At 44.3% G+C, this 142,484-nt stretch overlaps 4 protein-coding genes, 1 long non-coding RNA gene and 1 other non-coding gene across 19 annotated transcripts; 3 read left to right on the top strand and 3 right to left on the bottom strand.

Moving 5' to 3' along the window:
- Positions 1-29,691: 29,691 nt before the first annotated feature.
- LOC125333112 (transmembrane 9 superfamily member 2-like) lies at positions 29,692-57,891 on the bottom strand. Of its 3 annotated transcripts, XM_048318761.1 has the most exons (18): positions 57,659-57,891; positions 57,218-57,285; positions 55,831-55,924; positions 54,133-54,260; positions 53,779-53,908; positions 52,698-52,825; positions 51,404-51,515; positions 49,203-49,282; positions 48,203-48,311; positions 44,901-45,033; positions 43,693-43,812; positions 43,458-43,515; positions 41,029-41,188; positions 40,222-40,373; positions 38,720-38,831; positions 38,138-38,309; positions 30,643-30,833; positions 30,250-30,327 (listed from the first exon to the last, which is right to left on the bottom strand). In XM_048318761.1, exons 1-17 carry the CDS (start codon positions 57,773-57,775, stop codon positions 30,670-30,672), a joined length of 2,037 nt encoding a protein of 678 aa, XP_048174718.1. In that variant the 5' UTR covers positions 57,776-57,891; the 3' UTR covers positions 30,250-30,327; positions 30,643-30,669. The 3 variants fall into 3 exon arrangements, with proteins under 3 accessions (XP_048174719.1, XP_048174718.1, XP_048174720.1); XM_048318762.1 differs by lacking the exon at positions 30,643-30,833 and having other exon boundaries at positions 29,692-30,327; positions 57,659-57,889; XM_048318763.1 differs by lacking the exons at positions 55,831-55,924; positions 57,659-57,891 and having other exon boundaries at positions 30,251-30,327.
- Positions 57,892-62,523: 4,632 nt separating this feature from the next.
- RBMX (RNA binding motif protein X-linked) lies at positions 62,524-73,106 on the top strand. 5 transcript variants are annotated; one of them, XM_048319000.1, is made up of 9 exons: positions 62,524-62,624; positions 63,896-64,025; positions 64,224-64,330; positions 69,769-69,940; positions 70,999-71,115; positions 71,476-71,590; positions 71,705-71,830; positions 71,922-72,010; positions 72,505-73,106. In XM_048319000.1, the coding sequence occupies exons 2-9, from the start codon at positions 63,917-63,919 to the stop codon at positions 72,810-72,812; spliced, it is 1,143 nt and encodes a 380-aa protein (XP_048174957.1). In that variant the 5' UTR covers positions 62,524-62,624; positions 63,896-63,916; the 3' UTR covers positions 72,813-73,106. The 5 variants fall into 5 exon arrangements, with proteins under 5 accessions (XP_048174957.1, XP_048174953.1, XP_048174954.1 ...); XM_048318996.1 differs by having other exon boundaries at positions 71,907-72,010; XM_048318997.1 differs by having other exon boundaries at positions 62,530-62,624; positions 63,899-64,025; positions 71,907-72,010.
- Positions 64,077-64,149, top strand: LOC125333499. The gene has a single exon (XR_007206890.1). It is a non-coding gene; the product is annotated as a small nucleolar RNA SNORD61 (small nucleolar RNA).
- A 53-nt stretch (positions 73,107-73,159) lies between the features above and the next one.
- On the bottom strand, positions 73,160-87,902 carry LOC125333220. The gene is made up of 3 exons (XR_007206805.1): positions 87,532-87,902; positions 80,685-81,619; positions 73,160-79,329 (listed from the first exon to the last, which is right to left on the bottom strand). It is a non-coding gene; the product is annotated as an uncharacterized LOC125333220 (long non-coding RNA).
- ARHGEF6 (Rac/Cdc42 guanine nucleotide exchange factor 6) lies at positions 80,825-119,914 on the top strand. 8 transcript variants are annotated; one of them, XM_048318988.1, is made up of 22 exons: positions 80,825-81,046; positions 82,067-82,150; positions 89,965-90,049; positions 94,692-94,819; positions 95,231-95,432; positions 97,996-98,066; positions 99,254-99,348; positions 99,999-100,094; positions 100,900-101,022; positions 102,325-102,463; positions 104,331-104,390; positions 106,520-106,666; positions 107,530-107,616; positions 108,603-108,681; positions 109,553-109,686; positions 109,968-110,093; positions 112,871-112,891; positions 113,705-113,798; positions 114,907-114,996; positions 115,692-115,791; positions 116,620-116,674; positions 117,593-119,914. In XM_048318988.1, the coding sequence occupies exons 1-22, from the start codon at positions 80,882-80,884 to the stop codon at positions 117,731-117,733; spliced, it is 2,322 nt and encodes a 773-aa protein (XP_048174945.1). In that variant the 5' UTR covers positions 80,825-80,881; the 3' UTR covers positions 117,734-119,914. The 8 variants fall into 8 exon arrangements, with proteins under 8 accessions (XP_048174945.1, XP_048174946.1, XP_048174947.1 ...); XM_048318989.1 differs by lacking the exon at positions 112,871-112,891; XM_048318990.1 differs by lacking the exon at positions 82,067-82,150 and having other exon boundaries at positions 80,826-81,046.
- A 3,862-nt stretch (positions 119,915-123,776) lies between these two features.
- CD40LG (CD40 ligand) lies at positions 123,777-130,409 on the bottom strand. The gene is made up of 6 exons (XM_048319388.1): positions 130,076-130,409; positions 128,149-128,286; positions 126,924-126,966; positions 126,577-126,633; positions 126,233-126,295; positions 123,777-124,331 (listed from the first exon to the last, which is right to left on the bottom strand). Exons 1-6 carry the CDS (start codon positions 130,229-130,231, stop codon positions 123,964-123,966), a joined length of 825 nt encoding a protein of 274 aa, XP_048175345.1. The 5' UTR covers positions 130,232-130,409; the 3' UTR covers positions 123,777-123,963.
- Positions 130,410-142,484: the final 12,075 nt, after the last annotated feature.

The following is a 142,484-nucleotide window of genomic DNA, read 5'->3' as shown; positions in this document are numbered from 1 at the left end:
CTGCTCCCTGGGTTGCCAACAGTAAAGAGATCTCCAATACGCAGGAGGGTGCAATTTCTCCAGGAGATGGAACAAACCCCCACCCTGGGGAGCACTTCCATTTTGTCTCAGTGGTTGTAAAGGAGGGTTGCTATTATTGCTGCCTCTTCATCTGCCCTCGGCCTCTGTCAGCCGCCTGTGTCTGGGGCTGATCAGATATGATTTGCTCACCCTACACACATGCCAAAATTTAAGGCAACTGCAGCAAAAATTTCTCTACCTGCAATGAACACTGGGATGCCCATAGCACCTAAGAAACTGGTAAATTAGCTGCATGCAGTAAAACCAAATTTTGTTTCCTTTCCACAAAAACATGAAGATATTTATATATAATTTATCTTTCTAAGTTGTCATGTGGCAAAAGACCTCTTGCTGTGAGGCAAGCTTCCCTTCCTACTTAGAGAGAATTACGTGATTAAATAGAGACCTGAAAAGTTGTGAACAAGCATTGAAGAAGAAAAGGTTTCCTCTTAAAGCCTTAATGAAGTGGGTTCATTCCTCCTCCAACATCAACTTAGCCTTGTGTAGTTTGTTTTCACTCTGGTTAATCACTGACCAAAGCTGTAGTGCGGACCACCAGTTTCCAATAACCCATAAAAGGCAGATCAGAAGCTATTGTTCTTTTCTGTAGGGCTTAGCAGACAACAGCTGAATAAACCTGTTCAAAGTCAGAACAGTCAAGGAGGAACAGAAGCCTAGCCATCGACGGCAGGGAATCCTGAAAAGGAAATTCATTTATTATGACATAATTGATAGCACACACGCAAATACACCACGCGGACTTGGTGCAATCTTGGGTAATTAAATACAGAGCAATTACCGGGTTGCAGTTAGAGAAAACAGTGTTGTTTCAAAAGAGGAATTTGTGCCTGCTTGCTCCCCATGGATGCTAACACTTGGTGGGGGCTCCTGGCATCCTGCGACTGTGATTTTGGGAAAAATCTTTCCATGGGGCAGAAGAAGTGAAAAAGGGAAACCCATGCAAGTGCATGTTTGGAAACGACACCCCTTAAAATGTTGAGAGCTGAGTGAGGGGTGGGAAGGGCTAGAATGTGCTGGGAAAAGACAAAGTGGCTGCTCATGGTGAAGGATTCAGGGAAGTATGAATGCAACCTCCTTTGGGAGGCCCATTTGGTTTTGTTTCATTTGGATTTGCAGCGCTTCTGAATATGCACAGGGGGTGCTTGGGGTACAAGAGGGGTCTCTGATGCCGTAGAAGTTCATCCCTGTCCTACAACCACCTACCCAAAAGGAAAAGTTTTGCAACAAAGTTACTATCCCCCAAAATAAAAAACTGTCCTGTGAAGCACTGAGATGGTGCTTTTGCTCCAAATTTGCTTCTGCCCCTTCCCAAAACATCAAGTGAGAGTCTCCCTGGTGGCTGTACCCCTTCCAGTTCACAGCAGTGATTCCATCAGCCCTTTCTGCTCTGAGACACTTCTCAAGCCCCTTCCTGAGCAGGGTCCAGCTGAGGCAACAAGCCTATTATAGCAAACTTAAAGAAAGGGCACAACAAGCCTGAACAGATGCGCTGGTGATGACATGATGAGGAGGGACATGTACCCTCCAATCCATGGGTCTAGTTCAGCCGCTTGTTCCGTGCCCCAAAATCTTTGAAGCCCACTTGAAAGTGGCTCATCCCCTTCACTGCTGCCCTGGTGCCAGCACCCAGGGTGAGATCTCATGATTTTATGGTGGGAGGGGAGGATTCTCATCCCTGTGTCTGAGAGGGGACTCTCCCCGTTGTCCGTTCCCAATGCCAACGACAGCACCAGGCTCCCTCCATCTGCTCCTGCAACTCCTTTTTCCTGCTGGGTGCCATTTCTATTCTCCACACTGCTGACAGCGAGCCCTGTCTGAGTGCTGGTCTCCAGTACACCCAGTGCAGGACTTGCCTTCACCACTATCTTCCCTATGCAGCCCAGTACCTGCTTGTCTTTCAGCTGAGGAGAAAGGATTTCCAGCATCACTGAGAGCCATCCAAAAATAAATAGCAGGACCCATCCCAGTGAAGGCAGATGCCAGGCTCTGTTCTTCCCAGGGGATGATACACTGAGGTTAATGGGAGATTTATGACACTTGTTCACACAAAACTTGTGGTTTCAGGGTAAACAGTAGCCCTGAGGGGAAAAGCAAGAACCAGGGGGACAGGGTGAAACCCCAGTGGGGAGTTGCTCTGGAGCAGTGATGGCAACAGATTTTGGAGGTCCCTTGAGAGAGACGCGGCACTGCTTTGGTCCTGGAAGGAATAAGTTGAAAGGTTTGGGAAAAACCAGGAGGAGTCAAAGCAGCTGTTCTTTCACCCTGTTTCTTGCCAGAGATAAAGCAAAATAAATAAGTGAAATGTGTGGGTAAAAATAAAGATTAAAGAATAATAAGCAGAGGCTGACGAAGAGCAACAAAGTCTTTCACTGAAACAAGGATTTGTTGTTGCTGCTGCCTGCAGCAGGGAGGGAGGGAGGGGTCATGGGGGAAGAGCCATGATTTGTTGAGAGCACCACTAACTTTTAGACATAATTTTCTATTTTTCAGCAGTTTATTCCTCTCACCTGCATGCTCCATGGGGAAATACTGGTTGCTTTAATTCTAACATTTGGAGTGGAACCCATTCACGAAACTTTCTGGCTGTGTGATTCAAACGAGCCTTCTCTTTCCTCTTTTTGTTCTCACAAGAAAATCAATTCACTTGAAGAGCCTCTTAATCCCATTTTTGCAATCAACAATTGCCACTTGTATATCGCTCTAATAGATTAAGAAGTGGGATGATGCGGTTGTCTGGTCTAATTCAACCCTATTCAGGTAACTGCAGCCCGAGGCACTTTGTAGTGCCAAGTGTAGAACTCTACAGGAAGACTTTTGCTATCATAATTTCCTGTGGAGCTATGCACTGCCCCCACTGAGTAGCCTGAATTACTTTGAATTAGGCCCGACAACCACAGAGAGCAGAAATCCAACAAGCAACAATAACCAAGTCTTTGAGCATGACTTGCATGGGTTATTTTTTTTTCCCTTTTTTTTCTTTGCATTTGAGCAGAAAGAAGGAATTTCAAAACGCGCATCTATTTAAATGACAGCGACCTGCCATAAATCAAGTGGGAAACAAAAGGGGAAAACAGTTTAAGTGAGAGAGAAGTTGAAGTGAAGGAAAAATTAATCAAAACAGTTTTCAAAAAAAACTTCATCGTAAGAGCCTGCGAAAAAAAAATTCAGGCCTACAGCATCTCCATGGCAACAGAGAACAAGTACACGTTGGATACCAAAATCATAAAAGGTTTGTTTTGCAGGGATGAAACAGAGACAGATGGATCCATGTTAGCTTTAGTTTAATTTTTAAAAACATTTCAGGCAATTTATCAGCCAGCATGCCCAACTAGTAAAGAAATACCTAGAAAATCATAAAAAAACTTTAGTGCCAGTTCTGCAACACGCCCCTCAAAAGCTGAGAAGCACCAGAGTGGATTCAAAGCCATAAATATAAGGCTTAAAACCGAGATGTGACTTGAAAGTTTGGCTGACATCGCATCAGGTAAACCAGGCTAACACTCCTTTTCAAATCACAAAGCCAGCTCTACAAAGAAGTAATTCTGTGTGTAGGGGAAAAAAACCAACCCTGGCATATGCTAAATTGTTGTCTGGTTCCAGAGAGTGAATAAATTGGACAACAGAGTTAAAAACCTATGTCTCAAGGGGTACAAGTTAAAAATGCTCTGGGTAGAAAAACTCTGATCTCAGGGGAGTGAAAAGTGGTTTCTTTCCTTTTCATTTTCTTTCTCCCTTTTTTTTTTAATTTGTCATCATCCCTTAATTATTACCAACATGGCAAAAAATGAATTAAATCTAAATGAATATCGAAGGTTTCTCTTCTTAAGAGTTTCAATCGCTATTCCTACTCTTTTACCTTTCTGTGTTCAGAAAATAAAGAGAACAAAGCAGGAGCCCTACTGGTTCAAAACTACCAGAACAGACAAACAACAGAGCACAACTGTTCCCTCATGCATGCCTGGGATTAGGATAAAAGCAGAAAAGACTTCTGAGAAAAAGAAAACAACAAAAGAAACAGGAGTGCTGACAAAACTTTTTTTCTTTCTATTGAGGCAAAAGAGAGAGAAAAAAGGAGCCCTCCTAATAATAAAAAATAAAAAAAAAAGGAAAAAAAAAGAAAAAAAGGAAAAAAGATAAAGAAGGAAAGAAAGCAAGGGGAAAAAAAAAAGAAATCAGAAAGAAAGATAGAAGAAGAAAGATAACAGACAGAAGTAAATGGGTTTCACCTCCTGTTTTACTTTTTACTTTTAGCCCAATCTGGCCAGGGAAACAAGGCACAGGAGGAGAGCAGGTCCTACCCAGGGCACACTGGAAGAGGGAACCACACTGCCAGGCCATCGCTCCATCCTGGCTCTTCAGTCCCGTGGGTGCATCCCAACATTGGCTGAGGCTCTGCCGCGACGCTCCCCACCAGGAAGCACCTCCATGTCATGCATGGATTTTCCTACACCCCACACCCTTGGGCTTCTAATTTAATTATTAAATTAAAAAATCCAAACTAAACCAGAATAGTTCCAAATGGCCCCAGAGGTCAAAGTGGCTAAGGAGAAAACAATTAAAGATCTTATGAACTACAAACTTCAATCAAATGAGTCAGTCTCAGTTAAGGTGACCAACTTTGCAGCTGGACATCAGCATCATATCACGGGTAGCTGCAACTCACCAAACTGAGACACACAACACATTTGCACTGAGACAAGAAAGACCAAAAAGTTTCCCCAAAGTTTTTTGGGTTTCAGCAAAACTTTCCTGCTGAGACCCAAAGTGTTATAGGGGCATCACAGGTGCCTCTGGTGCAGCTTGATCCAACACCAGATCCCTTCCACTACACAAGAAGGGTCAATAACCTTGGGCTGCCTGTGCCAGCTTACAAGGGGCTTACCTTTGTCCTAAATTCTCAAGAGTCCAGGCCTTGCAAATGGCACCTTACTGGCAGTCCTCAAGCTGTTCAGACCCTTGCTTACAGAACCACAGTTTCCTCTGTGCTATCACCAGATATCCACATCTGTGTCATCTACAGATTTGAGAGCAGCAACGAGGAGCAGCAGCCTTTGAACTGCCAAACATGCAGGGGAAAAGTAAAGGCTTCCCTCCCCCACGTGCCCTCCCCGCAGTGGCCCTGGGAAGGGATGCTGTCACCTCCCTGGGAAAGGGACCAAGGCCTGCCCAAAACAGATGGCAGACGTGGAGCAGGAGGACCTCAAGCCCTGCCAGCTCCCACACAGCCTCAAACTTCTCTTGGGAGGGGAAAGACTGCACTAGGATGGTGTGCCAGGCACAGCACTGAGTCCTTGGAATGCTGTAAGTGGGATACAGCAGTGCCCAGGTGGAGGCAGGCAGGGGAATTTCTGCTTTTCCTGCAAAAAAAAGGTCTTTGGTCAACCGTAGGGTTCTCTACACACAAAGAGCAGGACAAGCACTTTGGAGTCTAAATGATTTCTTTGAGTTTGAGGAGAGGGTAAAACAAAGTCTTATATGAGACATTCAACTACGTACTGTTTTGTGTTGTGTCTGAGGTCATGTCCATTTCAGCACAAAAGGGTGCAACAAGGAAATAAAGTTATTGGAGGTGAGGCACAACTCCAAATGTAAACTGCCATCATTAGAGGTTTAAGCCTTCTCCCCCCTGTGCTCTGCCGTCTCCAACCATTTACAGCAAATGTTCTCAAATTGTGTTCCAGCAGCTGAGTGCCCAGTAGCAGAAATTCAGCCCCAAAACGCTACACTAACATTTCACCCATTAGTAATGTGGGATCATGACCCTGAAGATGGAAATATCAAAGCCTGACACTCTCAGAAGCCTCTCTGAGAGCTGTGCCAGTGTGACTCCAGGCCCCTCAGCTCTGGTTTGGAGGGATGGCACTCGCCCCAGATTAGCCCCGCTGGCCACCGGTTGTCACTCTTGCACCATTAAAACTGAGCTATGGACAGTTGATCCCATCTGTACTTAAGGCAATTTTTAATGGCAGGAGCTCCAAAATATTCCTGGGAACATGGTGGCATTTACTCTCTCCAGTTGTGATGCTGGATTAGGTTTCTGTGTCATGGACTGATGCTGCCATGCAACACCAGAAACACCAATGGGCACAGTATCCATCGCAGTGTCCATCTCCCATCTTGGCTGTATCTGGTTCCCAAGGTTTCTCCTAAAATAGCATCATGTCACGCACGTGGCAGGAGCAGTAAGATTTACAGTATTACCCAGTGCTGGCACCTAAACTTGGCGATGTACCCCATCCACACAGGCCCCTCTCCTTGCCACCTTCATCTCCCACACCATGGAGAGCGCTTTCCCCTCAGTGCTTGCTGCTTCATCCTCTTCTCCTCTCATGTTGCCCTGAATCTGGTTTATATGATAAAAAATCCCTCACACAGAATAATTCTTTTGAAACCAGCAAGACTGAAACACCAATCACAAAACCATCCATAAGCACTAAGTCCAACACATGCAGCTGTACGTACCCCACTGCTCCCTGTAGTGTCACCTGTGCTCATGGTTTCTCACCAGGTTTATCTCCTGAACTTTTTACATCCTCTCTCCTGCCTGCACCTTTCTGCTGAGGAAAACACACTTGCTGTGACTGTCACCAAAGAAGATGTCAGAGGGACAGCAACCCTGTGGGCTTCATCGAAGTGGTCTTGGGTTTTAGGGAGTGGGGAAAGAGTGGAATAACTCTCAGAGATTTAAATCAAAATTAAAATAATTGCTTGCCAATACCTTATTGAGTAGGATCCTGTGGAAAGCCTCAGGCTCAGGTCTCAAAAGTGTTGCTGCATCACACCCCATATGGGGACATGGTTGTGTTCATGCCATTTCCACCACAGAACAAACAGTTAGCAGGTGTTTAAAAAGCAAAATTCAAAGACAGTGGTTAAAATAATGACTCAGTATTTCCTCTGCATGGTCCAAAACCTCAGTCCCTTTAGAAACGCCAGTAATTTCTATTCCAACAGCAGATTATTCTCTGTCATCACTCCTATGGACCGAACACATGCATGTCTTTACTTTTCCAAAGACTCTTCAGGGGCTTTTTCTCCATCACTCCAGATTCCTAAAGGACTCTAGGGTACAGGTGTTGCGTACAGGGAGGAATAACAACTATCCTGGTGTAATTAAAATAAATAAGCACGCAAACTGAGGTTTCAGTGATTTTTGCAGAAGTCATCTTTTCTTGCAATATTCTGCTTTGCTGAACTTCATACTCTATGAGCAGTGCTCAGAAAGCACATAGAACCAGAGCAATTCCACTGAAAAGTAAATATAAGGATCAAATACTGAGACTTCATCCCGCTCCTCTGACTACCATTAGTTCATACAAAAATTAGGGAATTGAAAGTCTAGTTTTAAAAAAAAAACACGTCAAAAACCCCAAATATGAAATATTTTGTCTTTGAAATGTTTGGGATCTAGTCTGACAGATCCTTAATATACACATACGTGCATCCCACTCCATGGCTGGAGATGCTCCAGGTTCCTGTGCCACAGAGCCCTCACTGAGCTTGCAGAGGCTGTTCCACAATGCCCACGCCAAGGGATGCATCATCCCAGCCTGGTGCTCCCCTGACTGAAAGTGCTGTGGGATGGAAAGAGGTGTACAAAGCCGTACAAACAATAAAGGAAAGAGAATGAGGTAGAAGCCAGACTGAAAGGGAGATAGGGCACCACAGCAAGGCTGTGCACAAAAGGGAATATCCCATCAGGTGATGACACATTTGAAGAACATGTACTGAGACCACAAGAGTGTTTATCATTAACGTGTCATTAAAACCATCCCTGTTCATCAAAACCATGAACATGTGCTTAACTGCACCAGAGAGCTCAGTTCCAGTGCTGAAATGCTTTGCTGTGTGTGGCCTGGATGATGGGTAGCTCTGGTCCAGGATTTCTGCAGTGAAAGGCCTCCATCACAACCTGAGCAGGATGAAAACCCTCAAACTTATCCCAGAGCCCATGGAAATTTTGCTCACCTTTCTGCCTGGCCTTCCCTAGAAAGCAAATCATCTCAGCGGCTCATCTTCTGGCTTTTTAATCCAGTATTCGAACCACATGCACACATAATCATGTATAACTATCAAGATTAATAATGTAATCATGTCTCATTTGGGCAAGATACCATCTTGCTTGTACTAATATTTGATTTCTATTACAAATTCCTCATGCTGCAAAACCTCCCCCTCCAGACTAGCCTGTAACACTTGGTGCTGAGGATGTACATAAGGACGGAGAAGGAAAATGCCAAACCTCCACATTGAGGCAAATCTCAGAAAATTATTTAGTGCATTTACATAAAGATAGTTCCAGTTTGACAGTAGGCTGAAACACTGGACTATGTACAGAATTAATTTGACATAATGAAGATAATTTTCTGGGTTTATATATCTCATATCTCTCTTAGAGGCAGATGCCAAGGACCAGAAAGGTTTTCAGATGGCAGCATCACTGCTTGGCTGAGAGCTCATTAGCAACTGAGCATTTGTTTCAGCAATACTGATGCAGCTACAAGTGTTGTATTAACTCCTGTCAGGTGATCTGGGCTTGATGCCACATGCTTCTCTAATAGCAGTTGTGTTTTTCAGGGCAAAAAAATTTTATTCCTTTCATGCTCAAATATGAAACACTTTCATGCCACATAAAATTATGTTAAAACACACAAACTTACACAGTGAAGTTTATTTCCACCAGAGAGGCTTCAGACATGTACAGATAAAATGGAAGGATATTTCAGAGTTGTATATTATAAATGTTCATTGAAGTCAAACAGAGTGGCTTTCACTGACTTCAGCAGACACTGGATGAGATCTTTGAAGATCAAAAGGTGTAATTATATCTTACTTGCTGCTGTGAATTTGAGTCTTAAGCAAATTATTCTATTGGTCTGGTTTTTTTGGGTTTTGTTTTTGGGTTTTTTTTTTTTTTTTTTTTTTTTTTTTGGGGGGGGGGCGCATAGCTTGTTCTGGAAAAGAAAGGATAGTTTTGGGCTTGGAAGCCTGCAAATAGCCAAAAAAGTGAGTTGCTATGTTACCCATAAGACATCTATGATACCTGCCAGAATCCTTTAGGGTGGGAAAACTTATCTTTAGAGCCATATTGCAGCTAAAAAGTCTCAGGAAAATGAGTTGTGCATGTAAGCATGCCCAGCTGCTCTCCACCAGGTATTTGTGTGGTAAGTGACATCCCTGGCACCCACATAGTCTGGGGACACCACAGCTGCCATCCCCAGGGTGCCCACAAGGGGCAAGTTCTCACCAAGAGCAGCAGAAGTTGGAAGTATTCATCTTCCTCACATTTGACAGTGGGTGCTTTTTATTTTTAAAGTGAGGGGTAATCAGCAGGAGGGGGCATTTGCCACAGGGTGGGACAGGCAACAACTAAGAATAGCTGATTTTCCAGAGGACTGGAAGCACTGTGGAACATCAACAATTTAAATTACATCAGGGTCAGACCAAGTCCCAAGGAGTTCTCTGCTCTTGCTGCCCATCCATGGGCAGGGTAGGCCCTTGGCTTCTGCTCATTACCTGAATTACGCACTCATTACCCTCACATGAAGGAAGACTGGCAGTGAGCAATTATTTATTTCATTAACTAATCCTTTCCCATCCAAGTTTCTGCTTGACTTCACCTATTGTGCAATTTTCTGATGCATCTTATACACAGCTGAGCATTTTTTCTTCCAGGGACACTGGTCACCACCAGAGAGAAATAGCCCAGCTTGTCTCTCCAGTGGCAGGCTGTCTCCCACACACTGGCTAAAGGCTGGGGATGTGGCACTGACAGATCCTCTGCAAGGTGTAATGACACAGCCAAGGTACACGGGCACGGTAAATCCTGGGAAAGGGGCAGACTCATCCAAGTACCTTGTTCTGTACAGGGAATTGTATCCACTGGGATCCAACACAAAAAACAAAAATGCATTCCTGCCGTGCAGAGTTTGGACGGCTCCAGACCTGCAGCTGCCTTGCCCAGTTGCCACTTTCAATTTTCATATGACCATCTCAGGGTGGCTGTTTTGGTGCAGCCTCACAAAAAAAACCCCTGCATTCAGAGGTCTGAACTAGCCCACCTCCCAGGGAACCTCCCTGGATAAGGGCTGAGGACCTCAGCATCTTCCAGGACAATGGACATTTTTAAACTAGTCACAGTGGTATCAATCTTGAGTTTTGGCTACCTGGCACAAATGACACATCTGGATAGTTAGCTAAAACTTAGCTGAACCTCCTATGCTTTATCCCTCCTCCTCACCTATTTCCTTCCATCCCAAACTCCAACTTCCCAGTCTCCAATCCCCTTGCCCTCCATCTGTCCACAGCCACGCACATCCTGGTGATGCAGCTGGATCCCGACATGCCAGCAGGGCTGGGACAGAAGCAGTCGGCATTTTTCCACCCTCGAGAGCCACAGTGGGTTTTAGCTCAGTCGACACTGTCACCAGCAGAGCTACACAAGAACTGCAATCCAGCTGCAGCAGCGGCTCCCGCGGTGTGCAGAGGCAAAGTTAAAGGCTCCGGTGTGCAGAGCCTTTAAGGAGCTTTCAGTGCTCGAACGGAAACTTTCACCCACCCCAGAGAAGCAATAGCTGTGCGCAGGGACTGTCCTCTCCTTGGTCCAAATCAGGGATGCAGTGCCACCTCCCCACTGGGCACCCTGTGAGCTGGAGCCTCTGCACCAGTGCCAGCCCACCCACCACAGTGCAGGGCAGGAGCAATGCAGAAATCCCACCTTGGGCAAAGACTGGTGACAGAAAACATATATTGCAACAGACCAATAATTTTCCCCAAAATGAGGACTGTTATCAGAAGATTCTCAGCAACCAGCTCTCACTTTATACATGTGGCAGCAGCTAGCCACTCCTCAATCTGGCTGGTGATATGTTACAGTGCGGATACAGCAACACGCGTATCAGACAACGAGGCCCGTGGAAAAGAAATATATATGCACTGATTCTTGATACATGTTTCAGAGAGATGTTTATTTTCCCAGCCGCCTGGCTGAGGATCTGCCAAGGAACTGCTGCAATCACAGGACCCGAGGGTCCTTGCCCGCACAGGGGAACACAAAACAACCAGTGGGGAACAAGGCTGACCAGGGCCATGGAAACCCTGTGCCTGCCCCCAGGACCCCTCTCCCAGGACCACATGGCAGGGGGAGGGCCCCAACAGTGATAATTGAGGGCAAATCACTGACAAGCAGACCAAATTAGGTAGAATTAATTAATCAACATCTGTAAAGAAGTTTGAAGGTGACAATGACTTGCAGCTGCTCTGTGTTGGACTCCAGTGGAACCTCCTCAAGGTCAAAGCCACTGTGCTATCCCCTTTCCCTCCCACAGGCAGTCTGGTGGATATGACCCACACCAGGGCTGTGAGGGCTCCAGGGGCACAGTGCCATCCCCAGGCTGTGCCCTTGCCCAGCTGTCCCCAAGGCGGTTTAGACCAGATCAGGGAGAGCAGAGCCCCAGAGGTGCTGAATTTCCCCACGATGCTCATTCAGCCCCGCATTCCCACATTGTTCCCGTGCTGTGATTCACCTGCACCCCAGCTGACGGCAGACAGACGTGAATGAAATTTGCATTTATACAACACTTTTCATTCACCAGTATTTCAGTGCTTTGATTTTAAAAAAATATGAAAAACCTCTGATGAGAAGTGCCATCACCCCTCACAGTCCCCAGCTTCTCACAGAGCCCTTCCCTTTGGCTTTCCCACTGCCCCACATGGGCTCACCTTCCACCTGCAGCTGGAAACACATTTAAAATGAAACCTTTAAAATAAAGTCCCCAAACTTTCCCTGCACTTGATCAAATCCTGTAAACTATTGAATCTTCTGGGAGGAACACAATGAGTTTCCTCTAATCAAGGAAGTAAGACTAAATTATTGCAATAACACAGCACCAGTTTCACTAGAAACCTCCCCAGTTCAGAGAGTTTCAGGACCAGTTTCCCATTCAACAGCCAGATTTGAAACAGATAACATGGGAAAGACTAGCATAATTAGCCCCAAAGTAAAGAGTTCCTTGTTAAGTGCATTTTACTGCCATATGCCTTGAACACTTTTCTAGAGAGAGCCTGAACCTCTCCTTTCCCCCAGCAGGAACCGCCCCCCCCCCCCCCCCCCCCAGTTTGTGTGTATTCATTAAAATCCTGTCCTAATTGCTTCCTCATCAGCTATGAATCTTAAGAAGCTTAACTGTAAAGTGGTTGTGTTTACTGACAGAAAACAGAATATTCACTAATGATGAGGTGGTGACGACTCAGGATTATTGCAGGTCCCGCACACCTAAGGCTTTGGAGATGAGGCAATAATGCTTACACTGAGATTTTTGTCCTTAAAGATGACAGTGAGGCTTTGCCTGGACTGTACAGCACAAAACACAACCCTGGGATGCCACTGGGGTCCCCTCCAGCCAGGGGAGGCTGGAACAGCACCTTGCAACCCTAAAAACCATCTTCCCAAGGCACCTCCCTGCCCTGCAGGGATAGGGCCTTCACCAGCCCAGCACAGGGTGCTTCACTTTGACACCACATCTCCCATTTCTGGGCAATGTGCACATCAATGAGCTCAGTTTTTTCAGATTTAACCCAGCAGAAGGTTACTGCTGAACACAAACATTAGTTTAAATTTCGAAACTCCCATCCCCTGGCTTTGGCTCAGTGGTGGCTGCTGTGGGGCAGCCCTGCATTAAGTAGTTGATATATTTATGAAGTCCTAACTTCCAAAAATATTGCCAGCAGCAGCTCATAATTCTCTACTGACCTGAAAAGACCAGCTACTGGGAATAGATGTGGTTTTTTCTTTCTCAAGTTCTCCTCTGAGACATATTTGTTGAAATACTTTATTACCTCATCACTGAGCATAATTTAAAACTGCAGTTAAGCACTCAGTGTTTAAGTAAGGGCATGCATCATTCTGACAGTGTTCAGTTGTGAGGGTGTAAAAATTTCACAAATATTAGTCCTAAAATTTCTTAAAATTCTCAGCTATTTGCGCTGCAAAAATGCTCTGACTTCGGCATGTTCATTGATGTGAGTTTTGAAGCTTTAGGTTCAGCCTTCTGTGTTTCAAGGTAACTGTTACGGATTGACAAAACGTGTGAATTTAATTAGTGTAATCTAAACAAAAGAAGCATTTCAGAGCTGCTTTAATCCATATGAGACCAATATGTTGATTTGTCAATGTGAATTTAATTAGTGTCTTTGAGTCTAAACTCCAACTCCCTCTTCTTTTATCTAATTATCACACTTATAAAAAACATTATCACATATTCGTTGGCTTAACTGCTTTGCCACGCAGTCAAACTGAAATCTCAGAGTCAACATGCACTTCTAATAGGCTCAATATGTTTCAAGATCACCACACTGGGCACAATAGGTTCCCATATAGCCATTGCACACTCCCTCTCCAGAGGCCCAGGACAACTGCACTGGCATTGTGTCTTTTCCCCATACTTTGCCACGCAAAGAAAGTGAGATCCTTCTAGTGTAACCATCAGTGAAATGCATCGGTTATGCACCATTCTCGGGACGACCACCACAAGGCATTCACTTATATATGACTAATTAACCAGAGAACAATTGCTATTCCTTTTACAAGTGGTTCCCGAGGGCTGCAAGGGGACTGCAGCAATTCACTCTTCATCAAGTAAACATTTGAGTTGTAAGCACGACCCAAATCTCTCCGGGTGGTTAAAGATGTTCTCATTTCTCCCTACAGCCCATATTTGTTAAATCCAGCAAGGTAGTTCCCAAGGCCTGTGCTTCAGCTGTAAGTGGGATACCCTGGGGAATGGGCAGCCAGAGCCAGGGCAGCAGCTGGACCCACACTGTGACCCCAAAGCCCTCAGTGGCCAAGGACCTGCAAAGGAGCCCAGGGCAAAGGAGCAGCACCTCCACTCAGGCCACCTATCTAGCAGCAGGGAAGCTCTTGCATGTGGAGGGAGACAATGTGAGGAGCTCCACCTGGCCACCCTGACCCTCCAAGAGCATTGCACACACCCTCCATTTCGCTGCATGGCAACAGCACCAGGCTCCAAAAACTCCTTTCCATCAATTGCCAGAAGTCGCCAGCCTTTAGCTTTTAAGACGAGCAGACAAGCTTACATTACAGGGAGCAAAAAATATGTGGCTGGGCAAACTCAGCCTGCTGGACCCAAGCAAGGAATGGGTCATGGCTCCACATGTGCACTAAAAGCAATAAATTCACTTACCCCCAGCTCCAACAGCACCGTAACCTGCCTTTCCCCAAAGGAAAAAAATCCTTCTGCAGGTTATTCTTTAGGTAGTGCAGCAACATTGTTCAAGGAGGCCAGAAGTTTAGGCCCAAATACTGTTCTTCTTTTAAAGTTAGTCAAATTTCCCTAAATGCAACCCATTGAAGGTCATTCAAATAATATGTGATTAGTGATCCCAGATCATTTTGCTCCCTTTCACCTTAGAAATTCACAAATATCCTGAATTGTCCCCTTTTCCCCATGATAAGCTAAAATCCAGTGGGGCAAGGTCAAAGGCTGGATTTAAGACCAGCCCTCAACCCCAGTACAGCAGCACCCCATCCTTCAGGTCATCCCGCTGCCCATCCTCCTTAAGCAGGGTAGCAGATACAGCAGAGCATCATGCTGAGTTATTTTTCTTCTGCATATAATTATTGTATTTGAAGATAAACTGTCCTTGCTTTGTCAGGTTGTGATTATCAGGAAGTTTGGCTAAGAGATGCTGTCAAGGAATTTAATCACTGGGTTACTGAAGAAAGCAGGAGCTTTACAAGAGCACTTGCATCAGGTTTCTGCTCAGAAACAGGCAGACAGCTCTGTTAGAAGAGCAACATCCTTGAAATGCTATTTGCTGAGTTTTATAAACTAAACTAGTGCCTGGATTGGTGCTCATCTGAGGTGCCTGGTTACCTTGCCTGTGCTACCAGCAGAGATCCTGTAGTCTGTGCCAAGGGAGGAGAGGAGCTGACCTTGCAGAGGGGAACTGCAGGCCCACCTTGGAAACTCAGTGTTGGAAGCTAGAGAAGAAAACTTGAAAAAAAGTGGCCTGGGAAAGTTATTTAGGTCAAAATTCTCTGAAAGTCTTGAACCACAGAGGATTGAGGAATTGTTGTCCTCTAGACACCTTGACTCATGCACACAACCCTCGTGAATTGGGTGTCCTGAAGCCAGCCTGGGCAGTGGGATAGGGCAGAGCACTTTCGGGAGTTCACTTACACAGCTGGTAGAAAACGTGCAGTCTCACTTTGGATGGAGAGACTTAAGGAAGCATCCAGACAAAGCCAGATGCGACTGATGAACAGCCAAATCATCACGAAGCTTTCCAAAAAAGCAGTGAGGCTCCAGGACAAGGCCAGTGCTGGGAGCAGGAGAGCTGTGCACCTTCCTCCAGTAGCTGGGCCCAAGTTGCCCAATAGACTGCTTGGAAGGTGCCAGAAATCATAGGAAACGGAGCTAGAACAGATGCCCTAGTCTGTTCCCCCACTTCAACACAGACTGTATAAGCCTGCATGGCTGCAAACATACCACGCTGCTCTCACCCCACAGTGCCACAGATGTCCTGGGCAATCCCATCCCTTACACTTAGGAAGGGTTTCTCAGCATGAAGCCTACCAATTCCTGCTGCAGCCCAAACCCTGACTTCTTGCCTTACCCCTTGAAGATACAAGGAACAAGTTACTTGTGATCCCTGCAGCAGTTTTGGATATTTGACGGCAACGTTTCCTCTTGCATGTGTGTGAGATGGGGTGGCAGGAGAGGGGGAATCTCCACCAATGAGAGCCAATCTTTTCCATGCAAAAAGATGAAATTCTGCTTTTTTGGCAAAAGTGAATTTTCATTAATTCTCCCAGCTGGAGGTTCACCATTTTCCAGAGGAATTTGGCCATTTTCCCAGTGTGCAAAGCCTCTGTGGGTTAGCACCAGCAGGGTTTCATTTTCACAAGATCAGACTCGAAATATGCAACGCGGCCTATTGTCTAAATACAGTATGAGCGCAGCTCAAGCCACCTGATCAGGGCCTGGTTTCCTGGCATTTACTTTCCCCATCTGTTGGCTTTTAGCATAAATTGAAGTGTGAATGCCTACTAATGTTAGTCTCACATATGAACGTGCTCACAAAACCATATTCTATCATGCAGAGCATATTGGACCCAGTTCAGTTTGTGTGAAATGTGAGGCACATCTCAAAGGCAGAATTGGAATTGCTTTGAGGGCGTGTTCCCTGCCCAGACCTCTCTCTGCTGCACATGCATACACTGGAGACCTCTTTTGGAAATGAGAGAAATGCATGTAAATGGGAGCTTCCCTCAGGCTGACTCTGACCCTGCTTCATTTCTCATCTGACCCCCAAACATGTTCCAAATGAGCTCAGAGAAATCAATCCTGTTGTGTGAGAGACACAGAGTTTTGCATGATGATCCCCTGAACTTCCTGGCACATTAACAACTGGGATGTGCGAAGAAGTGACGCAGCCCCGTGCAGGAGGATGGCTCCCTGCACAGCCACATGCCATCCTAAAGCCAGCCTGGCATTTCCAAGCTACCCACAGCTTTTGTGGCCTCCAAGGATCCTCTCTGCACAAGGGCTGCAATAAACCTGAGCTTCTGGACAAGGTTAAACATCTCCCCTCCTAAAAGTGCAACGGGTGGGTACAGAAACCAAGGTTAGTGTTTCACCATCAGTCATTTTCAAAGGATCCTCTTTCCAGCTCAATGTTGTCTTGGGAAATTGAGACTCAGAGTAGGTGCTTGTCTTGTGCCCTTGACCATTTCCTTCACTCTTCTGCCCAGTGTCACAGCCCTGTGGAGCGGGACCCCTTGCATGCCACCACACAGCCATGGGGATTGCCAATGCTCATCCCTGAACCGGGTTTCTGAAGGTCAGTTTCCCCATAACCCGGGCAAGGAGGGATCATGCCAATTAAGAAGCTTACCAAAATCAGCACCTAGACCTAACCCATGAGGCTTTTCTGGATTTGTGTGCCTGTAATTTCAATAAAGGAGCTTCTTCCATATGTGCACCTTCTCAGCATCTCAGTTTGCCTTTATCTCTTTGATCCATCCTTAAAAACAGCTGTAAAGTCTTGTGCCACATTTCATCTTCCATTTCTCAGAAGTGGCTGAGAAAGCACCAGCTCTCTTCTCAAAGATAGGCACCATGTGACTGCTCTGATGGATCTTGTACATCCCTGTTTCTACTCTTGGTGATATATCCAAGGGCAGCTTCTGAGCCTTTCCCTTTGAGCATCCAAGCAACAGCACTGTGCTCCTGATGGATCCTGTTCAGGATGTTTTGTTTTGCTTTCTCCACTCCCAAAAAGCATGCTATTTTCTACTTTTTTATTCCTTGGCAATTCCAGACAAGGTCTAACCACATCCTTGCGTGCAGACAGCAGCCAAAACTCCCTTCTGAGCCTAAATCTCATTCATCTGCTTCCTCCAGTGCCACACTCACATTTTGTCCTCCCTCGGTGTTGCACGTACATGAGAAGCCAAGTAGGCACAAAGCCAAACAGGCAACAGAGGCCTCAGCAGGAGGGCTGGGAGCAGTTTTGACATGGTCCCAGGAGACCTGCAGCAGTTAAGGAACAATGGTGACACACAGACAACAGTGGTGGTTGCATCCTCAAGCCAGTTTTGTGGCACTCCCAGGGCTGGGGTAGATGAAATTTAAACTGGAACTGACAGGGAGCTCCATCAGAGACATTTCCCTCCCTTCCCTGGTGCTGCCCAGGTCCCTGCCCAAACCACAAGTGGTCAGGTGTATTTTTCTACAGGAATCTTCACACTACAGCTGGAGCAAAAGGGAAAGGCACAGGCACCCCACATCGCCAGAGTCTCTGGCTCAGGCAGCTGCTTGCTCCTGGCAGCCTTAGGACAGGGTGTCATTCCCAACAACGCTTGTCAGGGAACATCCTGTTCCTCCACAGGAGGAACAGAGGGATGTGGGTTTGATCAGCAGCACGGGCACCTCCCGATATAGGCAGGTGCTGTTCTCATCACACACAGCCCCTTCTGCCCTGTGCTCATGTGCTGCATGAGAGGCACAGCCAGGGAATCGCTAGGAGTGTGCCCAGGGCATCACAATAATTAGGGAGAAACCTCCACAGGGCCAGGGCTGTTTCCCATGCCCATGCAAGGTGCCTTGCAGACCCCAGCCCTGCTTCCACCAAGAGCTGTTCACTAAGTGATGCTACATGGACATTGCCCCAACAAAGATTGTGAACAACTTGGCCAAGCATCTCTCCAACACAAAGCAAAGGGCTTTTTGACCTGCATGTGCCCAGGGCAGCTCCCAGCTCCCCACAGATGGGGTCTCAGCTCTGCACATCAGCACAGACCATATCTGGAAACAGCCATGGCTTTGCAATGCCAGGAGATTTGTTCGCCAGCAGAACTCACCCTGGGGAGTTTTGCAAGCTGTGTAAAACCAGCCCTGGGAGCACACACCACTTCTGCCCCTCGCCAAACTCCTCCTTTTAAGAAAAAAGAAATTCGCCACTCAAAGTACAAGGAATTGCTTAGCAGTGCATCTAACACTATCATTAATGTAGCCAAGTGGTGCGGTTGGGAGTGTAACCACACAGTCTGGCCCCAACACTGGTGAGTTTGGAGGTGCTGTCGTTCCACAGAATGGAGAAGAAACTATTGATTTGACTTCCCGCTAACAAATGGTTTTGTTTGAATCTTGTTGATGTCCACCACCTTTCTGACAGTAAACCAAAATCTCAGCTGGCAAACTGTTTTTTTAATGCTGAAGCCATTAATTCCTCCCTCCTGTGAGTTTCTCAGGGCAGGCAAGAGTTTGCTGGTGTAAGAAGGGGTAAGAAAAAGTTCCACCTTGCACCACCCCAGATGTCCTCAACTAGAAGAAAGCCCACTAACTCATTACAAGATGGGTGTTTTTCCCTCCTCAATCCATTGTAACAGCTAATGGGCACCACAGCCTGTGTCAAGGGCATGGTCGGAAACAGAGCCTAGGCTGGGTTCTGGATGCCACAACTGTCCTCCACACAGCAGTCCCATGAAAAACACACCACCTAGCTGTCACCCCTGAGGATCCCAAGTTCTGGCCCAGTCCTAGAAAAGATGTTCTGAGGGCTGGTCAAGGACACCTGCATTACCCTACTATGAACAGTCTCTTCAGACTCTGATGTAACACTTCTTTCCAGCACAGCAGGGGTTGTGTCCTACTCCAAGCACTGGTAAATATCACATGTTTTTTAAATACAAAGCACAGCATCCAGCCCTCAGGTTGAAGTTTTTAAAACAGACAGTGTGATGTGAGCCAATATGCATTACATATAAATGCATATGAATATGTTCATTTCATAATCAAGACTAAGCAATGATTTTTTTAGTTCCTAGCTATGAAAACCCCTTTCAAAGAGCAGCTTTTTTACAGCAGTATCTTTCCACTATGGCATAGAAAGAGGCAGCAGGCAGACATGGGATTGAATACTTGAGAAAGTGCCTTTGCACACATAGCGTGCGGAGAACCCAAGCTCCTGGAAAAGCCTGCCTCAGTCAGACAAATCAGGCTTATAAACTCACCCCTTTGGGGGAGGAGGGAGTGCAGGGCGGGGGCTAATGGCTGCTTTATTGCATTAGGCAGTATCTTCATTAAGGCAGAGAAGAGTAACCAAGGGGAATGTGCACGTAGCGTGACTTCTTTGCTAGAACCCCACAAACCACCAACTGGCAGCTCCTTGGCTCCTTGCCACCCAAATCCAAGAGACCATCTGGCAACTGGTTCAGTTATCCCTCCCCAGTTAACAGATGTACACTAGATGGTGTGGGAACAGCATTTTGCAGAAGCAATTAGTTTAATCCTCAGATAAACAGTTTAAATTCCAAGTGATTTGGAGGAAAAGAAAAGGAAAAGAAAAATCCAAAAAGCAAATCAAATTGTTTCCAATTTCAGTTGAGAATAACTAATGAACAGCCAATTCAGCTAGTGTCACGTGCACCCATGGGGCTTGTTCCTACTCCCAGCTTCATGTGCTGTACAACACAAATCCACCAGATTTATTTGGAGGCTGCAACTGCATGGACCCCCTCCATGGCAAGAGCTGCATCCGCTCTCCCACAGCCAAAACCCAGCTGGGTAGAGGCTGATCTCTGAAACACAGATCTTTCCTGAGTTCAGCTCCTTGTCTGGCCTTGGGCAAATCATTTAACCTGGTTCAATCAATTTGCCTGGCTCACACACCTCCCTGTCTCCAGAAAATGAGGTAAATTATGTGGTCCTGCTACAGGGAGTAGTAAGGTGGAATCAATTAGGGTTTGTGAAGCACTTGAAGAGTTGTGAATGGGAGAAATCATAGAAATAGAGAACATCCTTATTAATTACATGAACTGATTAATTATTATTAAATTAGGACAATTTTGTTCTCTTGAGAGGAGAAAAATATGTTTTCCAGACATTTCTTTTGCTCACATCCTTGGAAGAGTGAGTTTCAACTGAAGAAGACTGAATGAGGAGCTTAACCCAAATAAAATAAATTGCCAGTAATTTCTGGTATCCCCTATGCCATTATTGAACAATTTGCATTTGAATTGGGGCTTTTTCCATCACAATCCAGCTTCACCTGATCCTGCTCTATAATCACCATCCCCATTTATGAAATCCCAGCATGTTGCCACAGAAATTATGTCACAAATTCATCATTATGACTTCCCCAGCAGGAGCAATTGGAGCTGGAGATTGGCTGTAAAAGTTGCCTTTTTACCAGTCCTGCTTTAAAGATATTTTAATTTTTTTTTTTTTTTTTTAATAGAGTAGAGAAGTGAGATTAGCTACTGTGGGGAATTAGACAAGCATGCCATGAATATCCCAGGGATGCAAGATTACATCCATGAGTCACAGGAACCATAAAATATGATCAAGAGACTTTATGGAGGATGATCTTTGAAATCAACTCCTAATCGCTGAGCCCTTTACATAAAATCGACTGTTAAGTTAAAAAAAAAGTAATTCAAAATTCGAAAGTGAACTCAACTGATAATAGCAAAGTTGCAGCTATTCCTGTCAGGAAGGCTTATCTGTCAAGCCACTCCAAACCCACAGCTCATAGGTTTGCACATTCCTTTGATAACATGGTAATTAGTCAGGTACTGTGGCAAGAAACATCCAGAGAGTAAACTTTGGAGGTAAATTATTTATATTTAAATATTTTAGACTCTTCTTGCTAGGCTACACTCCTGCCTTTGCTGCTTGTCAAAGGCTGGCATGTACTGCATTTCCTAATGAGAGCCACTGAAGAACCTTGACACAGGAAAACCTCAAAATAAAGACTATTTCTGCTATAAGCAATGCACTTTGCCAGCAATTGTCTTATTATACCTCTTAATCGTTGAAAATAAACAACATCATAATAAAAGCCTCTTTTTAACGGTGTTAAAACTGAGAAAATAATTCAGTGAAAAAATTACACCTTATAGAGAGTGTAACATCCAGTTTGAGGGCCACACACATGAGCTTGGGTCTTGACTGGATCCATTCACACTTTCCCTCCTTTCTCCCATGCACCCATCCCTCCATGCAGCTGGAGCCCACCCACTCCTCTGGGTTTTGGCAGCAAAGCCTGGTGATTTGAGAAGCGCCTGCTCCCGTGGCTGAGGAGATCAAAGCTACCATGTGCCAGGTCCTCACTGTATCAGCTATTAACTCAAACTGCCATCAGTTCTCATTTGAGCTAACACAAATTATGGCAGCTGGAAAATTACCCAGCCATAAATCACCACCACTTGGTTATCAACTATCAGTTCTCCAGTCAGATGCACAGAGTTCCCCTCATTCCCCCACCAGCTTTCCACCTTTTCTAAATTAAAAACAAGCAAACGAGGCAGCAGATACGTCCTGTACTTAGTCAGAAGAAATCTTCTTGCAATGTTGTTGAGCAGTCTGGCAGGTTAATTAGTTCTCTGAGGTATCCTAGAGAGTAAGGTTTGATTGGTAAGCGAAACACCATCCATTTAAAACCCACTAAAAGTACTGAGGATGAGAAAGAAACCCCAAGATTTTACAAAAAACCCCAATCAACTGAAGAAAAGGAAAAAAAATGTGTGATACAGACAGGGGCTTATGCCTCCCCATGTCCCCAGAAGAGCAGCCCTACAAGCAGAGAGTAACCATCAACCTTCAGGTAAATAACAAGAGTTATTTAGCACCAGTAAGCCTGTTACACTGCAATTGAGCCCTTCCACTTCCCGGCAGTGACAGGCAATAATCAATTAGTAACAAACACTCTAATGGGTAGTTGGTCGTTACTCCAGCAACTAGACTCTTTCAGCTGAGGCATCTGTCCCAGTGTGGTACAACTCATTAAGGGAAAGAGCAGGAGGAAACTTGGGAGTCATTCAGGTCTGGAATAAGAAGGAAGTAAAGAGGCAGAAATGCCTGGTTCCACACACCCTGTGGCAAGATCCTGAGGAGGTGGGTAAGTGGATCACACTGGTGTGTGATTTCCTACCCAGGGAGCATGTGTCTGAAGCCTGCTCACCTCTGGTCAGTATGTAAGGAGCATTACATGTAGTACACAGGAACAGTGGTTTAAAGTTTTTAACAATGTGGGAAGGCACCCTGTGCTTCCTGAAGGATACCTGCATTGGGCCAGGAAAGCATGGCTGGGCTCACAAACCACACACTGAAGTACCTGTCACTCAAAGAGGGACCTGGAGATAAAAGCCACCCACTGGGTTTGATACACATGTCATGGACCTGTTCAGGGCCTCAGAGGAATCTTCTCTGAGGCTGAGTCAGAAGTCTATGGGGCAAAAGGCATCCTCCTCCCTATATCACCCAACACAGTGCTGTCCTACAATATCTGTAGGAGTTCTCTGTGCCCACAGCTACCCCAGTCAGCCCTTTCACAAATTCCAAGCACAATGCAGATATGTCTGCCCCAGCCACAGCACAGGCCATGGTGTGACAGCAGAGGAGCTGAACAGAACACACACCCTGAGAGTCCCTCTTGGGCAATCGTAGGCTGGCCACCCGTGGCAGGGACAGGCCTGTCCTTCCATCTCGGAGGGACAAACATTGCAACCAGGGGACAGGCATCCTCCTGGTTTTATACCCAAGGCACAGGAAAACCCCAGCTGATGGGAAGATTACAAGAGTCTAATTCCCTGCTTTAAATGTCACAATTCACCATGAAACTTTTGGTCTCAGTTAAGCACAGGACAAGTCATTGCCCCACCTGCAGCACCACTGCTGTTTTCCAGACAGCATATATCTGCCAGCTCCTGGGGAGGTATACGGTCTGCGGAGGACAACAAGCTTGCTGTGACAGTAGCACCACAGCCTAGGGGCACACCACAGCACAGCCACCATCCTGCCCAGAGACATTCTCTGCCCCAAGAGAGCCTCGGAAGACAACTCCCACCTTCTAGATGACCACACAGCCCACTTCTGCCCAGAAAACCTCTACCCCAAGTCAATGGCACCACAATTACTGCCCTCAGAGAGGGGAAGTTCAAAAACTGTGGATTGTTTAACTCACATATTGTCCTGCTGTCTGAGATCAAGGATCAGCAGACCCTCCAGCCAACAATCCAGCACACACTCCCTTCCCCAGCTCCTTCCTCACCACACCTGAAAGCCATAACAATCCCAAAAAGTCACTGGCTTTGCTGCTTAACTACCCTCAGCTGCACAGTCAACACCAGTTCACCCAGTTCCCTCCTCTCTCACTGATGCTGGAGCTAGTGGATCTCCCCCGCCTGTCCTGCAGTAAGCTGCACATGCATCCCCCTGAGACACATGCTAGACCTGCTTTTCCTCTACCTCTGCTTCAGCTTCCCCAATCCCCTCAGGACTTCTTCCCACAGCATGAGCTCACCCTGCAGGGCACAGATGATAATGGGCACCTGTTTTGGATAAAGTATCTGCCTTTTTCTTTTCTTCCTTCTTAACCAAAGCTTTCCCACTGTTGCAGCCTCCAAAGGAGGTGCTTGGAGAGGAGAGATAGGAGGAAGCTGGAAGCCAGATGAGGCTGTGTGGAGCCCGAGGAATCGCAGTCACCTGCGTGACCCCACTTCCCCAAGTCTGGCAGGGAGCTTCCCACTGACATCCCATCCACACCCGTGCCAGAGGGACGCCTGGACCGATGCAGTCATTTCACCCTGCTTGAACATCACAGGAGCCTTGCAAAGCTAACAGTGCTTCTCTTTCTGCTCCCAGATCACTGCCACTAAGAAACCCAGAGGGGCTCTCCTGCTGCTGCATAGGAGAATCAGAAAACATCTACTTGCTACATCACACATGTCCATGGCATATGGATGACTGGTCTAGAAAGAGTAGTTATAGCAGGCAGGAGGAGACTGTCCTGAGACACCCAGTGCCAGCAACAGTAGGAAATTTGTTGGAAAAAGTACCCCATGCTAAGCTCAGAGAAAACCCCACTTTGGCCCCTTCCATTCTGATGGATTGTCTCTTAATTGGGATAAAGTCTAACCCCAAGAACACATCCAGCGTGTACAAGTTAAAGGCATGAGCAGCATCTGCCAGATGAGCTGAGCCAAGTGCAGCCACAGGTTCTGTAGTTTGGGAAAACCACGTTCTGCTGGTCAACCCACTGCCAAAGTGACAGTGTTTCCCTACAACCCCTCCCAAAATGCTCAGATGTTACTCACATTGGTATTGCAGAAACCCTTAAGGAAGAGGCAGGGCTGTGGCAGCCACAGGGATCTCTGGACAGTGGTGGGAAAAGCGCTCCAGGCAGAGGGAATGTCTTACTGAGCCAACCAGGACAGCCAGGACACCCAGCTCTGGGATGCCCACCCCAGGTCCATTCCACTGGCCAGGCTCTGGCCTATAGCTCCCACCTGCTGGGGTCTGATGTGAGCCACCAAGTTCCAGCTTTCCCTGCATAACCAGTTCTAGCCACCTTCTAAACAGTTTCTTTAGTTTATCTCTTTTTACCTGTAACCATCATCCTTTGGGATGAGTGTTTCTGAGGTGCTGACATCCCAGTGAGAGCTCCAGCACAGTCTGGGAGCATCAACTCTCAATCCACCCACTGGGATTTCCTGTATTACCTTTCTCCAGAAGCTGCAGCCTCATCAGGAGCTCAGTTGTGTATTGCCTCTTCTCTATTAATAGAAGGAGATGAATATCCACTGGACATACAAATGTAATTCTTCTCCTGTAGACGCCAAAAGACTTTTGCCAGGGCTCGCAGGACTTTTCATCTACTGCTCAGCTTTTCAAGGAGCAGGAGGGAAACAAATCCAGAAAATATGGGAGATACATGTGCATGTCTGAGTAACCCAATTTTCTATGATAAACAAAGCAGCTCAAGGGCCCTGTTGTCTCTGTCTCTGTAATAAATCTCCCAGTTTTACTGTTATATGATGTCAAACATCTAAGAGCTTTCCCCAAGTTGCAAATAGAACATAAATTACCTTGGGTAAACTATGCAGACACTAATGTTGTCTATAAAACTCGGGCACTAATAACTTCACAGAACGTCTGAGGGCTCCCTGTTTGTATGAGCAAAGCTAATTAGTGTGTGCAGCCTGTAATTCAGAGGCATCAAGATTAGGAGGATGATGTACTGAACTGTGAACTCCTGAACTGTAGCTACTTTGGATACCAAAATAGATGGTGACCCTGACCTGAAGGTTTGGTTGGGGGCTGTACATCTCAACAGAACATGAAAGAAATCCATCCTGCTTTTATCCCAGCAAAGTCAAAGATATTCCGCCTGGATGCAAAGAAACCATCCTAAGAAGGATGAACTGTGTCTCCAGGAGAGCTACATTGCTGGTTATTATCTCAGGGAAAGCCTAGACTGTTGTTAAGCCTTTTCCCAACATCTTTGCCATAAAGAAATCCGTTCTGCACAAGGAAATCACATTGTGGGCAAATCATGACTTTAGCCTTAATGAAGAAGGCAAAACAGTTTGACCTCTTCTCATGTACGTGAGCCCTCCAACACCTGTAGGGGCTGTGCCCTTCAGGAACTGCTCTGGGCTTGGTTCCTGCAGCAGTGCACTGGAGAGCTCTGGAAATGGAAGTCAGATCCTCTTTTCCATGTTCTTCTGGCAAAAGGACCTCTTCTCAGAGCAAAGGAGTCTCTCCAGGTATGAAAGTGAAACGGAAAATAGAGGCCACAAACCCAAATCCACCCACACTGCCCTAAACATCTCTTCTAAAAATAATGTAGTGCACACAATTAATATTTAATAAAAACCAGAAATATTAAAATAACTCATCTCCACAACACACGTTTAGCTGACACTACTTTAAGACTTATTTTATGACTTAGATAAATCATAGCTGCAGGTGAAGAGCACAGCAGCTTCATCTCTCCATTCTTAAAGCCTGGAAGCACCAGCAACTGCTCTGTAGAAATGCTGTGATTTCAGTCCTGCTTTGCAAGTGAAAATGTGAAGTGGTATCACACTCAGCAGAGAAACAGCAACACCCATGCATAAATTTACTGCTCCATTTCCATTAGATTTCGTGATACAGCTTATAGGAATAGGACTGGACAGCTGAACATCTGGTGTAAGACTATGGAGGGCACCACACACCCAAGAATCACCCTTCTCTTTACCGTTTGTGACCAACATGGCCCAACTTTTTCCATTCACCTCAGCAGTCATTGGACTTGGTCCCAATTCTTATGATGCAAAACACCTAAATACTCTTTTCAACATGTGATTTTCACTGCTGGAACTTCACATGTTGAGTGTTGTTAAAGAGCTCATCCATAGGTCCCAGAAGAGATCCCATGTCTACATCAGCATTTAACTGCAGGCAAATTTGGTTTGGACTTCCTCTCTCCCAGTCCTTTGACACAGATCTCTGTAAATATTCGAGCTTTTGGCATAGCTGACTTAAGTAGGAGACAAATTTTAAATGTGAACTTGGAATCAAACAAAAACACAACTAGTATAAGGAACATCAGCAAGCCACTGAAGCCAAGCTTATTCTGTTCATTAAACAATCTTCCACCACAACTTGTCATGAATGTGCCACATGTTCCCAGCTCCCCCAGAGGAGCACTATTCGTAGTCCTCAGGAACGTTCATACAGGTGTGGGAATGGATCCCACATCCACACCACCCCCAACTCCCCTCCCTCTTGCACATCTGCATCTTCTTGGCATTTCCATTCAGGAACAAAGATGCTGTAGCTGTTCAACACTGTTCAAGCAAGTGGAATGAAATGTAAAACATCAGCACTGAAATCCCCCCTTCCTTTGAGGTTCTGTTGTAACTTGTCAAGTTTTACTTAAAATATGACAAACATGACATTCTACAACATCTGCTGGATTTGGGTGGTTATTACCAGGAGAGTCTCTAACTGGGGCTGCTTTATGTCATCTGAGAGCATCACAAAAACACAACGTAGGGAATGCTTTACTAAGTCTGTTGTTCTCATGGGAGTAGATGAAGAATGGTTATTTCCATGTGATAGCTATTATTCATAAATTAATATGAAACAGATTAGGTATCAAGGCATCAGTTGCTGGTATCTAAGTACTCAAAAAATTCATGTCCCCATAATGACCATTTCATCTTCAAAACCCATCACTGACTCAACAGAGAGTGGACAAGATCTTTAGCTGTGCTTGAAAACCTGCCAAAGAAAATGACATTATTACAGCCCATTCTGTGCTCAATAAAATTAAAACTAAGAAGTAAAACTAAGAAGTTTGTCTCTTATTTTCTGGCTAGGGCTTACACCACCTTTAAATGATATGTACTCAGAACCACTTGTATTTAACTTACAGCCAAGGGGCTTTCTCTATAAGCACAAAGCCAAATGACAGCTGGCACCTTTTCCGTGGTCAAAAAAAGATGCCAGAAAATGTTGAGGGCATATATTCAGATTCTCTACAAAACAGCACAAATCTTAGATCTGGGGACAGCAAAAGTATTTAGTATTTAAATTAGTATTTAGTATTTTGCCTCAGGAGGCAAAATGGGTGGTTGTCTCTTTGGCAGGGGGAGTGCAGCAGCAGCAGCAGCAGCAGCAAATCTCACACACACACACAAAGTTCTCTGATAACAGTTTGAGAACAACCAATTTTACTTCATGGCTCTGGCTCTGGACTACTGGCAAGCTTCAGAAACCTGTTCAACCCACTTTCTATGTTTTAGCTCAGTAGCAGTCACAGTAAAAGCGCCATAAATACAATTTTACAACCCATTGGACTTTGCCTCTTGTGAAAAGCATATTTATTAATCCGGAAAAATTTCCTGCTGGGAGTTTATGGCAATTGTAGCTCCAAATTCTCTCATGGATTCATTTCCCTCTGAACATGTAAAATTTAAAAGCAGCTTCATGCAACATAAGTATCCAATAAAATCCCACCAAACTTTAAATATTTAATAGGAAGGACTTGCATAAACAGAGCAGCACCAATTTCAAGAGCATGCAATCTTTAACAGAGTGAATGGTATTCTTGAACCAGCTGATAACCAACCACAACGTGATTTCTCTAATACCAATGCTGTTGTTTTCCACCTCTGGGAGGGAACAGAAGGGAAACGGAGATTTTGTCGGTAGGAGGGGAAAATATTTGCGAGGCCGAGTTGCCATCAAGAGCATATCTGAACCTCATTGAAAACTATGCTTACTGTAGCCAGCTCTTCCTGGTACACCAATGGTTGACACTTTTTAAGTTGTCTAAAGCTTCATTTTTATGCCACAGGCACTGTTCAAAAGATATGGCCTGGCAGTCATCCCACCTGAGTCAGGTGATCTGTCCCAACATTTCAGTAACCTGGAAGGAACAGCTACACAGGTGACAATTGATATCCCCATACCAAAGATTACCTTTTTGAAAGGATAATAAACATTAACTGCAGTTACGTAGTGTTTATATGACTATGAAAAGATACAGAGTCATTTTGGAGTCATTTTGGGTCTTGTTAAATTGTGGATTTAGGTGCTGAAAAGTAGGTTCCAGTGATGAATGTTTCCATATGCCACTTAAGTTTTGAGTATTTCACCCATTAATCTGAGTGAACATCCCCCTACTCATCTCCAACAGCATCTGTAACACAGCCATTGGAATTACATCTTTGCAGTGACTCTGCTCAGTTTCCACAGCAATGCAAGAATTTGGGGAGCCTCTTTAAAACCTTAACATTCCTGAGAGAAGAATCCATGCCATCTTTTAGCTGAAGAGGTTATTAAGATACTCCATCTCATGTAATCCAGCATTGAAGCACAAGCTCTGCAGAGGAGGAAAAAGGCTTCACCTTTATGAAACACCCATTCCCAAGCCCACTAGATTCACGTCTGAACTTCCCAACAAGCTCAATTAATCTTCACAGGATGAAGAATAAGGAGACATATGTTTCAGATGGCTACAAGAAGAAAAATGGGATTAATCTTTGATAGAAAGTAATGGTTTGCCCAGCAAAAAATATTTTGGGGTAAGTTGGAGAAAGTACGGAGCTAATGCACAGGTCCAGAAGCCCCTGCCCATCCTACAGCCATAGATTCAAGTGACCCACCAGTCCTTGCACAATCTGCGGCCAAAGCCACAGTCAAACTGCTTATAAACAATATAAAACTCAAAACCAATCAGCTGGTTAAACTAATATGATCTGTGTCCAAGTAGTGAAGACCTAATTAACAAGAAAGGAAACATGTCAGCTGGAGTTGTGCAGTTTTATTTGAACAAAAACCAGTGTCAATATTTTTAATAAGGTCTACATTACACTAAACGCATGTACATTTGTAAGAAGATAACCTAGTTGTAAAGAAGGTGCAGGATAATATGTACAATCATAGTTAAGTTAAAAAAATTCACATTTTACATAGATATACTTGACAGTCCTAGGCTTTCATATAAATGGTAACCAAAAGAGGTAACAAAAAACCCCAGACCCTAGTCACAAGGAAATTCAGCTGGAGGACTGCATAATGCACTCAATTTTTCAAATAAACTAGTTCACAAAATTCTTATTTGTCCTAAATCGAATTTTGGATATAATTTTTGAATTACTGTAATTAACATGTTCCATGAGCATACTGATATAAACAAAAATGTTTACGTTAAAATGGCAATGGTGCCATTTCCTTCAATAAAAATCTGTATTTTATGTTGTGGTCTGGTCTTCTGCTTTTACAAATTAGAATAATTACACAGGATGTTTTTCAATACATGGTAAAAATTATCAAACAGCAAGGGAGATACGTTCAAAAGACACTTTGAAAGCTTTTCAGTCCACCTTCACAACACTGTAAATCTTACTTACAAACCAGAAGCAGGCAAAAAATCCAATAGTCCCTGAAACGAGAAAGTAAAAATGGTTAGTTTATCTTACAGTTTGCTCTGAGAGAGAAATCTAACAAGTACTTCCCAGCAGGACAGAACAGAACATTGTAATCCAGCTAACTACCCAGAAAAACAGCACTTCTTAAATTTAACAACACACATTCATCCCCAGGCTAGGTTATTGATTTAGATCAATGATGACTTTTAGGGACCAAGCCGCTTCACGTACACTTAAGCCACCAATGACCGTGTTGACACCACCATGAGCAGGGACACAAGCACCAGTTCAGAAAGCGACTTTTATACACACACCAAGGCAGCCCCTACCTGGTTTTTTTTTTGGTCTACAATACTTCACCGCCACCTATGAATTATGACACATAACAAGGCCTTGGAAAAATTCACCTGTCCCAGTTTTATATTCATCGTGCTCTGTTTATACTTGAGAATAGAAATTTCTTCTTCTGTATATCCTGTTACTTCCTTTTGGCAAAGGAATGCTCTGAGTGCTACAGCAGCTGGAAGCAAGCAGCAAGTGAAAGCAGCAGTGACAAACCAAAACATTGAATGAGATTAGTGTATACCAATTTTCTAGTTTTAAACTGATGAACAAATTTGTGGTTTTCACCAACAGTCACTATTATGGGGCAACTGCAAAGACACTGTCCATCCCATTTACTTTTAAATTACTTTAAGAACTTCATATGCAAGGAGACTTCATATGCAAGAGTCCCAGTCAATTAATTTAGTCTTCAGACTCTAAAGGAAGCAATGCACTGCTCCTCACACTTTTACCTAGTTGCAAACTGCCACACAGATGTTAAGTCTTAACAGATAAAAAAAGGGAAGATCTCATTTGCACTGAATTCCCTCTCAAAGACACAGCTACATGCCAGCCCTGGAATAGCCCTTCCCAGCTCTACTGCAGGCACTCATAGTATCATGCACTCAGCTCCTCCAGTTTTGTATTATCCTTTTCTGTATGTACAGCCCACGTTTAACATCAGCTCCAATCTCTTTCACTTTTGTGACTGACTTAATAACTAGAAGATTCTTTATTAAGCACTTGGGTTTTTTACCTGAGTTACATTTCTGTCTTTCAGACCACATCTACACATTTCCCAAGCAAGGAACCTATCTTGGGATGCTTATTATCTGTATGCCAATTCTTACATTCCTCGTGCTACGATGTATATTTGTAGTTAAAGGGGTCTTGACAGACTATTATTATATGCCACAGATTACCCTTTCCCTCCAAGTTTGCAGTTGTTATTCTCTGAAACAGTAGGAGACAGCAGATTTATGGCTGTTGATAGGAGATCAGACATCAACCATACAAGGAATGTAATTCCTTTGTAGGCTTGACATCACTGAGTCTTTGCAGTTCACGGTGAATTCTCACTCCTTCCTACTTCCTCCAATACCAGCATTGTTACTCTAAGCCTTACTCTCACAGTTTTGTCCTAATAATGGTTCTCAGCCTCTGCTTCCTGGTTGTTTTTATAAAATAGCCCAATCCGAGCCTTTTTTGGCTTTGAAAGGAGTTTCTTCCAAATGTTTACCAGATGAGGTACTGTAAAAATTTATCTGCTGTTCTAGAACAGAAATGTACTACTATAACAAAAATGTACAACTATCCCAAGAACGACAGCTACCATAGTTTGCTGAGCATGCCACAACTTAATATGGGAACACACTGTAAATCCACATATTTTCCTTCGATCCTTGTTAGTCTGAATCTTTATAATACATCGGTTTTCTATAAAACATTGCCTCAGTCATAACAGAACTCAAAGACTTCACACTGTGAACAAGCGTTTCATCTATAAACAGATTTTCACAGATTTCAGTAACATTGATTTTCAACTCCCCCTCCTAAAAAAAAAAGTCTGTTTAGCAAATCAAAGACAAAGTACATCCTGCTCATTTTTTAAACTTTACAAAAAATATTGCCAATGTACTGGAAGGAGAGTAAGACATTGTTTTAAAGTGGTAATGTTTGTCAGATACCAGATCTGAATCATGAACTCAGGAGAGAAAGACAACACTCATCACCAAGACATAGCCTTAGGTAGTCAGAACCTCCTCTGGTGAGCACAGATTTCTTCTGTTGTTACTTCTACATAAATAACTGGGGCTTACCAGCACTGTAATTTCTTCTTCCCTCCCATGAACAAATATATCCTACAAACTCCATATGTGGATAGCTACAAGGACCAGAAACATCAAAAAAAGAACATCAAACTAAGGACTCCCATCATCTGTCAAATGTACCTCTCCTAAACAGCCACGTGATGCTCTAAGATCAGAATGGTTTAAAGGTGCTGGCACAAACTAGGTTGAAAACTGGTTTTCAACTGGGTTAAAAATCCAACTGCAGATTTAGGAGTGCAAATTAATCACACCAAATCAACTAGGTGGCTTTAGTGCTTTTTGTTTTTTTTAATAACATGGGCCAAACAGACTAGAAGCTTCCAAAGGCTCAGGTCAGCACAGAGTTGTGTTGACATTGCAAAATCAGTACTACTGGACAGAAATTAATGTAAGGTAAGAGAACATTATTTATAAGGTTCCCCTGAACAGTTGCTTTACCTACATGATTGCTTATGTTACTGCAAAACATTAACTTTTGCCTTTATTTTTAAGAACACGAACCACAGCAGAATGCCTGGTTCCACTGAAATTCAGTGTGTTTTCCACCTCAGCCCTAGGCGTGCTTGTGATACCATGAACACTATAAAGCCCACAAAAGGTAAAGCAGTCAAAAAGCTTCTGATTTCCTACACAGTAATAAATGTCCCAGTGAAAGGGATCTGCAAATGAGTAGCAGTCAGGGAAGAAAAATAGCTCTGAACTAGTGTGGCTCATTTGAAAATTCTAGCCAGAACATTTTCCACATTTTCTGTGTTTTAGCCCATTTCACAAATTTGTCCCTTGCTCCAGATTTTAGCACTTAATACTGGGCAGCACTTCATACTGGATCTTTAGGCTGGTGCTGACAAGTATCACAGGTTCTCAGATTCTCCTTTTAACTGCTTTGACTAAAAACAATCTTAAAACACAGCACACTCTGTTTCCTATACCCACCCGTACCTCTACCCAGTAAAATTGCTATTACTAGTTGCACTAGTTAAAATCCAACCTTACCATCTCACACTGCATGGCTTGAAATGTATTTTCTTGAAGAGCACAGGTAGCACTTCAATCTTGAGCGCTTTTCTATGCTCATCTTGCACCAAAATTAGAATAATCTCTTATTAAAATGAGCCTCTCATTAGAACAAGAGAGCTATTTAGGTAAGGTTTAGGTAAGATCAGACCAGGATCTTGCTTTTATTTGTCTCTTTCAAAACATATTCAAACTGAAACGCAAGTTTTGAAGCACTATCAACAAGAAGCACACCTCTGCAGCTCAGGCTTCTCTGACAGACTTCAATGAACACAACGGGACAGGGAGCAGATACCCAAAGGTATTTTTGGTAAAGCTGTTAAAAAAAAAATTCTAACACTCAGTACTTAAAAAAACCCCAAAAACACAACAACAAAAAAGACCCCAACAAAGCAACAAACAAACAAAAACCCACAGAAAAAACCAAAATCCCCAAACAAATAAATAAAATACCCCACTATTTGAAGGTGAAAGAGTTGAGACCATTACATTTATTTTCTGATTGGTCTAAACTCCTTTGTATCTTAAGGTTTTTACAGCTTTCACATGCACATCTCTATCAAATGACCCAGCGCCAAGCCGAACACCAATTCCTCCAATGAGCCTGTATAATCTGTTTGTTTGGTTTAATCCAATATAACAAATTCGTTTCCTGGCTAGTGTTTACTTTAACCAATCCTAACCACTCACCAGCTTAAACTGAATGAAAAAGCACCTGAATGGTCTGCATTGAAGAACTCACAATAATAAGGATAGATCCTTATTATTCCCCTAAGTGGGTGACCTGCATATTTTAAGATTCTATCTTTTTAAATAACCCCTACTAGCCTAGGAAAGTGATGCCATCCCAGTGCACAGCAGCTCACTGCACATCATTGATCTTTCTAGGGAGGTACAGGTAAAAGATCTTTTGCAGGACCCATTTAAAACTCACAAACCCAGATGTGAAGATGACTCATGACACTTCTTTAGCCAAGAAGCAAGATGTGTCCAAAAATCCAGGAAACTCAAGGCCCTTTTAAAGGTAGATTACCCCCAATAGTTACCAAGTACGTACATTATTTTTACTTTTCTACCAATGCCTAATGAACTATCAATTCACATAGCCCTGTACTGTGGCATTTTCTAACCAATTGTTCTGTACTACCAATACTGCAGAAAATGGAGTAGGTGAATGTAGTGGAAATGTAGTGTTTGCTAACCCATGACAGTGAAGAAGAAGGAAGAGACCTGAAAAACGACAGGGATCCTCCATCTTGCCTTCATCTACTTACCATATTAATAAACCTAAAAACTCTAAATTTTTCACCCTGTAACAAACTATGTATTATACTACCACCTAACTCACACCCTTGTAGATTCTAATTCATCCCAAAGCCTTGGCAGCTTTCTCCATGGACAAAGGTTAAAAACAGTGTTTTCCTGGGGGGATGGGTCCTTCAGGACAGGCAGAGAAATATTCCCTGCACTTTGGGTTCCAACATGGAGCCACTGATACCTCAGTTGTTTTTTGATTGTCTCAAATCAATCAACCTCAGCTTTACATTCTGCTGAATAGCCTGGTCTGCAAAATATATATACTACCACTTTCTGATACACAGAAACAAGATGTTATACACAAAGCCAGCACCTAAATGAGTAAGGGACAGTTATTAGTAAACCAGTTTAAATTCAAAATTAAAAACAAGGATTATTGCACAGAATAATGTCAAAATACATTACACAGACTCTTCTGCTCTATAAGTCTCTTCTAGCTTCATTGTTTAATGAAGAAAATAGAATTCAAAGCACGAGCAGATTGTAAGAAAGCAAATAGAAAAGCACTCTGCACTTGGCTGATACTTCTCATGTACCTTAAAAGCTCTCTGTATCATACTGGTTTCAATCACCGCACAGTGGTGGGTGCTTCAGAATCTCAGATTCAAAACACAATCTCCCCAGAAGATCAAAACTCAATTTTGAAAATGGCATTAACTCACAAGTGAAAATGATGTTCAAAAATAGAGGTCACTGTAAAGAAACATGCTTTGACTATGTTCAGCATTTTTTTGCCTCCTCGAATAAAATACATGTAATCATGTAGCTATCCCCATCCAACCTCACTTGTTATTTCTTGAAAGATTAGCTGCACTTTGTACATTAAAATCGAATTGTCTGGTTTGGGTGTACACACCATTAGATTTCACTGGTCAGATTATATTACTGTCAGTGTTACCATACAAGCATTCAGTTCCTATTTACTTATTCATTATGATCCCTTTTGTAATGCCCCGGGTAACACAACACGCTGCCATGGAGGAGGTATTAACATTGCCCTTTATATTCTGTCATAGTTGCTGAGACCTAATAGGCAAGAATAGAGAAAACCAAAATACCTAGTGCTAGCTTAAGTGGAACAGATCAAGGTCCCATTTTGGGAACACTATTCATACAAACAGTGTGTAAAATTACATTAGCAAACTCCTTCACCTCCAGAAACTGTGAAGGACTGAACCCTTATTTTCTAAAACAAGGGTTGCTATGGAATATTTTACAAAACAAAGCAAAGTTAAGTGTCTTCTGCTTGTGCCATCTGTTTAGAACAGCTTACATTTCAAGCCCAAAAATCTACCATCAAATTGAATATGGAAAAGAAAGTTATTACAGCCTTTTACATTAGCAAGGATTTATTAGGCACTCTGTGTATCTGTTGTACCCATTAGCTTTCTAGTGATTAGCTGTTCTATTAAATGGAAAAAAAAAAAAGGGGACCATGTAGTAGTTTTCCTCATGAGCTACAAAAGCAGCATAGGGAGCACCATTGTCGGTTTCTTTCAAAAGAAAAAGACGACGCTGCAAAAATAACAGCAGCACAGTTTATTACCGTACTTCAGGGGCCTCACTGGCCTTCACATCAAGAAGTCCAGGATCAGCATATCTGAAGCTTTTAATACCATTTCAGCAGCTGCTATGACAATTTCAAATATCATTTTATATATGAAAGGGCTATTTTTAATTCCACCAATTTGCATCTTATAAGTGAAATTGAAATTGGCAGGATAGCAACTAACCTATGCTAAAACCCAGACACATATTAACATATTGCTTTAGTTTAAAACTAATTAAAACATTTTAGACTATATTTTTTGGCTTTTTTAAAATATAGATAGATATATATTACAGAAGACACCTGCAGCTTGTCTCTTTCACCAGGATTTAAGCAGGGGGTTACCCAGCAATATGTGAATGCAAATATTCCATGTTTGCCTTCTAATAATTAAAAAATAGAAAAATTAAATCCTCCTTTTTTTTTCCCCTGCTTCTTTTGTCCTTCTTAGAAGACACACATTTCTAAAGAACAAGAACCACCAATAGCACTTACTGCTATTTAATATAATTTCTATAGCATAACTGCTTTGTTCAAACACATACAGCAATTTTCTTCTTCATTTTTTTATGAACATTGGTTTTTTTGCTTTGTGTCAACCAGTAGTAGAAGAAACAGAGATGAAAGAGGTCCTTCTTACTGCTACACTGATAAACTTGAAGTCTGACACTAAGACTTACTTTCATTACCTATTTTAGCCACTCTTTTTTAACTGCATTTAAGTGCACTTAACTAAAAGATGTATTTCACAAAGTGAACATGAAGTATCACAGCAGCTTTCCACAAACAGGCAGAAGAAGTTAAAAAGTAACAATATAAACTATCATGCCATCCACAGAGAAATCCTCTGCTACAAATCTTTGGAGTGACTATCAAGGCTGTTTTTATGAACAGCCCGTCATACATGAACAAGCATTTTCTCTAGTTCTGTCATTGCAGTATTTCATGATGCCAAGCAGTGACACCTAAAAGATCTGACTTCCTGTGTTAAATCTACATATACAACAGCAGCAGTATGATGAACACCAAGACAAAACACTCATGGCTATTTTTCAAGGCCAGTACTCTTCAAAGAGCCTCTTATTTCACTAACACATGGTAAATTGGGCACAGATTTCTCATCAAATCAACTTGGAAATTATAGTTTCAGTCAAGTGATTATGAACATTAGAATAATACTGTAGAAGACACTTAGTCTGCGTGAGTAACCTCAGAAAAGTTGGACAAGTAACACTGGAGAGCCATATTTCAAATCAGTTCCTCCAGTTAAGGTACATTTCCATCATTATGAAGTGGTGCTTAATAAGCAGGCAAGACAACTAACAGTACTAAAACTCTATTGTCAACATTCACTTTTTCCCCAGCACCATCCTCCTTCACTTGCTGATAGTGAAAGCTGAAAATATCTTTCATCCTCCATACACAGAGTGAAATTATCTCTAACTACAGAACTTCTAGAACCAATTATGAAATCCAGGATCAAGTTAACACTTGATATTAAAGCGAACAAGAACAGGCCTTTGAAAATATAATGGTTTGAACTCATTGCTAATATAATATTCAATAAAGGAAAATTAATTTTACCATAAATAAATGTAACTTCAAGTTAGGAGGAAAATGTAAAAAAATATCTTACTGTGCTATGTGGTGCCACGAACCATATAGGTAACACTGCCTAAAGAGTCATAAATTGTATTTAATGTTCCATGTAGTCTAAATTTCACCTAATGTTTCTCATTTCAAAACCAGAGCCCTCCATATTAATCTTAGTTCGAACATTGTACTTACCTGTGAAAAGGAAAAAAATCAAGACCATGATCATTGTGTAACCAAAGTATAAAATGGTGCTGGCAGTTCCTGTTATCTGGAGTTTGGAGAAGAAGTAATGGACTGCATAGATGAAGAGATAAACTGCTGTAAAGCTGCTAGTCAAGAACGACCTCCACCACCAGTGATAGTCCTGAAAGAAACAGTAAACCATTCACTAAGAATTATCATGTAGGAAATTGAATATAGATAAGATGGTGAAAAAATAACATTGTCTTATGAAACACATTTAATTCTGCAAAATTTAGATCGGAAAAATTCCAACACGCCACGTAGATACTTTCTTTCTTCAAAGTCAGCTGTATTGCTTCCACTAGGAACATGAAATTACTCTAAGATCAAGGCTGTTTATTTTTATCTCTTGCCAGCAGTGGATTTTGAAGCAAAAGGCACATTTCAGAAGAGTGGCTAAGACAGGTATGTCAAGGCTGAAAATGCAATCAGTTCAGTGTCCAGCACTTCACAGCGTATGTGAATACCTCACCGCTATTTCTAACATCTTCCAGATACAAGTCGTATCTACATCGAAAGTGTAACTTTTACCTCTGCACACAGATGGAAGTAGCACAGCAAAACTGTAGCTTCTGAACATGTAATTAGAAGAATTATAAAAACTAGGAACAGGAATCCAAACATGTAATACATCTGATGAGACCTAAAATTAAAACCAAATAAAAACGTGAGTCTCATTTTTGGTTGAAGCTCTGAGTTAACTCACAGTGTCACATTACCTGATGCTGGGGTGACTGTGCCTATACCACTATTGGCTAATTCATAAGAAGTTTTCTTTACCTGAATATACTCTGTAAACATGCATATATTTAAGCTAACAGTAATAAAATCATTGCTTTACAGAGCAACAAACTCTTCAATTATACCTGAAATCAGCATCTATGAACTTTCACAGACAATAGTTACAGGCAATTTCCACCAGAGATGTTTATCACTTCATGTCTCTTTGTTGGGAAGACCTTTAGCTTCCCCAACTCCTGCATCACCTGTACTCTTCCCTAGTTACAATACTAACTTCCTTCCGGCTACTGCAGCTAAGTTTTCCAGGCGTCTCTGCATACAACCAGATGTTCCTCCACTCCCATTCTATCCCCAGACCAAGGCTGACTTGAACCCAAGTGCTAACCAAACACAAAATCACCCACAAAAATAAATACAAGGGAAATATGTTCATTTACTTTTAATCTGGTGTCTTTCAGATAAGGGAAGTAAACAAATTATTGAGTGAAGGTGACAATTACTGCATTTGACAGAGGGAGTATTAGTTGCATATTCCCTCCATGCTTCACTTTTGTAGGATAAATAATGAGAAACAATTTAAGAATTTGCTAATTTCAACTACAAAAGTCCACAATACACCTGTTTGTCAGCTGATTGTATTTTTCAGCACAGCTACATTACACGGTTTCTATTTTTTTGAGGACTGATATAAAAAGCTAAACTAATTTATTTGCATTTAAGATCTGATTTAGAAAACTGTTCTGTAAGACATCTCAACCTGTACAGATGACATCATAAAAACCTGGCACCTTCAGGATAATATTTCCCATTGAACAACAATGTATTAGACATTTCACACTTACATTGTGAAAGTTATGAAAGATTGCACTGGTTTAATTTTTTGTGTACTGCTTGATTAGGTTTTGCAAGATTTAGGAGTGGAGTAATTGTCCATAGGGAGTGGAAACTGCTAGATCACATAAATTTCATAAATCATAACATAGTTACACAATGGATTAGGCTCTACCTAACCACAACAGCAAGAAACCACGTTTGTGCTGTTCAGAGCTAGGAAGTTAAACAAGGCAATAGGACTCTCATATCATACTGTTAAGTTGCCATTAAGAAGAATTAGTTTTGTAAGTTCTAAGCACAGAAATACAGACTCTGGAAATTCCATAAAATCTGTAAAATTATCAAAAAATTTTAAAATTGGTTTATTCCTTATATTAGTTGCTTTGGGATGCTCAAACTCACTGCGTTTATTATCATACCTGTATAACTATAGGGGGAAAAAAAAAAGTGATACTCACCAAATGCTATTCAGAATGAAAAAAAGTTGAATAAAAATACAGCCAAAGGGTAAGATACCACCCATGACGATACCAGGCAATGGCTTTGTGAAAAATGACTGCTCCGGGATTTGGCGAGGAATCTGGTTTGTGCGCACTGGATGTTCAATAGGCTGCAGAAAAAAATAACAGAAATAAAAGATTAATTATTACATCATAAATAAGATTACTTTTCCCTAATATTAGCATATAAGGATTTGATAAACATAACTATAATTTCATTCATAAGCCATCACAAGTTATCAAACAAAAAAACTGACAAACTTGATGTCCATCGTTAAGAAAAAGCACACGTGCTTTAGACATTACAACTATGAGACAGTAAGCAAGGTAGAACAAGAAGGAAATAAATCTGTTCAGTCCTTAATTAGAAACAAAATAAAATTAAAAAAATCCAATAACATCCCCTTTTTCTTAGTTGTCTGGCATTACCTCAAACTAATGAAGTACAAAACTGAAGCCTCTCTGAAGCACTACTTCAAAACTCAGCAATACTACTGAGGTATCACTGAAGCACAAAAGGCAGGTAAGACTTCCAAGAACATTATTAAAACCTGATTCTAGTGAATGGACAGAAAAAACCTGATTGGTGTGACATTACAAATATACACTCTGTTTCAATATCAAGACAGTAAAATATCATTTTACAATCATGGGATCACAGATGTTTCAATCCAACCAGATCCTGTCTGGAACTCCTACTTAGAGATTCAGTGGCTCAATTACAGAGGACAGGTGTATTTCAAATCTGTATTTAAAGGGCCCTACCTTCTCTTTGAAGCCAAAATAGGCACCAACAAATGTTAACGGGACTGAAATTCCAAACCACATAGCAAGAATAGCAACCAAAGTGCCAAAAGGGATGGCAGCTGAGGAGCCTTTCACCCACAGAATGAGATTCATAATGAAGAAATCAGCAAAGACAATCCTGAAAAATAAAATCAGAAAAGATACTAAAATATTCAAGAAAGAATAAATATCACTTAGTATTACAAAACATAAATCAGTTGAAACAAATGTAGCTTCTTTCAATCTTCCAATTTCCCAACAGTCCTAGCTCCTTTCACCACTGGTATAGTTAAAGTAAAAAAGCCTGCACCATCCAATGCTTGTAATGTAGGAACCTACAGTAAAGCCATTATTTAAATAAAGACTCTGTACATAATACCAAAAAGTAACAGAAACATGCCATTGAAAAAAAATCTATACAAAGAATGGAAAAATACAGAATAAATTTAAAAACTCCTTATCTGAACCTCCTTTCCTATTAAAATCAGAGATATATCCTTTATTTAGGTCCTTTATAAACAGTAAATTCCTTCTGAATAAATACAGTGATAGCAAAATCTCCTATTTAGGAAGCCCCATGGACTCTCACAACAAACGTAATGTGCTGCTGCAGTTTGTGTCACAAGGGGAAGGGGGCATTAAAGAGGGCTCTGCCCTAAAACAGAAATATTTGTATAAGCATGGAGTTACACATACTAAGTAGCCTATGCTTCTGGAGAATTTAAATAAAGACTGCACCAGTCATGACAAGTCTCCAGACCTGCTCTTCCCTCCCCCATTAAACACATCTGCCTCATTTTCTAAACATCCTGGACAAACACTAAAAAAGAACTCAGAGACATGAGATTAAGATTTCAAACATCCCATTCTGAAAACAAAGCAGAACGTTCATTCTGCAAAGGAACCTCATATAAAATAGAAGCTTGTGTGAATTGCCATTATTCCTGGATTCAAAGATACAGCACAGAAAATTCAGCCTCAGAAAGAGTCCTGCAAAGAGCACCATTGTCTGGGTTCTGTTAAAAAAGTGTTCCTGAGGCAGAATTTAAGCTGCCCTGAAGTGAACATGCATCCTTCCACTGTATTTAATTTAAAAATGAAGGAGGGAGGATTAGAGCAATAGACAGGCCCCTTTCTTCCTAGGAGAGGCCTGACACTTGCCAAAACTGTTTGGGGGAACAGACTTGTTCAATAAGCACACCCAAACGACCCCTGGTGTAAGCATCTTGTTGAACAAAAAATAAAAATCAAATCCATTTTAGAAGTCTTTCTAATCTTTATCATCTACCCAGGCTTATAACACAGACCTCACTTACCCCATCCACAGTTAGAAAAAATACTGCAAATATGAACTCTCATCAGTCTACTGAGATTAAAAAGGCCTTGGGCTGTTTATGATATTATGCAAATTCACTGAACTAGCACAGCGTAATCAGGACATCTGTTCATATTCTACCAGCCCCAGTCATTTTACTTCCTCTGTGAAACTCAATTTATCTGGGAGTTTAAATGATCAGCACAGTATTCCTTCCATCGATATATATTTTCTTCTCTCTCCTGATAACATCTAAATGACAGCAGGGAGACTGGAGCACATTTTGTTTAGAACTAAGATTTCTCATAGAAATACTACACTTGGTTGTTATTGAATACATTATCTTTCATTTGATGAAATTCTGCTTTATTTGAAGCCAAGTCATGTTTTATTCATTCTGAGGTTTTTGGGCAGAAGAAATACCTTAAGAAATTTATAATATTTTCTTTCACTTCTGCCAAGACATTTGCCAAGGGGTAACTTCGTGTACCCAAAGCTGCAACCAAGAAATATGAAGACTTGCAGAAGAAATTAGTTTCTGCTCCCTCACCCCCTTAATTCTCACAAAAGGTCATGAGAGCTAAGAGAAAACAAAAGGTTGAAGTGCTATTGCCCTTCCCAAGCAGGACATTGGCCACACTACGTAGTACGATACACACTACAGCCGTATCCCAAACTGGACCCCACCCACATTTATGTAAGAAGATTATAACCAGCATTACCTGGAATATACTGAGTACTACAGTACCAAACTGGAATTACCCCATCACTGTGCCAAATGCTCTGGTGCAGTGATTCCCAAAGGCTGTGACACAACCTTGCAAAGACTTGCCCCATTCCTCCTACCCCCACAGCTGACAACAAAACAAGAAGCCAAGAAGCTGTATTCTAGATTACCAGACTCCACCTCCTCAGAATTCACTTTTTATAATCACAGATAGGCAATGCACAAAAGGAACAGCAGCTTGGGAGTACCATAAACAAAATCACACAGACAAGCATCATAACAGTTGGCTTTCCCCCAACTCCTTCCCACCTCAGATTTGTTCATACTTAAAGAGTAAAGGAAAGAATGAGGGGAAACAATACTAACCCAGGACAGAGCAGAGCTGTAAGCAAGACATTTGTCTTCCACTTCTCGCCTCTGAACGCTGAGGAATAAAAGTAAAAACAATTTCAAGGTCAAGACTTTTTCCAACTGTTCTACAGCATGGCAGCAAGAAGCAGATATGCTGTCTGAGACACCAGCTCCAGTTGGAGGCTTATATTCAGCCCAGCAATTCTGAATTTAACATGTTGCGTCACATTAAATAAATGCATGTACTTACTCTTGTACATTCTAGCAGACACATAACCAGCTGGAGTTCCCAGTAAGACCCACAACACAACTGCACAGGTCATCAAAGCACCACGGTTGGCAGGAGAAAGGAATCCAAGGCAAGCCAGGACTAAAGAAACAAAAAGATTTAGTTATTTGTGGACATGTGTCAAAATTCCCCTATAACACAGATCACTGTGAAGGTTTATCCCTCTCACTACCACATATTTAAATGAAGGCTGAGTGCATAAGCTCTTTTACAACCCCATCACATGACCATACCCTAACAGCACTGTTTCATTCAAAAGCATTATTTCCACCTCATCTCTTAAATAGAAAGTTTCTCATAGCCATAAGGCTGAAAAATAAAATGCCATCATCCACCAAAAGGGTTTTCTCTTGCCACCAATTTCTTTCTATACTACCACACTGATTGCACAGGAAACTATCACTGCTAAGCAAGATACAGAGTTGTGATCAACACTGAAAGACAAGTCTATCAAGAAAATTCTAGTATTCTTGCAGTATCATGCAATAAATGGAAAAAAAGCAGTTCCCCTATGAAAGATCAAAAAAATCTGAATTAAACCTGGAGAACAAAATTTGGAAGATTTTTCTTTTGTACTAAATATCAGTGTACTTTCCCATTTGTCTGTACAGTAAGAAAAGGAATGCTCATAAACTTTACAGATAACCAATAATAAAATGCCACCCTGTGACAGGTTACATAATCACACGCATTTATAGCTATTTATGGTAGGCTCTCATTATGTCAACATTGTGTCAGTACTATTTCACTGGCCTGCACTCCTGCTCTTATTTCTGTATGGCTGCAGGCTCATGTCAAACACATCGGACAGAGGGGCTCCCAGAACATTAAAGCTTTGATTACATCTTTGAACTTGCATTACTGAACCCTTGGATAATTTACAGCATGCAAAACTGTGTTTTTTAAAAAGAAATTGGTAAGAAGGAAGTTTGATTTCTGAATTCATGAAGAATCTGCATTAGCCCAGATATCACAATGCTTTCAATGGCAATGCTCACAACAGCATTACTGAAGCTATCTAATTATTGTTATGAAATTGCATTAATATTTTATGTTATTAATGGAAGGACTTCATTTCCAAAAGAAGGCTTCTATCATTTGTTTAATAATATTGCAACTTTCTTATTACTATTACACTACAATCACATCACCTTAATGAAGTTACTTACATAAAGTAATAAATGTCATTATGAAAATTTGTGTTCCTTGGCCCAAAAAGACAGACAGTAACATTCCCTTCCTTGGAGGTCTAAACACATCTCCATGAACCAGCTTCCAGCCAAATTCCTCTTGGGCATCTTCCTGTGTAAAATCAACAATGTCTTTAGCAGAGATACATAATGCAGTAGTGAATTAACACAAACAAGATGCAAAACACATATTTAAAGTTTGATTAGCTTCCAGTTAAGATCCAAAGCCAGACTAATTGCATCTGATTCATCACTCATTGATTTCATAACCCCCTAATGGTTCAGTGAAAAAGGCAAGATTTATCAAGAAAATTCTCATCTCCTAAAGCAAGAAAAAGCAAATGCAATTAGCCAAACCATAGAACATCATTCTAAATTTAAAATAAAACAAAGCATTCAGTTTAGTTTTAACTTCAATCTAGTTCATGCATTTATCTTTTTCTGTTTCAATTTCAGAGCACATTGGCCTCAATGACAATACTGGAAAAGAATGAAACTGTCTCTGTACTCCAGAAGACAGTTTGCTCCCTGGAATCCTGAGAGACAAGTACCAACACTCTGTCCCACTGCCAGAGGTGAATGGACGGAAGGATGGAACAAGGAGGGGGGAAACCTCAGTCCAGTGGCTCTAAGGACCCACAGTTGGAAGAAAAAAACTTTTTAATGAAGTCACTCAAAACAGACACCTCCCCTCACAAAAAACAAACAAACAAAACCAACACACACAACCACAGATAAACAACCCCACAAGAAGACCCTCTGCTCCTCATAAAAGTTAAAAGCTACAGGTTCCATTCAGTGTAGGAATATTGAGTTCAGTTCAAAGGACTGCTTACCACTAGAATCACAGCTTGCCAAAAAACAGGGTAAGAAAGAAACCAGACCACACTGGTAAATGACATAGAGCACCTTAAATTGCAACAGAAGATGTAACTTTTCTTTTTCTGGAAGATTGTCCTTGCTTTCCCCATACTGATATCTCTGCTTGCTAGAAATTACTCTCAGAAGGCTGATATATGAATACAAAAATTGGAAACTATTGAACACAAGATAACACTGATTAAAATACAAAACCACACCCCATACCTGATAGAAAATGATACCAGATATCCAGGTATAATTCCAACACATCAATCTTCCAGTAAAGAAAGATTTGTTTGGTCAAAGAAGCATAAATACAAAACTTTCATGTAAGTCTGAACTTGAAGGATATGTGATAATGATGAGAAAATTGTACGTAAGACAGAAGAAAGGCTTTTCCTAGGTAATTGTAAGTAAGGAATGAAAGAGTGGCAAAGATTACCACCTGAAGGAAATCTCTGTTTCCAAAATGGTGAGCACTAAGCAAGAACAAATGCTTAGTACTTCACTTCCTGACAGAACACAGAAAATGTTTACAGATTTGGAATGGCTTGTATAGAATCCTTGTCAACAACTCATCTGGGAAATGCACTCAAAAGACACCTTCTGGCTCTAACATGAACTTTAAAACAAATAGCTACATGGTAATTATCTTGGTTTAAGAAATAAAGAGAAACCAAGTCTGGCAGATTGAGACCTCCAATTTATCCTGTATGAGCCTATGTGCCACAGTTTGTCTCAAAGCTTCACTTTTAAATTAAGTTCTTTCATCACTGGCTAATTACCTGTGAGTCAGAGTATTTTTCAGGCTTCTCTTCAAAAAATTCAGCAGTATTTTATATTGCTAACCTTTAACGTACAACATAACAAAAAGAACTGTACAAGTAGTGAGCTATACTTTAGAGATTCAAAAAATATTAGAGCAAAATTAAACTTATCAAAGGTGCAGCAATCCTCATCTTACCATTAATTTAGCTTAGTTCTCAAAACATTCTAACAAAGATTTAAGTCCCCTACATTCAAGTAGTCATTATCAAAGATTTTAGAGAGGAAAAAAAAACAAACAAAAAAAGTTTTACCACTCACTGGTGAAAACATATTGACATGAGTTCTCTTCAGTTCAGGAATCCTCTTTTAGTCATAAGACCCTAAAAGTAATCTAATGATTTCTAAACACTTCATTAATGAATGTCTCACTAAATTCACATCACACTAAAAGCCAGTGGGCACTAGTTGAAACATTAAACGCACATTCTAAGATCACACTCACTGGCTGGTGCATCAATCTCTTCTGAAGTACAATCACCAGCATCCCCTAAACGTGAGATACTAATTTGCTTCACTGCATCTTCTTCAGCCCAGGTCCTCTTTTGCACAATTATTTCACACCTTTTTAAATAAGCTCCTTGAACTGCAACAGATCTTTAAGTCTCTCACACCTGGCAAGAAAATAAAAAACTGTGGCTTTCTGAAAGTCACACCTATCCCTGCTGCTACTCATAAAACCTAATCAAGCTTCTACAAGTCTTGCTCTTTATCACATTAAGAATGATCAACAAATAAAGATAACACAGTATAAGATATTGAACGTAATTTGAGAGATCAAACAGAAGCCTCAAAAAAACCGTCAGTTAAAGGATGTGAGAAAAATCATTCCACTTTAAATCACTGTCTGATTTACATTAACAAAAGATACTCGATATCAAAACCACAAAGAAGTAGTATTTTCAGATGTTTTCATTTCAATATGAAACATTTTTGTGCATTTTGAAGAATTTCTTTAACCAGACAGACAGCAACAAGAGTGAAAATTCAAACCTTTGTTGCATCTGACATTACTTCTCGTCTTTGAGTTGCAGATACCACTTTTACCAAAGAGTAAAAGGCTGAGTAAAAATTACTCTCAGTCTACTGGTCAAGTCTTTTTAACTCATAATCAGTTATATTCTCTTCCACTATAGAAACCTGCCACTTTGCCATTTTATGGAGTACATATTTCAAAAGAACTCACAACAGGTTCAGTTGGATGGCAACAGGCTTCAGTCATCTCAGTAATTTAAACAAACTAGACTCAGTTTAACTTGTATTTTATTTACAAATAAAATAAAATATCATTTATGCACATACCAAGAAGTTCTAATACAGCTAGAGGTCAGAAGTTGTGTTGCACATGAACTGCAATATTATCATCTCCTAACTAAACAAAGTGATTCCACCAAACTCTCCATCCACAGATAACATCAATTTCTATCAGCCTATGTTAATCAGAATATCTCCAATAATTTTTAACCCCCAGAGATATTATCATGTATCAAACTCATCCTAGTTATACATCTCTCTAGACTGTACTCAAAACTAAGAGACAGACATCACTATAGCCAGAAAAATGTGCTCATGTAAAAGCTGCAAATTTTACTCACAGAAGAGTCAATCTGGTTGTATCTTGCAATATCTTTATGAAGAGTCCTCAGAATGATCATAGCCACCATGCCAGATAAGAAGAGAACAATTACGAGGGAATTCATTATACTGTAGATAAAGAAACAGTCAAACTTTGAATCCAGTTATTCAAGTTTTAGGAGATGTACCAGTTCATACTACACGTACTGCTCAGATCTGAGGAAAAGCCTTAGATATTCAGACCTTCCAGTATTTTCCCACCCAGACAAGATAAAGGTACACAATTTAGAAGTCTATGACTTCTTAGGAGACAGAAGTGAGGAGAACAGTATTTCATGATACCTTGCTAATTCTGAAGACAGTTATATATTGCTTTTCTTTGTTTTCCTCCTTATATAGCCCAGAAGTAATTTCTCTGGTGAAACAGCTACAGTTCTTAAAGCAAACCGTCAAGTAGGTTTTATATCTATCAACCAATGGAATGGATATTGTGCCATTCAATACTTTGTAGAGAACAATTCATTCGGATTAGCTTTTCAAGATTTACATTGCAAAACATTAACGCTTCAAAACAAATTATATACTTACTTAGTATCATTCCCATGCTATGGAGGGAAATAAGCAAGAGCTTTTCACATGCATCTTTTACTCATAAAAAAAGACCTTTTTACTGTAAGCACCTGCTGAGTACAAAACATGCATTACACATATGTACCTCTCACTGGGCAGTCAAAGCCAGACAGTAACAACAAGAACACTGCACAGCAGCAATGACTCAAAACTTCTCCAGAACGGAGATTGTAAAGTAAAACAACGGAAGCTGCTTTCCTTTTGGACACTGATGATGCATTCCTTTCACAAAAAGAAGTAATACAATTGCTCCCAAGAGATGAAAACTTACTTCACATAGGAAAGCAAAAAGTTTTCTTGACTGAAAACCTACAGACTTCCCTAGAAGTACAACTAAGAAATCTTTGTGCTCCCCTGCAAGGTTACTCACTGAATAAATGCAAATCTTACCTAAACCACTGGATGTTTGTATGCGGCATGGACTCCAAAATGTAGTCCCACCTGGAAGCCCACTTAATATTATTCTTTTCCTATAAGGAAATGAAATAGAAATTAACAGAAGCAAGTACAAGTTTGTTGCAGTCTCCAAGAGGGAATAAGCAAGCACAACACATCCCTTCCGCAAACTTTCCAGTCAGCATTGACATCTAAGCTTGGTACCAACCCTGGGTGCAAGACTTTCCTCTTGCATTAATTCATCTCTAGAGACTCTAAAAGAGTGTCCTCCCATTGAAATCTCCTATCCACATCTCCTACCTTTAAATTTGACTTCACTAAGCCTCGTATTTCCATGATTTGCGATGTAGCTGCCTGCAGATCCCAACTGCTGAAAAACAATCATGCCATCACTACAAGATTCTCCCAGCATAGCACACTGATCTTGAAACTTCAACTTTGTCAAACATACTCGAGAGAAAAATTCCAGGGGAAACTAGGAATGTTTTTCTCATCACTTTTAATGCATTTAGCACAGGCTTCTTTGCTCTCTGCCATAATGCTGGCTGATACAGACGGTTTTCCACTCTGATTCCTGACAGACAACTTGTACTTCCAGGTATTCCTGTGATGGATCTTCATGCATACAACTAAGGACTCTTTCTGACCCACAAGCCTTGTCCTCCTCAGTTGTCTCTTTGGATATACACACGTGTTGTCCTGCTACCAAATTCTATCCCCTAACTGGCATGAAGTTCTGCTGAATTTCTTAATCTACTCACAAGGTGCTAAGTTTGTACAGTTGAGTACCAAACTGCTCTCATGCTTACATTTTTTACACTTGTGTACTAAACATTAGTGCCACGATGATGTATTCTTTTCACACAGAGCTAAATACCTTGCTCATTTCAGTTAATTAAAGCAGACACCGTAACTTTCTTGTCAGAAATCAGCTGCCACATTAGAAAGGACCATAAAACAGCTACACATTTTACTGCTTTATGTAGTCAGGCTTACTGAAACGGATGTTTTCCTATTTAAAAACACTTCCCACTGACAAACACTCCTCTTTTAAGTTATTTTGAAACTACTAATAAAAAGTAAAACACGTGAGGTATTATTTCAAATCAAGGGTTATGGATGACAGAGAGAATAAGCAGTTTTGGAGTGCCATCTGCTGGAAGTATCCAAATGCACTGGATGGGAGCCTTACCTGCTCCATGACAGGGAGAAAAGAGTGTAGGTACTCAAACACCTAACCCATTGCGTGACTAACCAGACAAAGTTCACACTGAAGTTCTGAATCGCAATTTACCTCAAGATTTAAACACAAATGTTAGTGACAGAAGGCTCATTCATGTAGGAAAATCAAAGCTGGAAGAGGATTGGGTGTCTCAAGGGAAAAGTAACAGGATATTGAGCCTTGCACCTCAAGGTCACTGGTTCAAATCAATTTGGCAGGATGAAAGCTGTTGCCATATGATGGCTGCTTCACTGCCTGTACAAAACAGGCTGGTGGTCTCAAGCCAAACCCTCTAAGATTGGTGTCTTACATCAAAAAAACAACCACACTTTCAGGACAGACTGGAACAGAGGTGCTAAGGTTTGAAGTACCTTGAATCAAATTACTGTCACATGCACAGGAGGTTCACTTTCCATGCTGGGGTTAAGACCCATTTGCCAGAAAGACTAGTTTCCTCCTAACTCATTTATAGGCTGAATAAAGCATTAGTGTATTAGTAAATATTACAGTATTAATTGTGAAAAATAAATGATCACCTACTCAAGAAAAAGCCAGTAAACAAAACAAAAACCACACAAAATGAGACAAAGCCTGCAACCTCACAAGGAAAAGCTTTACAGTCAATACTTAATGCAATGTCCCCAAATACAAACTGTTCTTCAACACAAGACTCTCAGCACCCCGAAAGCAGAGTTTACCTCAAGGAAGACAACTCTTGCAGTTACTCAATCTACTAATTTTCTATTAGTAATAAAACATGGGGAAAAAAACAGGTCTTCATTTATATATTCATAGTGTCACTTAAATTACAGGAACAAAAAATGTGTTAAGATTTTCAGAAAAATACTTCACAAGACCATCCTTACAGAATTTACACTGCTGTACTCCAGTTATGGCTATTAGCAAGTTATCCAATTGCTTTGATTTCACTCTTTTGGGAATTACGTATTCATGTAACAGATTTAATACTTACTTCAAATGTCACAGAGTAAGTATAAACCAAATTCAGTTTATTGGTGAATTCTCCAGGAATCTCCATAGGTGGACCTTCACAACTTAAGTTGTTCTCATCTGTATGTTTGTAGCTAATGGGGAAAAGAAGTTAAATAAAATTTTTTAAAATTTTAATTTTTTCTAAAATTTAGCATTGTGCTCCAACCACAAATACTCCCCTATCAGGAGAGCTTCAAAGTTGAAGCAAAGCACCTGGTGAGAGAACGACAAAATTAAGGTTATGTGCAACCTAACTGCCCTCTTGTGGTCTACACTGCCAAGGAAAAGGCAAATTCTCATTTTTCAGCCATTCAGGATGCTACTGATAAAGCATTAATGAAAAATGAGTAAGTTTGGTAGAATCTTCCTGGCACTCATGGAAGGAATGAACTTGCATAGCAAGTATAATTCACTAAAAACACATTGTACCTTTGCAAGAGAAAAACCAAGTACAATCAAGTCGTGTTGTACCAAGCATGTCTGCATGACTTGAGAAACTGCAGTACTGTCATTTATTAACTTACTTCTATAGGAAAGAGAGAAAAGTTTAGCTATTAAAAAAAAAACCTACTTTGAAATCTTATAACTGGACTGCAGTTTTCAAATATACGTAAGTATGAACTGTGTATGAACAGATTGACTAGAGGCAAAGTAGTTGCTTCAGTCTTCTTCTGACCTCTGAGTTGTTGCACCTCCACTCTGGTCAATACAAAAATTAAGAAGCTACTGTTTGAGAAAATCAGCTAGTCTTCTTAGGAAATTAGTTGTCATCTGCAGTTCTGAATGTCAATGCTAAGATGGTATTTCACCTATACCTCAGTATCCAAACTTACACAGGAAAAAGTACACCTGTACATTCATCCAAAGTACATTTGGGACACAGGTAATAGATCCAATATGGGAAACTGTTACTCAGTGAAAGGATGTTTCTCAGTGTATCTGAAAACATGCATATCCAGATACAGATCAATCAAAACATGAAAAAGGCTCTGTTGTTTGGGTCAGGTTCTAAGAGTCTGCATAAGCAGCTTTTCCACCACAAGGCACTTCAGGGAACACTTTTAAGAGCAAAGTTAAATTACATTTACAGTTGTGGAACTGTCCTTGTAAACAGTTCCAGGCATAAACCAGCACAATGAAAGCTTTACCAAAAGTCAGAATAACATGTTCCTCAGAATTTATTAACACCAATAACATCTCTAAGGAACCATTCCCTTTGGAACTGCTGTTAGGACTCCAGAGTACCAGAACCTGCTGCTTTAATGCACAATTACCTTTGTGGTCTCAGTCTTGCCATCACCAGTCTTGCACCAGGCCAGTTTTCATCCTTTCCGCTGTGGTACATGATTGTTATGTCAACATGGTTGAAGAGGTAGAAAGTGTTCTTCTTGTTAAACTCTGACTACAAAACATAATAAGGAGACTGAGCAACTTCTCCAACAGGAGAGGGCGCAAGAAGTCAAGAACTTTAAAATGAGGCAAGTATTGTATGAAGGAGCCAAAAAAGGGAAACACTTCAACATTAATACACCTGAATAAAAGATCACTTTCAAGAGCCTGGGGAGCCTGAGGAGTAACTGAGTTGGAAGGTGACTGCAGACAGAGTAAACTGAACATGCATGATAAATGCAACACTTCAAAGAAGCATCAGACCTGCTGCATACAAATGAACTGACTGCACTGCACACAAGCAGCAGGTCAAGTGACACAGCAGAGTCACGGAGAGCTCTCTCCTCACCAAGACGAGTGTTGTCCTACACCCAGGAGGGATAAAACGCTATCACTATTATCTGTAACTGTACTAGTTCACAATGGAATCCCTGGGATGACTGACACATTTCCAACTGTCAACATAATTTTCCCTGTCACAGCTATGTTTGTTATCCTTCAGCCATCTGGGAAAACCCTGACACATTTAACTTGTAAACTGTGCTAGACGTAACTTTTGCAACTAGAACACAGAGCTCATTTCTAGGACTTCACTAGAAAGCTTCTATCTGATACTGATAAAAGAACGTCTTGCACGTGAACACGACAGAGACAAAGATTGAATAGGTACTAGGACGGATACACATGAAATTTCAGAACAAAACCTCAATTTTCTAAGGCTTTTAAACACCCACACCATTATTTTATAGCTTTATAAAACATATATTGGTCAAAGACATGTATGAACATTTTATTTGGACAATTGTATCAGCGAGACACTGCACACACTAGCAGCACTCAGCTGTTAGTGCCCACAGTCTGAACATTAATCATGTTTACAAACGTATGTTTCTTTCTCAGGAAAAGAAAGCTTAAAACCACAAATGAAACCACCCTATACTAACAAAAAAAAGTTCCACCACTTACATTTATAACACAAGCATCTTTAACTCTACCATCTGGAGTAACAAAACATCCTATTGGAAATCCCGGATTACAGTATTTTTGTCCATCTTCCACATCATAACACCACGTTACAGGCATGTTATCGATAATCCTAGACAGAAATCATCAAAGAACACGTCCTCAGAAAGGGATGCACCTCACTTCACAGTGGCATTTCACATTCATGTAATGCACACACTTTTCAGTAGTGCCTACAAGATGCACAGTAGAGAGACAACTATCACACAGAAGGAAGAAAGCAACCACTTAAAACATATATAACAAATGTCCAAAAGCAGAAAGTAAACCAAACCTCAAGCACATGTCTTGGCTTACCAGTGATGCTGATAATTCAACTGCATTCCTTTCTTCAAAAAAGCCAGTTTGCTTTTATCAGCACTGTTTCCTGGATCATATGATCTTGTACAAACCTTCTTGCATGTTTCTTGCTTTTTAAAAGTGAACTGTTAAAAAAAAAGCACACAACAGAGAGTCACTTTAATTTTGCTTCAAAAATCTTTTAGGGGTTTTGGTTTTTTTTCAGGTAAAGTAGGGGGGTTTTTTTAGCTACCTCACCTCCTTGCTGTAAAAGTTTCTAAAGGATAAATCCTGAGGACTGAAAATTGAAAATTAGTAGAAAAGGTATTGCTTTTTCTTTTACCAGTTTGTTTTGTTTTGGTAATTTCATCATCTGCTAAAACAGACTTTCACTACACCCTTCTTGAATATTTCACGTTACCTTTAGCTGGTTTTCCCCACGACAACCAAGTCAGATAAGGATGCCAAAACCACAGGTTGCACAACATCTAAACTTCAAGCACAGACATCATCTAACACAAACACGCTCACATTTGCATCTCCAACTTCTAACCTAGCTAGGATTTACCTGTTAGTGAGCTTAAAACACAACTGAAAATTCTAATATTATCAAGGCCCAAATGCTAACCAGGAACAGCACTTTCTAATTACTGTAGTGTGCAGCCATTTCAAACAATTGTTACAACACTTAATCTATTCAATATGTATCCAGTCCAAATGACCCATCATGCTACATATTTAAAAGCTTCTTGTGACCAGTGGACATAACACTTAAAATTACATTAGCTCAGAAAATCAAGGAGATTTCTAAGTGCAGCTCATACAAGGGAAGGGACATCACTTGCTTAACAGACTAATGAAAAGATGTGATCAGGTCCCTAATGACTACGCAGCAGCAGGCCCAGAAACTGCTGCTTCTTTTTCTCACACGGATTTGGATTATCTAGCAACCATCACACACACACATAGCAGAGTTTTCAGCTTCACTGGCAAATCCCAGTCTGGAAACTGCATTTGAACACCATATAGCTCTCAAATACCAAGAGCCACTGTTTGACCACAGCTCCTCCACTGCTAATAACTGTCCCAAGTTGATGGCACAGCTTTTTTAGATATGCTACATTTGGTCATTGCTAATACAGAAAAATACCACATACCACAAAATATTTCCTTACATTTATTTTACATTAGGTTCCAAGTGATATGCATCAACAATGAAAAATATGTTTTTAGACAACAGATGTTAAGCATGTACAAGCAAAGAAAAGCTGCAAGTGAGCAATAACGTAATTTCCCCTTCCCACTCTGGAAGTTGCCCAATACTACAACCAAGTATACGGAACAGTTTCTGAACCATCACTTTATAGTCTCCACTGCTACATTTAATAAACAAATTATTTCAGATCACCTAACACACCTTACATCCAGCTCTTAAATAACTACCTAAGATATAGTTTCTGGACATCCCTACCACAGAGCAACAGGCAAGAAGGGTGATTACTGGCTCAGTTTCCTAATTGTAATTAACCACCCTAAGATGCCTTTGGGCTGGGAGGAGTTTTGGTTTTATTACATAAACTCCATAGTGCTTATATTAAAAAATATAAACAAAAATAATCATCTAGTTATCAAATCTTCAGCTATGTCTATGGATTACAGCCATCAGAATGACAGCTATCAAATTTAAACAGGATCAACTTCAAGGCATAAAATAACCTTATATGGAGATGATGCTATTCTCTCCCCAAACAGCACTTGTCCAAGATTTTCTGATGGTCTTTTCTCTTCCTTATCTTGACAGAAGTCAAAACTGGAAAAAAGTAGCAAAGTTTCCCTTTTATTTTTAATTGACATATAACTGTAAATACCAGCCTAAAACAAATTCTTAAATTATGTCCTTAACATTAGTTTCCTTTTTTTTTTTGACAGTTCAGCCACTGCTAGCAAAAAAATCTGAGTGCCTTTGCGAAGAAAGCTGGCATCTATTTTAATATCAATTTCAACCAATACATGTGCCAGAGTATCTTTAACAAAATGCATGATGCTTAGTCCACCCACCCTTTTCAAATGGCAACTTCAACAAACAATAGAATGTTTCATTTTGTGGGAAAAAAAAAGGGACTGTGCTACGAACTTTTCATTTCTCTTGCAAAAAGTTTCTAAAAAACTACACCCTTTCTTTAAGGAATATTTACAAATAGCATTTAACATGAAACACATTTTAAAGAAGGAAAGTGATTTTAGTATTACAGTGCCACATTGTCGAACACCATTCACCAATTCTTTTCAACTACATACAGCCCGAAACTGCTGAATATGGGAGAACGTAACCATTCTGGCTTTTCATTAAACACAGGTAACAGCAGGTTACATAAAGAAACCCCAACATAACAACAAACAAACCCATATTTTCCTTTGTTACATAAGTGCTTTTCCTCAATCAGTGGTCCTAAATTCACTGGCTTCCATAAAATTTAACAGAAAGAGAGACACGGGGATTTTTTAGCTAGTCTCTGGTCTTGTTTCTATTGCTGCACTGCCCAGGGAAAGACCTAAAACATCTGGAAGTTTTCTTTTCTGTGCCCAACAGCAAGACTGCAAATCATATTGTTTATCATTACTTTGTAGGCCTATGAATATCTGCAAAAGCAGACAGAAGTTTTCATAGAAAAGAATCAAAATGAAACAAAACCAAGACCAACAAACCAAGAATAAGCTACAGAGCTTTGGCAAAAAAAGGAAAGCTAACAGTAACTGGTCTCCGAGTTTCCAAGAGGAAAAAAAGAGGAACTCCAAGCATCGGACCTCCTAGATTTGCCAAACAGAAAGAACTTTCAAATATGTCAAACAGTTAACACTAAATCTTGTATTCAGCTCAAAAAAATGCACCCGTAAGAAACTCTGCAGCCTTTTTTTTAATAATAGCAGAGGACTGTCAGGTGGCACAGGTGTGGCCCTCATCCTTCCCACCCTCTTGTACTTCATTCCTTCTACTGAGTGCTGGATTCACTCTTCCATCGCTACAGCCAAAATACAGCCACCCTTATGGTAACAGAAAAGCGCCTTTCCAAACGCTTCTAGAAACCTGTTGGGATATACTTACGCATCGTATTCGTATGGCAGAACTGATTCAACAGAGTCCAGCCTGTTCACGAAGAGCTCAATTAGTGACTGAAACAGGAAAGGAGGAGAAAAAGTATGAAAATACTGACTTTCAGAAACTTAGTGTGGCTGGTACGAAACGCGTGGCTAACTAGCAAGTGCTGCTACCCCATGGCGGAGTTACCCTTGGCTGCTGACAGGCCCCGGCCACGCCAGGAAGAAGGAACTAAGGGTCCTCCCAACGCTGGCTGGAAAGTTCAGCGGGAAAAGGGAATACCAGCGGGAGGTGTCTGTCTTCCCGGAGCAAAGGCTGCCGCCCGCGGCAGGACACCCGCGTGCGGCGGGATTGGAAATACCCCGCGGACCCAGCTCGCCGCGGGAGCCCCGAGCGGGGCACAGCGAGGGGACGGCCCGCGTCGGGCCCGCCCGTGAGGACTCTCACCTTGCAGCTCTCGGTCTCCTCACCCTCCTCACAGAAGCTGACGGGTGCCAATCCGGGCAGGTAGAAGGCGGCGCCGAGAGGCGCCACCAGCAAGAGTGCGGCAGCCAGCAGCCTCATCTTGCAGCCTGGACGGGCAAAGGCACCATGAGGCGAGACTGCAACCCCGACCACCCCGGGTAACGTCTTGCGGAGGCGGCCCCAACACAGTCAGAGGCGGGGGTGGCCGCGTCACGGCCGGGTCGGGGCCACAGCGGCTGCGCGGTGCGGGGGGGGGGGAAGTGCCGGGCGCCATCTTGGGGAGGGCACTCTGAGAAACGGAAAATGACAGGGTGAGGGGAAACTGCTTCCCACTGCTTGAGGACGGGGTTAGATGGGCTGCTGGAGAGAAGTTCTTCCCTGGGAGGGCGGTGAGGCCCTGGCGCAGGTTGCAGAGAGAAGCTGTGGATGGTTCACTGGAAGTGCTCAAGGCCAGATTGAACAGGGTTCTGAGCAACGTGATCTAGGCGAAGGCGTCACTGCCCATGGCGGGTGGGGTGGGAGTGGTAGAATTAGGTGATCTTTAAGGCCCCTTCCAACCCAAGCCATTCTAGGATTCCGTGATACCAGAATCTCTTTCCAGGTTTTAGCCCCCAGCAAAAAAACCACTGAATCAGTTAGGTTGGAAAATATCTCTGAGATCATCGAGTTTAACATAGGACCCAACACCACCATGTCAAGCAGATCATGGCACAGGATGCTTCGTCCAGTCTTTCCTTAAACACCCCCAGGGACAGTGACTCTACCACCTCCCTGGGCAGCCCATTCCAATGTCTAATTACCCTTTCTGTGGAGAAATTCCTCCTAATGTCCAACCTAAACCTCCCCCCGCACAACTTGAGTCTATGTCCTCTCATTACCTGAGAGTAGTCTGGCCTTCTTCACCTGGCTACATCCTATTTTCAGGCAGTTGTAGAGAGTGAGTGAGAAAGGCTAAAATCAGATATTACCAGCTCAGAAATCAGGGGTGGAAATCCAAGTTTTCATATAGCAATCTGGAAGAATTATATTTGATGTTTTTTTGTTGCAGCCTGTGATGTTTGCAGCCACAACAGTGGGATGTGCCCCATGGCCTCTTGGTACAACACAGGCACAGTGGTGCCACAAACATGATGCCAAGCTCCACAGTCACCTGTTCAGGTGGTGATGGCAGGAGCAGCGCTCTGAACAGCTGCAAAACCTGTCTGAGGAGCAGGGTCAGTGCAAGTGATGGCTGCAAGCCCAGCTCTGTGCTACCATGGCAAGACTGGTACTCACAGCTGTCTGAGACATTGTGCTAAAGGCATTGCTGTCAATATTGGATAGCAAACACCTCCTTCTTTCATTCTCTATTTCCTGTTTTTGCAAGCCGTTGCCACGCTTGTTTCCAGACTGTGACATTACATTTGTAGTACCCCGCAAAACCTCCATGTCCAATAATTTTAACCAATTCATCAATCTGTAGTGAGTTGCCCTTACCACAGAACAGCAACAGGCAAAAGGAAAAAGAATAAAGGGTGCACAGGAATTCTCGTGTCTTTTTGGCTGAGCCTGTAAATTAAGAGTTGTCATTTCAGGCAGCTCCAGCTACATCATAGGGACCTATGATCCACCTTGTATTGCTAAACTGAAAGGAGCCACAGTGAGATCTCAAATAGGTGATCTGGGAGAAGCACATTAGGGAATTCCAGTTTAGAAATGGTTGACAGAGTCAGTGCCAGAGACAATTATTTTGTGCTATTCTCATCTACTCTAGTCTGAGTTTTACAGAGGAAAATTCCTGAATTTCTATAAATACCTATCAACTGACAGTACTCTTTGTTACAAAACTATTAAACTTATTTTTCAGTTATTTGTTTTTGATTATATATCTAGAGTGAATTACATTCCCTTTTTTATTAATTCTGAATGAGTCTTTTGTGATCAGATTATTTATGTATTCATTAGTCCCCATCCCCCAGCTCTCCTAAATCCTTTATCCAGTTTAAACCCAAAGCATGATGAACTTGGTAAAAGGCCAATATGTTTGATGAAAATATGCAGCATGCTACAGGGGAGATCCAAAGCACTTTCCTCTGCATTAACAAGTTTGCAGTGTAAATTCAACTACATTGTTAAACATCCTAGGATTCGAGAGAGTGACATTTTAGTTGAAAGCTATCACAAAAATCCATAAAATACTACCCTCGTGGAATGTTGTCTACCTCTCCCATCTACTGGACTCATTTTTAGGGTTATCAATGAAAAGGCAGGAAGGGATCAGCTTATATGTACGTGGGTTTGTAACATACTTAATTGCATTTCTTCTACTTTCAAAAATGTGATAATGCAAGGGCAAGTATATCTATGCTAGTTAGGGAGCAACTGTCCTCTGTGTAAACCTTGGTTAAGTTTTCCTGCTCTCTCTTTCCCCAGCTGTCCCATCCAAGTTTCGTATTCCATATGGGCCAGTATTAGGAACTCTTATTACTACCTAATTTCCTATCAGAAAATTCAAAGTTGAAAGGTCATTTGCAAAAGAAATAGTGAGAGCTCTTCAGCCTTGAACTTCTTACTGAAGAGGAATTAGTTTCCATTCAGACTGCAGTTTGTTCCCTGATGATTTCTGTAGTTTTTCTTCAAAAATTCAAAATTACAGGGAAAAAAAAAAAAAAGGAGAGGAGAGGAGAGAATTAGAAGAACTAAAGAATAATATAGCCTCTAATCCTCTAGGAAAAGATCTGACTGAATTTGGAGCAAGACCATACATATTCTATGTAGTGAGAGACTGTAAAATACTGTTCCGGTTTGCAATGAGGATGCAACTAGGTTTTGATGAGAAGCCTCATGAAGATACCTTTTAGGACAATGGACAGAAGAATTTGGCCCTGATACAATTACAGCATTTATGTTCAAATGCTGTTTCAAATGTCATTATGTTCATGCTAATCCCACCTAACTACACGTACAGTATGTGCTAACAAAATGTTAATAAAATGAAGCCTGGAGTTGTCAATGAAATATTTTACTCTTTTAATCAGAGGAGGGAAAAGAGACTTTTGTTTGCATTTGCTTATTTTTCCAGTTGTGAGGCAGTCAATAAATACACTGTGGGTCAGAAAAGCACTCAGAGACCCCACCTTGACGGAGGCCATTTTTAGCATATTTCTTATAGAACTAACAATTTGGTTCAGTTTTCACTATCCATCCCAGGGAGGCTCTGAAGCTTAAATTATTTTGTATTGAAACTAGAATTTGAAGCTTTTTTTTTCATATGGTAATTGGATAAGTATCTGGTAATGCCATTCTTCAGCAACTTCATTGCTATCATAGGCAGTGCCTTCCCACCTCCTTACGAAGGTCATCTTTCCCTTTTCCCCTTCACAGTAACAGCATCCACACTGGAAAGGTGACATCTTCAAGTACATACTGGAGTTTAGAGCAGTGTTTGAGAGCTCCCTTCCTTTGTGTTCTCAACACATCCTTGAGCTAGTCTGAGGCGATGTTGCCTTCTGCTTCCCATAACACCAACAGCAGCTGAATATCAGTATCTGACAGACTGAAAAACTGAAGATAAGAATAGAGTATGCTGTTCTCTTATCAGAATGCAGCAATTATGCAGCTGTGGAATTGTAACAGCACTGGGCAGTGCCTGTAGAGTCCATAGACTCTGTGGCATCTCCCAGAAATGAAGGTCTGGAGAACTGCAAGCAAGAACTGCAAGGGAGAAAAGACTTTGCAGTGATTAGACTGGGTGGCATTAAGAAAATAGGCCTTGAGGACAGATTAATATCAATTTAGATAATCTACAGGTTCAAATAATGAAAATTTAGTCAATTTTTCCATGAGCAGATTTCCTCCTAAGTTTTCCACTATCAGTTTTAGCCAGCCAAAGAAAATCACATTTGAACTTTGAGTATAAATAATTAACAAATTGAGTTAGTTGAACAAAAATGGCAAAACTTTGTGCCATCAACAACACATTTAATTTTAAACCACACTTGTTTTGGTTTGCTGTTATTCTCCAAGGAAGGGGTGCTGACATGCACATGTCTTAATCAAAGTAATTAAAAATGCTTTTAAGGCTGTTTGAGTGAACTGGGTTAAGCTCCTGCACAAACTTCGAAGTTAAACTGATACTGCTGTGATTTTCCTTCCAAAGCAGTGATAGGTCGGCTGCTTCACAAAATCAGTTAGCATTGGAAGGGACCTCTGGGAGATCATCCAGTCCCATCCCCCTGACAAGGCAGGGTCACCTGGAGCACATGACACAGGAATGTCTCCAGAGAGGGAGACTCCATGACCTCACTGGGCAGCTGTTCCAGGGTTCTGGTACCTTCTGCCACCCTCAAGGAAAAGTTCTTTCTCATGTTGAAGTTCTTGTATTTTAGTTTATGACCATTGCTCCTCGTCCTGCCACTGGGCACCACTGAAAAGACTCTGGCACCATTCCCTCAGCACCTGGCTTTGGAATATTTATATGCATTAGTGAGATCCCCTCTCATTCTTCTCGTCTCTAGACTAAACAGGCCCAGCTTCCGTACCTCTCCTCGTAAGAGAGATAGATGCTCCAGACACCTAATCATCTTTGTGCTGATTATTATCTCCAGTAGCTCCCTTCTCGTGCTGAGGAGCCCAGAACTGGATACAGCGCTCCATATGTGGCCTCACTCCTTTGGGACGAGGCACATCCGTCTTTCCCACGGCCCACTCCCGCTCTTTTCCCGCCGCTCACGGTCCCTGGCCTGCTCCCCGCTCCTGGCAGGACGGAACTCTCCGGCCCCGCTGTCCGCTGTCCCCCGTCCCCACCGGGCCCCGCTGACCCCCGGCCGCGGCGGGAGCCCCCTACCGGGCTCGGCGCTGCCGCTGCCGCCGCATCCGGGGCTCCGTCCGGTGGGTGACGTCAAGATATAAAGGCCCGCAGCGCCTTTGTTCGCCCCCATTGCGCAGTTGCAGATCGGTGCGGGTGGAGGTGAGTGCGGCTGCGGACTGGGGCTCTGCGGGCGGCACCGCGGGGTGCTGCGGGCATCCGCGGGGAAAGGTCCGCGGGGTGGGGGCCGCGTGGCGCGCAGCTTGCGGCGGAGTAGAGGCGCGGCAGAGCCGGGCCTGGCCGGCACTCCCTCCCCGCCCGGCTCCGGGTAGGACGGCGGGACCCGTGCGTTTGCGGTGGGGCGAGGGTGGTCCCGGCGGCGTGAGGCGCGGTGTCCGCCATTTTAGTTGTGAGGGTTCCTCAGCATCCCCGGGGAGAGCGAGGTGGGCACGGCAGGAGCGCCGCGCCGGTGTGTCCGGACGGAGCTGGGTCGCGCGGTGGGTGAGCGTCGAGGAGGCCGCCGGGCGCGGGGACGGAGCGGAGCCGCTGCCGAAGGTGGCCGCCATTTTGTGGCGGTGCCCGAGCCCGTGGAGGGTCCAACGCCCCCCCGCTCCCCGTGCCCTGGAGCGCGGCTGAACCCGGGCCCCGTGCGGCCCGGCCCGACCCGGCCCCGCCGCGGCTCCCTCAGGGGTGCTTTTTCCGCGCTCCCGTGTGTACCGGAGTCGTCCCGGGCCTTCCCGCCATCGCGCTGGAGACACGCGGGCAGCGCCTTGTCCATAGGCGCCGGGTGGCCTGCCAGGCACGGAGAGGTTTGGCTTTGTCTTCGGCTCTTGGTTGTTTTTCTTTTTTAAGCCCTCCCGCCCCCGCGGCAGTAGCTGTGACATTGGTGTGTAGAACTGCAGTGGTGGTCTGGTGTCTGCTCAGTCTCACACGTTGTGTAGGCCAAGACTTCAGCACAGGCTTTGTATTACTTAAAGTAATACAGAGAATGAGCTTAATTTAGAAATACTCACCCGAGATGCTTTTAAGAGTTAATAGTTTTGTGTTACTTCGACTTACTAAGTAAATGACTTGAAACGTCCAGGATTTAAAGGAAAGGTGTGCTAGAACTGCCATCCAGGGCAAAAAGAACAGCCCTTCTGGAAGAATTTTCACATTCACCAATATGGCTTCATTTTAACAGTGCTTTGTTCTACTTTTCAAAGTTCTATTTAATATCCTTGAAACACACTATATAATCTGAAGAAGGAACTGTTAATACTGCTTCCATTTAAAAAATTGTGATTTTTTAAACGTTTTTTATACCTTATATTTCTTACCCAACATCTTTCTGAAGAAAATTGCTTGTACTTTTGAGGACAGAAGTCATTTATGTACTATGAGGTCTCTATTGCTGTCTGATGTTTTGTTAATAATGGCCTGATTCTTTTTAGTAGGTCATTTACGGAATCAAAATGGTTGAAGCAGATCGTCCTGGGAAGCTGTTCATTGGGGGCTTGAACACAGAGACTAATGAGAAAGCCCTTGAGGCTGTATTTGGCAAATATGGACGCATTGTGGAAGGTAAAGAGAAATTTTTTAAAGATGATAATAATAAAAACAAACAACAACATAGCTATGATGACTTTTTTGGCGTTGATCATCTGAAATGATGGCGCTTACATGTCCTCTAAGAAGTTCTGAGCTTAAAAGGTTAAATAAAGGTTAAGTGTTCCTTACAGGGAATTACAGGGAAAGCTGATGTGACTTTGTTTTTTGCAGTCCTTTTGATGAAAGATCGGGAAACGAACAAGTCCAGGGGATTTGCATTCGTCACATTTGAGAGTCCAGCAGATGCAAAAGATGCTGCCAGAGATATGAATGGAAAGGTAGGAATTAAAACCAATTATATATTGCTTTTGCTACTGACCAGGACAATTAATCTTTGGGGTAAATAAACTTGTAATAAAAGTTGGAAAGAGAATGGATTAGAACATCCCGGAGACAAATTATAACTTTAAATTTGACAAAATATCTTTGTCTCCATGAAGGCGAAATTTGTTTCTCCTGTTCATGGATTTGACAATAGAAAATGAAGTCTGGCTGTCAGTCAGCTACACTCTCTTTTCTTATTGTTCCTTAATCAGTGATGGAGGGCTTTTTGACAATCAGCTCTTCATTCTTGCATGTTTCAATAATGATTTTTGGGTTGGTTTTTTTCTTTTTGATCATATTTGAATGCGGTACTTTGTAAATTACACTTCAGGGAAGTGACTTACCTGAAAACTATTAACGGTTCCCTTAACATGGGTTGACTGTGACTTCCCTGCTGTCCTGGAACATTGATGAGCTGTCTGGTATCCTGTGGATAATCTACATTTGTGACTTGCATCATCGATCTGCCTGGTGTGTGTGAGGAGCATCTTTCCAGTTAATGTGCAATAGCTTTGCAGTTAGCCAGCGACTGAATTTGTTCATTACACCCTAAAATGCAATGGTCTAGTTTTCAGAGAAATAAGAAATGTAATGTTTTTAAAAATAAAAATACAGGAATTTGAAGCACAAGTTCCAAGATAATACCAGGATAGTTTGTCAAAGAACTGTAGGCTGCTGTAATCTGTATCTGTTGTGGCATGTGTTTTAAAAGGTAGATGTAAGTCAGCAATTTTTTGGTCAACAGCTGCTTATCTTCATAGAGGTGCTGTCTCTTCAGGCAGTGAAAGCTATCTTAGGTCACTTGAACTGCAGACTCTGGTTTTCCATGCATAATCTGAATGGTTGTGTTGAGGTCACACTGCATTGGCCTTGTAAGCAGTGTCTCTTGAGATGGCATGCAAGTAAGGTGAAGAAACATTTAGTGATTGTGATTAATTGACACTTGGGATTTTGATATGTTTGTCTTAGTACAAGAAGTTGAAGTGAAAGAAAAATGTCAGTTATTGCAGTCAGTAAGTAAAGTAACTTTAGGAATAAAAAAAATGAGCTTTTTGTAGTGTTCATGAACACAAATAGTAAAACGTCATATTTGTGTTGTAGCAGGCTATGTGTTATAGAAGGATAGTGGGTTTTCTACTCCATGTACTGATGTTTCTGGGTGCTTCATGACAACCTTATCACAATCAGGGTTACTTTCTTTGAAGACTTGCTTCCTTTTCAAACAAGCAAGTAGTTTTTGTCAAGGCAGAGAGTGGCAAGTTCAAATGACGTTCCTTCTATACCAGCCTAAACATCTTTCGAGGTGCTCCTTTTATTGACTTTTATTTCTTCACCGTCTAGTTTGCCACAGTTCTGAAGACTTGTTTACTGCTGTGCTTAAATACTTTATTTTCTCTGAAACAGTCATTGAATCCTCACATAAGGTAATTTTAAGAACCAATAGGTAATTGTCAGACTGAAAGGAACTCAGTCACTAATCTGCGTGTTTGTGGAGTGCAGCTTGCAAATCAAAATCCTTCTGAAAATAATCACCAACTGTTCTACATCTTGAATGTTGTGGCATGTGTTCGGTCACATTGGAAACATTTGGGAGAGTACTGCTTGGTAAAGTAGCTAAATGAGACAATGTTTGTGGCTGAGGTAATGTCTGCTTGTTCTGGAATGCACAACCTGCATTACTGTCAAGAAATGCTAGAAGGGATGGCCTTGTGGATCATTGTTCTCATGGTTTGTCTTCACTGTAAATCTAGAAGTATCTTCATCTGCTTTGAAATTAGAACAGCAAGTAGTGTATGAAAAGAACATTCTCAAATGGGATTTGGCCTAGAATGTCCTCTGGTCCAACTTGCTTTAACCATGGATATGAAAGATATTCATGAGGTGGTCTCTCATTCTCATCTTCAGAAAGCCTTCTGGACAACAGTTACTGCTTGTACTCCAAAAGGACTCTGCACTCAAGGTCTGAGGAAGAGCAGTGTTTGAGGCCTGGTGTGAGAAGAGGTCATTGTCATAAATCACAACTTGAAGGTTTCTTTGTCCATTTGGAAAAGATGGATTGGAGCATTCTTGAGATTTTAATGCACTTGAGAAGCAGCAGCAGAAGCACTGTGCAGACTGCAGTTCAAGCAGTCTGTAAGGAGTTAGGCGATCTGTCTAGCCAGGGGGAAGAGTTCTGCACTGCCTGTCGATTGCTCATTCTGTAATCCCAAAGGAATTTGAAGCTGTAGCCAGTAGAAGAGGCTGACTCCAATAGATTCTGCAAGAATGAATTTGCATTTGATTTTTTACTTCGCAAATGTTTATGAAAATCACGTATCCTGAGTTTTGCACCAATTTGGGTGAGGGATAATAAGTGAATAACTATATTTCACTCTATATTGGGATAAGCATAGACCAGTCAAAGCTTGCTTGTTGAAGATAAGTTTGTCCTGCAGAAAGAGATCAGGAGATAATTATTTTAGAGTTGGGGTAGAGATTTTTCCTTTTTTCAATTACTTTGTCTGCTGAATTGAATCAATGCTAACATGCCTGAGCAGTGCAAAAGAAATGTAGAAGTACTTTGTAGCAGCTTCCCAGCTTTAAGAAGAATCTTAAATGATGGCAGTCAAATCTGCATCCTGATGCCACGAAATGCACATGCTTACCTGGACACAAATGTGGATACTCCCAGGTCTAGTGGTTGTTGGGTGCAGTGGGCTGTTCTCATGATCTTCTAAGTCCTTAAGAAGAAATGGATAATTAAAGAGAGGATATGACCTCAAGCAAAAGATCAGCACAAACCAAAGATTTAATTCCAGTGTAGGCCTGCCAAGCCAGCTGTTCTGTGTTAAGAGGATCGAAGCAGATGCTACAATCCCTACAGTGTAAACTGTACTCTACAGAAGGTTGTCTTACTCTAATTGGCAGAAAGTGTTTTATGTTCTTTGGTGAAGAAGTGATACAATGCACAGAAGCTTGGCCTCTTAAGAAGTGAATCTTAAGGCAAACTCACTTAATGTGCCATCAAGGAACATGGAGAAATGGAGTCATTGCAGCATCACCAGTGAAATGATCCATTGGAGAGGAAAGCCCTGTGTGGTGTTAGGACCAGCTTCATTCAAGTTATTGTAACAGTTTCTTTGAAATACTTGATTTCTTGCCCCACTCCCAAAATTATGCAAATTTCATTCATCTTTTCTGTTGGAATGTGGAACAGTTTGCAGGATAGTTCTCTAATTGTGTTTGGTTAAGGTTCCCTGTCTCACTTTACAAATCTGTACAGATTATTCATTCCACATATAGGAGACTTTGATTGCCAATCTATTATTGTCCTTAAATGACTTGTATCTTAAATTCAATGTTTTTTAGCACCAAGGTGACTTCACTTTCTGGTGCTTGTATCATACTAAAAATGCTGCTATAACACTCTGAATCAAGGTTATAAAAACAAACTAATGAGTGCTCATGTTGACTGCTGGTGCTTTGAGCTCATTGAAAAAGCTTCCTTATTCTGAGATGGGTTGTGTGACTTTTATGTTTGGTGAGATAAGACCTTTCTTTGAGCTAAGAAACTGTAAAATGTTGTCCCCTCTGCTTTGAAATAGGACAAACTATGACAAATATTTTCTGGTTAACAAAAAATGTTCCTGTACCTAGTGAAAGGTCTTTCTGGACCTATGGAATAGCTTTTTAAGACTGCTTGTGTAAAGCAGTCTGCAAAGAAACTATCTTTTGCCAAGGTAAGATGTGTAAGTACAAGGCAGAAGAAAATAGGAGGAGAAATTATAAGGAAAACTGTACCTCCTATGTAACAGAAATGAAAGAACTTGAACCCAGCATTCAGGTTTTCAGAACCCATGCTAGCAGAAGGGGACAGTGTTTGCTTTCTAAACTTGAAACAAGCTGTCAAGCGTCTTCCATGAAATTGAGGACAGCAGTGGCCATAGCAAAGCTTAAGGCTTCAAGCCCACTGTTCCTGCTTGAGAAGGATGAAACTGAGAGATTAATTATGATGGCAAATCAATATTAAGCAAACTGAGAAGTTCCAGTGATTGGAGATACTAATGCTCACTCCTGGGATGTTTCAGTTTGTCACACCAAAAGGCTTTTTGAGAAACTGTCCATAAGTAAAGTATTTCATGAAGTCAAAGCCAAGACCAGTATGATTTTGCTGGTATTTCTTACTTTTTTCCCCTCACAATGGATCAAGTTGGACCTGTGTACGTACACACAGGTTTTCAAAGAAGTGCTACAACTCCATGAGGTGGCAAAATACATGCACTACTACAGTGAATTTTCAGAGAGCTAGATTTTGATAGAGAACGAGAAACATTCAGTACGTCAATAAAATACTACTAGCAGTGCAGATTTAACACATTACTAGCAGTCATGTTTGTGTTCATTTATTGCAGCAAAGAAGCGCGATGAACACTTTCTGCCTGATAATTAATTAGTTGTCATGGCAAAGTTAAATATATAACTGCTAAAGCAAATAAACCATGTTTGCCAGGATAGGCATGCAGTAACCTAATTTCAGCAGAGCTTATGATCTTGGTTCTGCTGTAATATCCAAACATGTGGTATCTAAAGATTATACAGAAATTTGATTAACTAGGTTGAATTACTCAACATGTTACTACCTGCTCATGTTTGAGGTATAATAGTTGGCTGCAGACTTCCTGGTATTGTAGGTCTATATTCCAGAAAAAGCTTCTACTTTTTTTCCTACCAAAAAAAAAAAAAAATACAACCACACAACAGAACCCACAAACAAAAATACCCCAACCACAAAGCACCTTCACTGTGGAAAAGTAATAGCGTAAATTGTGACAGTCACCTTGATTGAAAACCCACCTTGAAACACTAGAAAAAAAGGGGTGAATTGTCATACTCAATCTGCTGTGTAGATGCTGACATAACTTCTCTATACTTCAGCGATCACCGTTTTATCAGGACATCAAGAAAATGTGCTAAACGGCCTCCCCATTGCCAGAAATCCCGACTGAAGCTAAGTTATCTTCAGCTTAATCTTGTACCTACGGGTGCACTCCTAGTTTGGTACAAAAGTACGTGGCAATTGAAAGTAAATTGTAGATCATATATCATGTTTCGTTTACAGAATAAATGACGTGGGGCTGCCGTAATCGTTGGACACTTGTGTTTTCACTGAAAGTCCTTTCTGATGCTGCTCTGTGGTTTTTTTTCCATCAATACCACAAGAATGAAGTACTGTAGAAATTGAAATTAGGCCCAACATGCTGCTGAGTACTTGGGGACTAATACTGAAGACTGAAATCAGTTCTAGAATTGCTCTAACTTATAAAATGGAAGCCCTATAATAGTGAAGCAAGAGGGGCTTGATTTAAGAAATACAAACATGACTGAGCAGTAAGTAAAGCAGCTTCTTCTTTAGTCATTAGATGGGAAGGCAATTAAAGTGGAACAAGCAACCAAGCCATCCTTTGAAAGTGGTGGTAGGCGTGGGCCGCCACCCCCTCCCCGAAGCAGAGGTCCTCCCAGGGGCCTTAGAGGTGCAAGAGGCGGAAGTGGCGCAAGAGGACCACCTTCAAGAGGGAGTCACTTGGGTATGTATTGACCTCTCTCATTATATACTTCGACAACATACAAGACAATCCCATTGGAAGATGACAATAATCCTACTGGAAAAAAAAAAAAAGTCAAACAGCTGAATAGTGCACTCCTTGTTCTTTATTAAAATGATGAAATATGATCTCGGCAGTTTAGTCAAATTTTTGATTAGGCAAGTACACCTTAAGAAAAGGCTTCCAAATATGAAGATTCCTTTCTACAACTAACACTCCACTTGACTTTTGCCTATGAAAGAAAAGCAAAACTCCTGCCTTGCACATGAGAAAGGAAGCTTTCTGGTATTCAAGTTGAAAAAGTGATTCTCTACCACCAGGGAAAGGGAACTGCCTTTCATTCTTAATAGCAAGAGGTCTAAACTGAGAAAATTGTAGGGCTGATCCATCCAGATCAGAGGGAGAGTTAGGGCAGCTAAACCTTGTTTGTTGAGTTGAAGCTTTCTGAAGTGTAAGGATAGTATATTACTTGATACTGGATATTCATTAAGATACAGCTATTTATTCAGACTTTTCAGTATCACTTAAAAGAGCTAGCAAGCAGCACCTGAGGTGTAATGGTAAAAACTGTAATGCAGAAAAAAAACCCTGGAAGTAATGAAGCTTCTCTCTTGAAGAGTCTGTGTAGCAGGTTCTACAGACTCGGTAGTGCCTCTGTTCCCTCTCTGTAGGCTCTTCTCTAGTACATCTTCCCAGGTGGCTCTTGTCTTCTGAGAACAGTAACTTGTTAAGTATTTCAGCTGTGACTGATTACAGATATTAGCTGTCTTTTTCCCTTGTGTCACACCCTGTAGCTTTTGGATAAGTTCTAAAAGACAGTTCTTGACAGGAATTTAGGTTGTGGAAAGTTTGGCTCTCAATTCTGCCAGTAGCATTTAATAGTGGCTAGAAGACAAGAGAAGGCTTTGAGGTCTAGTTTTAGAGGTTTACTGTTGATCATGTAGTGGTAATAATGGCACCTTTAGGTTGTAATTCAGGCTTTAGGGTCATGCAGGTGAGTATCACAGAAATAATAATTCGTTCATGGCTTATCCTTCTAGGGTCTTCTCGAGGGCCACTTCCTATGAAGAGAGGTCCACCTCCACGAAGTGGAGGCCCTCCACCTAAAAGATCGGCACCTTCAGGACCAGTGCGTAGCAGTAGTATGGGAGGAAGAGGTAAAGACTTCCTGACTAAATTAATTGCTTGGTCAGCTGTAGCACCTTAGTCTTCCTTTAGGAACTGGTGCAAATCATTGATTCTAACTTCAGTCTGCTGTGCGATAGTGTATTGTTTTAATAATTTTCGGTTCCTTTTGTACCAATATGATTTCATAGCTGTTGGGAACAATTCAGTGCAATTTGAGTATGTTTGTTCTGGTGCTGCTTTAAAACTGTACAAGCAGAAATGCAAAGTGTTCTAAATGTAGGCTCCAGAGATACTATTAAATTGCTCTAAACTATTTACTGACACTTGCCTTGAGTGTTCTGTATGGCTAAATGCTAATTAAATTTAAAATGTGGACTGTTTCTCTGAAGCTCCTGTATCACGTGGAAGAGATGGTTACGGTGGTCCTCCACGCAGAGAACCAATGCCGTCACGGAGAGATGTCTACATGTCTCCAAGAGACGATGGCTATAGCACTAAAGATGGGTAAATTCTTACACTGTTTTATTTTAGTGAAGCATTTTTTGTTCAGAGAAGGGTCTTGATTCCAGACCTTCTGTTAGGACATACGGCTAACATCTCAATTTTTGTTCTTTGTAGTTATTCAAGCAGAGATTATCCCAGTTCCAGGGATACCCGGGACTACGCACCACCTCCCCGAGACTACGCGTATCGTGATTATGGTCATTCCAGTTCACGTGATGAGTACCCCTCCAGGGGATATAGGTACCTACTGTTGGATTTTTCCCCCGTCACTTTCTTCTTGCCTGTAGTGTTAGTGATTTGTACTAAGTCTTAGTAGTCTTTCCTCCTATAGTGATCGTGATGGATATGGTGGTGGACGTGACAGAGACTACTCCGATCATCCAAGTGGAGGCTCCTACAGAGATTCATATGAGAGTTATGGTAAGAATCCATTTTGAGGATCATATAACTGTACAGGTGTCAAAAAATCTGACTTTCACTAGGTCGCTTGTGTTTTAGGGGGAAGTGGCACACTTTTTTTCCCCTACAGTGAAAGTGCAGTTGTTGGTTATCATTTGATCATCTTGTTAAATAAGCTAAAGAAGCAAAGTCTACAGTTCAGAATGACAGCTATCTCTGGAAAATGTCTGAGTTTCTTCTCTAAAATAACAAGCTGTTTGGAATACCCAGTTAAAGAGCCTGCCTGAATAAACAAACACCGTCTTCATTCCTTCAGAGTCTTTAAATCCACTCACTGCCTGGTATGCAATCCGCACTTTAAATACCATTAGTGTGGCAGATTATATTAAGACCATCTCAATACATATGAAAGAGTAGCAGTAAACATTTTAATACAGCAATTCTGTAAATTCAGATTTGAAATTGTTCTATATAACTTACGGTGTTGCCATATTACCTGACCATTGACCCTGCAGGTAACTCACGTAGTGCTCCACCTGCTCGAGGGCCCCCGCCATCATATGGTGGAAGCAGTCGCTATGATGATTACGGCAGCACACGAGATGGATATGGAAGCCGAGAAAGTTACTCAAGCAGCAGAAGTGATGTCTACTCAAGTGGCCGTGATCGTGTTGGAAGACAAGACAGGGGTCTTCCCCCATCCATGGAAAGGGGCTATCCACCTCCTCGGGATTCTTACAGTAGTTCAAGCCGTGGGGCACCCAGAGGTGGTGGCCGTGGTGGAAGCAGATCCGATAGAGGTGGAGGCAGAAGCAGATACTAAAAACACTCTTAAACTTTTGGACCAAGACAGATTACTTCTCAAATGTGGAAGCTGTTCTATCTTTACTACCAGAGGACTACTAAAAGGAAAAGTTGTTTTTAACCTTTTTTTATTGTTGCCTGTTAAGTTTTCCCCTCCATGACTTTTATGCTTTTGTGAGGAAAAGTCAAAACAATGTTTAATATCATTTCAAAATTGTTAACGTTTCTTTCAGAAAGCAGATGTTAAATGTATAAACTTGAGCTGTGTACTAGTGTTGTAATTTTCAAAGTAAAGTTTCCCTGAAATGCCACACTTCCATCTGATTTTCGTCATGAATGGAACAAAGCTGTTCTTAAGATCTTCTGCACAACATCCAACCATCTAACATGGAGATGGATTGTTCTACATGTTCAACATCTCATTCTGAAAGTATTGCATGTGATTTGGAGGGTGGTGGGGATGATTCCACATAAAACTCAGTTGTACCTAGAATTTGAAGTCACAATATTCCCAGTACAAAATGCCTTCAGATCATTATGTAAAGAAAAATAGAGGATTTCATTCACTTAAGCCAAAAAAGCAAGTGGATAATACTATATTCTGCCTTCCTACTGTTTCATGGGGAGTTTAAAAATCTCCCCTGCAAAAAAATCATGTTCATGTAAGTCAGCTACAGAATACTGTTTAAAAAAACCAAACCACAAACCATTGACCAATTCCATCAAAGAAGCTGCAAAACGATGCTTACTCATACTGTTTCAAATTTTTGCAACTCTGTAGTGTTTCACTTTTAAGGGAACATCTTTGATTCCAAAGGAGAAAATAAGCAAAGAAGTCTTTCTCTCCAACTTCTCAAAGGCTTATGGCTTCCTAAAATCAAGTGAATCTTTCAGCATTCCACAGCTGATTTAAAGCATCAAATGCCTGTGAAACAGCGAAGATGGTAAGCAAAGCAAACTAGTTTTTCAGTCTAAATTGAAATTGAATCAAATTACCTTCTTCTAGTACAGTAAGACAACCTGCATGTCATGGCAATGGAAGTGCTGTCTAGATTAAAGAAAAAAGATAAATACCTCAATACATAAAAAATTCTCCAAATTCAACAATTCTTGGATAAAAGCATTTACTAAACTGCAAAAAAGCACCTAATTTCAATTTTGAAACTAAAGCTGTAATGCAGCTCACTGTAGACGGAATATTCCTATGTAGAGATGGGAGGGGGTATTTTGTGACCAGTATCTTTCAGTGAAGATGTTTAAAGAGGCTGCATATACAGTATGTTAACAAAATTAAAGCCTTGCAAAATCAGGAATTGGTTTAGATTGACAAATACCAGCTCAACTATTGGGAGTTTAAAGCAAGAAATGCAAACTTGACATTTAGTTGGATGCCTAACTGTTTAGTTTGACACTGCGTTGCAGGGATACCCAGTACATGTAGCAGAACCTGTGGCAAGTTGCTGTAACTCGGGTAAAGCCATGAAGTTCAAAAGATGCTCTTGAATATAGTAAGCATGAAGACCTCCAACTAAAAATAAAAACCAAACCACAAGCCCGAAACCTTTGTACTACTGTTTAGTCCTCAGTAAATTTTGTTATTCAACTTACGGATTTAACATGGCAGTGCACCATTGAAAAGGAATGAGAATCCCTAAGCCATGCAACCTCTCTCTAAGCCATTCCAGTCCATTCCAAGCCAGTGAATCTTCCACCATTTAAAGAAGTAGTAAAAACTTGCAACCGAGTAATATGCAAACCAAACTTGTGCCATTGTTTTGAAATGGAAGCAATTACTGTAGGTTAACTTGTGCTGTAAAACGTGTTTTTCTTAACTTGTTGTATCTTCTCTTAATTGCAGGGAGATAACTTCTAGAAGATACCACTGAAATAATGCTGTTTCATCTGTGTTGATGGCAGACATGAGTGGTGCCTGTACCAATATGTAAGGTAGATATTACAGCAGTGTAATAGCTGCAAGGAAGTTTCCTGGTCATTGTGTTTGTGGGTTTGAATGGGTGTTCTTCATGGCTAAGTATTATTTTTGACTTCTGTTTAAATTTTGGAGGAGGAGGTTTAAGAAGGCTTTGTAAGCCAGCCAGGTTAGGAATGGCAGCAAGACACTACTTGGCTGCAAAAACGGGTCCGATTTGGGTACAGCTGAAGAAAAACATGTTTACAATTGCACTTTACATCATGTAGCAGAAAGTACTGAGTATGAATTTTTGTAAGAGCAGACCATAAAAATCTGACTTGTAATAATGAATGTCAGTATAGATATTTAATCAGTCTTGTTTAACATGCAGGATGGGCAATTAGACTGAGTATAATCTTCGATTAGGAATTGATCTCTGCAGAGGTCCTGGGATTAAATTGCAGACTTCAGGCATCTCCAGAATGATTTAAGACTAGGTCGACTGTGTTTCATGGCTCTGAAGTCTACCCTATTAAAATTACTATTTAAGTCGATTCAAGAGCAGCTATCTTCAGATTTTATGTGAAAGCGTGACTCTCCTGTTTCTCTGAAAACTCATAAGGAAAAATTGGTAGTGGCTGTCATTCTAACACAGCTTTCTGGAATATTTCTCTACTAAATAACTGTTGGTAAAAAAATGGAAGTAATTTATAGTCTGTGCAGAATTTGATAAAATCTAGTACAAGTTAGAGGATAAGGATAACTACCTTTTCCAAGAGAAGCATTTATGTAAAGAAGCATGTGTACTCTTTTATGTAATTTTTTAAATAGTTTGTAAATGTAAGAACTTATTTTGCTGTTAGTTTCAAATTCTACTTCTAAGAAACAACTTTTAAAAGGTAAAAAAGAAAAAGCTGTTGTTTGTACAGTTGGTTTATCTGACAGGTGGTCACTGTTACCAAGGAAATCCTATCTTGTGGGAAGGATAGGATCTGTTGTATACTGTGTGATTTTGTAGCCTCAGTTGGGTTACAAGTTATTATATAGAGTCTCAGTAACAGCAACTCAATAACTGTGCAATGCCATTGTCAGAATATGCCAGTAACGTTTTATAAATACTCCTGATAAATTGATGCTGTTACCTTGATAATGAAGGAAAAATATGCTTTGTTTCAGGGTACTGGATTGTGTTTCAGATTAAATACAGAATCATCACGAGTGTTTTCTGTTCAGGGGAAGCATGTAGTTAAGCAAAACAAAAGTTACTCCCCAACCAGCTTTTTATTTTTCTATCACTTGATAAAATTTCCACTAGCAAATGCTGTCTTTGTTTTCCTCTTAAAATGTGACTGTTGAAGTACTTAAATTTGAGTCTTACTGAAAGGACACTGAACAATAGGTGTTTCTAAAGGTTAAAAAACCTAACCTTTTTCATTCAAAAATCACTGATGTCACTAGTGTGGCACTGAAGTGGATTAGGGAAATATGTCTAAAAGTAGCACTTCCCTTTCACTCCCCCACCCACTTGCAAAAAACCATTAGGAGTCAGTTTTTAAATTTATAGTTTGACCCAGGTCTTAAATCCTCTAATGAAGAAACCAAATACTGTCTTTAATACACAGCATTCTAGGAGACTTAAAAAGGTATTGACAAATCATCGTATAGGTTGTGTCAGAACACGTTAAAATTCCATATGTTTGCGCCTCAGTTCTCTCTGTTAGCTGGGAAGCTGAAGCTTAATTATTCTTGACAAGTGAAAAAGCTTCCCTTTTCTTTTGAAAAAATTAGTGCTTTTTTTCAGTTTAGTAAATCTGTTTTGACCATGTTGTAATAAATACAGATATTAGAGACAAAAGCGCACTCTTATTAGCCTTGTCTTCAGTTTATAAATGTTTCCAGATTCTTAACAGACATGGTGCCAATGTTAAGGGAACAGTAAATAGACCTTAACTTACGGCAAGGAAGGTAATAATAAGTTTGTGAAAAATCAGGATTGGAATTGCCAGCTGTCTACCTTCCCTTGGTCACAAGTTTTATTTAATTTATAGCACATTATTACTTACAAGTTAGTACCAGTATGTATACCAGTGTATTACTGAACTCCTGAGCAGCATGCTGAGGTTATCAAGAGCTGGTGGGATTTTGTGGTGGGTGGAATTTGGAGAGGGAATACACACAGGAATTGCAGTACTTAATACCTGCTCTGGAGACAGTGTCACACAAGGAGTGTGCATTAATACAAGTTGTCCTCAGGGCATTTTGATTATTGTAGTTAGCTATTGATGTGCTTTCATACTGTTGGAACAGATCAAATACAATCCCAATGTATTCACTGTGTATATAAAACTAATTCAAAGATAATGTATCTTTTTTGTCTCTTGGCTTCTGAGAGGGTACTAACTTGCATTTCCTTTTTCCAGTTACGGTGACTAGAAGGTGGCAGTGCAACAGTGGATATGCATTGGAAAATTGAAGAATAACAAATCACAGCTGATACAGCCTGAGTTTTAAGTGTAGTGTTGCCCACCATTTTCTAGAGGATTGCATAAGCATTCAGGAGTTGCCTTTGAAAGTAGCACTACTGATCTCTTGGACGTATATAAAATTCCTGGTGGAAGCCAACCACTGTCTGCAGTAGCTGGCACCTTCCAACAGTCCAGAGTGAGCCCATTCATTGCACACACATCCTGCAGCAGAGAAGTACTTGGGTTGCCCATGTGTGTGCTTGCCATTTATAGTGAAAAAAGAGCAAGTTACACAGAAGTGAGTCTTAGTCCTCTTAAATACAGAGGACTTGACTAAGAAACCATGAAAAGTTCTGCTGTATTACATTAACGGATTTGTCTAGACCTTCTGGATGAGAGATGGGGAGTGTTGGTGTACTGAGACAATGTTAGTGATGAATGCCCAGAATAATTAGTGTTCCTGTATGTACACTAGACAGCACTGCATCTCTTGGGAGTAAGTGCTTCATTCAAAACTTTGTCTTGATTTTGATGCATTTTTCTTATGCGTACATGTTGATGTGCCAATATATGTGAGAGGAATCCTCAGGCATTGGTATTTCATGTAGAAAACTCGTAATTTAACTGAAGTACTTAAACAATCACGGATAATAAAATTTATACTGACTTTTGTGATAAACATAAACTGATTTCATTTAAGCAACATTCGGTTCATAATGAGTAGCTAAAGAAGAAAAAGCATGCATACCTTGTCTGCAGATTTAAAACTTTGGGTTTGGGGATAAGGGTATCACTTTAAACTTCAGTTATGGGCTGCAGATTCTAGGAGTAAATCTGTGTAGCAGATGGATAGAATTGCATCTTTCCCAGGGCAAATAAATTTACTGTTAACAAGTATTATGGGTTTGGGGGTTTTTTGTCTAATTAAAGAGAAAAAACATGTCTTACTCAGACACTTGGATAGTGGTAAAGATTTACTAGTGTTACATCTTGGAGGGTTATTGTTACAAAGTGATCTCAGTATCTCTTCTGCAAGAAAGGCTGACATGCTGTACTACCAGGCTCCTTTTTCAGCAGTAACCTACAGTCTTCAGTGCTGCTGTTCAGGCTGAACTGGATCATCCTACCTAAAGTGTAATGCCAAAATGGCAGCTACTGTAAGATCAATGCCTACCTAAAATCCTAATTAATGAGAATGTACCCTGATCTACAGTATTGACTCATGCACCAAGTCAAACTTCATCATTGAAAGCTACCAGTTGAAATGTATCAGTAGATTTTGCAGCAGACAAATACTCCAGTGCTGTTCTTTGTGGTTGAGTATTTTCCCTCTGCTGGAAAAAAAGAGTTAATTACTTAAGCTTATGTGTGACTTTGAGAAGCACCACTCAAAAATGGTGTCTGAACATGTGACTGCTGTTCTTACATTGTTCCTGTCGCCATGCTGTTGTGATGTGTATGCTGCCCCTTTTAAAATAACACTGTGCTATTAGTCATCACTGGTATAAATCAGGCTGTAAATAAGTATTTATAACTCTGCAAGAGGTGATCGACGATTCACTTGATTTGTTGCTATCAGCAAATAGCCAAAGTTGAAGTCTTTCCAAAGACCAGACCAGATGCTGTTCCTTCCTTACTGGCTCTACCTTCATACCCTGGGTCTGCCACAGAATTAATTTCGGTGCGGGCATGGGTAAACAAGCTGGAATGTGTTTAGATGAGTCCTTTCTAAAAGATGTAAGGTTGGGATTGAAGTGACTAATCAAAAACTCCATGAATTTTTGGGCTTTCTGAATATCCAAATCTGCACGTCTTTCAAGCAGTTGGTAAGTGTTCAAGATGTGGGAAGTATTTTCATTTAATTGTAGTTGCAGCCATTAATATCTGCTTGGCTGCAGCAGCTGCATGTGAAATAATAATAAAACTAAGCCCACCCATCTATACCAAAGGTTTCCTTTAGAGGAGGGAGTGGGTGAAGTACTTGGGTGTTCAGGTTTGTAACACTGACTTCAGTGAAGCAGGTGTGGAGTTGTCCCAGTGTTGGAAGTATGTCTCTTTATATCAGAAACTGCTGTGTTCTGATGAGGTGACTGAAGTGTCTTCTATATCCAAATGCATGTCCCCATTGAGAAATCAGCATTCGCAGTTGTCTTGGCTACCTACAGATTTGAAAAAAGAATTATGAAAGTGAATAGTCTATGTATTCCCTTCTGCAAAGCAGTAGTGCTTATGACAACTGGAAAAAAAAAAACAGCTGAATTGCCAATTAGTCGTTATTTTGAAATATTTTGCACGCGTGTTAGTAGAGGTGCCTCACCAAATAGCAGTGAGTTGTGATTGAGCTGTAGCCCACTTTATTGTTCACAGTGCCTGCAGCCATGTGTTCTGAGTATTTCCACACAACAGAGACCTGGAACTCATCCTGGAAAAGGTCAGAATTGTGTCTAATCCTAAAAGGACAGTTCTCATTTACTGGTGGCTGTTAAGATGGTCCGTAGGTAGGTCCCAGTATCAGTCATATAAGACCTGCAAAGTGGAGACAAATCCATGCACATTTAACTGTACAATTTATCCCTCTCCTGCTCTGTTTTTCCCTACCCTTTAAATCATAAGTAGTTTGGTAACACTGGTTTCTTGAAAACAGCGGTTTCAAGTAACAGGGTAGGAATTGGCTCAGAACATTGTAACCAAGAAATTCTGGTCTCTAGGATACTTTGTTCCTGTTGGATTGCTTCAATCCATGATGTTCCAACTTCATAGTGAACAGAATTGCTTTATTTTCCATCTGTTCTTGTGAAAGGACAGTTATAAAAATGGCTGGACTTTTCTGACTTGCTGTGATAAGCAGTGATGGTTAATACTGCCCTGGGCAGGGTGGAAAACTACCTACAGTGGATCCTGAAGTGGTGGTGGAAAGGGGCATCTTAATAAGACAAGTGAAATAGTTGGGAATTTTATTCTCAGCTTTGAATGACTTAAATTCCTGACCTTTTTGAAGTTATCCAGATAATTGTTTTGAGACATTATCATCTTCTAAATAACCATTTTGGATTATATGTGGACTTCTACACAAGAGTTGAAAAGAAGCATTATTTGTCCATAAAGTGCATGATCAGAATTTATTTTCAAAAATTAGACAATAGAAAACTACTGTAAAAGGCAATTTGAATAACTACGTTTGCCACATAAAGTCAAAAATATCTATTTAGTGCAACATTCCTCCAAAACATCACCATTGTGAATTCTGTTTTAACACTGTAAATATATTGTTATTTACAGTATTAAGAAATTTATTTCTTTGAGCAATAACCTGAAGCTCAGACCAAGTTTACTAGGTGATACGGTGCCAGCTGCCACAAGGAGGAAGTTCCTAAGTGAGATATTTTTGGTGTAATAACTATTCATATAAAGTTCTTGTGTTTTCAATGATTTTTCAAAGATGTAGTTAACAATCTGCTTTCCCTGTCTCCTACTGAGTGCTGGAAACTATTTTATTTTAACAACAGTTTTTTACCTTAGAGTAGCTACTTTTGGTTCCTAAGATTTGGTTTTTGTACCAAGCAAAAAAAAAAAACAAAAAAAAACAAAAAAAAAAAACCAAAAAAACCCCGTAGTTTCACAGTTGAGCTGCATCAGGAAGATGTAATCACGGATGTGGGTTCCAGTACGCTGTTGCACAGGAGAACAGCACTGGCGGCAGATCTGTCCGCCATGAATCCAGAAGAACAGATTGTAACGTGGCTTATTTCACTAGGAGTCTTAAATTCTCCTAAGAAAATAGTAGATGATCCGGAGGAGTTCCTGAAAACTTCTCTGAAAGATGGAACTGTGCTTTGTAAACTCATTAATCGACTTCTTCCGGGATCTGCAGAAAAGGTAATGCTTTCTGATGTATTTCGTTAGCCTGAGACAGAGCCCTGCTCAGTGAAACTCTGCCCTGGGCATTCTGAGGCATAGTTACTTAGGTAAATGAGAGGAGCAAGGAGCTTCAGAGAGAGGCGTTTTACATTTAAGTTTCTAATTGAGAGCAAAGTATGGTTGTAGCTTTAGTTCTTTGATTTTGTTTCTACATCCAGAAGAAAACCCTGCAAGGTTGCAGTTGGCTCGTTTACACTTGTTCAGTCAGTGGCAGGAAATACTTGGCTCACCAGAGATCAGAATATTTTGGTTTTGAATAGAAGGATATGCAATGTATCAGTATTTACATAACTATCATTAATTATGACTGTAAATATATTCACTCTTTCAGAACTCTTACTGCAAAATGCTTTGTTAGTCAGGAAATGCACTGGAGAAGCAGATTAGGACAGGAGTAAATAATAGCCCTTGGCATTTGTGCCATTTGGTCTGTCCCAAGACCAGCAAATCCATTGGTATTGAAGCCATGTGAATGCCTCCTGTTACAGTTTGACAAGGCGTGTATTTACAGTCCATAAGCGTGATAAGAATCTGCAGGAGATAAAAAAGGGAAGGAGTCCAATTAGAGATAGGAACTGGCAACACAGAAGAGAAGTTTAAAAAAACCCCAAAAAACAGCATAACAGGTTCTCCACCCTATGAAACAGGAGCCTTTCATTATGCAGAAAGCAGTTTTGCTAGCTCCTTTTCTTTTTCTTACATTTGGTGGTTCAGGGCAGTGTCTTGTTTAAGGTCATCAATTTCCCACCGTCACTTAGGACACTGTCATATGCTGACATTCAAAACAAGATGCCGACCATTTCTGTGTGTGCATCACTTCCTTCAGTGGCTTTCTTCCTGCTTCAACAGCTTGCCTGCCACCCCCACCCGCCCCCTGAAGAAACTTCCCTAATTCAGTATAAAATGCACATGTCAATATTCATGCAGGCCTTCTCAGCACAGGCAATGCCATGAGATCAGTGGATTTTCTTTCTTTAGTATTGCCTGGAGCCTAAAAATGAAGCTGATTGCATCAGTAATATTCAAGAGTTCTTGAAAGGCTGCGCACTCCTGAAAGTGGAGGTAAGTCAACTTAGATCCTTTCTTTTATTGTAACATGCCAGTTTGATCAGCCTTCTGAAAGGAATTCAGATATCAGAGGGAAAAAGTTGGTATCAGTTCCTCATCTTTTGTATTAATAACATAAATCCGAGCATGGATGATTTAATACTCAGTCTGGGGAATTTGGAAACAGTATATTGACTCTGAGCTTAACAGATTCTCATCTTTTGAGACAGAACATGTAGCAATAATAGGAGGTCTGTCTAAACAGACTTTTGCCTGGACCTGTTCATAATTTTTTTTCGTTATTAGAAGGAATTGCAGGTTTTAGCCTTGTTTTAATGGGAAGGTGAAGTTTTCTTAATACTACAGTATTTTTTCATCCCCTGCAACTGTTGTGTAAGATTCTGCCAAACACATATTAAATTGTTCCTTACACATAAAAATAATCCTAATGAAGTCAAAAGATATCTTTTTTGTGGCTGTTCCTGATCCTCTGTGTAGATTCTTATAGCTCGTATTTGCAAGATCAGAGCCTAAATTAATTAGTTCAGAGTTCAATTAATTTTGCCATCAAATTATTTACTATTTAAAGACTTTTGTATCACACTTAAACTCCTACAGTAAAAAAAGAAACCTGTAACCAAGTGTCATCACTATCTTGTTTGAAATATGCTCAAGATTGTGGAAAAAAACATTCTGTAGACAAAGTCTGCCAGAAGCAGGGATGGCATCCTTGGGCATTATACAGAATATTCACGCACCACAGTGAGAAAAGTCCAACCCACAATAGCTCTGCTCCTGCTTTTTTTTTCCCCTTGAAGGTCTAAACATGAAAAGGGCCTTTCTTCTCTTCAGAAACTAAAATGCTTCAAGCTAAGCAGCATGAAAATGTGCTCATTCCAGAACTGTCTCCCTGGCCTTTTGTTGCCCAGTGATGCCTTTCTTGGAGCCTGCTGCAGCAGCACAGTTTTAAGAGCATATATGTAGAGAGAGAGAGAGATTGATAATCCCAGAAGGCCTATCGCATAAGAAATCAGTTGTTTCCAGTCTTCTGGCACTGACCATGTGATTTCCTCCATTTTTCTGAGATTTTATTTTTCTATTTGCAAACTAATCATAAAATGGTTGTGGTGGAAAGTATTTTTAAAAATAGGAATCTTAAACTGCTGAAAGATAGGATGGGGGAACGGTCCTCACCTGTCGTGCAGTGCCATCTCATAGCTTTGAAAGCTCGTTCTGCAGTACTGCGGTCACACTCCACAATTTTCAAATACTCAAAACAGGCAACACGGTGTGTCCGTCTCTGGGTGTTTCTCTGATCCTCCATGTGCATTTTCTTTCTTGGCTTTAATAAATTCAAGGTTTCTAACTTCTTTATCTAACTTTGATTTATAACCCACTTCATTTTTGAAACGTTCTGAGCCTTCAGTAACTTCCTTCACACTCATGTGCTCCTCTCCTGTTTGCTGTGAGAGGAGACCTCAAAAGCTGGATAAAAACTCAAACCTCTCAAGCTCGAGTTTAAATTTTGCAGTGAAATGAAAACAATTTCTTCTAATTATTTTTTTTCCCGAAGTATTGTCAAATTAGAATGCCAAGTGAAGACATGAGTTTTGCTTCTTCCTAGCTCCCCTCGGAAGCCTCATGCAGAAGAAGGCTTGAGGTAGGACAGCTGAGATGGTGGGCAAGACATGGCACAGGCAGAGTGCTTATGCTTCCTTCTGACTTTTCTCCTGTGTTGCCAGCTTTTCTGAGTCCTCTCAGGCAGAGCCTCTGCCATCTGTTCCTTCTATAAGCTCCTGTGTTTGGAACATCTTGACAAGGAGACTAAGCAGCATTCCTATGGGTGATCCTCCCTCATGCCTGATCCCTAGTTTGCCTTGGAAAGGGCCATTGCCCTTTGGGAGGGGGTTTACTGCATCACATTTACCCTGGAAACATGTCTGGAGCATCAGAATAGGCAGAGAACCTTCTGCTTCCAAGATGTATCAGCACTGAAGTTGCAGTGATCATCATTAGGAAGATGAGCACAGGATAGGGAATCTGTTCTGCCTCAGCAACATAGTCTGAGAAAAGGGTAACATCAGGAAAGGTCTGGGCTTAGTACATTTGAATTCCACGACAGCCATCCTGCTGCTTACCCAAACCATGAATATGACAATCAAACCCTGATGGTTCTCTCAAATTCTGCCCTTCTCCAAATGCCACAGTGGGCTCTTGCTCCTTAGATACGAAGAAGTACCCTAGTGGACCTGAGCCACTTCTGTCTTGAAACTGACAGGGCACGTTAAGGTCAAATATTCTGTTCTTGTTGCAGATGTGAGCAAAAGAGGATGTTCTGAGGAAAATGAAAGTTCCCAACTTATTTCCTGGATGCTGACTTGTACAAAAGGGCCTTATCCTGGGGAAACTCAAACATGATATTAGCATCCCATCCTAGCATCCCATGGCTTCATTGTACTCTGCCTTCCATTTGCTTTTGTCATGGATGTTTTTGCAGCTGCCATGGAATACACCACTTCACTGGCCATTGCCAGCATGCAGGAAGGGTGGTCAGTGTGGAAGGTAGGGTTTCCAGCAGCTTTTGGTGGAAACCGAAGTCCCACCTTCCACTGAACAGATACTGCTTGCCAATCTTTCCCAGTAGGAGGGTATGCATAGAGATTACTCTTTCAGAGCTACACATAGGCACTTCCCTCCTACTCTTTGTTGTCCTGGTAACTCGGGAGGTGGACGAAAGACAAAGTGAGGCAAACAGCAACTTCTCATGTTTTACAGGAGCAGTGAAACATTTGGACATAGGGGCAGAAGGACACTCTGTGACCTTCCTGCTATGAGCTTGCTTCATCAAGTTGAAGCCATTCTACAGGCTGGAGGTGTGAGCTGGAAGAATCCACCTCATGGCAGAGTATAAATAACAAAACTATTTCTTAGCTTCAGCTCAGGACTGAAGCCCGAAATCTTTTGCTGTTTCATGTGTGTTAGTCCTAAAAGAGATGGCAAGCAGGGGAATTGCCCCATCCTTCTAACCAGGCAAGTGTTACAATGAGGTGAAACAATGAGACTGTGTCCAAAACTTTCCAAAAGCTTTCCAGTGCTAGGATTTGATCCAAGTTATAAGAATGTCTGTCAACCCAGCTCTGCTGAGACAAAGGACTAGGCAAAAGACATGGGCACTTCATTGGAGCTTAAGTGTCCTTAGAGGATTCTTTCATGGTTTGGACTGAGGGCCAGTGCAGAAATCGTGAATGTGCTTCATTTATACTGTGGCTTCAACATCTGAGCTGTGTATCTGACCCAAGAGTTGGTCCGGTGAGTGAGCACTGCTAAGGCTGTGCCAGCTGGATGCAGGTGGGTTGAGGTGGAAAGTGGAAGACAAAGGGTTCTGTCCTGATGGCCAGGTGGAGTCTAGTGTAGAAGAGACAGGGAAGAGATCATGAGGAAAGAGAAAAATCGTAGAAAGCTCCTGGCCTAACTTGCTCTGGTGGACACAAATGGGAGCTGTTTGCTTTTGCTCTTGACACTGGTGTGCATATAACAACAGCAGATCAATAGATAAGCATCATTTGCTGCTGAAGAAGTACAAGACCTTCATTCAGCAGCAGCATTTCATTGCTAATACAACAACAGAACTTCTGGCAAGGTCTGAATTTTGTGAACTAAGAACAGTATCTGCAAGATAAATCAATAGCTGGATTAAACCTGGCTGTCCAGAACGATCATAGAGTATGCAGAGGGTTGTTACTATCATGGGCAGCATAGAGGTTATTTGTGCTGTTGGAGGTGCCTGCAACCTCCAACAAACTACCTGGACTGAAGGCATGGGAAAGCAGGTGAGAAATCATCACCCTCTAAGCTCCCCATCCATGTACTCCCAAAACCTGCTCTGCTTTAGCTTCACTCCAAAGTGACATTACCTCTCTTAGCTGGATAACGTCAGAAGCAAGAGCTCCTGCCCAACACCAACCAGCACAAGCACTGGAGAATGGCTCTGCCTGAATTCAGAGTGACCCAGTGTCCCAGAGACTCCTGGCTCCAGCTGTGTGGGGTGTCCCTGCATGGGGTTGGGACCTACGGCTGGGCTTCACCCTGGGTATCAGTGCAGTGCTCTGTTCCCTGTCCATGCTGCAGCCTGCTGGTGTGCTGAAGTATCTGGGGATTTTCCTGTTCCTTGCAGGAGAATGTTCCCCCAACAGATGGGCACAGGCAGCAGAGGATACATCATCTCTGAGCTCTCACTGCCTCAACTGAACTGTGCTTTATTTATGGGCCCTTCTGCAGTGTTTTTCTTCTCAGTGGTGCAAACCTGCTGCAATTGCTGTTCCAATAGCGTGGGTATTTCTTCCTTGTCCCATCCTTTCCTGTCCATGTAAATTTTTCTTTTCCTCTCCTTTATTCCTTTCCTTTTCCTTTTCCTTTTCCTTTTCCTTTTCCTTTTCCTTTTCCTTTTCCTTTTCCTTTTCCTTTTCCTTTTCCTTTTCCTTTCCTCTTCCCCTTCCCCTCCCCCTTCCCGATTCACTTTTTCCCTCTCCCTTTTCCCTTTCCTTCCCCCTCCTCCCCCCCACCCCCGGCCTCTCTCTTCTTCCCTTTCCCATGTCCCTTTCCCCTTTGCAGTCCGCTTCTTGCTCTCCCCGGGGCCGCCCGGTGCCTCCCGCCCGCGGCCGGCGGAGGGAGCTGCGGCCGCACGGCCGGGCCGCGTCCCACAGCGAGCAGCGAAGCGGGGCGGAGCGGGGCGGCGGCACCGCCTGTCACTTCCCCTTCCCTTCCCTTCTCTTCCCCGCGCTGCGATCCGGCTCCGGGTCAGAGCCGCAGCTGCCGCCCCGCAGCACCGCCCGCGCTGCCGCCATGCCCCGGGGCTGCGCGCCCGCCCGCCCGCCGCCGTGAGTACCGACCACCTCCATCCCCCGGGGGTCCCCGCGGATGTCCCAGCTGCTCAGCAGGGATGCCTCCGGGCAGCTCCCATGGGTGTCCCCGCTGAAAGGGGTGGCGGCACCGCGGCACCGGAGCGGAGGGTTCGGAGCCGGCGCGGTGGCTGTGTTCTGGGCGCTCCTCGGGTACAACGACGCTCCCGCCGCCCGCCTGTCTCTGTCTCGCCGATGCTGGCGGAGCTCCGGCCGCGCCGCCAGTCCCGCTGGAGGCGGAGGCAGGTTCAGTGGGGGCAGCCGGGTCAGCGAGCGCCCGAAGCGCCGCATCGCTGGGGGACGGGCGCCTCCAGCCCCCGTCCTCGGGTTTGGAGGGATCGCGGCCGCGCCGGGCTTCGGGCTTGGCACCCAGCTGGGGGTTTGCCGGGGGTTGTCCAACTGTGGACAGCTCGGACTCGAAACACAACCCGGCTTTCCCTAACTTTTCTGCGTTTCCCGTCGCGGGACTGGGATTTTGGGTCCTGATAACTTGCTTACCGCACACGGGTTTGGGCCTGCTATTCTCGTCCTTCCCGAATAGCCGGGCGCTCTTCTGGTCGCGAAACACCGTCTCCTGCTCATCCCCTCGCTGCCTTTGGCGGAGGCTGGCGGTGCGGCAGTGCAGAGCTCTCGCCCGGCGCGGTGCTTGACGAAACAGCCGGAGCGTTTTACCGAGGGGAGCTGCAGTCTGTGATTCTTGAAGTCAGAATTGCGTTTTAATGCAGATCCTCAGATGATAGGTGTAGATTTAAATGCGGTTTTAGTTACATCCACCTGATCTTCCATGAGTTAGAAGCGAAAAAGCCTTTTCTGCCTCTATTTGTCTTCTAGCTGCAGCTTGTCTTTTAGTTATGAATGGAACTATCGATGGATTGTGCTGGAAAAAGTAATTTTTAGGTCATAAGTGAGGACTTTTCTGTATGAGGAATTTATTCTGGAACAAGCTGCTGAGTATATTTACATTACAGTAGCTGACCTAGAAGAGTTTTCCACATAGCCACTGTTCCACAGTAGCTGTTCAAGACAATTTCCCCATGAAGAAGTTCTAAATGTTATTACTTGCTTTTGTGCTGGAATTTTTTGCATATCTTTCTTCCCACCATTTTTATCTGGACTTTGTCAGCCTGATGACTGAGCTTACAGCATTATCCTCTTCATTGAAGGATTTGAGATATATTTTACTATTTTGCTCCTTAGAAAAAAAAAAGGCATTCGTTCAAGGCAGGACTTTATTTTTCTGAAATTACTGAAGTGGAAGAAAAAGGGTATGGCTGAGAAAATGACACACCAGAGAGATGCATTCAAGCATCCCAGCCTGGCTGTTTACTTCCTCTTGTGCAACTGTAATATCCCATCCTCCAGCAGCTGCCAAGGGGGTCAGCGCACACCTGGGTTCTCTGTTACCATTTCCCTTTCCACGGAGATGGGAACATCGCTGCTTAGGGCTGAAGGTGATGCTTGGATAGCACTGCCTGCAACTGCAGGGCAGGAAAAATGGTTCATGCACCAGCTGGCAGAGGGGATGGGACTTGCATAGTCCAAAGGAGCAAACCCAAGTGAACGCAGGCGATAGATCAACTCAGAAACAGCCCAAGGAAGGTGGGTATATCCCTGGAATGCGCAGAGCAGTAGATGCAACTGGAGCTGTGGAGCTACAGGTTTTAATATTTGTAATGACAGCAGGCTGACCCCATGCTAAGCATGGATTAAATTTCTTTAGGGTAAAGCGTGTCTCTCAGTATTGAGTAGCTGAGTTAATTTGGAAACATATTCTCAACAAAGATCAGCCATTGTACTGTCTGTGTTGGACTTTGGTGCTGCTCTGGTGTGTCTGTGAAGAGGAGGAGGTGCCGCGAGCGTCCAGGGATGTGAGAGAGGCCAGTTCCCTTCCTATTTGAAATATGCCAAGCATACTCAAGGAGCTCTGTGTGGAAAGCAAGAAAGGGCTGTTTTAAAGGGCAGTACTAGCCTAAAGGTAATTATGACTTTTGTCCTTATTTAGCAGGATACACTCTTTAGTGTGTTGGAAGTGTTTGTAATTAGATGGTGTCTGTCAGGAGAGCTTTAAAATCATCTTTCCTGTTCATGGGATTTGTTTATCTGTGGTCTCCATCTGCAAGACAACATGTATTTGGGGATTATCAGATGGTGCCATGGTGGTAGCATCAAGAGGGTATCTCTTTGTATCTCTTATCTTTGCTTCATTGATGGTAGGATTTGTACAGTCTGTATGAAGTTGAGAGCATTTTTCAGGTGTTAGAGGGGGTTGAAGTGTTTTGGAAACTCAAACTGCCCCTCATTATACTGGTGATGATTTCTGAAGTGTACAAGGTTCAGGTTATCAATCATGGAAAATAAGCCCTTGCTAACCATGTATTTCTGTTTTGCCATTGAGGATTAGCAACATCAAATTCTTTAGGGTGAAATTTTGGTATATAAGATAACTGGGTTTGTCTTCCTGTAAAAAAGTGTAAATGTATATATTGCAATAGCAGAAAATTCCATGTGTGTTAATTCTGCTGTGGAAAATATGTGTGTGTTTATACATAGCTCTCTGTATGTACAGTCTCAATCTCTTCAGCTTTCAATAACAAAAATAGCAATAAAATCTTTCCTTCCCTCAAGGCCAGCAATAACCTTCTCAGTGATTTTCAGAGGAGTCTCTGCTCTGCAGACAGCACTGATTCCTTCCCTGTTCCCAGCATTACACTCCAAATACTGCTGGGTCCCCCTGCCCTTCCCACGCCGCCTGCCAGCGGTGCCCCAGGAATTCTCTGTCTGCAAAGGAAATGGAGTTGTCAGCCCTGAATAAACACCCTGTCCCTGTAGAGACATAGGGGCTGCCTAATCCTCACCCTCCAGCATCGTGGGCGGCTCCAGCAGCCAGAGTGAGATGTTTTGGGCTCAACTGATTGAGTTCATCTTTCACAGGTGTTTGATCCACATGATTTGTACACTGGAGATCAGTTCTCCAAGGTCCTGAGCACGTTAACAGCTGTAAATAAAGCTACTGAAGGTAAGAAAAAAGAGGTCCTTTTGTTGTAATTTCAAACTATTTCTCATGTGTATGCAGGGCCAGTTTTTGTTTTTTTGCTAATTCCTGATTTATGGTGATTTCTGGAGGTTTGTCAAATTGTGCACCCAGCACTGATGGCTGACAGTGGATGATGGGATTGGTATTTCAGGCTTCTACCAACTCAGGGTTAAATTGTGACGTTTCAGAGTTGCTGTGTGAACTCTGCAGAGCTCAATTATCACTTTACACTGAGGGACCTCTGCTCAGTTTTGACAGTATTAAGGGACTTCAAAGTAGGTCAGCGTAAGGGATCCTCAATGTAAATGAGCATGCACCTCCCAAAATGCAAATACCAGATTTTAAAGAGTGTGTTTTAAAGCTGAAGAGAAAAACAGCTCCATCTGCATAATACCTTTCCTGAATGTCAAAACAAATGTTGTTGCTAGTTGCTCAGTCAATTGTATTGATGTTTTTCTCTCTCTCCTCTCCCTGGTTCCATGGAGTAGGCTCCTGGATCTGGGAATCAAGCTGATGGCTTGTCCTGCATCCCTGGGAGCAGGAGTAGGCTGCTGAAGCAAAACAAATCAGCTCATCCTGATTCCATCCCAGATATGTAGCTGTTCCCTACAGATTGCTTTAAAATGATATTTAGTAGCATAGGCTGTGAAAGGAGAAGTTCAACAGGGAGGACAGTGGCACAGTGGTGCTCTGGGGAGGGGTGAGAGGACCGGGGTCTCCTTTATGAGGGGATGAGGAGCAGGTCTGCCTGGTGCTGGGAAGACTTCACAGCCTCTTGTCATACAGGTGGTTTAGGACAGACTCCTGCACACCCACCAAAGTCCAGCACCAGAAGAGTTCCATTTCCCTGTTGCAGGTTACATTTGAGGTGATTTAAGGAGGAAATTTCAAAATGAAAACTCATTATTTTCCTCTCATGGGAAGTCTTTCCTTTTGGCTTACTGCATTTTGCCTATACATTATATAAACTGGTGTATGAATTATCATGGATATATTGTACATCAACATACATAATAATATGTCTAATAATAATATATATTGTATAATAATAATAATAGTATGTATTTTTACACACCCCCCTATGATTTGTGCACACATATATGTGTGTGTCTGTGTGTATAATGCTGCTCCGAAGAAATTCAGGTTCTGAGGATGCTGTTCTGCAGCTAGGACTCAGCTCTGCTGACAGCTCACTCCATAGAAGTTTGGGAATGGGAATTTGGCCTCAGCATGCCATCTTCCTGCCTCAGCACCTCCTCCCAGCCCCTCACCACTCAATTACCAACAGCACCCGCTGACCCTGTGTAGAAGCTCTTGCAGTTCAGTGTGATAGGGGATATGTATAAAATGTAGGTTAACTCAACTGGGAACAAATTCTGCAAATGCTGCTGTTGTGATTGATATTTACTTCATTATTCTGAAAGTGAAAAGAGAGAGAAACTTTCTTGCCTCTGTCCTTACCTGTTGTTGGACTGGAGGGGTGTGATGGGGTGTGTGCTGACAGGGTGACAAGGCTGCAATGCCGTTCTCACGTCAGTCCCCTTATTTACAGTCCCAACTCCATTCTTCCAGCCACCCCTGTTCCAGCTCAGCCCGGGACAGGGCTTTGCTGGGGAATAGTTCCTATCATACGTTACTGATGGGGCTATAGAGAAGTTGGGATCCTCTTGGTTTCATGGCAAACATCTGTTTGAACATAGGCTTTCTGTGTTTAAATGTTAAAAAGCACAATGCCTGCAATATAACTAGCTGCTCAGGCAGAGAGCACCCTTGGGAAGAGTACAGGGTAAAATAAATACGTGTCTAAATAATTTGCTTTTTGGTGGCTTGGCTAAATTCGTGAGGAGCAGGAGCCTGTGTCCTACAAACTGCCTTTGCAGATGTTCCAGTTTGTCTGTCTTGCCAGAGGCCATGGTCTGAATAGAGCATCAGGATAAGCCTGGTACTAGCTACTGCAGTTGCTGCTGTCGCCAAGGCTCTGACATGCTTGCACATCCCAACACCTGCAGCTCTGCTGCATCCCAACATCCTGGTTGGAGGCAGAGGGAAGTAGGTGTCAGCTAAGGAAACGCTGTGGGAACGCATTTCTGAGCATCTATTTGAAGTCCAAATCCTTGTGTCTTCATGGATCTTTTTGTGCAGATAACTGGAGGCATAATTTGTAGCAGATAAACTTTTAGTTCAGCAGCTGTCCATCAAAACGCAGCAGCACAGAGCTTGATGCTTTTATCTGCAAGAGAGGGCAGGGAAGGAAAACCAGCTGTGCTAGATCAGACAAGGCTCATCTGCCAAAAATAGTGTAGGAATGTGAGCAGAAAACCCAGCTATTTTAACCATAGTTTAAGCAACATATGGCAGCAGTGTTCCATGCTGGACCAGGCATAAAATAGGACACTGTCACGATGCAATATAAATGATACACTTCCCTGCCAAACTGTCAAAGGCAGTTTTGCATTTGTTTCTAGGTTGCTGCAGATATTTATAAAAGCTTTGGAAGATTGGGAGGGGCAGGGAGAATCATAAAATCGACAGTAATGGAGTCATTTCCGTGGGACTGTGGCTGATGACTTGAATAAGCGAAGTCTGGACTCAGGATTTATGCCCTCCCTTTCAGAAGGCATCAGGGGAAGAATATCTCACACTGGCAGCCAGCCACACCCCTGGCCTGTGAGTCACCAAGAGCAGCCAAAACCGCTCCTGCTCAAATATCAGGATGCTTCAGAGAGAAAAACCCACTCTGTTGGCAAAGTGGGTTTTACATGGAGAGGGATTTTGCAGTTGCTGCAGCCCAGGAATCTGGGAATTCACCCTGCGGTCGTAACAAGCAGGGCAACAGAGAAAACTGACTGACTGACAGCACGTAAGGTTTGCCATGGATGTTGTCCATTGCTGGAACACAGACTGGCTAGCCGGGTGTGTGGATATGGCATGGCTGGGCTTTGTAAGACAGCAGCACCTGGAAGTCGTAGTCACGGACCTGGTCCCCACTGTGCAAGGAGTAGGAGAGAGACAAAGCAAGTCTCTTCCACAAGAGCTCACAGTTTGTGTTGCTCCAGGTCCAATCTAAGGATGAGGTGTTTTCCTATTGAAACAAAAATCCTCTGAGGAGCATAAAAGCCCAGCTGAGTTCCTGTAACTCCCACCAAATTTCCCCTTCAGAATGAGTTTTCCATGCTGGCATTCAAAGTGGAGGAGAATGGAGGAAAAGCAGCCTTGCAGTTTGTCTTTTCCGATTTCTGCGCACATTTGGTGGCTGGATCACCCTCTCCTCTTGCAGTGTTTTCAAGGCAGAACTCCAAACGTGGTCCACGGACTTGCACACCCAGCACAAGGATTCCTGCAGACTGCTCTTCTCTGCTCTGCTTTTGAGGTCCACGGACATGTGAGGTTCCACTGCAGGTGGAAAACTGCAGCTCTGGAATGCAGAAGTGTCCTAAAATCTGAAGAGAAGCTACAAGACCAATCTTAAAAGTCCTTCACAGTTTACTGAAGTGATAATATGTGCTGTTGTGTCTTTTGAGCACCATGGAACACAGAATGGAGGTGATAAGAGTGGTGTCCCACATTGTGGTGTGGGGTACAGTAGCAGTGAAGTACTGGCAATTATTGGGTGGCTTGAGTCCCAAGTTTTTACCCCTCTGCAGCATCCAGCAGGATGCTGGGGCTGAGTGCTGCCAGGTCCTGCAGGATCTGGAACTGCTCATAGCAACAAGGCCACTGACTCAGTCTCTGCACAGTTAGGACCAGGAAACTTTTTACCCTCTGGCAACTTTTTCAGTGTTAATATAGAAACAAATCACTAATTATGAAAACAGGTGTGTCAGAGCAGCAGCATTGCCTCCAGCATCAGGTGGGGACAGAAACAGGCCTAAAGATTGGTTTGCAAAGCAAGGAGCTCTGAGTGTTTGAAGGAGGCAGCTCCAAGAGCTGCTGGGATGATCTGAGCCTTTCCATGGGCAGTTCATCTCCTGGCCATGACACTCCTGTCCTTCCTTGGCGTGGCTTGAATCCCTCTCTCACATGACTAATGGCAGCCGTCCATGAACAGCAATCAAAATAGTGCCTAGCCTCTTTCAGCTGGATAATGAACCCAGAGGGACTTCTCTAAATAGAGGAGCAATTGTGTGGACCAACTGTTCAGCATTCCTCCCCACTCAGCGGGATAGCCCACACTGCAGCTGCAGAGGTGACCTAAGAGCACTCACTGGAGAGCTAAACTTTGACACACCTTCAACAGTGCTTACTTGCATCCCAGAAACATTCCCAGTAGGGAATCACTGTACTGAGTACTATTCTGCTTTCCTACAGTTTTAAGGGGGATTTCAAAGAACTACTGCAATTGAATGTGTGGCTGCAGAGCTGGCGCAACCTAGGAGTGCCTCAGGATGCAATTTAACTTCTTCCATGATGGAAGGGTTATCCCAGCCCAGAAAACCGCCCTCACTGCTGACTGGGAGTACCCACACTGCAGATGTCATGCACTTGCTATCTTGCTCTGATAGATGCTCTTTGAACTGTTGTGCCCTGTTCCTGTTTTCTTTGCAGGCTTTACTCTTTGCTTTGCTGTGATGTGGAGGGATGGTGGACAGCTGGGTAAAACTCAGACGTTGTTTTGTTTCCCCAGATCAGCTGTCAAAAGGGCCATGTTCACATCTGTCCTCTCTTAACTCTGCGGCTGGAGACCCCCAGAGTGACTCCAACGGCACAGCTTCCCAGTCAGCAAGGGTGTTACGGAGGCAGTCCAAGCCTGTGGTACCCTTTATTTAACATGTAATCGTGGGTTTGATGGCCTTGGGGGTAGAGGAGTGTGATTGGTACCTCTGGTTCAGCATCAGAGGTTGTTCTCCCCTGATCTCCATCATGGGTTTGCTGCCTCACCTGGAGAGAGTCCCGCAGCTTCTCCAAACTGCAATGTTTCTCTGTGTGACATGAGGAGAGTGATTCTTATCTGCCACCCATTGCACTGGGAAACTAAATTAATGCTTGGGAGGGACCTTGTGGTCCTCTGAAGGGAGTGTTTACGTAACAGCAAGATATTATTGCTTGTTATACAGAGCAATACTTAAAAAACAGCTGTCACAACAGAGAAGAACAATGGCTTGTCCTAGTGGTTTCTGCTTTTTTTGACTATTTACTGATGTTTTTCCACATTTTTTTCCTTAGGAGATGACCGAGAATGGCAGTCATCAGCTGGTGGTAAAGGCCAGGTTCAATTTTAAGCAGACCAATGAGGATGAACTCTCTGTTAACAAAGGAGACATTATTTATGTCACCCGAGTTGAAGAAGGGGGCTGGTGGGAAGGGACCTTGAATGGAAAAACAGGCTGGTTCCCAAGTAACTACGTCAGAGAAGTCAAATCCACCGGTAAGCAAGTTGCTTTCAAGGGCTGATTGAATGACAGTGGTATAATGCAGTGAGGACCCTTGTGCCTTTGGGAAATTGCTGCTATTTATTAAGGACCGTTTGTGTACTTCAGGCAGCTGGGCTAATGGAAGGACGAATGGAAGGGCAAAGCCTAGTCTTTCAGATGAGTTGCTTGAGAGCTGCTTCACCCTCTTCCCAGCACATTGTGCCTTTCTGTTGCTCCCCCCAAGCCTCAGCAGCATGGAAGCAGTGATATTATCAGACAATGAGGACAGAGATGGATGTGGGTCCTGTTTGCCCTGGGGAGCCATCAGGTCATTCCAGCATCTGAGCACAGAACTAGTTTTTTGTTAGAGACCTTGGTCAGGCAATGTATTTGTGTTTGATCCTGGCTTTTCAGGCATCAGTGGAATGGATGCTCACCATCATGGTGTGGAATATGACAAAAACTGCATGGCCACAGGGCATGGTCCATAGTGATGGCTGATTTCACAGAGTACATTTTTCCCCAGATGATTTTGCTGCAATACTGAGAAAGGAAGAGGGAGGGGATGATCCATCTGATGTCATCTGCCTTTATTGAGCTTTGTCTTGAGTGTCCTTAACATTAACATTTTCTGTGATGTGGCTATACGCAGACGTAGGGTGATAATAATGTGAAGCCCCTGGCCAACTGCCCTGTGGCATTACACATCCATTCAAGCAGCTCACCCAGGCCTTTTTGTGAGATTAAACTGGTTTTTTGCAAAATGGAACTTAGCTCCTTAATGTACCTTGAGGACTTACCATAGACAGAGACCAGTTGTGTGCTTGGTGCTGATTCTATGGCTCAAGATCTGCTCTGGCCTCAAACTATGAGATACCAGCAGGGGTCTGCAAATTAGCTGCAAAATGTGCAGCCCCTGTTAGACATCCTTGCTTCCACACTTGCAAAAACAAAGCAAAGGAGGGAAGAAAAAAATTCATGATTTAATGCTCAGAATTAGGTCAGTTTTTATTTAATTCTAAATGAAAAAAATCATTGTTAGGATATCTCATCTCCCGCTGTTTCCCTCTGGGAAATGATGTCTGAGCTGGAGCAGGACATTGCAGCAGGGATTGAAGGCATGTCTGGCACAACTCAGGAATCACTAATCAACTCAGTGAGGGGAGAAGAGAGATGTTTTAAACAAAGGAGAATAAACTTGAGTCCTATAGGGAAAATCAGATGGGAGCTGCATGAAATGACAGTACCTCACTGAAGTGAAGGGCCAGTCTCCCATAGGTCCTGATGTAAGAGCCCATCAGATTTTTCTGTCTGCAGAGCTTTTCCCTCCAGATCCTCTCTTGGCACCATTTCACGTCAGGACAGTTCATTGCCCTGGTGTCTGCATGCTCAGGAGATGTGGCTGCATTACAAGTGAGCAATGAGGGACCATCAGTAAACCCTCCATGCCCCAGGAGCACTGCCGGGGCTGCAGCTGGCAGGGAGCTGCTTTTCCCATCTCCACAGTGTAAGACTTGTCACTCTGAATGGAGTTGTTTTTCAGCAGTGTCCTTGCCTCTGCTCTGTCCTAGGTGTGTCCTTTGGGTGGAAATATTCTGTGAGTCTGTGAAATAACGTGGAGGTGAGCTCCTCTGAGTCTTTAGATGAGGCACAGAGCTCCTGGCTGGAAGTGACAGGAAGCACTGCAATGGCAGTAATTAGAAAGTACATCAAGCTGCAGCTTCCAGATGCTAAATGTATCAATTTCAAGCTTCTCCCCTGCTATCAGTGGGAAAGTAATTGCCTTGTGTGAGCGACTGCAGGGAGACAGGAGAGCCTGGCTGCTCCACATGGCATGGAGCTGTTTAAGTATGTACAGAGTGGCCTGGGCTGTGGCAGCCTTGCACGGCCTTCCTGTCCCAGTCCAGAGGGGTGATGGTGTTGCTGGGAAAGCCGTGCTGCTGGCAGAGAAGGGGCTTCTCTAAGGAAGGAACAGTGGAGCAAGAACTTGTCCGTGTGTGTGTGTGTGTGTGTGTGTGCACATATGTACAGATGCTGGAGGCATCCACAGGGATTTAGCAAATGCAGAATGAGAATGGATTTCTAGGTTTTTGGGAGCTCTTCATTTAAATCTAATTTCATTCAGAGAAGGATTTGGCATCACAAGTGACTGCGGAGATCAGAGTTCAGCATATTGATTGGGGTTGGCTTCAATCACCTGGAAAAAAACACAGTATCTCTCATTTCTGACAGACACCCAGTTTTAAAACCAAATTTAGTGGGCCAGGTGAAGCCACACTGTAGTTCCAAACAGTGCCAGATACTGGGCTGCTGCCAGGGATTTTGGAGCAAACCTGGACATTGGTTGGCAGAGGCTGCACGAAGCTCCTGGTGTGACTCGCTTGGCTGCCATCAGTGTTGTGCATGCCACTGCTTTGATCCTAGTTTTTTGTGAAATGGGGAAACAAACCCTTCAGTTGAGGTTTTGTGGTCACAGGGGTGAAGTTACATTTGCTGGACATGATGTGGCAGTGTCTTTTCCTGGTGGAATAATGAGAGCTGTGCACTGTAATTTATTCATGGGTTTTTTTTGTGCAGATAAACCACTCTCTCCCAAAGCATTAAAAGGGCTAGAAAACACTCAGCTGACAAAGAATTATTACCCTGTGGTAAGTTTTAAAGTGCTGATCATACATTTTAATAAGTACCATGTTATTTATCTTCTGAACTGGCTCCTTCGCTTAAAAATCATTGAAGCAATTTGTAACAATTGGGGATGTGGCTCTGTGTTTAAATGCAGCTGTTTCCATTCCCTGGATTCAAGGCCATTGAGACAATAAACCACAAATGGAAGTAGCTGCAAGATGTCAAAAGTAGAGGCTTGAAGTAGACAGCTGAGATAGTTAAGGAGAGGTGACAACTTTCAGATCAATGCGGGGGGATAAGGCACAGTATTTCCTGTTGATAAAGAACGGGAGATAATGTCATGGTGTAGGCAAGCCACATCAGGGCTCTGGTCCCTGTCTTAGGTTTGGCTGGAGCTGTTATACCCCAAGGTGCCTGTCCTGTGCCTCTGCCAGCAGCTGCAGCCCTCGGAGGACAGGCAGCTGCTAGAGCTCATGGCCTGGCTTCGTAACTGGACTTGGCTTTGGAGCAGGTTCATAGCCTGCCAGGCCATGAACGGCTGCTGCAGAATGGGTGGGGAAACATCCCCTCCTCTACATATTGCTGCCGAAGCAAGGAGATCTGGCAAAGCAGGGGCAGTTACCTTCACTGCCTGTGCCCAGGAGCCCTGGAGTGAACCCTGTGGTGTAGGAGAGTGAAGATGCCTCGTGTGAGCATCCCTGGCTCTCAGTGCTGGAGCTGAATCCTGCTCATCAGTATGTCTAAATATATTTCAAGCAAAGCAAAGCAGAAACAGTTTGTCCAGGGAGCTGGAAACCACCTCCACTGTCTGAAAAACTGGAGTGCTGACTGGGAGCGTGCAGGAGGCACTGGGTTTGCCTGCTATGCGGCCAGAGACAAATCAGCTGCTGAGATGGATTAGCAGGACCAAACCCAGATCACCACATCCCTGAAGTGGTGAACGAGGTGTGCCTTGGCTTGATTTGCCACAGAAGCCATCCTTGGTGCAGCTTTTAACACCTGCTTTCCAGGCCTTCTCAAGTTCGCAAAGTAAAATCTCAGTATTTGACCACCAGGACTTTCCTGGGTGTTCTGGGTTCTGCATTAAGAAACGTGATTTGTGGACCTAAAATACGCTTCCATGCTTTTCCAGACTTGGAAGCTGATGTCATGTTCTTTTGACTAGTTTGCTAGTACATAAATCTTCTCAGTGCTCTGTCTCTCACCCTAGGTGTTGCAAAATATTCTGGAAACAGAACGAGATTATGCAAAGGAACTACAGTCACTTCTGGGAACTTACTTAAGACCCCTCCAGTCTTATGATAAGTAAGATATAAGGGCATCTGAGGTGGAGAGGACACTGTGGGAGCCTGGGGGTGTCATGGACAGAGGGCACATGTTTAGACATTGTCCAGTCAGGAGAGATGGGAGAGTGGCCTCCGTATTTCAGTCACTTCTCCCTTCCCAAAATCTTCATGTGGGAAAATTTCTTGTGTTCTCAGCCTTGTAGGCCTAAATGAGGGTGGTAGGAGAGTGACTCGCAGGATGACAGAAACAGGCACATTAGCTTTGGGAACATCCAATCTCACTAAAGGAACAAAGCAGCCCCTACCCGTAGGACCCTCCTCCCATAGGGAAATCCATAGCATGAATCCCTGAAGAAAAAACTGTCTCTGTGTCTGTGCACACACCTCTCTCCCCACCTCTGGCTGAAATCCCATCTGTCTGTGTCTATTAGACAGCTAAAGATCTGTGAAGATTAGTGTGATTAAGTGATTAAAATCCAATTAAGATAATCCTTGGCAGCAGACGTCTTCTCCAGGAGACTGCGGACTGTAGCTCACAGATCATGAATTTTGTGTATCTGGAGAAGGAGAAATTTTTGTGTCATTTTGGAAGGGCTGCTTACGAATAAAAATGGTATGCTCCTGAGGGCAACTTCTCTTTAATGCTGACTGGTGATGTGGCTCTTGTAGGCTCAGCGCGGGGGACATCGCAGCATTGCTGGGAAACATGGAAGAAATCTCTGCTTTTCAGCAAACACTGAACCAAGCCTTGGAAGAAGTTTCAAAGTAAGTTTGTGTCATATCACTGAGGTTGTTAAGCTTTTAAACTGTAGCTAAAAATAATAGAAAGACATGTTCATTAATGTTCCTCCTAGCTGCTGTCTTAGACTTGTTAAATATAGAAGAAAATAACAGGATTGAGGAAAGGTGCCAGGCAGTGCTTTGGCAGGAGGAAAGGTAGAAGGAACTCTTACATTTCTGCTGTTAAGGCATCTGCAGAATGAGTGTCACTAGACCTGACACAGAAGTGTGCCTAACCCAAAGATGCAGGCACATGCAGGGTGGGAGATCTGGCAGGCAAGAAGATGGGAATTGCCAGGGAGCAAAGAGCAAATTATTAGAGGTGATAATTTCCTGCAGGGAGGCTGACAGACACATTTAGCCTTAGCTAAGGGCTGAAAAGAGATGGGGAAAGACTGAATACTGGGAATATATTCAGGTTGTGGCTTCTCTTTCTTTATCCACCTTTTCATATTCAGGGGCAGCCCAGAGAGTGGGACCCTAGTTCTTTCAAGCACAGCCCCATCATCCCAGCTGTAGCTTTGCTAGTGAGACAGATCAGGCTGAGTCACAGGTTGTCTTAGGCTGTGATGCTCACTGTCTGCACCACAGAAACCCAGACCCACCTGAGGATCCCCCTCTTCTGCCTCCCCAGGTGGCAAGTGTGGGTATTTTGCTCAGTGCTGCAGTTATCAGGTGATGTGGGAACGTCCCTGTGCAGTGGGTAGTTCCTGGGCAGGTCTCTGAGAGTGCTGTAGCTTCAGGGTGCAGATCCAGAGGCTTAACCTGGCTGGTGTGTTGGTGTCTCTAGGCTCCCCGAGAACCAGCAGCGTGTGGGAGGCTGTTTCATGAACCTGATGCCCCAGTTCCGCTCCCTGTACCTGACGTACTGTGCTAACCACCCTTCAGCGGTGAATGTCCTCACACAGCACAGGTGAGTGATGGAGAAGGCGATTCAGACTCCTTTAAAGAGTTGACTTTTGTTATTAATACTTGGCCTGGCATGGCTGTTGACCTGTGTTTTGACAATAGGGCGAGGGGATTTCCTGCTGCTGGAAAAACTGCTGGGGCTTTGGGCTCTTCAGCAGAGCCTTTCAGCTTCAGCATGAAGACAACTCACTGCTCGTGTTCAGAGCTGATCTCACAGGTCCTTTTTGCACATAGATGACTCCCACCTTGGGTCAAACAGGGAGCCTCAGCTCTGGCAGTACCATCTCCTGTGATTGTTACTTGCCAAAGGACCCAGTTGCTGTTTCAGACCCACTGCTCAAGTGCTCACACACTGACAAATGGGAGGGTGTTCCCCTATGGCACCGTGGTGGGGGGCACATTGTTGCAGAAGGAGGATGGTCATCAAGTCACCCAGTTACCCAGTTTATTAATTGAGCTTCTATTCAACCAAATGGTTGATTTTCAGGGTCATTGGCAGATCACATTAATAACATCTTTCTTCAGTGTGACCCACATGAGTAAGCACTTAAACTTCTGTGATGTTCTGCTCAAGAGTGTGCCAAGCCAAGATGCTACCACTGTGTCATCCCTAATGCAGGTTAGCTGTCCTCCCTGCAATGATGGGAAAGCCAAGACCACATCCATAGTGTTTACGTCTTCCCATTCTGCAATGGGAAGTCGCAATGTATTTACTCACCTGCTGAAATCCAGCTTTAATTCAGTGTAACAACAAGCCTGGCTCCAGCAAATGACTCATTCATGTGATTCCTCAGTCTGACCCCTTTTCCTAAATCAACCAAAGTATCAGCTTTGGCAGGTGTGCTGACGCACACAAGCCATATTTTCTGGAGCAATGTGCATGCAAACAATGTATCACAGCTTCCAGCGGGGTCCCAGTGCATTGCTGCAGCCTCCTTCAGCACAGCACCAGCCTATGCAGCTCCCCCTGTCCCCATCCACCACTAGATACCTGGCCCTGTGCCACCTTGCTGTGCTGGGAGACCAGCTTCTGGCAGCAATGTGCCCCAGGGGCTGTGCATTCCAACACCTGTGGCCACACAGCATCCTCTCCTGCTTTCCGGGGGAGAAGGGTCTTGCTTGGTGGGAAGCTCCCAGCTCCCTGCCTGCTCCATGGGGTTGGTGGTGGTGGGGGTGCTCAGAGGGGAGTTTGTGCTGCGTTCAAAGAGGCCCAGCTCAGAGCAGAGCCCTGGCCATCTGGAGACTGTGGGGGCAGCAAAACATGGCCCTCAGCTCTGAGACCCCTCCTTGTTGTCTCTTTTTATAGTGATGAGCTGGAGAAGTTCATGGAGAGCCAGGGTGCGGCCAACCCAGGCATTCTCATCCTGACCACAAGCCTCAGCAAACCCTTCCTGAGGCTGGATAAATACGTGACACTGCTGCAGGAGCTGGAGCGGCACATGGAGGTAGGTGGGGTGTGGGGCTGCTGGGCAGGCTCTGCCCCTTGATTCTGCCAGAGCTGCTCCCTGAGCTTCAAGACATGCCTCTGCCTCTTGGTATTTGAGCACTATGAGGCTAAAAGTACTTACCACGTCTCCAAGGAGATGTCCTACGTCCCCCAGACATCATCCACCTTTCAGATTAAAAGTGAGAAACCGGTGGAAGAGTTTGAGGAATGTTAAGGAAATGCATTGACTGCTCTTCACCCCAGCCCTTCCTCAAAGATGGGCCATTTCCAGCACAAGTAAAAGCAGAGTCTAGAGTTGGGCTGCAGCTGCTATTTATTTGCACAGCCGGGAATAAATCTGTGGTTTTGTTATCATTTGATGAGATTCCTAAGCCTGGCCACTCACTCCTGTGGCTTGCCGGCACATCCCCACCCCTTGCCCCAGGGTTGTGCTCCTGGGTGGAGGCAGAGCTGCACAGACAGACATGGATCTGGCAGCCAGCACAGACACAGGGGTGGAGAGCAAGTCCCTGGGAGCAGGGAGTATAGCCAGGGGCACAAAGACTTCCTTGGCAAGAAGCAGGTCTGCCTCAGGACATTTCTTGCCCCAGGGACTGTAGAGATCTCTGCTACTCGCTGCTGGTGCACTCTAGCTGCAGGAAGGCAAAACTCAGGGGTGGTGCAAGGGGGTGAAGGAAACAGAAGTAACAGTCTGTTTTTAACCAAGTTTGCTTTTTCCCCTCATCCAGTTTTAATTACCAGTTAATTCAGCACGCTTATCCATGACGTACAATTGAGCCAAAGGATTAAAACCTCTATGCTTGAGCCAGGGATATTCCTGCATAGGAGAAAGCATGAGAGCCTGCAGGGTAGGAACACTCCAGACCTACCTGTACCCTCTCACCTGGCTGAGCTGAGCTACAGGGACTGAGCTGAGCCTGGCTGCAGCCACCATGCCCATGCAGGGATAATGCACTCTTTGCAGGATATGCATTGTGCTCTTTGCCTGCTCTTTGCAGGCTGTTCAGCAGTGGATTTGGGGACACATCACTTATTTCTCTTAGTTTCTAAGATGAGTGTGGGAATTTTGTTGCATGAATTAGTAGGGCTGAGGTTTAAGCTGTGATGCTGCAGGCTATATGCAGTGTGGATGTACACCGCAGCATTCCCTGCGCTGCTGCACAGCTACTGAGGGGGCAGGTGTGTTCAAGGCAGCCACTCGTCCCACATTCCACATGAGCAATCCCAGGCTGCAGGGACAGCTCCATCACAACCGAGACACCTTATGATTTCCTTGGCATGAGGACTTGGTGGTGAGGAGCAGGCCCCTAGATCCAGGAGAAAATTCTGGGAGAGTACTAGCATACAGCTGTGGTCAGAGATAAGGGGCAGCATTCTGCTTTTACCTGGCCCAAGAGCACTCTGCTCAGACATGCCTTCCCTTAAACCCAGAGGTGAAGCCCCCTTGATGCTCATGGATTTCTGCTCTTGATGGGGCAGTGCCTGGAATACCTGGCACATCAATGGAAGTTTCCTTCCTGAAGGTGCACCCTGTACCACTTCCTGTTTTCACTGATTTTTCTTTGCAAGTCAGATTTGTTCTAAGTCCAATCATGCCTACTCTTGCTCTGGCCACTTTACACTGATTAAATTGGTATCAGTGAATTGCATAGCTGCCTTTAGCCATGCCATGTTGAAGTGGATGGTGGGGAAGGTACCTGGGGGACTTTGAGCTCTTCCTGACTCCCATGCTGCCTGTATCCTCAGCCCTGGGTGTACTGGGACAGTGGGTGACGCTCAGGATGGGTGATACTCAGGGTGGGTTGATGCTCAAGGGTGGGTTCCGCTGGTGCTGGTGACTGAGGAATTTGCTCTCCCTTCACTAGGAGGCGCATGCAGATCATGAAGATGTTTTGAAAGCTGTCACATCCTTCAAGTCCCTTGTGGTAGGTGGCAGTTCTTAAAATAGAGCTCTCCATTTCTGGTCTGCATTTCATAAAGAATGAGTCAAGCCTGACATTTTTCTCCCCGTTAGGAAAAAAAGGTCTTCTGGAATGGAAAAGATGGGTTACAAAGAAACTTAATTTCACATTTCAACCCTAGAGCTGCTCCTCTGGCTGTGGCAAGAGCACCCTGGCTCTATGGTCCCCTCTGCTGCTGAAAGCCACATGTGGACCGTGGTGACAGCAGGGTCCCTTTCATCTCCTGTTGCGTCCATTCCCTAATCATCTGCCACCTGAAACTAGATTGCCCTTGCTCATTGAGGGAGTAGTTAGCACAGCTGTGACTGACTCCAGTGCTGGTGCCAATGGGAATTTCCCCTCTGAGCCCATGGAGTAACTCTTGATTTTGCTGAGGTTTGCTCCACGGGCATTGGGAGGCTTGGACCACATTCCAGTAATTTGTGGCTCCAGGTGCCATTGGTGGGGAACAGAGAGGAGGGATGACTCAGAGACAACAAACCTATTTCTGTGAACTCTGTCACCTGCACCCCTCAAAGTCCTGCTGCACTGAGATGAAATAGAGGGGGGAAAGCCATCTGAGTGCACTAAGGTTTTACCTGGAAAAGCTTTTTTTGGTTATTAAAAAAGCTGTAGTCTCTCTTGCTTTGTAGCCACATATATATATATATATATATATATATATATCCACTCCAGATCTATAACCACTCCAGCTATGGCCCAGCTTCCTCCCCTTAGCACAACAGATGTCACACGTTTGTGACAGATGCAAGTGTTTAGCAGTGAAGATAAAAGATGGGGAGGAGAAAGTTCATAGAAAACAGGAAAGAGTGATCATGTTACATTTACTAGAAACTCAGCACCCTTTCCATTTATTCTGGAAGCTAATAGGGGAATAACTCATTTAAATTACAAGGTGTCATTAATCTTTAGGAAATCTCGTAAGAGCTGGATGGTTTTACTTGAAATGTGTACTAGGGTGATGAGTAATTTAATGTCATTATGACACAGCTAAAGAGGTTCAATGTGGATTTGAGGTCAGACAGGCAGAGGTGCCCCTTGTGATGGGCACGTGGTCCTGTTATAGGACCAGGAAGGCTCCCAAGCAAAGGCAGGGAGGAACCAAAGAGCCTGGCGATTCACAGCGGTGCCTCTGCAGAGACTGATGAACTCCTGTGGATTTTATTTGGATTTTTATCCTGGGAACATTGGATTCAGCTACACTTGGGGAACCATCAAAACATACAACAGTTGTAGAACTAGAGTAAGCACCCACAGTTTGGTTCAAATGTGTGTGGTTTCAAACTAGACCCAATGCAGCCTCTCTCTTTGAAGAGCTGGATAGTCAAAGAGTTGGAAAGGAAGAAAATCTCAGTCAGAAAAAGAGTTTGGAAAAAACCAAGCAGTTGGTGAAAACAGCTCTGGTTTGGCTTTGCAGCAATTTTCCCTGTTGGCAGAGGGGTCAGTTAAAGAAAGTTTTGCTTGGATTTGCAGGACCGTCTTTGTCCAGTCAGCACTGTCCTCTCTTGCTGAGAGCTGCTGAGAGACTGGTCACTCCCTAGAGCTTCTCCAGTCCCCAGCTGCCCAGCAGTGGTGCAGTCTTTTCAGTTACAGTGCTTTGAGAAGATTCTTTTTTGTACTACTCTACAGCACTGCCCAGTCCTGCTTTTGGGTTCGCAGATTTTGGTTAGAAAATATCTGCCCATCTGACTTGTGGGGACTTTGCAGTGCTACAAGTACAACTCTGCTGTTTGGACAAAATGGGCAAAATCCCTCTAAGCAGTAGCAAAATTAGAGACATTTAACTGTGCAGCTGTCTTGGTTTGGAAATTGTGAACCTAAACTCTCAGAGGTAGAGCTAGTTTGGAAAGAAAAGTTTGCTCAGTGCAGTTTGCAATTTCTTTGACATTTGAATGTAATCATTACTTCATAAATCACTAGGGTGTGATTTTTTAAGAAACTTTGTGTAATGGAGCCAAAGCAAGCTTTCCTGATCCTTGGCACAACCATCCCTGAGCCCACAGGGCTGTGTGAGTGTTGCTGGTGGAACTGCAACTGCAACTGTTGGGTTGGCTCCTGCCCTTCAGCTAACAAAGCTCTGCTGTGATTCCTAGTCGCAATGCCAGGAGCTGAGGAAGAGGAAACAACTCGAGCTGCAAATCCTTTCTGAATCCATCCAGCGCTGGGAAGGAGAGGACATAAAAATGATGGGAAACGTCATCTACATGTCCCAGGTTATGGTGCAGTCTGGGGGAAGTGAGGTGAGTGTAATGTTCCTTCTGCTGGCTAAAGAACTGATGTCTGAATACTCACTTGCTCCTGGGATAAGTGATGCGAGGCGGCAGCTCCTCTCCTTCCAGGCCACAAACTGGTGACAAATAATGCTGATAAATAATTTTACTTCAGGAAGAGTTGTGCAATGGGGCTGTGCACGTCTTTGAAGCGAGTCAGGCACCCCGTAGGTTTAGCTTCAGGCCTTTGGTGACACACTTTTCAAGCAAAAGAAGTATCTCAGTGTCATATAGCACATTAATTTCCCTCTTTCTCCCCTGTGACTTACTCTGAGAAATGGGAGTGACTAGAAAGTGTCCTATGCCCAGCACAGGGGCTGCTTTGATGCTGCACCCCAGAGCTGACTGTGCTTTGGAACTAACTGGAGTGATTCTTGTCCTACTGGTCCTAATGCATCGCACCGGTGCCTGCCACAGACCTTCCTCAGTGGTGCTAAAGGCATGTGTGCTGCATGCTCGATGTGGGAAAGTTCCTGTTAGCACTGAATTGCTTGCTGTAGCAACTTTTCCCTGGGAAGGGAAGCCCTGTAAAACAAATCTGTGCAGCATCTAGTCCCAAAAGTCTTTCTTGTTTGGGATGTGAGATGCTGGGGGACATAAGGCCCTCTGAGGCACTCTACAATGATTGGAAGAGGATTAGCAGGATGCAGACAAAAATCTATGCAGGGAAAACTGGTACATAAATGAGATGCTGTAAAGAAAAAAAAGCCAGAATAGTTGGTTTGGGGTTGATCTCACAGGCTGTGATTCCAGCTGCAGCAGGTTCAGTTTGCTAGAGGCAGGTGCTTGTGATGCACTGCCAACTGGACTAACCTAAATTCTTATCCCCCCAGGAGAAAGAGGAGCGGTATTTCTTGTTATTTTCCAATGTTTTGCTGATGCTGTCTGCAAGCCCACGGATGAGTGGGTTCATCTATCAGGTAGACATGCTTAGTTTGAAGTTGCAAGGCGTTCGGTGTGGAAAAGGAAATCAGATAGTTCTTATCAAATTCAAGTCCTCTGTGTCCTTCGAACTCTCTGTTGTGATGCAAACACCCCAGGCTGGGAGCCAGGACTTGGCTTTAGGATAGTCAATGCCTTTGTCCTGATAAATGATTAAGCAGCATTTGGTAAGTGAATGCTGTGAAATTAGAAAAAAAAAGGGAAAAACCTCAAAACCTTTTGTTCTACCTGCTGTTCTTGAGAGTGGGGTGTGTGTGTGTGTAAGGTGTCCTGACCCAGCTGTAGGGTTTTGACCAGCCAGCTGGCTCTCAGTTTTGTGCCATCTCTGGAAAACACTTATAAAGCCCACTGCAAAGAGCACAAAAATTCCACTCCATGAGGTACTACGTATAACTCTGTATTTCTTGTGTTTTACCATTTTCCATACCATCCAATGGCTGGAATCAGGCTTTTGAGAGCTTGGCTTTTCTCCAGCTGTCTGAAACCATCAATACTGCCAAGAAAAGGATGCTCTTGTTTTGATGTGTCATTTATCATAGCAAGGGAAATGAGAAAGATATGGGAAATATTTGGCTGGGTTTTCTGACTTGACCCACCAATGGGAGTAAGGTGAGCAGGCAGTTCAGCATGCAAATCAGAGGGACGGGGAAGGCTTTCAGAAAAAAACAGGGGAAATTGATCCTTCTGACTTGACTGTGAAAAAGGTTTGCACTGAATGAAGGGAAAGGGTGGCAGATGAGCCAGGGATGACTCAGTTGTCATGGGAGCCTCATCTCTGGGGTTTGACCTAGTTGTGCAGGGAAATCTAGATCCATACATTAAAGGAGACTCTTCCTGCAGTCTGAAGCCTTCACAAATTAATTTTAAATGGCGATTCCCAAAGAGAAAGGAATCAGCAGAAACAAGCAGAACAACACCTGCTGGGAAGCAGACACAGATGCTGACTGCTCTTCAATTCTCCCAGGGAAAGCTGCCTTTGACAGGAATGACGCTGACAAAGCTGGAAGATGCTGAAGGGAATGAGCACATGTTTGAAATCACAGGTCAGTGGGGCCTTCTGCCTGGGGCTGTCCTCCCAGTCCAAACAACTGTTGCCACTGGAAGTACTGGTCCTCCTTTCCCTAATTCCCCACCATGATCTTCCTCCTGCTCTTTTACCATGTGTTGTCTGAGTTTCTGAGCACCTCTGTCCTGGTTGAGTCAATCTCCTCCCAGTGCCCTGGAGCTCTGCCTCTGGCTGCCTTTGGAGACTGTAGTGTTTCATATGGGACAAATCTCCCGCCCCAGTAGCACTGCTCTGCACTGGTGTGCCCTGTCTGCATCCGGTGGCCATCCCTTGTAGCTCTGAGTACCTAATTTATTGACAGATTAATGGTTCTGGTAATCAGGGAGCTTTCCTAGTGTTCCTCCCATTTTCCCCTTCAATTTATCTCATTACTTGTAGGTATATATGGTAATTTCATGCTCAGTGCCTGGGCTGCAGTACAGCTGTTTGTGCTGGTGGTATTTGGTGTCAGGATCCTGTTAATCATGGAAATGTTGTGTTTAATGACCTTTAACATTAAATAATCCTCACACATTCATCTCACCAGTTCCCTTAGCATTTCTTGCAGCTCCCACATTTTCAGTGGTTGGCCTGAGCAGGATGGGCAGTCACATCATCATCGTAGATGAGATGCTTAGGGACATGGTTTAGTGGTGCACCTTGCTGGGTTAATGGTTGGACTTGATGATCTTAGATGTCTTTTCCAACCTTAATGATTCCATGATTCTATCTTTGCCCTGGCCTTTTTGGAGCCACTGGACTGTGCAAACTGAGGAGCCATTTCCTGCTATGCTGAGCTGATCCCACCCTGTGTTTCCTCCTGAGCCTCTTCCACTTGCTAAAGACAGTTATTTAACCCTCTGCCACAGGGAACATGATGGAGCGGATCACTGTGTCCTGCAGTACCAGCCAGGACTTGCACGAGTGGCTTGACCACTTGCAAAGGCTGACGAAAGGGACATGCAGCACTGTCTCCAAAACACAGTCCTGGAGCCCTCATTCCGTAAGTGTCACCTCCTGGCCTTTGCTGCCTGGGTTCCTCACTGCTGCCTGAGCTCTCTGTTTCAGCAGTGTGCCTTGACACTAAGGTAACATGACAGCTGTAAGACACATCCCACAGTTTGGTTTGTAACCATGCTGTGCTTGTACCATTTTACACGTAGCCTGCCCTATTTTTGTTGCAACTTAGATGTCTCAATGTCTCAATGCTTGACCATCCCCCTCCACTTCTCTGCTTTGTTTGGTGGTTAACAGTCTTGGTTTGTTTCTCGTCTATTTTCTCAGACATTTAGTTCAGCTGGGCAGATCCGTGGGCCTCTGGAACCCCCTAAAATCCTCAAGCCCTGGAGCTTGAGCTGCCTCCGCCCTGCTCCTCCACTCAGACCATCAGCAGCGCTGAGTTACAAAGAGGTAATCATCCCACCTGCCTGTGCAGGACCTTCATTTCACACAATCCCTAGACCCTGTGTCCAGGTTTTGTATCCCGTAGCAAGGGCACAGAAATGTAGGATGTTGGGTATGTTGAGAAAAATGACTCTGCCAGTTTGGCCCCAGTCCTGTGATGGATGTTGGTTGCTGTGCCAGGCTTTGTGCTATAAGGGACTCATGAGTATGTGTGTTTGCAGGCTGGATGTTTGCTGTTGGCTGCTGTAGCCAGCACCTTCAGCTGCTGGATGTCACCGTCCCACATCTGGGTGTCCCATTGAGCCCTGTCCTTTGGCAGTGCCATGGCGGAGCTGCCTCCTTTCCTCCTCCTGCCTTGGTCTGAGCTTGGTCTTGGCAGGACAGAGGCCTGCTCCCTGCTGGAATGTGTTCCAGCTCCAGCTGTAGCAGTAGCTCAGTGATAGAGGATTGAGAAGCAATACTGCGCCACGAGGAAGAGGAAAAACACCTGCCCGTGTTTCTTGTGTCTTCCACCCTGTTTTGGTGGCTGGAACAGGATGTGGGGCTTGACCCTCCTTTGCCACCCACCTGAGTGTTATACAGCAAGGTCCTGCTGGGAGGCAGCAGTCCAAGTGATGGCTTCCCCTGCAGAAATCCCAGCCTGGGAGCTGGGAGGTGGTGTGGGAAAACCCAAAATACAGCCTAGCTCTGATTCTCACCCTGCACCACAACTGTAGTGCTCTCCTTCCCCACCTCATGTTAAATTTTTGGGATTACTCACCAGTACCTCAGGTAACGTTCCCCTTACTGAGTGAGCACTCTGGATCTGAGTCAGCTGCCTTTCTTCGTACAGCAGCCCTGGGAGGGTCACTGCCCCAACGAGGATGGGGTCAGGGAGGGGGCTTGGACCCCCTCAGCCCTCCCAGCACTTAGGGATGGAGAGTCTGGCAGCTGGCAGGGCTGTGAGTCTGCTGCTCCAGGTAGAGACTTTATGTAGCCTCATTGCATCTTGTTGCATTTATTTCTTAGAATTTGTAAAGTAACGCATTTCAGTCTGGGAATTAAAGTGTTTAAATACCAACTGAGCAGACTGAAAATGATCCATAATCTTTGCATGTTCCAAATTCCTAATGAATCCTAAATGATTTCTTGTTTGTGTGGTGAATTAAAAATATAGGTAGAGGCTGAGGTAGAAGAGAAATTTTTCTGTGGGAAAAACCACAGATTGAGCGATATCATTAATACCACGGTCCTTTGCAGTTTGTCGTCCCCTGCCACCCATAGCAGGAATTAAACTCTGTGTCAAAACCAGGGCAGAGGTTTCTGCCACAGAGGCCTAGCCAACAGTGAGTCCCAAGGGACTGGATGCTGGATGGTATCCTGCGAGGTGTCATAGGACCAAAAATGTGGCTTCCATGGGAACAAGCTGTGCTGACCATGTTGGTGGAAACCTAAAGGCCAGCGTGTCCAGAGTTGGGCAGGCACAGCCTGGTACCCGGCCAGTCCAGGCTGAGCCTGTGGAGAGACTCATGGACACAAGCCTGCGATGACAGATGGGAAATAAGTTTGGTTGTTGGCCCAAGCAGATCCACATCTACCTCATCCCTCCCTCTGGGGTGTTTAATGACTAAACACTATCCCTATTTCACTGTATTTTAATTTTTTAAATTTAAAGTAGAGCACAAAATAAACAATGCTAACAGCTCCGTGCAAGCACCTTCCTATAATGAAGATTTAATGAAGGAATACAAATTTCAAAGGTTATTTGCAGGGAAGTGAGTGGGAGAGTTTGATTAAAAGATTAGAGATTTTCAGACATCCAGTGTTACTTTACTTGTCTTGTCATAGTGTAGGACGGGATGGCACAGTCTTGTGCATTTCCTTGTACCCAGCTGTGCTCAGGAAACCCCAGACCCTGCTTGTGTACTGCACATCACTCTTGCTATTTCCATTGAAATTGGGTCATTTTCCTGTTCTCTTTCCAGTGGTAATTTGAAATGACAGAACAGATAAGTTCCGTATGTAAAGTGCTGTGTCTGGATTCAGTTTAGCAAAGGGAAAAAGATTTACAGATCATTTCTTCTACTGCTTTTTTTTTTAACTGGCTTCTTTGCATCAGGTGAAGGCTTTATAACATCAGGGTTCATGACTTTGCTGGGCAGACCTGCAGGAGAGCCAAGTGGCTCCCTGGATCAAGCATCCCTGGGATGGCATCCAGGGATTGGGCCCTCCACAGGATGTGCAGGAAGCTCCCCGTCCCTGCCAGTGGAGCAGGGAGGTATTGCAGTGCTGATGCCTGATGGCATGGTCAGGTCTTCAGTGAGGATGGCAGGTCCTCTTTGAGAAGATGGAATCCTAGGTGATTGTCACCAGGGTGGGCAGAGCATCCTGGCATCCTGACTAGGCTGGGTTGAGGCTCTCAGGACTGGTGTTGAGCACAGACCCCGAGCGACCCCTGGGGCTTGGAAGGAGCCAGGCACGTGGAGCTCCTGTGGTTGTAAGCACCAGTTTAGACAACCAACATCCACAAACACCCAACTACTAACCGAGGAGGCATGTTCTCTGTGTGTTTAGAGTGTATTAATGCCCACTCACCCTGCATCTCACATGTAAATTTTCCATTTTGCATGACATGGTGCTCCTTTGCATGTTGATAGTGCTTTAAAACCAGTACAGAGGGTGTGCTGCATTAATCACAGGACTAACATTGAAATGTGTTTCAGAATTGTGGATTTAATGGACTTGATGATAAAAATCATCAGTCTCTCACACTCATCTTCTCTTTCTTTGCATATTCATTGTAGAGGATGTCTTATATCTTAAAGGTAAGGGTAGATACATCTCTTTGGCTTGTCGTGGCACAGAACGCTTGTTCCTGTTCCTGCTTCTTGTGCTTGCATGACCCTAATCTTGCCTTGTTGTATCTGTAAGTTATTGTCAGAGTCAGTAGCAACTGGCAAATATATTTTGAGATAAGTCTCAGAAAGGATTTAGTATTGTGGTACTTAAACCTCCTGGCATGCCTCTTCTCCTGCTTTACATCTTTATTGCATGTAACCTACTAGTACACTAATTCTCTCCAAATCAGCAAGACTTTTAACTAAGTGAAGGAGAAAAAAACTTGTGTTTCTTACTCATGGAGTCATAGCAAACACTAACTTTGTATGTGTTTGTCTGTTCTCTGTGTATATGTGTGTGTGGGATTTATACTCTCAAATTGTGGACATTTAGAAGCAGAGCTATTTGCCAACTCTTTTATATTAGAAATCGAGTCAATGGAATAAACCACATTTTAGGGTTTTCTAGCACAGATGACAGAGTTGGTAAGCAGACTAAAAGTGCTATCAATGTATTTGAATTCTCTGGCTAAAGGATTTTAGAGCAGAGTTGAATTTACTAAAGGAGCCTGTCCTGGCCCAAACCTGCAGGTGCAATTCCCACTGCTGTTCCAGGGAGCAGTGGGTCACAACTGGCACATGTGAAGGGCAAAACCCATCATTCTCCCCAACTTTGTCATTGTCTGCTTTACAGTTCTCTAACATGTTGTGTGTAGCATGGGTAGCTACAACCAGCTGTGCTGCTCCCCTGTCCCAGCTGCCTTTGATTCTGGTTAAACACAAGAGTCTATTTCTCTGTAGGATTCCAGCAAAAGTCCAAAAACAATGAAGAAGTTTCTTCCAAAAAGGAAAACTGAGAGAAAACCATCCGATGAAGAATTTGTTATTCGAAAAAGTAAGTTTTGTCCAGAGAAGCTGTGGTTGCCCCATCCCTGGAAGTGTTCAAGGCCAGGTTGGATGGGGCTTGGAGCAACCTAGTCTAGTGGAAGGTGTCCCTGCCCGTGGCAGGGATTGAGACTAGATGATCTTTAACCCCAACCATTCTGTGATTCTATTTTTCTTTTGTTTCTGGAGATTTCTGTGTTCTCAGTGATCTCCATGGGACTTCGAGAACACCCTTTCTTGCAGTGCAGGATGTGACAGGAGGCTCTCACTGTAAGCCTATGTGCTCCTGAACACAGGAGGCTTCTGGAAGTGCACTGGTCCTCAGCCTCTGACAGATCCTTCCTCCCCTCCCAGTTATGACTGCCAGACATGTCACCACCCTCCTTGTGATTGCTAGCACAGGGTCATGGGTTGTGGGTGGTCTTGTTCTGGGTATGAAGCCAAGGAACTACTTCCAAGTAGTTAAAAACTGCATTAAAACTGCACATCAAGAGTCACCAAAATATGTCTGACAGCTCGGACAAACCCTTACCTGGCCATGCCAGCAGGTCCTAGAACAGTTTCCATGGGGAATTAGGAAACAAAAAGGTCCCCATCCCAACAGGGGTGTTCACCTGCAAAGAGGGGTGTCCTGACAGCTCCCTAAAGCCCACTTGGGACACTCCTTGGGAGCTTTACATGAAAGGCCATGGTCACCCAGCCATGGTGAAGCTCCACGACTAGCTCTCTCCCTTGAGAAGACAGCACTGAGTGGAGGCTGGAAATTAACACTTTGTATTTCCAAGTCCTGCTCTGGTGCTGCTGTACCAGACCCCCGACATTAGGGTTTTGCCTGCCCATCTCCCAGTGCTGCCTGCACCCAAAGTAGGGCAAAAAACTCCCTGAGTTTTGCCAAGATGAGCAACTAGAGATGAGTTTTCACACCATTTGGTCATGGCGCTTGATGCCACTAAGGCCAGAAAATGCAAAGGACCTCGAAAGGGATTGGACAGTGTCCCAGAGACAGTCAGCCAAAGAAACAGCACAATCTCTTAAGGGGCTTGGGTACAAAGACTGGGAGAGACAAGGCCAGAGTACCTTGCTTTTTTGTGCCTGCTGTTGTTTGCAATGTTTTACAGGTACTGCTGCGCTGGAGGAGGATGCTCAGATCCTGAAAGTGATCGAGGCATACTGTACTGGGGCAGGCTTCCAGCAAGCTCTCAGCTCAGGTGGGTGCACAACCACGTTATTTAGCTCCTACTCTGCCCACAACACTGATAACCCCTCTGGGAAAAAACAGATGTTGCATCATACAGCAATGAGACTCATGCTAGGAAACTGTGTAGTGTTCAGTCTTCGAGATAAGGGAGCTTCATCTGTCTAGTGGTTTAGTTGCCATTGTTTTTCTTCTAAACACAGAGAACGAAGCAGGTAGGAGGGCAGATGAGACACTGCTATTTCACCAGTGATTACCTGATGGTAATCTCAGGTTGCTTATAGCTTTAGAAAGGAAGCATGAATATTATCTCTCAATCAGCTGCGTGTTTAAGAACAACCTGCTTCATAGGAAGCTATCTAACATCTTCAGCTCTGGAAGTAAAACTATCATTGCTGGTGAGATGTCAGATTAAATCACTGAACTGTCAAATAATGGTACACAGAAAAAAAGGAGGCCATGGTTCTTTGGGGAGCTCTTGACCCTAGTTGAATGGTTTCATTTATAAGTCGTGACATAACTTCAGATGCAATGAGTACTCTTGAAAATTTTCCACTTTCTGCTGTAGCTCTCGGTTGGTGGGATGCAGCTGACATCTCCAGCCTGCCCCAGGTTGATGGTGGAGCAGGAAGAGCTTCTGTCTGATGTAGCATGGGCACCAGGGAAGATTACCCCTTTTTCTGCCTGATGAATAATTCTTGTACACAGGGTCCCGTAAAGACTCCATCCCCCAAGTCCTTCTTCCTGAAGAAGAGAAAATCATCATAGAGGAAACACGAAGCAATGGCCAGACAGTCACGGAGGAAAAGTAAGTGTAGCTGCTCTCCACTTGCAGACAGATCCCTGTGTCATTTTTTGGAATGGCATTAAGAACCAATGCCCTGTCCCCACAGAGGAGCAGGGCTGGTGTCATTGACTCCTGCCTTAGTTCTGGCAAAGAACCACCAGACAATTTCAACCGCTATTTTGTCCCTTTTAAGGACAGAGCCGCCTTCCCAGCTGTCCTGACGTGGCTGTATCCCTCTGGGCATCTGGATCCCCAGTTTATGGCTTATCCAGGTGTAGGATAATGGGGTCAGCGGGGACAGAACCAAGCAAGTGGCTCTTATTTTCTTATTTTTTTAACTACTGATGTACTGGGCTGCTGCCGCCCCTCGGGAGCCTGCCTGGCACCTGCCTGTGAGTGCTCCCAGCCTGTACTGTAACTTCTGCATCTGTATGGCTGTGTTGAGCCTTTCCCTTTCCAACCCAGTCAGTGTGTTCCTTTCATGGTTGATTTGTTGCAGCACAACCTCAATGAATCAAGGCTACTTTACAAAAGATGCTCAGGCATTTCTACCTTTAAAGTCATTGTTATTTATTGCCATAGCATAAACAAGGAAGCCAAAGCCACAGACCTTTGCCAATAACTCAAAGCAGAACAAGGTATTGAGGTTTGAGAAAAGAGCTCTGAGTTTTGGAGCAGTGGCCTATAAATGCTGCTGGGCTGTGTTTCCAGAGTCCCCTCACAGGCAGCAGCTTGATGCTCGGGAAGCAGAATCTGGATGCAACTTCCCTGTCAGCACCTCCCATGCTGTCACTGTTTTCCAGCACTCCAACTCTTCTTATTTCTTTTTTTTTTCAATTTTTTTTTCAGAAGCCTTGTTGACACAGTTTATGCACTGAAAGATGAAGTCAAAGAGCTGAAGCAGGTAATTTGGGTGGGATTGTTTGTACTGGGAGTTGAGTGAAAGCCAACCAATCTGTGCTGGGTCATCTTCAGCTGGTCGGTGGCAGGAAAAGTCTTACTGATCCTGGTCCAATCTTGCAAATTCCTGAATGAGAATTAGTTTTCTTCTGATTTACTTCTCTGAATCACAGAATCATAGAATTGTTAAGGTTGGAAAAGACCAGTGAGATCATGGAGTCCAACCATCAACCCAGCACCACCAGCATGTTCACCACTAAAGCATGTCCTGGAGGGGCCATACCCACACATTCTATGAACACTCCCAGCAATGGTGACTCCACCACTTCCCTTGGCAGACTGTTCCAGTGTTTGACAACCCTTTCCTTGAAGAAACTTTTCCTAATATCTGATATAAACCTGCCCTGGCACAGCTGGAGACCACTTCCTCATCCTCCATGCTTGAGTGCCAGAGACAGCAAGAGGGAAGGAGTAGTTGGTCTTTGTGGTAACATGAAACTTTCCCTCCATTCCAAAAGCTCTTTCAACTTGACTGTTCATTTTATAGGGGTCTGGTGGACACCAGTTCTTGTGGACTCAGAGGAAATATGTCCTCTTCCCTCCAGTCCCAAGTCTGGAGGTGGGAGAAACCACCGCAGGAGAACAGGGTTCTTCAACCCAAGCTAAAATTAGGTTTCCAGGAGGATGTTTCTGCCTGCCCAAAGTCAGGGAACTTCTGTGCAGGTCTTTGAGGTAGTAAGGGTCTGTTTGGGTTACTTGTGGTCTGATCCACTTACAGTCTACATCCTCACGGAGTCCTATCAAATGTCCCTGTTATTTCATCACCTCTGAGGCATCAGGCAGCAGATGCATGGAAGTACCTCACTGCATAAAGTGCATGGGCATTAACCGCATCTTTATTCCTTTGTTTTTCACCTTGCAGGAAAACAAAAGGATGAAACAGTGTTTGGAAGAAGAGCTTAAATCCAGGAAGGACTTGGAGAAGCTGGTGAGAAGGCTGCTGAAGCAGACGGATGAGTGTGGCAGGGAGGACACTGGGCGCAAGTCATCCCTGATCGCCTGAATTCGTGGAGAAGCTGCAGGCAGTGGTGTGTGACCTCAGGTGTTTCTTTGGGAAGTGGAACTGGATCCTTTGCCTCTTCTTGCTCCTTATTTTGTTGGTTTGGGGTATTTTGTTACCAAAAAAAAAAAAAAAAAGTCATAGAGAAAAAAAAATAGTTTTTCTTCCATCCAGTAAGGAAATAAAGCAGAAACAATCAATCACAGCTGAACCAGTAAGCAAGCGGTCCATGATTCACAATTCATCTGCAGCAACTAATACCTCATTGTACCTGCTACTGGGAGCAAATACAAACTCTGCTAGTGACTGCTGCTCACAAAGGCTTGGGCAGCAGTTTCCTAGAAGAAGCTTAAGCACTTTTTAATGCTTTCATTCTTTCCAAAAGCACCGGTACCTATTTATTGAATGAAAACATTATTGAGGTGGCATTGAGCAGAAACCAAAAAAGCACCATGCTCCTCTTTTCAGATAGTCACAACGGGGGAAGCTTTTCCCATCTATCTTCTTTTTCCCCATTAGTTGACTGTAGCGAACTAGAGCCCAGCAATACTGTGGTTCCTGTGTGGCCTTGATACTGATTAAAATGTGCAATTAACATGAAGACATTTGAACTCCTTGGGGAAGCCAGATCTGGAGCACCTGTCAGAGCGCAGAGGAAGGTATTTTGCACAGTGCTGCCTCCTTACAGCTCATGATTAGCACAACAGGTAACTGCTGTTCTGCCCCCCATCCCTTTTCTTATGCATGATGTAGAATTCCTACCCCCTGCTTTGTTTTCACATCGAGTGTCCAGGTATCCTAGGAGATTATAATTTTGCTGTGCTTCTTCTTGCAGGACATGCTTTTCTCTGTATGAAATGTAAACATTGCTTGACAACAAAAAACAACCCCAAATGTGCTGGTCCCCTGCTCCCTTCTGCCCACGTTAGGCTCTCCATCGCTCCTTCCCAAGGGTTGGGAATGTAGCCAGCGGCCACTTCTCCCCACACCACCCCAAAGCGGCTTTCTGCTAGGGAAAAGGAACTTTCTCTTGTGATAGGGAAGGTATTTATGCTTTGACAAGAGCTGGAACGCTCCTGGGGCAAGGATGTGCAACACCCTCACGGATCCCTGCACAGTTCCTCGACCACAGCACACAGGCAACATGCATATGTATCAGCTCTCCTTATCTTACTTGGTGTTATACCTTAGTTTAGAACTGATGTTTTTCTTCCTTCCTTAACAGCTTTATAAAAATAACTCTCTGTTAAAGTTAACGTGTCTTATTTATCTCACAGGGCAGCATGGTCCCAGGGTGTGCAGAGGCACCACAGCTTGTTACAGTCACACCATTATGTTGGTTGTGAAGGACATAACAGAGGCAATAATTACAACTCCCTCCTTGCCATTAAAATTTAGCCAGGACATTGCAAATGGTGTTTTGGGAGATGTAGACTCCAAAATATCTCGAGTGTAATAAGAAACCCTCTTTAAGCTGTTTCTAGGGCAAAACAGAGGTCTGGCTACGTTTGCCATCCCCAGAGCAATCCCAGCCAGATGGCAGCTCCCCACATCCCTGCCTGGGCACACATTTGAGTGGTTTGGTCAGCAGTCAAGCTCTGCTGTGCTTGTGGATCATTTTCCAGGAGCAGAACTTTTGCTACATGTACTGCTGCTCTGGGAGGCCATGCGCAGACCCCTCACTACTGCCTGGCCTTGCCGCCTGCCCAAAGCTGGGTTGGGGACTAGGCTGCTGACGTGCAGAACAAACCAGGAGCCACTGACACTCCAGGGAGAGGGTAGAAATGTGTCTTTGCTGCCCCCAGGCTCAGTTGAAACCCGTACTGTATACATATGCATGTTTGTGAGATGTAATGTGATGGAGGGCACACTGGGACTTTTTGGATCAAGCATTTGTCAAGAGCTAGAACCCAAAAAAAGACAAGAAAATAAAAAGGAAAAGAAGCCATGCCAGATGGACAGCAATGTTTGCATATTTACTTTGTTTACAGCGCTTTGTAAATAGGTTCCAGTGAGTCTGTCTTTAGATGGATGTGTGTCAGCTGCCTTCCAGTGTATCTTTGTCACATAGGTTTATTTAGTGTAACAACTTATGCAAGTTCAACTTTTCTAACATGTTTTTATTTTGAACAGTTTTTTAATTGACATTTTCAACAAATAAAGAAGGATAAAAGTCGCTTCTTAGCCCTTGGTGCTGCTTCCTGTGTTTTCTGCCGTGAAAGCAAAGCCAGTGCTTGCTCTGGGCATCACTGATTTGCTCAGAATGCCATGGCAGCATCATCCTTCTCTGATTTACTGGTGGGTTTACTGGTGTGAAAGGTGATGCTGGCACTTCGGCTGTTGCTCCCACCATCACCCAGACCTGCAGCAGGCCAAGGGCACCTGGTCCCAGGACAGGAGATGCATTTCCATCCCTTAAGCCCCACATGCACTCTGTTCACAAGGATGCTTTATGGAGAACTGGCTGCTCTGCTGCACCAGGCAGTTGCTGTAGATAAGTGACTTCCTGCCTGCTTGAAATTTTATGTTTTTTTAGTTAGTGTTTTTTCTGGCAATTAGGCGTGGTGACAGGATTTCCTTTGGTCTACCACCATTTGGACAAGACGTCTCCTGCAGGCTGGGGTTTTTTTAACTCTTTGATAGAGACATGCCACGGTCTCAGCCCACAGCAGAAGTAGAGGATCAAACGCAGCAGGGCTGGACCCTGCTCTCCCTCCCCAAACACAGCACTCAGAGTGGGAAAAAGAACAAGAGAAAAAAGAAACACTAGCCTTGGGTGCATCATGGGAAAACACTGAAGTCCAAAACTGCCAGAAGGCAGGGTTAGATGGGATATTAGAAAGAGATTCTTTCCTGTGAGGGTGGTGAGGCCCTAGCACAGGTTGCCCAGAGAAGCTGTGTCTGCCCCATCCCTGGAAGTGTTCCAGGCCAGGTTGGGTGGGGCTTGGAGCAACCTGGTATCTATATATATATGTATAGCTGGTTTTTTTTAAAAGTGAGCTCAGTGTGTATTAAACCATGCAAACACCTCTCCCAGCAAATGACCATGCTGCTGTTTGTTCCTGCTGCTGCTCATCCATGACCCCCTGTGCCGGTCCCGCTGATGTGCCCCACAAACTCATCACCCTCTCAACCCCTTCTTAACTCAGAAAGAACAAAAATCAGTTTGGAAACTGTAAAATCCACAGCCTGAGGACTGGCATAGAGGCCTCACATCAAGGGAGAAATCAGTATTTTGACGACCTTTAAACTTTCCATGGGGAGAGGAAACCGTGCCAGCTACAGCAATGGGCAGGGCTGTGGGAGAAGGACAGAGCTGGATGGCAGCAATTGCATCTCGTCCCCTCCTACATGCTACTTCACATCTGAATCCCATGGGCTATTTTTGGTAAGTCAAGAAACAGAGGCAAGGAACAAAAGCCCTGAGAAAGGCAGCGGTGTGGGCAGGGGCTAGGGTTGGTCAGGCAGCCCACAGGCAGGAGAGGTGACAGTTGGCATCTGCTGCTCTTGCTGCAGACTTCATGGACTTGTTTTATGACTATTTTTCTCCTTCCCTCTTTAATTGTTTTCCCCAATCATGCAATTTGCAGCTCCTGGATCCCTGCTCAGTGATTTGGGCTGGGGATCACAGCCCAGCCCAAGGTCTCCGGCAGGTGCTCCTGGCCACTGAGGCTGGGGGCTGCAGGAGGTTTCAAAGTGTGCACTGTTCACAGGTTTTCCTTGCCTGTGATGAGCAGGTTTTCCACTCCTGGAGGTTTTTGGCCACACACGTGCTCCTCACAGTTCTCTCTTCCCCATCTGCTTGCTCCCAACCCCTCCCCCAGTCTCAGACTATCCCAGTTTGCACCGTCTTTGGTTTCTCCTGTAGCTTCCAACAGCACTCCCACCATGACCGAGCAATTCCACCTCCCCTGTGGAGGTTTGTGGCTCTTCAGGGAGGCCAGCACTTCCTCCAGGAGCCTGGCCCAAGGGCTGGCTGTGTTTCAGCAGCAGCAGGGATATGGCTGGACCCACACCACTGCGGGATACTGTGGGAGTCAGCAGCTGCCCAGCCCCACACGCAGCATGTGCAGCATCCATTCCGCTGCTCCAAAGCAGAGACATCCCTGCAGGCTCCATGACCGTAGGACAGAGGAATAATCCTCTTTCAGTCAGGTGTCCTAAATCCCCTTAAAACTAGTCCTCACCCCTCTCTTCCACAGCTGTGCTGGGGGCTTCAGCACCTGTGCCTCACTACCCTCCCAGGACAGGGGCTCCTTTCTTCCTTCTCCTTCCAAAATGTCCCTAGTGCTGCCTGGCCCTGGCACCTCAGCATGCCCCAAGGAACATGGTGGAATGACTGCCCCTGGAGGCTGCTGGGACTGGCTTACCCCAGGGTGACCCCCAGTGCCACCCCACTGCCCTCTTAGTCCCCAGACCTCAAGCAGGATCCTGTGAAATCTCAGCCTGGGGCTGGGAAGGGTGAGCGGTGTTCAAAACGTACAGAGCCATCTATGTCTTAATTCATAAATTGTATTAATTGTGGGGTGACCGGCGGAAGAAACCCCACACTGTGGAAGGGGGAACCACAAACACTGAATTATGCTGCAGAACACAGCTACAGCCATGCACAGTCCTCTGGCACACAGTCTCTCTGGTTAAAAATATAAGATGGGTTTAGTTAAATAAATAGTCTTTATACAAGATGTCAGACAAGAGTGGTTCATCCCCTAAAAAGTTAGGCAGTTTTGGAGAACAACCGAAAAATACTTATTGTATTATAGTGGAACCAGACAGTCTCTGAGCTCTACTGACTTTGGAGGGGGCTGTGCTGGGCACTCAGCTCTGCAATGAGCTGTGCAAAGAATGCCCCTTCTGTCCCACAGTGGTGGCATTTGGGCACCGTGTTAGGACTAGACCTGCAGCTTCCAGCACAACAAAGCCTAAAGACTGTCCAAATCTGGAAGCTCTTCCATTTCCAAACCTGTTGGCTTCCAGGATTATTTCCAAACTTTGGCACTCTAAGTGTGACCTGTATAACCAAAAACCTCAGGCCTGTCACCTTTATCATCTTCAAATGCATTTTTTAAATGCTGCATCAACATCCTTGTGCCCTGCTCACCTTCCCTGCAGGCCATGCTGGAGAATAGGGTTGGGAAGACCCTAGTGTGCGGTGTCACCCAGGTACCCCCTGCCCAAGAAGGGTCCTGCCCGTCTGCACAGTCCTACTGTCCTGGAGCTCCAGGACAAGTGCCACTGTGGACACAACCTCACTGAGGACAGCCAGAAGATGCTCTGCACATGTGCTTTGGAGGGAAGAAGCAGCTGATCCTGCCACCCCCGTGCTTTCCTGGTCCTTCTCCTTGGATAGGTGGGGTCTCAGGAGAAGATGCAGCTCCAGTTTTGATGGTGGTACCCAGTGCCCCTTCCACAGGGGAGTGAAACAGTCCACAGGCAAAGGTTCCTCTGCCTGCAGAGGCAGGAGGACAGTCTGGTGAGCAGATTCAGGTCACCAAGAGCAGACCACCACTGGTGTCCTCCCCTCTCTCTGCCTTGAAATCTGGAGTCCTCCCTTGGCCACCAGTCACCTCTCTGGTGTAGAGCGATTGTCACCAAGTATGAACCTAGCCAAGGCAGTGCCACCCTGAGGAGTTGAGTGGTTGAGTTTCACAGACAAGCCTTGATGGAAAAGAGGGGGTTCTCCAGATACAGCAGACAGTTGGAGTGGCAACATTGCCTCACCAGCAGCAACCATATAAAGACAGTGCTGGGCTTACTGATTCCTTTAGAGGAGATGTTCCTAAGCCTTTTTATGTTTTTCCGTTGATGTTTGTAAGCAGATTGGTGCTGGAGATATGTGTGAACCGAGCTTGCCTGAAGTGCCCTGAGCCATCCTACGTTTCTAGGAAAGAAACGTTGATGGTAGAGTTTGGTAAACAAAGCTCTTGTGACATAACAGGGACATCGACCCTGCCAGGAATGTGGGGTTTGGTGGACCCAAACACACAACACCAGCATGGCACCAAGTCACTGGCTGTGAAAGAAAAAAATCTGAGAGCAAACAAAACCAGCTTCAAACTTTGTTCCATTTGTGTTCTCAGGGCCCCTTGGCCCTCATTAATAAATAACAAAATATACAAATTAAGAAACAAGAAAAACAGAGAGGCAGAGGAACATAAATAAGGGAAACAGGGAAAGGCACTTTGCTCAAGAAAGTTGGGCTGGATTCCCAGCTCGGGACAGCCCTTTTCTCACTACAGCTTAAAGATGCCAACGTATGTGTTGCCGTGGCTGTAGTTCACTTTTGTGGAGTCTGTCACATTGACAAAGACCATGTCATCTTCCCGAAGGTTGAAGACACCTCCCACCCGGATGGACTGGAGTTCACAGGAGGACTTCAAGGTGCTCTGTGTCTTTTGTCCTTTCAGCAAGAGCCGGTCCTCTTCCTTGGGGATATGCAAATAAATATAGAGGGTGAAGGGCGCCAAAGACACCTCCCTGGTGCAGAAGCTGACTTGGGAGTAGATGTAGTAGAGCCCTGCTTCCTCCACCTTCAATTTCCCTTCCTTATTGGATATCAAGCTGTTTGTGGGGCCATACATCGTCTCCTTCCACTCCAGCACTGTAGGGAGAGAGCATGGTAGGTGAGCTCAAAGAAAGAGACTTCCAGTTTGGCAGGCTGATTTGGGGGGGCACCCCACAGACATCTGGCCTCAAAGCCTCTCTCTGTCTGTCTGTGGGGTGCAGTTAGTGGGATACCCAGGCCAGGTCACCATTCCCAGCCCATGGGAGCAGGGACCCCTTCCCCAAGGCCAGAGCAGGTTTAACCCATGTTGCTGATCACTGGCTTTGTCACCCTTGAATCGGTATGTGAGTGGAGGAACATTTAGCTTCCTTCATCCAGCCGACTGGAAATGCATAGGGAGGAGGATTGCCTGTGTTTACCACAACAGACCAAACACGGTGTTACTTCCTTTTGCTGCCTCCATGGACTTCAGTGGGACACCCTCCAGGCCCTCAGAGCACTACCAAAATATGCTGCAACTCTGCTCTTCAGAGCCTCCCATCCCAGTTTTTCCCAGCTGGGGGCTGCCTTTCCTCCAGAGTCCTTCCTCCACCTGGCCTCTGAGGATGGCGAGACTTTACCAAGGAAGTACAAAAATTAACATTGCACAATTGCTATCCCTGCCTGGGTGCAGAGTTGCAAGGGCTTTGCACGGTGAGTGCTGCTTCCCACTGCCAGCACCATGGCCCACACAGATCAGGTGATGCCATGGATTTTGGGATACTTTTGGTGTCATCAGAGTAGCTCATGCAGTTGGTGCAGATAAGCCAATACAGAGACCTGGAAGCCATGGCTGTGGGGGCTGAGCTCAGCTATGACCTCTGGAATTTGGACCTCTGCCTTCCCCAGCCTACAGAGACACCTGCAAGAGCAGCCAGGGGAAGCAGATTGGCTCCAAGGGGAATAATGGGTTCGGCTGTCGCTGCCCAGAGACAGTGTGCTATGGGTAGTCCTGGGGGTGCCACGCAGCCCATGGGCCATGACCAAGCATCCCACAGGGACATTTCCCCACACCGAGTTGAGCTCCAGGCAGCTGCTGCCCTCTGGACCCTGCTTTTTAGGCTCAACAAGTGCTTGAGCAGGGAGTTTTAAAATGCAGCGAGTTTCTCACTTCTTTGATCTTATCTAACACTAAGCTTTCCATAGGTAGAATGAGCTCTGGGTGAAATGCTGCGTCAGAGATGGAAAGAGCAGTTGCTGATTATTGTCAGTTACTCCAGAATTAAATCAGAAAAGCTCAGATTGCGAAATCCTTGCCAGATGGAGTGACTGACCTTGCAAGCTCATACTCACTTTGGTAGTCCTTGCTGTTGTGGGAAGTCCCTCAACTAAGGCTACGCTGGGGGACAGAGCAGCAAGAGCAGCCACGGCCAATACAGTGGGATGCACAAACGCAAAAGGACTCAGGTATATCTCTCAAACCTAATGTGGCCATGGCTGTGAATAATTGCAACTTGACTAAATCCGTTTGGAGCCATCTATGATGCGACTGTAAAGCCCTCAGCCAGCCCATATTGCTGCCAGGACCACTTTGGGTGAGAAGAGGATTAAATCAGCAGATGCAAATGGGAGCAGAGCCCTCCTGCAGCAGCCACCCCAGTGAGACATGACCAGGAGACCAAAAAGATCAATTTTAAGAACAAAAGAAAAGTGGGAGGTTGTTTTCCTTAAATACAAAGACAAAAAGTTTTCCGCTCATAAAAAATCCTGGAAAGATTAAGCCCTTGTGGTACATTTCTAGGAAGGCACATACAGGGCTACTGAGGACAGCTGGGATGGACGAACCCCACGTGGCACAGCTGCACATGTGGCCACTGGGAGGTTTGCTGTGTTTTGGGGCACACTTTCATGCTGGAGTTGTTCTGTCCCTGTCTCTGCCCTTAGAGAGCCACAGGGCAGGATTGGGAATGCACACTGCTGTATCCCTCTGGCTCCCTGCTTGAGGTAGTCTGTCTTACCTGAGCCAGCCTTGTTGCTCTGCTGACCTGCCAGGTGAACCGCAATTGGCTCCCTCTTCTCTGCTGCAATTTAGAAAGGCCAGTGTTATTGATGCCTTGTTGCCCACTTTTTCCCCAGTGCTCCTCTGCAGGGACTGCAGGACCTCCTGCCCTTAATGTTTCTCTACAGGCCAAGACGCCATCTCCAAATTCCACCCCCACCCCTGAGTGAGGTAGGACGTGGCCTCTACTCAACAAAGACCTGCAGGTGCCTCTGAAGTGAAACCTCTGACGGATAAAACCTGTGGAGGAGATGGTGTCACCATGCCTGCCGTTGGAACAGGACCTGGATGTGCACACCTCACCTGCAAAAGACGTCTCATTCTTGTGCGTCAAACGAGAATGCTCATGGTTCTCAGGACCTGCAATGTAAAAGGCCGCAGATTTAATTTTGGGTTTGATTTCAACAACTTCAGACATTGTGACACCCAAAACTGCCTGCCCTGGGGAGATGGCCATGCCCAGTGTCCCCCTCTGCCAGCCCACACCGAGCTCAGTCCTACCCCCATAGGGATGCTCCAAACCCCAACCTGTCCCCTGCCTCCACACCATGCCCTGAGACACTCATGGGCTGTTGAAGTCCCTTCCCAGGCCAAGGAACTCCTTCTGCCCCTGCAAGCCATGAGTGCACTGGTTACATCAGGAAACTCACCTCTCTGCATTTCAAACTTGGGCTGCTCCTTGAGGGCTCCGTCCTGTAACAACAGCAAAAATATATCGTTTTTTTTCCAAATCAGTGATTTTGAAAGTTTCTATATAAAATATGCTCTGGTCACTGCTGGGGTTGGTGATATTTGGCTCCAACAGCCTTGTCAGCTCTTGACAGAGGGTACCTGAAACCAGAGAGCCCCTCTAGTACCTTCCCCAGTTTCACATATGACCATGGGCTGTCTGCAGCAGGGAGTTTGTAGGGTTTATGCTCTTAAGTTTAATTCAATTAAAATTAAAATTTGAAAACAATAAGATAAACAAAAAAAAAAATCTCCTTTTCATGTGGGAGACATGCTGCAAGTGCTGCCAAGGCATATCCCTGCCCTGCAGTGGGGGTTTTCAGGACTGCTGAGCATGGCCTACCTCAGACATATTTTTTGGTGGTCTGTTGGGTACTGTTGCAAACCTGAAGGTTTATCTGAGGCAGGTGTAGCTGAGGCATTTGTTGTCATCAGGCAGTGACAATGAGGAAGAATGTTCCTCTCCCATCTACTCTGGCCAGCACAGACACTCCTAAGAAGTGAATTCAGGGCTGAGCAGGATGAGAGCACCTCATCCCTGGCTGGGCATCCCTCAGCCACTCTTGGAGGATATTGCAATGCAAATTGGCTCTTCTGCACCCAAATGTGAGGAGCCACTGCTCCAACTAGAGATGCCACCCCTGAGTCCATGGGATGGCATTTGCACAGCACCCTCATGCTCCTCACTGGTTGCCAGGAGCTCTGTTTCCTGGCCCAAGCCTTGCACTGTCGTTGACACCTGGGCAAAGTGGGTGGAAAAGGGCTCCTAGTGGCAGGTGGCCACAAGCGTCCTCACACCCACCAGGTGTGAGACAGCAGAAAATCAATATTTTTCAGACCAGAATCAGGGAGAAGAGCCAAAGTGGCTGCAGCTCCATCCCTCCCACCACAAGCCCCAAACATACTATGGCATGTTGCAGCTGGATGTGCTCTGATCAAGAGCGTTTTAGGAAAAGAATCAATGAGATTTTCCAATGATATCAATATAGTGTAAAAAGAATACAGTACAAAAAAGGGCATTTGCTACACAGCCCTAAAGTAGAGAGTACTCATGGTTTTAAAAAAAAGCTTGGGGTGAAGCTCTGTGTGTGACTGGGAGCCCCTCTCCCCCTTCAGTGGGATCTTTATCCACTCAACAGCACGTACCTTGCACTGGATGTTCTGGAAGCCCTTTAAAATCTTTTCACAGTCCAGCAATGTAGACTTTTGACCTTCTGCTGTCTGACATTTCTGTACTTTCTTCAGGAAGATGTAATCTTCATTTAAGCTCAACACCTCTTCCATCTGCCGACAAAGGAGAGAAAGGAGGGTCAACAGGATGTTAGTAGGACACCTGAAACAGCTGGCAGCAGAGCCATGCTGCACTCCTGCCAGCAATAAATCCAGCCTGGGAAGCTCAGGGTCAGATATTCAGCACAGGGATAAGCTGAGCAGACAATCTGTGAGTAGCAAGAGCTCTCACCAGACCCAGCACAGCATCTGTGCCCTCATCCACTGGGAATTGCACTCATGGAGCCCACCCTGACTGACAATGCTAGGTGAGAGGAGGATTGCTCAGGATCTGTTTTCTATCACCTTGAAAAATAATTTAAATGTCCGTCTCTGACTTTTATTAAAGGCACAGAAATCCCAGTGGGTGGCTCAGGGGCTTGGGGTTTGCAGGTCCTTCCCCAAGGGCCCCAGCAGGCAGCTGGGATGCTCACTCAGCCCCTCACAGAGGGGCCCTGCCCTCTGTGTGCCCTGCCCACACAGAGGGGCTTTAAATTTTTTCTGCTTGCTTATTGACTAAAAGTGTTGCCAACAAAACAAAACATGTGTGTTGGGGCTGAATTGTGCCAAGATCTTCAGATAAAAAAAATTCAGAAAGCCAGTAAGAAAATAATTAAATGCATCCAAATATTGATTTTTAAATTTACACCTGTTTGGTTTTTTTTCCTTGTAAAAATCTAACATTCAGTTAAATGGTAAAGTGCAGCTGGACATGAGGACACACAGCCAGGCACAGTGCTCAGCATAGGCAGCACTAGGATGGGCAGGGTCAGATTTGAAGCCCTGCCACAAGCTCTGACGGCAACTGAAATCCTCTTGCCACTTGTGACTGCCTTTCAGCTGCCTCTGATCCTCTGACATGTCCCTCTGCAGTCACATTCCCCTCTGCCAGAGACCCTCTACACACTCCTTCACCACAGGCTGCAACCTCCATGAAGCGAAGTCCCCTTCCAACCCTCTGATATTAAAGCCCCCCTAGCTCAAGATTGCTCTCCACCCTTGTAGATCAGGAATCACACAGTTAAATTTCAATTGAAGTTGAGACAACACATTTGAAAATCAGTAACATCCACCTTATCAGTGCATCTGGTAAGAAAAACTCATTCTGGATTTTAGGCACATATTTCTTTAGCTGGCAGTTGTTTCTGGCTTGGAGGAAAGTGGCTTTACCTTGGTGATTTTAGGCATCATGCAGTGCAGCTGCAGTCATACCAACCTCAAAAACAGCTTTCCAGACTTTAACTTTTTGGTAAATGTTGTCCCAAGTATGGGACAGGATCACTGGTACTATGTACCTTCAAAAACTGAGAAAGTGCTGTGGTCCAGTCTTTTCTTCCCTAAACTGCAAGACAGCATCTGAAGTGAGATGTTGGTAAAATCACTGAAACACTAAAAAAAATTTCATTTCTGGACCTTTCATCCTCTCAGCTAGTGTCAGAGTGCTACTAAGTGCTACAAAATCAGAAAAACCCCTACCAAGCCTAAAATAGCCACTTGCATGTCTAAACCACACCCTCTTGTCCTCAGACTGACCATCAGCTACCAGCTTTGCTCTTAATGTCTCTTCTCAATTGGTCATTCTCTTTTTATTAGCAAGGGGAACAGACCTCCCACATGCATCTCCGTGGCAAATTAAAGCAGAAATGAGAACATGGGTGTGATAAATGGTACTGCTGCCTCCATCCAGCGGTCAGCACCATCGTCCACCATGTTCATCCTCTTGGTGAGCAGATCTCACCAGAGCTGAAGTCAAACCATGCCAGCAACCCAGCAGAGACAGAGACAACCTTCTCTCTCCGCTTACCTTATCCATCTTCATGTGAAGATACAAACAGAAGAGCACGGTCCCAATGGTCTGCACTACAATAAATACAGTGAGGAAGCCTATGAACATTTTCATGATGCCAGGAGATGGGCTGCCAATGGGACGGGGTGCCTCAGGGCCATAGGGTTCGTTCATCTTCTATGCACGTTGCTGGGGCTCCTCCAAATGCGCTGCTTGCAAGTAGCATGAGAACTGTTGTGCGAGCGCCTGCTGCTCAAGGGATACAGGGTACAGCAACCTACACTTCCTGGAAAAAGCTCTTCGTAGTGGGTAGGTTTGTTCACTACTATCTCCAACGACAACAACAACAACAAAAAAGTTGCTTAGACTTTCTTCTCTGTTGCACTTCCATGCTTTTTCCTACTGTTCTACCTGAAACAGAGAGAGGTTCTTGTTTTGTACATTCATATTTGCCCTTGAATCACTCCCAAATGTTCCCTGGTGGGGTTTTTTTACTGCTGTGGATGAAAGTTTTGTGGCACGTTGTCTTAAAAGAAATGAAGACTGGATACAGGTACAGAGCTGCTGAGCAGTACTGTGGGCTGCCAGGGGCTGGGAAGCACTCAGAAAGCTGGTTGTTTCTCAGAACGGGAAGAATGGCTTTTTGCTCTTCGTTTCCTCTAAGAGAAGGATGATTTCTGCAGTGAAGATGCTTGCTGAGGCAGGTGGGTTGTGCTGGTTTCTGCCTTCCCTTGTGCTCCTCATGGGTGATATCTCTGCCTGGGTAGTCTGGATGATCTGGGAGAAAGGACTCACTGTAAAGACACCATGACCTTGGTGTGGGCACAGCTTTTATGCTCCACAGCAGACAGTGGGACTTTGGGCTTGGTGCTTGGCCATCAGTTTGGAGACAAGTTCTAAGCAGTTTTCTTGATACCCTAGTGAGGTGCTCATCCTGTACACAAGGACACAAGCCATCTCGGACCCTGCCCCACTTATCCCTGTTACCTGTATCTATGTACCTAGGCATGAAAAGGGCTGTTGGGAATGCCAGATACTCCTGCCAGCTTCTGACCTCCCAACATCATTGCCATGCAACTTTGAGAAACCCATGTCCCCTCTACACCCTGACCCCTCTTGAGCTGGCTGCAGGGAGTTGAGGTCCTGCCCCCCAGCTCTTCAGGAATCCAACATTCATGAGTACATGTAACACCTGTAAAATAATATACCAAGGGGTTCTCGTTGCTTGCAATAGGGGACAGACCTTTTTTCTCCATGTAAAGAGAATAAATTTGGGGGTTTTTTGGGATGTAGGGAAGGAGGGCTCAAGGATGTATTGAGGGGGGCTGGGACGCTGGTTTGAAGGCATCATCAACCATCATGTGGAGTTGTTTTGAAAGTGGTCTGTTAGAGGAGATGTTCTTATCAGATGTGCCCACAGCCAATACAGGGTTGGATCCTGCCGAGGTAGGGGGGTGCTGAGCAGGTGCTGCTCGCTAACAGCCCCAGGAGAGGAGGGTACACAGTGCCTTTTGGGGCTGCTTAGAGCATTGCAGGATGGAGTCCAGCATCTGCTTTTGCTATCTGCCCTCTCTCCCGCATCCTGCCCTGTGTGGTTAAGGTGCTGTGAGCTGCAAATGCAAATGCTGATAACAAAGCACAAACACCTCTGCAGCTGAATCAGGGTTTGACCTTAGCAGGTCGTTGTGCTCCTAAATATAACATCCTAATCACAAGTACGGGACGACTCCAGGGTCTTTGTGGGCAGCATTTGAGTAACAGGGCAGAGGACAGCTCAGGGCTGTGGCCCTGGCTGGTGCTTTGGAGTCATCTAACTCCTTAGACTGCCAGGACTATCACACCTCTGCCATGATGGGTAGGGCTCATCCTTTGGGAAGAGGCTGTCAGCCCCACTTCTGCCTTCTAGAGGAGAGGGAGTCCCTGCCCCTGAGTGCCCATACACTGAGGGCTGCCCACACAACCTGAGCATCCAAGGGCTGTCTTGCTGCTCAGCTCACCAAGGCTTTCCAGTCTCCTCAGGAGCGTCCTCCCAATGGCAGCAAGGAGACCCAAACAGTGCTGGGGATATATTAGTTGTGTCCCCAAAGGGGGTCTCCTCAGCATCACTGAGCTTTGGACCTGGTCCCTCAGGCTTGCAGCTCTGCTGTGCAGAGGGCCAAGCGCACACAGCCTGGGGCCACTGCCAAGTGCCTGATTTTGTTTCTTTTTGTCTTAAAATTGCCATAATCTTTGGAATGGCCAAGCCTGGCCTCTTCTCAGGCATCTGGTCTGACATCAAGCTCCTGCACACTGTTCCTACCATGACAAGTTTGCCACCAGCAAAAAGCCATTTGAAAATTCCCAAGAACACCCCAGACAGCTGAGGGCCGTGAGGCCACAGTGGGGAGCAGCACCAGCTCCCCAAAGTCCTCATGCTATACCTTAGTCCCATCACACTCACCAGCATTTTCCAGGGCTCTTCAGAGTTTCCTCTAAATTTAACACATCTGGGGGAAGTCACTACATGTGAAACTAAATGATATGACAAGTCATCATTTGATACTGTTCCTGAATGTGTTGGGACAGAGGCAGCCAATAATGTGTGAAACCACAGCGCTGAGTGTTGCAGAGTTTTTGCACAGCTATTCCTGAGCCCTGGCTTTCTCCAGCAGACAAAACCTTTCCAAAGACATTTCTGTATAGCCACCTGCTTCACTGAAATGAGAAGATCCTGTAGGAAATGTTGAAAAGCCCAAGTATGTTGCTGGTCCCATTGCATGCACCTTGATGGGGAGGCTGGAGCCTTGAATGCGCTGACAGGTTTGGTGAGGAGGATGGGGAAAGGCTCCAGTTTTGGGTACCCAGAACAAAACATCACCAGTTGGCTAGCTTGTGCTGCAAACCAGGAAACTGAGTTGCTCCTTGGCAGCACGCTGATAGGAGAAACCAGGTGGAAAATATGACAGTGGGGATCCTGGCAGAGGTTTGTCTGTGGCAGCTCCTCTTCAGGAAACCATTGCTTCACACCGGCAGTGCAGCCCCTCACTGCTGCAGCTGGTGGGGAGCAACCCTCAGGAGCCATCCACCCTGCAGCACCTGGTCCTGAGGCTTCTCCGACTTGTGCTTGACCACCATGGCTGCTCTGCCAGGAGTGTTGGATCAGACAGGAGGTGCTGACCACGTCCTGTGGCAGGCAGGGCCCCAGTGAGCTGTTCTGGCACCATTGCTGTTCAGAGCCAGGCAACCCAGGAGGAAGGACCTGTTGCAGGGTGTGTGGGGTCATTGGCCCCTTGGGACATGCTCTGTTGCCACCACACATGGATGGTAGGGATGGGGGGGATGCATATCCCTGACTGTTTGGCTGCTGTAGGAACATGGGGGAGTGTAGCAGGGCGGGGAACACAGTCTTGGGGAAAGTGGGGCATGATCCAGAGAGATGATGGGCAAGAGAGGACCCAGCGCCAGAAGGAAGAGTCTGCCTTCGTGGGATAATTCCAGGGAAGATGAAGTCACATCTTCACCCAGTGACGAGCCCATCACCAAGAAACGAACTGGGTTTTCTCTCACCTCCCACCAAACTCTCTGAACATAACCATGCCCACCCACTTGTGAACCCAAACTAGCACAGTTCCTCCAGCCAGATAACCCCTGGGTGAGACGATGGGAAAATGTGATCCATTGCTTGCATTCCTATTGCCCTAGTTGTGGTATTTCCGCTGATCAGCAAATTGTCTCCATTTGTACTCAGGGCTCTGAGTTTTGTTTACTGAGAAAATATCCGGTTGCCTGCCCCTGTGATCTGTCAAAGGCTGGGAGCATCTCTGAAGGCAGCAAGGTGAAAGCTGCTGAGAAGAGAGTGATTTTTTGGGGTTTTTTGGGTGCCCGCTGTGGTTTCTTGACTAGCTTTTTAAAATGTGCTGCTTGCCCCACATACTCTTTACAATTAACAAAAGCTGGGTGTTGTGCAGTGCTAAGAACAATACACTCAAAAAGAAGATTTTATTCTGAGTCAGAAAAGGAGTTTGCCTGCAATGCCGTGGGAGGGATGCAGAAAGGAATCTATGAGAGAAACCTAAATTAAGTCCCTTCAGCCCAGGGCCAGGGGCAGAAGGGAAATTTGAATTTTTCTGCCATTTGCTTTGTCGCTTCTTTAGATTTTTCACTCTCCTGCATGCTCTTTGCTCTCATGTCTCCAGGACAACCCTGTCATCGAGAGGAAGAGGGAACAGAAATAGCCAGAACACCACAGAAAACACCACCAGCATCCAGAGAAGGAAAGGTTGCATTGCACTTTCTGTTAATTATCTACCTCAGTATGAATAAGAGAGAATTCTTGGAGTCCAGAGCAGCGAGAAGCAGTTTCAGGGAGAGACAAATGTGCCAATGCTTGTGAAAGTCACATCCCCCTGTGGAAGAGAGTATGCTGGTTGTAGCCAGCATAGTGGCAATGGCAGGCTGCAGCCCCGTTGCTCACCATGGTCCTTAGCCATGGAGACACCCATGTGGAGATCAGCAAAGGTTCCAAGCTCCAGCAGATGTGAACACAGGTGGTCCCAGCAGGTTGATCAGATCAGATGTACAGTGTCATCTCCACTGCATTTTGCCTGCAGATGTGAGGGGACATCTGCCCCTCCAGACATCTTCTCTGCCACCCTCCAGAGCAGCAAAGAGCAATAGAAAAAGAGCAGCAGGGGGTAGTACTGGGGTGCTGTTGTCCCTCTGAGCAACCCCGTTCCCTGCGTCCCCTTCCCTCCTCATCCCCTCACCTCCCTGCCCTTCTGTACGACCCACAGTTGCACCCCGAGCCAGCCTTTTCCCCAAGAGACTGAGGTGGGTGGTGAGCAGGGAACAGCAAAGAAACAAGCCCCAGTGTCCCCGCGCAGGATGGAGGGCCCCGAAGGGCATGTGGTTTTTATGCCACATCTGGGTGACAATGCCAGCCTTGCTGTGCTGAGCCACAGAGAGCACCTGGCCTCGAAACTGCTGATGCTGAGCTTTGCCGAAGCTTCGAAACCACAAATGGCACTAGAAACTTCTTGCTGTGAAGGCTGCACCTACTTCTCCCAACTTCCTAAAAATAGAGCCCAGTGTGGGGAGGCCCACGGCCCCAGCCCTGCCAAACAAGCCCCTCTTGCTTGAGTCACGGCGGAAGGGAGCAGAACATCCCGTGCCTTCCCCCACTCTGGGTCAAGTGCCAAAAGCTGCTCTCCCTGCACGGGGTGCGGGGCCCTGCGCCCATCAAAACCGCAGTGAAACGCCCCGGCGGCGCTCTGCCCTTTCATGTTGTGAAAGGAGAGGGGAGGAGTGGGGGAAAGCAAAACCCGGGGAGGCTGCAGGACTGCTGGTGCCAGCGCTGCCTCCCACGGCGCGGCGCGATGGGTGGGTGGGGAGGGTCCTAGCATTACCTTTGCATCTCTCCTTCCTCCTTGCCTGCCCCGTCGGGACAAAAGGGTGGACGGGACTGCGTGTTCAGTATCCGTGTGGGACACACAAACAAAAGCCTCGGGAAGAGAGGGAGGATGCTGCTGTTCGTTTCCCCACTGTGGGGCTTAGCCCCGGAAGCCGCGACTGCAATTGGCTCCAAGCACTGGCTGGACTCCACAAACAAGCCTTGCTACTACCCAGCCTTGCGACAGCAGAGCCACCTCAGCTCCCACCACCCCACAAGAGTCCCTGGTCACCGGGTAGGACATGCCAATGGATCAAGGCATTGTGCCCCATGGACAGTTTCACAGCTCTTGACCAAAGTCCAGGAGGTGATGCCAAGTGCAGCACTGGGATGGATGGGACCCCAAGGATTTCGTGTGGGTTCTGTCCTGGGAGGTGGGTAACACACAACCTGAATCAACTGCCGTTCAGCTCAGCCTTTCTCTCCTTTCCCTCCCTCCACAGGTGGAGGTTTGCAGTGAGCCTTCACCATGGCTGAGTCCTGGGCTGGCCGTGCCTTGTTATCCCACTGGGACAGCACAGTGACACATCCTGCAGCAAATCATCTGGATCCTGATTGGAAATTATCAAGACATGAGCAATCTCCCAAGGCAGATTTGGCAGCTACTAGTTCAATCTTTTGCCTGCTTCTTCTGCATTACATCACAATCCCCCTGCCAAGGAAATATTATTGCAAATTACTCATCTTTTCCCAAATCTTTCACACATCAAGCTCCACAAGGCTCTCATCACAGGGCTTTCTTCACCACTACAGGAATCACCTCTGTGGCTCTTCACTCATCCCCTTTCAGCCTTTGCTGTCATTTCTCCTCTTTCCTCGTTGATCTTTGGATCCCCTGCAGGGGCTGTGCTCCAACCTCCAGATAACTAGGATCCCATTGGGGTCACACACAACGCCAAGGTGAGCAAGAGAGAGTGGCACTAAGTGTGTCAATGGCAGAAGATGAGCCAGGCAGGGTGAGCAGCCATAGGGGTGAGTGGCAGAAAAGGAACACTGCTCTGGCCTGAGAGTTCAGGGGAGGAAATCCTCAGCCCCTATTTGGCACTAACCAACCCCATGGAGAAGGCAGCACCGTGGACAGCAGGAATTTGTGCTCAGGTGGAAATTCACATGCAGCCATCTCAGTCTGGGAGCCCAACCAAGACACTGCATGCATGATCAGAGGCAGCAAAACCAATCTTGAATCCCTTGCAAAGCAATGCAGAAGCAGAGAAATGATGCCTTCCATGCATGTATAGACACTGCAATGGTGTCACACAGCCCTTTTGCCTCGGAGCTGTAAGCCCAGGTGTTCTGAGCAGGTCATGTTGACATCACATGGAGCCCTTTCCCTGCACACTGCCACTCCTGCTGCAGCTGTGGCACCATGGTGGGAATGCTCACCTCAGTTCCAGCCCCAGCTTGCTCCTTGGCCAGGCTGAACACCTCCAGCCTCGGGGCATCATCTTGGTAACAAATCCACCATAAAATCCCTGTGACCTGTGAGAGGAACAGCAGAGAGCAGAGAACAACTCTGCCATCTGCTGATTCCTCCGGCTCCTCTCCCTGCCCCATCCATCCCTCCATCCCTGCCTCACACAGCCACCTGGAAAATTGTGGCTAAAAATGAAGGGTCTCCATGCTGGGATGTGACGCCACAGGAGATGCCAGAGAAGCCCTGAAGTCAAGCACACATCCTGCCTCACCTGCCAGTGCCCCAGGGATGTGGTCACAGTTCAGGCTGCAGAGAAAAGAGCTTTGTGGGGAGAAGAGCAACATAAAGCTGCAAAAGCTGCTGCTGACATAACAACATTCTTTGCGCTCATGCAAGGGACAAGACCTGTTTAAGGAAAAGAGAAAGCCCAGTTTCCATAAAGCACTGATGCTTCAGGAATTCCTCTTTCTGAAGACACCTCAGGTGCAGGTTTCCTTTGCAAGGAAGCGGCACCTCATGATTGGTGTCTTGTCAAAGGTTCACAATGGCTTTCCTCACAGTCCATGGGAGCAGGGCTGGCTCAGCGTGTGCTCAACCCAAACACTGGCAGCCACGGCGGGGAAGAGTGGGTGACAGTCCCAAGCCAGTCTTGCAGCCCTGACACCATGACCAGAGCGGGTGCAAAGCCTGGGTTTGGGCTGAGCACTGACCTCACTCAGCTGGTTCTCCTGGTGGTCAAAGGAACATAGACAACCCCCCTTTTGTAGGAACTCCTGACTGGGCTGAGTACAGACACCTGAGCAGCACAATCAGCTCAGTGTCACCTCAGTAGTGAAATTAAAAGGAAACAAGACATAAGAAATATCCCTGGTGCTATGAAAACCACCCTGCCTGTGTGGGAAGGTACCTCATGGACTAAACCCTGGACACTGGGGCACTGCAAAGCAAAGGAGCTTTGGCTGCAGAGATTTGGGAAGACTCTCAATCTTACGGACAAGAACATCACTGGCAGCACAGTGTCAGCTCATGCCTAAGTTCACACCTAAGCAGCACAGAGGCAGCTGTGTGTGATAAGTGGGAGTGTTGAAGCACCAGAAATTAATTTTCTCTTTTGTTTTCCTCTACAGCAGCGTCCTGGAGTACTGGGGTGCAGGATCTCCAAGGCTGAAGCACCAGGGCCTCAGCCCCAAATTCCCACCTCCACACCAAAGCTCCGAGAGGGTTCTGGAAAGGAAAATAGTGGCAGTATGACGACAAATGCCAAGTTTGCATCTCTGGGTCTGGGGACTGCCTCTCCTTGTAGCACTTGGGGTGTCCACCAGGTAGGGGATGGACACTCCCTGTGGCAGTGCTGCAGTGGGATGGTGTGACCAGAAGTACTGATATGAGGGCCTTTAAGATTCTAAACAGTAGTTTCTCTTTCTAAACAGTGAGAAAGCTGAAACCATGGTTGCTGTGTAGATGAGCTGCCCCACCAATACCTTATTTTCCCAAGGCAGATTATTTCCTTTTCAACACAGGTATCAACGGCAAAAGGCTGGGTTGTGGCTTGAGCCCTCCTTCCTGCTGGCACACTGTTTCCATCACAGCCAGACACACTTGTCATCAGGAATACCTGCTTTGAATTTTATTCTTTTGGTCACCACCCAAAGATCTGCAGGTCTCCAAACACCCTGGTCAGATGTCTGTGCTAAGCATCCTTTCTGCAAAGGGTGCTGCGCACTTGAAAATGAGCAATGAGGACAATAGGGGTGGTCACGCATGGCACCTGGTGATGGCACAACATTGGATGGGCCAGTTCAGCATTCTCCTCTGCCCTTTTCAACGCAGAGGATATGCATTTCCAAGAGGTGGCTCCAGCCTGGGTGGATCACAGCCAGCAAGGCTCTGACATGCAAGCAGGACATCTCCAAGAGGATATTGCAGCCCCAGCTCCTGCATCCTGCTGATGCTGGGAGCAAAGCCATTACAGCTTCTAGGTACCTGTGGCTCTTACTGGCAGACATAGGGTGCTTCTCAGAGCTCACTGTCTATTTACAGAGGTTGAGAGACCTCAGCTCATCTCACATTTACCACAGGGGCCAGAGGTGCACCCAGATAGTGCCCACAGAGCACCAGCCCTTCTTGGATCCCCACGCCTGGCTCCTCTCCCACCATACTCAGGCTGTGATGGGCTGGTGGCTGGAAACCCCTGAATGTGTCAGCAGCTTGCCAGAGATTTCCTGTAAGATGTGGAAAAAATTGTATAGAAAAAACAGAGAAACATGGCTTGTTCAAGCACTCTGTTTCAGGATATGATGGGGTTAAAAAACCCCCCAGACTGAGATGAGTATCCACATGCAGGTCCCCCAGGATGAAGTCACACCAGAGGGACAAGTTTCTCATGGAGAAGACCCCTGCAAACACATCTCATGCATAATAAATCAGACACAGAGCTATGTGCCTCATGGGTGTGTGCTAGTTGTGGGTCCAGATCGCCACATCAAATTGCATGGCCATGGGATTTCAACTTCTTTGCTGGTGCCCAGGCTCATCCAGGGTGCCCGACAGCACATCCCCACACCCCCTTGGAACAACCATGCCCTTACTTTCACTGATGAGAACTCACCTGAGGATAGACAGATGCTTTTCAGGACACACGTTTTCTTTCCAGAGCAGCTCCCTATAAGCCCAGGCTGTTGGACATATTTCTCCTCACTCGCTTGAATGAGTCACCAAACCCAGAGGCTGTAATTCCCTTTTAGCAGAAAAGTGACCTTATTTCAAAGTGGAAAATCTTTGGCCTAAAACCCCCTGCACACCCGGAGGGAAGTATTACACAGAGGTGATGTAGTCAGAGAGGCTTGAATGCTGGAATGGCCACTTGCTGCAAAACACAATGAAAGGAAAACCCCAAACATGCTGTTCAAGGAAAACATTACTGGCACTAAGCGTAAGGAAAGGGAAAAAAGGACCATTTCTCCCCAGTATTCAGGGAGGGGAAGATGAACATGCAACAATCACCATTTTGCTGAGCCACAAGAAAATCTACCCACGTAAGTATTGTGTTGTCATCTCTATGACAGTAATTGGGGGAATCATACCGGAAACCAAGTTCAGTGGTTGGACAGAAAGCAAACCTAGAGCACATCCCAATCTGTTCTCTCAGCATCAGCCTCCTTACATCCCCTTTCAGGCCATGAGCCAGCCAGGATGTGCATCCTGTTTGCCTTTGGGATCTGGGCATATAGATGGATCTGGAGAGATCTGGAAGGCAGGACACTCACTTTCTCCTGCTGTCTGCGTCTGGTTGCTTATGATACCTTAGATAAGTCAGTTGGTCTCAATTTCATCACTGGTGAAATGAGGCATCTCTGCTGCTGGGAAGGGTAAAGATCCAGAGTTATAAATAGCCAAATGGATTCAGCATATATAGAAAAAAATCATTATGCCAGCTCTAATCTGCAGAGCAATATAATTTCAGGGTGGATTGAATCTCAGTGTGAGGCTGCAGGAAAAGCAAAATCTTTTTTTCCCCCAAGATGAGTCTGTTTTGGACACAATGGTAATTGCAGAGTGATATCCAAGTCCTTATGTCAAAGTTTTTTTCATCTTAGCTTCCTTCCCTGTCTTGTTGAGTGGCTGGGTGGGCATGTGGCAGCCAAGGTCAACCCACCACGAGGTCCCAGCCCTCCCATGAGCTACTCTTGAGCTGCTACCCTGCAATGCAGCTCCTGAGGAACATCACTGCCCTTCCTGGCTTCCTTGCCCAGGAATTCACCTGGTTTTCAAACTGAGCTGAATCACTACAGCTAATAATGATGTACTGCAATGCTGAGTCCTAGTGCTGCCACAAGCACACAGCTGTGAAGTTCTGTTGCACTGACACATACAGAGTCTCTAAGTCACAGCCTGGATTTGGTGCAGAAAGGCAAATTTACCCCAAATTCCCTTCATAACAGCAGAGCATGCAGCCTCTGGGATGGTTGTTGGGGTCTTTGAAGAGTGGACTCGGGTGAGTTTTTTTAAGTTTTGCAGGGCAAGAAAATCAATGGAACTGAAAGTCAGTTCACACCACAGTGCCCACCCATGCAAAATTATCATGAACCACAAAACCAGGTAATTACACAACCTCCTTCTAATGTTTACCACATTCATTTTCTGAGCACTGGCTGCTGCATAAAGCAGCCTCAGAAGACTTTAGGTAGAAAAGACCTCTTGGTCTGCAATGGGCAGAAAACCCATTGAGCTCGTCCCAGAGGGTAGAAGCACAGGATTCAGGTCTCTGAGAATGAGCCCCAGTTTTCAAATAAGAAAGTGTTTTGTACAAACCCAGAGCTCTCACATCACTTTCCTTCACATACCTGAGATCACAGGGAGAAGATGTAAAGCAAGTTTTCCACCCTGTATGGTGAGGATGGACAGGCATCTCCCAGGAGACTAGAGCCTGAGGTTCAAGGTACCTGGAAAGAACTATATGGAAAGGCCAGATGTGATTGACAGCAGGCAATGGGCATCTCTAAGACAAACTATGTCCTTTTAGCCCATTTCAGGAGCTGCCAAACAGTGTCCCCACTGATATCCACACCAGGTTCTCCAGGTTCTCTTTGGTCATGGCCAAAGGCACTATCACACAGCAAAGATGTGGATAATCACTCCTTGCTCTAAGTAGATTTACTAAAACCGTGAGCTATCCCTCTCCAGACTTGGGAAGAAGCACAATTTACAATCCCTTCGCACAGGTGGGGACATGCCACAGGGTGGGGACCCTTCTTGCATGGCACAGGTGCAGCAACGTTCCCTGGAAACCTCCGCTGCCATGTCCTCTTCACAGCCTTGGATAACCTGTGTTCATAGGATGGGGCAAATTTCTGCTCCATCGCAGAATGAGGAGGAAATTTCTTCCCTAACAGCTGCCACTACAACCCTTTGCAGCGTGGTGGCTCCTGCTGGGTGGCAAGGTGCCAGTGAGTCATTCATAAAATTATGCCTCAGGTAGGAAAAAGGTCAGAGCTCTGCATGGGAAATTAAATGCTCTTGAAGTTCTGTAGCTGTCCTGGGGATACTAACATACAAAATTAATGAGGAACCCTTGAGGGTTTCATACATCTGTCCAATGTGCAGCCTTGGTGAGCACCAAACCCCAGCACTTGCAGCTATGAGATGTGACTAAGGCCAAGGAAGCACTGACCAGACACAATTCCTGAATTTCTGTGTCCCTGCAGGGTGTGGTGGTGGCAGGAGCTCTCCCCTGGATTGGCAGCACATTGCCCAGTGGTTTTGGTCCACACACACAACATTAGAGGATGTGAGATGGGGTAGCATGATGCTCAGCACACACCATCACACAGATCAAGGGCTGGATTATGATTCCAGCCCAGCCCAGCCCAGCTGGAGCTCAGGAGACACCAGGCATAAAAGCCATCCTACATTAAGATCACAGCTGCAGTGCTGACCTTCAAGAATAGCTGACAACCAAGGGAATTAAGGATCCACCTTGTCCACATCAAAGTTTGCCTGTAACTTCCTACACTGGAGGTTACATCCAGAGAGCTGCGTTTAGGAGAGCCCTGTGCTTCCTGCTGTCCCCCACAGCATCCCTGAGC

Source organism: Corvus hawaiiensis, chromosome 14 (assembly GCF_020740725.1).
Source record: "Corvus hawaiiensis isolate bCorHaw1 chromosome 14, bCorHaw1.pri.cur, whole genome shotgun sequence".
Taxonomy (NCBI): Eukaryota; Metazoa; Chordata; class Aves; order Passeriformes; family Corvidae; genus Corvus; species Corvus hawaiiensis.
The sequence above is the reverse complement of the archived record's forward strand: the minus strand, read 5'-3'. Positions and strand labels throughout refer to the sequence as shown.

Excerpts from the sequence above, each read along its gene's own strand:
- LOC125333112 (XM_048318761.1), bottom strand. The coding sequence starts at position 57,775 with ATGAGGCTGCTGGCTGCCGCACTCTTGCTGGTGGCGCCTCTCGGCGCC. Across the intron at positions 57,286-57,658 it reads AGGAGACCGAGAGCTGCAAG|TCACTAATTGAGCTCTTCGT; the intron begins GTGAGAGTCCTC and ends TTCCTGTTTCAG. Across the intron at positions 38,832-40,221 it reads TTCATTCTGAATAGCATTTG|GTCTCATCAGATGTATTACA; the intron begins GTGAGTATCACT and ends TTTTAATTTTAG.
- RBMX (XM_048318996.1), top strand. The coding sequence starts at position 63,917 with ATGGTTGAAGCAGATCGTCCTGGGAAGCTGTTCATTGGGGGCTTGAAC. Across the intron at positions 71,831-71,906 it reads TACCCCTCCAGGGGATATAG|TCTTTCCTCCTATAGTGATC; the intron begins GTACCTACTGTT and ends AAGTCTTAGTAG. Across the intron at positions 72,011-72,504 it reads AGATTCATATGAGAGTTATG|GTAACTCACGTAGTGCTCCA; the intron begins GTAAGAATCCAT and ends TTGACCCTGCAG.
- ARHGEF6 (XM_048318988.1), top strand. The coding sequence starts at position 80,882 with ATGAATCCAGAAGAACAGATTGTAACGTGGCTTATTTCACTAGGAGTC. Across the intron at positions 98,067-99,253 it reads CAAAGAATTATTACCCTGTG|GTGTTGCAAAATATTCTGGA; the intron begins GTAAGTTTTAAA and ends CTCTCACCCTAG. Across the intron at positions 115,792-116,619 it reads CAGACAGTCACGGAGGAAAA|AAGCCTTGTTGACACAGTTT; the intron begins GTAAGTGTAGCT and ends TTTTTTTTTCAG.
- CD40LG (XM_048319388.1), bottom strand. The coding sequence starts at position 130,231 with ATGAACGAACCCTATGGCCCTGAGGCACCCCGTCCCATTGGCAGCCCA. Across the intron at positions 126,634-126,923 it reads CAAGTTTGAAATGCAGAGAG|GTCCTGAGAACCATGAGCAT; the intron begins GTGAGTTTCCTG and ends TTTACATTGCAG. Across the intron at positions 126,296-126,576 it reads GAATGAGACGTCTTTTGCAG|CAGAGAAGAGGGAGCCAATT; the intron begins GTGAGGTGTGCA and ends TCTAAATTGCAG.